The sequence below is a fragment of the Bos taurus genome, chromosome 12, assembly GCF_002263795.3.
Source record: "Bos taurus isolate L1 Dominette 01449 registration number 42190680 breed Hereford chromosome 12, ARS-UCD2.0, whole genome shotgun sequence".
NCBI classification, from domain to species: Eukaryota; Metazoa; Chordata; class Mammalia; order Artiodactyla; family Bovidae; genus Bos; species Bos taurus.
Window position 1 is genome coordinate 21,714,809 of NC_037339.1, and position 123,394 is coordinate 21,838,202.

At 43.3% G+C, this 123,394-nt stretch overlaps 4 protein-coding genes across 5 annotated transcripts; 2 read left to right on the forward strand and 2 right to left on the reverse strand.

The window, feature by feature from the left end:
- The first annotated feature begins 3,814 nt into the window (after nucleotides 1–3,814).
- Nucleotides 3,815–64,770, forward strand: LOC516736 (phosphatidylinositol 3,4,5-trisphosphate 3-phosphatase TPTE2). Its single transcript, XM_025000052.2, has 26 exons — nucleotides 3,815–3,924; nucleotides 5,011–5,102; nucleotides 8,320–8,364; nucleotides 9,147–9,200; nucleotides 13,253–13,306; nucleotides 14,650–14,703; nucleotides 16,206–16,265; nucleotides 17,509–17,562; nucleotides 18,424–18,459; nucleotides 19,165–19,230; nucleotides 23,790–23,840; nucleotides 25,894–26,055; nucleotides 27,503–27,622; nucleotides 30,402–30,501; nucleotides 30,646–30,709; nucleotides 31,470–31,534; nucleotides 41,157–41,217; nucleotides 42,152–42,233; nucleotides 42,339–42,427; nucleotides 46,887–46,948; nucleotides 48,718–48,798; nucleotides 49,835–49,940; nucleotides 57,087–57,178; nucleotides 60,863–60,958; nucleotides 62,236–62,306; nucleotides 64,317–64,770. The coding sequence occupies exons 2-26, from the start codon at nucleotides 5,047–5,049 to the stop codon at nucleotides 64,417–64,419; spliced, it is 1,884 nt and encodes a 627-aa protein (XP_024855820.1). The 5' UTR covers nucleotides 3,815–3,924; nucleotides 5,011–5,046; the 3' UTR covers nucleotides 64,420–64,770.
- Nucleotides 64,771–66,619: 1,849 nt separating this feature from the next.
- Nucleotides 66,620–99,536, reverse strand: SLC25A15 (solute carrier family 25 member 15). Of its 2 annotated transcripts, none has more exons than XM_059892061.1 (7): nucleotides 99,089–99,536; nucleotides 96,568–96,692; nucleotides 87,654–87,912; nucleotides 75,095–75,232; nucleotides 72,121–72,290; nucleotides 70,517–70,675; nucleotides 66,620–69,157 (listed from the first exon to the last, which is right to left on the reverse strand). In XM_059892061.1, the coding sequence occupies exons 2-7, from the start codon at nucleotides 96,620–96,622 to the stop codon at nucleotides 69,033–69,035; spliced, it is 906 nt and encodes a 301-aa protein (XP_059748044.1). In that variant the 5' UTR covers nucleotides 96,623–96,692; nucleotides 99,089–99,536; the 3' UTR covers nucleotides 66,620–69,032.
- LOC132346804 (collagen alpha-1(IX) chain-like) lies at nucleotides 98,925–114,463 on the reverse strand. The gene is made up of 3 exons (XM_059892324.1): nucleotides 114,387–114,463; nucleotides 99,169–99,904; nucleotides 98,925–99,083 (listed from the first exon to the last, which is right to left on the reverse strand). Exons 1-3 carry the CDS (start codon nucleotides 114,461–114,463, stop codon nucleotides 98,925–98,927), a joined length of 972 nt encoding a protein of 323 aa, XP_059748307.1.
- LOC101905818 (testis-specific Y-encoded-like protein 5) lies at nucleotides 114,326–117,533 on the forward strand. The gene is given in 2 exon segments (XM_059892222.1): nucleotides 114,326–114,618; nucleotides 114,621–117,533. Coding segments are annotated over 2 exon segments (1,239 nt in total). The 5' UTR covers nucleotides 114,326–114,461; the 3' UTR covers nucleotides 115,703–117,533.
- The last annotated feature ends 5,861 nt before the right edge of the window (nucleotides 117,534–123,394 follow it).

A 123,394-nucleotide genomic window follows, 5' to 3' on the forward strand; every position in this document is an offset into this window, starting at 1 on the left:
AAAAGATGTCACAGCATCATTTAACTCATCTGATTGGCTGCTTTGATAAGTACTGTCAAATTATAGAATTATCTCCCCACCCCCTCCTTTTGAGAGAAGGAAATTCTGGCATGATACTTCTTTAAGAAGTCTCAGGCTTATACATGGATAGCAGTGGAAGAACTAAGGAGAAAAGGGTCTGTGTCTCTCAAAGGTCCTAAACAGAAGCAAGTAGGCTCAGAGACAAAGGCATCTTGAGGTTCACTGGAGGTCTCCACTGTTTGAACTGTTCTACTACTCCAGGGCAGGGGCTGCTTTATAGTAGTGGGCTTGTACACCACGAGCTTAACTCGGATGTCAGTTAGGACTGGAGGAGATTCAGCCCCAATTTAGAGAAATGTGTCTGTAAACCACTTGGAGGGAAGATTGGGAAGAGCCTGTGTTACTCCTCAGGGCTCCATCATTGAGAACTGAGAGCTAGCTGGAAAGGCCCCTGAGAGGGTTACAAGTGCCCGAAGAGTTTAAGTGTCTCTTTCCCAAAGTCCCGGCTCTCTGCAATCCTAGCAGAAATTAGGAGGGTCTTGCTTTTCATTTGCTGGAGTTGAAGATTAAGACTTTTGGTGGCCTTCCACTTAGGTGACTCCTGTAGTGCTCAAGAGAGCTGGTTTGCCAGATTAATTAAATTTGGAGTGGACATAGTTTCCGATTTCTCTTGGTCCTTTTTACTAGCAGGGAAATGTCCTGGTTTAGCCTGTAAATAAATAGAGTGAAAATCTACCTGATTAGAATTAGCATCTGAAGGAAGGTCAGAATTATCATTTAAAACTATCTGAAATCGATCGTAATAGTCATGAACAGGCTCATCAGATTTTTGTCTGCAAGCCTGAAATTTGTTCAACAGACTTTGGGAAAATGCTAGGAATTGCTCCAGGAAGCCATCTAGTGATTTTTGAGCCTGAGCGTATGACTTAGCAGGCTAGTTTTGAAACAGAAGGTAGTCATCAGATCTGTTACACCTGAAACCTGCTTCCACTGATTAAGTTCCTTTTAATTGTTTTTATAAAAATGTGCAGATCCTCCAAGAGTCAAGTAGCCTAAACAATAAGAGGTTTGCCTGAGTTGTTTTCCAAAACTTGAAATCAGCTGAGCCCAATTTGAGCTCTAACTAGTTAAGACCCCCTGACCCTTCAACTGGGCATGCTCCGTGACCTTTTGACTTCAGAGGGCTGAACACTCCATCCGCAGAGCATGTTCTGAGTATACCTATTGTGAAGAAGCCTGTAGCTTAGTTCTGTCTAGGCCAGAATGAAGGTCACCTCATATTTTATTGTCTCCAATTAGCTTCAGTTTTATCCCAAAGAATACCTCCAGCCCCTCGCCTTTGAGGAAGTGGATTTGAGACTTCATCTTCTCGCTCGGCCACCTTGTAAGTAAACCCTTTCTTTGCTGCAAACTTCGGTGTCTCAGCATTTGGCTTGCTGCATGCTGGGCAAACAACCTTGGTTCAGTAACGCTTTACCAGTTGTATTTCTAGGTACCTTTCAGCATTTTCCCAGTTAGCAGTTTTAATTCAATGCTGGGCCTATCCTTAGCCAAGAAGCCTATGAACTGGCTGGTAAAAGTCAGAGATACCAGGTTGCTAAATTTGAGTAACATAAAATTCCTCTGCAAGTCTGTGAGGTTCTTTGGATTACTGTGGGGGGAAAAAAATCTACGACTATAGCTCAAAGTTCAGCTTTCGTTCAGAGAGTAGAAGAAATTAAGGGTTTGGTCTCTGGATCCTCAGTAGGCCTAATTTTAAAGGGATGGGTTCTGAAAAGTTCAGAGGAAAAGGGAGAGGGGGGGAAGAGTTTAAGAGAAAAAGCAAAGTTAAGCAAGAATTAGTGTGGGGAAGTGAGGGTAGAGAGGAGGAGCAGGCAGCACAGAAGGGAGAAGACTGCCCCAGAGATCTAAGCACAAGGAGCTGAGACAGAGACAAGATGGTGCCTGGAGCCATTTTCTCTTTCTGGAATGGTAACCACTGAGAGACTTACCGGTTCTGGGCACCTGAGGTAATCTCTAATTACTAGCTGACCAAGCTGACTTTAGTGGTCATACTGTACGAAGAACAGAGTTCAGAAAAATCACTTAACAACAAACAACAGCAATAAACCCTAGAGAAAAGGGAAAATCTGATTTTTAGTTATTACATTTACTTTAAAAGTCTAGTTTTCAGCAACAAAAAATTAAAACATAAACAAGGGCTGTGATCTTCGGAAGAGTTTCTTAGTCTTTTTTAATTCTCGTGTGAGACAGAAAAGCTGGAGGGGCTGAGGTTGTGTTACTGTCCTTCTTCAAGGTCAGATGAGGCTCTGGTCAAGGGCAGGTCTTTCTCACAGAAAGTAGGATGCTTGGCATATTTCAAAATGGTCTGGCCTTAAGGTCGTCAATCTGACACTGAAGTCAGTGACCATGTTTTATTAATTTTTGTAACTTGCAAAGTGCTTTATAGATATACTACTAAATTAATATGACTTTAATCTCTTTTCTATCTCTTCAACTGACCACTTACAGCTTCATAACATGTACCAATACAGACTGTCAAACTGATCTTTATTCTTCTTTTGGGGGTAAATTTTATATTGTAGTTTCATACAAAATTGCTAATGTTTCACTAAGGTTTTAAAAACTTTTTTTTTTTTTTTTCCAGAAATTCGCTGGGAATCCACCAGTTAGGACTTGGTGCTTTCTCTTCCATGGCCTGGGTTCAATCCCTGGTCAGGGAACTAAGATCCCACCAAAAAAAAAAAAAAAAAAAACCCTGAAGTGTAAAAGCTTTTTTTCCATATTTGTTTTCATTCGTTTGGTATTTGTTTACACCTTTCAGATTTACTCTACCAGGAAAATGGGTATAGTTTTAATTTACAACTAATATTTGACTGCTTCTTTTCAATCTTACGAATTGATAGCTTGAGTAAAATGAATTTTTGTGCTCCTCATTCCTATATCAATCTATTTTACTTAAAGTTAATATTAGCCAGAAAATATTCAGCTTGCTGGTCATTCTTGCCAACCTATGGGGAAGCCAAAACCTCAATCTAATCTTCAGAATCAGAATATGGAAGAAGAGCCCCTTCGTTAGATGCAAAAGGGAAAGTAACAGCAGAGAAGATCTGCTCTGAGATGCTTATCCTGGGATCTTTGATCTTGGTACCCCTACACCCGTCTTTAAGGGAAAGTCTCTTTTTAAGTCCCTGCTGCCTGGAACCAAGTTCATTGTATTCCTCACTCTACTACATCTCAGGACCACCTGGAATCTGTTGTCTAGGGTTGCCATGGACACAGGGTTCTTATTCTAGTACTGCCTTGTTAGCAGCAGCAGGTAAAGACCTAGGGTGGGGGCCTCTGTCTGAGGACGTCCCATCACACCCTCTGCCCTTTATGTAGCTAATGTTGCCCTTCCACCCTCACAGAGTAAGAGGAGCAGAACATTTACAGGGACAGATGGAGGGTGCGGGGAGGAGGAAGGATCAGGAGAAGGGTCAGGTTAGGGGTCTTTGGGCCCGCTGACAGGAAGGCTTGCCTTGTGCTTAGCTGTGAGGAACCCTAATTAACATTCCTCTCCCCTCCCAGGGCATTTGCGGAGCCCCCTATCTCACCCTCAGGGGTCATGAGGGTGGAGGGAGTGGGGGCACTAGGCTTCTGTAGGCTGGCAGGAATTGGGCTGAGATTGGATTTACCGCACTTGATCTGGGGACATTAAAAAATAAGAAAGCATGGGAAGAAGGATGTGGCAGGGGGAGGCATTATCCTGAAAGGCAGTAGGAGAGAAATTGCTACCAGGATCTTGAGTAAAGTTCGCTCCTGCTTAGGAAAAGTACCCAAGTCACAAAATGCGCCCCACCGCCCCACAGCCCCAGCTCCGTCCAGGACGCAGCACCTCCACTACAGCAGCCTTGCCTGCAGGTAAGCGGATGCCGCACCAGCAAGGAGGGGGCGGCCCCCCAGAACCAGGCTGGCTCTCCCATGGCCATCCGGGCTCTTGGGGCCACAGCGTCCAAACTTTGGGCTTCATACTCCCACTGCGCATGAGCTAGTGTCCCTTAAAGGTTTGGAGTTCACAGATGGCTGGACCCCAAGCCTCAAAATCAACATTGATGCACAAACTGGTCTGTTGTAGGGGAAAGATTTTGTTCTATTTGTTTATTTTTCTCTCCTTGCCCAGAATTGAGGGGCTTGTGGCACATTTCTGCTTGCCTCAGGTGGACATAATATTACTACTTGTTAACTTGGCGATGTATTAATACTTGGCAGTGGCTTTTATTCTGTGACTTACAGTTTTTGTGCATGAAATCTGCCCTGTGAAATGCTGAGGTTCACATTTTTTTGCTTTCTCATTCCTGTGATTTATTCTACAGAGAATATTCTAGGATGGAAATATAAGTCACTCTGATGTAAAATTGGTTTGAAATGGTTTTGTTTCACTTTCTGGTAGCAAGTGGGTAATTTTTTTAAAGAGTCCTGTGCTTGAGCTCCAGTCCTTTGGCCACCTGATGCAAAGAACTGACTCATTGGAAAAAATCCTGATGCTGGGAATGATTGAAGGCAGGAGAAGAAGGGGACGACAGAGGATGAGATGGTTGGATGGCATAACTGACTGGATGGACATGAATTCGAGAAAGCTCTGGCAGTTTGTGATAGACAGGGAAGCCTGACATGCTGCAGTCCATGGTGTCGCAAAAATTCGAACATGACTGAGCAACTGAACTGAACTGTGCTTGAGCTAAACTTAAATTTTATTGAACACACACACAAAATGTTTTCCCCTATTTTTTGAGCTAAAATTCTAAGGGCAAATGCACAATGCGTGTTTCACAGGATATATAAAATTGCACAGTATTGCAGATTTTGTATTTGTGGATTCAAGACTTCAGAAATGCTGATCCTTACCTAGTAAGTCCATATGTGTGACTTTCTTCCCAGTTGGGGGGATATCATATGTGTTTTAAACATATCAAATATATAATGGATGTGTGCTTTTGCTTTTCTTAGATTAACTGTAGATTAAATTCAACCACGAAACAAACCATGCAGGGATTAAAGAAGAATTCTTTAAGTGCCTGGCTCATGCATCCAAAAAATAAGTAAGTGATAAGGTTCAAATTTGCTGAATTTTAAGCATAATTCTCAGCCCTTAATAGAATAGGGAATATACCTGTACCTTCTTTTATAATAAATGTAAACTGTATGCAAATGAATTGGCAAATTCAAAATTTAAAGACCTTGTTGTATGCCTGTGTTTTCCTTAAAAAATACCACAGCTGAAGCAGTGTACCAGTAATAATATACACGTGACAGTCATAGTCCCTGTAAACTTCTCCTCTAGGGGTGACTGGTTGCTTTACTGGAGGAAGTTCTGTCTAAGGTGGTGAACATTTCCAGGGACGGCCACAAGGGCTTCAGTTGTTCCATCTCCATTAAAACCTGAAACATTGCTAATTCCTGCAAATGCATTTTTATTAGTGAGATTTTCAAATCAGCTTAATGGATGTTGGAAATATACACATTTTTGAGATCCATGAATTGTAACTATCCATGAAAAATAGTAACTATCTCAAGAGATGTGTTGAGGACCAATTGCAATAGTATTTGGAAAGTATCAGCATAATGCCTGGCACTTTTTAGTAAATACCATTTAAATATTTGTAAAGTGAACATTGGAATTACAATTCAGCAATTACAAGGAGTAGACTGCATCCATGTTATGTCATGGGTGAGCCTCAAACATTTTGTGATGTGAAATGAAGTCAGATACAAGAGACAGTAAATTGTGTGATTCCACTTATATGAAATGTCTAGGAAAGACAAATCTATGGAGACAAAGTAGATTCACAGTTGGCTAGGGGTGGGAACAGGATTAATTATAAATGAACAGAAGGGATCTCATTGTGGGGATGAAAATGTTCTATAATTGATTAAATCCCGGGATTGTACATTTGAAAAAAAAATGTAAGGTGAAAGACAATTTCTTGGCATAATTTGGGGAAATTTATCTTTATTTTTTCTCAGCCTTTTCTGTTCCATGTTTTCTCATTCTCAGATGTCTGTATTCCAGATGTTAGAAATGGAGGATAAGAACATATCCATTGACTTTATTCTTTTCTACTATTTTCTGGGAGTTTCTCAATCTCACTTTCCAACTCTATTTTGCTTTTCACACGTACCCAAACTAGTTAATATCCCGTGAATGGATTCTTTATATCCAACAATTCTACTTTGACACGTAACGTTTCCTCTGGGGTTTTTTCTTTCTTTTATTTAATAATTTTATTTATGTGTGACTGCACTGGGTCTTTGTTGCTTCTCGGGCTTTCTCTAGTTATTGTGAGCAGGGGCTACCCTCTACTTGCAGTGCGTGGGCTTCTCATTGCGGTGGCTTCTCTTGTTGCAGAGCGCAGGCTCTAAGGCGCAGGCTCAGTAGTTGTGGCACGTGGGCTTACTTGCTCCGTGGCATGTGGAATCTTCCTGGAGTTTGCTCAGATTCATGTCCATCGAGTCAAGGATGCTATCTAACCATCTCATCCTCTGCTTCCCCTTCTCCTTTTGCCTTCAATCTTTCCCAGCCTCAGGGTCTTCTCCAATGAGTCAGCTCTTCGCACCATGTAGCCCAAGTATTGGGGCTTCAGCTTCAGCCTCAGTCCTTCCAATGAATATTCAGGGTTGATTTCCTTTAGGATTGACTGGTTGGATCTCCTTGCTGTCCAAGAAATTCTCAAGAGTCTTCTCCAGCACCACAATTCGAAAGCATCAATTCATACCGTCACCTTTAAGCTCTGGGCAAGGAAACTTTGGAGAAGGCAGTCACCCTAGGTTGTCATTTGGAGCTTTGGAGATGTGGGGGAGGGGGAGGATGAAGTATTGCTCTTCGGTCCCTCTCTGTTTTCATCAGCTAACCTAATGTTACCCTCTTTTGATTTTTCTTTCCAACACTTTTGCCTATTTATCTATGGCTGCGCTGGGTCTCGTTGCTGCACTCCAGCTTTCTGTAGTTGGAGTGAGTGGGGGGGGGGTAGTTTTTCCATAGTTGAGTGCAGGTATCTCACTGCAGTGGCTTCTTACGCTGCAGAGTGCAGGATCAGTGGTTGTGGTGCACAGGCTTAGTTGCCCCGAGGCATGTAGGATCTTCCTGTGTCCCCTGCATTGGCAGATGGATTCTTAACCACTAGACCACCAGGAAACCCCTGCTACCCTCGTTTTATATTAACAACATCTGGGTAATTGCTACTGGTTTCTAAGAACTCATTTATTGTCTCCAAGCAACTCAAGGGAAACGTATGAACTGAACTTAAAATTTCCCCTCCCACTGGGCTACTCCAGTCTGCCCCTGTCTGTCCACCAGCTAAGGTACTCCTTAGCCTTCCAGGGTTTGTTATTTCTTGGAATCCATACTTTCATTTGACTTTGGTATCAGTAGTTTTCGGCTGTTTCTCATCTTGGATAGAAACCCACCATTTCCCAGGGGATTATGGAAGTGTTATTACTTTAGAATCTTGAGGTGTTTTTGAAATTTAAAATATATACTGAGTTTTGGGGACATGACATTTGAAGAAGGTAAGCTGCCTAAAAACCAATGTTTGTGAAATAGTGGCTATTCAGTATGATTTTCTGAAGTTGACGGATGCAAAGTGCATTTTCATGTGTCTTATTTTACACATGAGGAAACTGAGTTGTAGAGAGGTTAAATTAATAAAGCCAGTGATTCGGTGGTGGGAAGTCTTGATTTTGGATAATATAACCAGGTATCTTTTTGGAATAATTCAGAGAAGAATAAAAAGGAATCATTATAAATATGCTCTACTTCCAGGTCAGAAAAAAAAAAAAATTAAAGTTTTATATAGGCCATCCTTGACCTACTTACCTGTTTCTTCTCTACCAAATGGTGACCAGGGACAAGTCCTTGGAATTGGAATATTTGTCATTCTGGCATTTTCTTTTCTTTTTTCCTGTATCCCTTTACTAGTTATCAACTGGATCCATCTCCCCATTCGTACACTCTCAGCTCTTTCTGGTTTCCCAGATTGATTCCAAGTGTGTGCATGGTTTGTGAAATGTGAAAGAAAGGTTTAATAATTAATGCTACACATCCCTTCTTTCCTTCTCTCTCTAGCATATTCACAAACACACATAGCCCAGATGTGGTCTCAAGAAGTCCAGTGTTATACCCTGAAACTCTTTCTTCAATTTTTTCCATATTCATGAGTTTACATTTCATGTCCTGAAATTCTATTGGAAAGAAGCAACTAATTGCCTTCCGTACTGTCTGACTTTATATTTTTGTTTGTTTTTTTCACTCTTTGGCAGAGTTATGGATGCCTCTTTAGGCTCCTCTGACAACGCTGACAAGAGGTGCGTGATGTGGGTGGTGAAAAGGTATTGGGAGTGTTGATGGCCAAGGAAGGTTTCTTTTCATAAAAGACTGGATGTTCTTATAAGTAACTTTATTTAGGGGTCTAGATGGGAAAAAAGAGATCATACGTGGGAGAATCCTTACTAATAGCCTGTTTGTGACCCTGATTAACTAGTAGCCAAAACTCTTGGGAAACTATAAGAATGTGTGTGAGAGACTCTGCTACAGAGTGCCAGGAGAGGAGGAAGAAAGAGGCAGAAAGGAGCAAACCCTAATAGATCTCGGCTCTAGCCCTTACCCTCCAGGGCTCTGCTCCCATCTAAAGCTGGTGTCCCAACTGTAAACCCACCGTCATGTTGGAGAGTCCCTACCCCAGGCTTGTAGCTCTTTAAACCAAACTGAGGAAAGGACTACAGGATACGAGAAAAGTAAGGATGCAGGGGAGGGACTTGATAATCAGGAACTTAGAAGGGGCTGGAAGATAGTAGACCTGCACACTGAAGTTGAATTTTAAGTAAACGCAACCTTGATGCAGTTAGACATAGAGTTAGGTTTAGAGGTAAAGAATTGTACTTTGCCAGGCTGCTTAGACAGCCCTAAGGTCTCATTACAACTATAATAAAGCCCTGTTTGTAGTGAAAATTGAAATACTGATTGCCAGATAACTAAATTTCAAACAGATCTTTAGAGTTAAAAATCAGTTTACAAATTGAAGACTATTTGTAACTAGTTAACTCTATGAAGTCATTTTGAGTTTGATGGTATGCTTTTAATTCCTTAGAGATAACTCAGTTGAACTGACATCAGGAGCCTATGATGATACCATCTATGAAAGGTGAGGTATTTATTGAGGGGTGAGGGGTCCAGGAGGATGGGGTGGAGACATTTAGTCTTAGGATTATCCATGGCAATGAAGAATTTTCTGGACAATGATCTAGAATTCTTTCTATAAAGATAGGAATTTCAGTAAGTTATGTTTACTATGTATTTTAGATTCGAGGAATCTTTATTCAGGTAAATTCATTATATCACTATTCCATATAGACTATCATTAATGAGATGTTTCTCTATCTATTGGTATTTAAAGTAAAATAGAACAGTTCTTCTTGATGGTGGGAATGAAGATGTTAACTTCCGTGAAAGTGTTAGTCACTTGTGTCCAACCCTTTGTGACCCTGTGGACTTGCCAGTCTCCCCTGTCCATGGAACTCTCCAGGCAAGAATACTGGTGTGGCTCGCCATTCCCTTCTCCAAGGGATCTTCTCAACTCAACCATCAAACCTTGGTCTCCCACATTGTGGGCAGAGTCCTTCCCATCTGAGCCATCAGGGAAGCCCATAACTTTGGTAATCCATAGGAATAAGTCAGTGTGACGTTTTGAAGGGTGGGAACTGTTGGTGGATATCATCACTGGGGAGATAGGGTTTATGCTGAGGCAAGAAGAAAAGGGATAACTACGGACAATAAAGATAGTGGCACTGAACAGCACCTTCAGTCAACTGCATCTAATTGACATTTATAGAATAGGTCATTTAACAAGAGCAGAGAATGTTGGGTTGGCCCAGAAGTTCATTCAGATTTTTCCATAACAGCCTATGGAAAAGCCTGAACAATTTTTTTTGCCAACTCAATATATTCTTCTTAAGCTCACATGAAACATTCACCAATATAGATCACATTCTGGGACATGAAACCCACCTTAGCAAATTTAAAAGAAGAGGAATCACACAAAATTTGCTGTCAGACCACAGTGAAGTTAGAAGTCCGTAACAAAGATAGTTTGCAAGTCCCCAAATTCTTGGAGGTTAAACAGCATACTTCTCAGTAACACATGGGTCAAAGCAGAAGTCTCATGAGAAATTTTAAAATATTTTGAACTAAATGAAAACATGAGCTATCAAAATTTGTGAAATGCAGCAAAGCCAGTAATTAGGGGGAAATTTATAGTCTGAATTCATATATTAAAAAAGAAGAAAGATCTAAAATCAATAAGCTTCCAGCATAGGAAACAAGACCAGTATAAACCTAAAAAAAGCTGGAGATAATAAAAGAGCAGAAATCAATGAAACTGGAATCAAAAAATCAATAGAGAATATCGACAAAGCCAAAAGCCGGTTCTTTGAAAAGCAATAAAGTTTGTATCTCTTTGGCCAGACTAACAGAAACAAGAGACAGAAGACACAAATTGCTGTTGTCAGAAATGAAGATCATCATGTCTGATCACAGGACATTGAAAGGATAATAAAGGAATATTATGAACAACTCCAAGCCCACGAAGTTGATAACTTACATGAAATGGAGTAATGCTTTAAAAGATACTACCAAAGCTCATACAAAGATCATCCTGAACAGGCCTGAATCTGTTAAAGAAACTGAATCAGTGACTAAACCTTCCATAACAGACCCTAGGCCTAGATGGCTTCACTGGTCAATTCCACCAAACATTCAAGGAAAAAATGATGTCAGTTTTCTAAACTGTTCCAGGAAGAGAAAGCACAGAGAAAAAATTTAACTCATTGTCTAAAGTCAGCATTACCAAAACCAGATAAGAACATTACAAAAAAATAAAAGCATAGGACATAAAAGGCAAAAATCCTAAACAAAATGTTGCCAAGTTGAATCCTACAATGTAAATAAAAAATTTTATACCTAGACCAAGTGGGACTTGGATGGACAAGGCTGGTTCAACATTTGAAAGTCAATCAATGTAATCCATCACATCAACAGGCTAAAAAGAAAAAAATGATTGATGCAGAAAAATCATTTGACAAAATCTAACACTCATGATTAAAAAAAAAAAAAACTCAGCAAACTAGGAATAGAGAGGAATGTTCTCAACTTGATTTAAAAAAAAAAAACAAAAAACACAGCCATAAAACCCCTGCTGCTGCTGCTAAGTCACTTAGTCGTGTCCGACTCTGTGCGACCCCATAGATGGCAGCCCACCAGGCTCCCCCGTCCCTGGGATTCTCCAGGCAAGAACACTGGAGTGGGTTGCCATTTCCTTCTCCAATGCATGAAAGTGAAAAGTGAAAATGAAGTCGCTCAGTCATGTCCGACCCACAGCGACCTCATGGACTGCAGCCTACCAGGCTCCTCCATCCATGGGATGTTCCAGGCAAGAGTACTGGAGTGGGGTGCCATTGCCTCCTCCGAAACCCCTACAGGTAGCATCATATGTGATGGTGAGAAACTTGAAACTTTTCTGCAGAGAGTTACAAGGCAAGGATGCTCTCTGCCCCATTACTCCTTTTTAACATCATACTCAAAATTCCAAGGAGGATTATAGTAATGAGCAATAAGAAGGAAATCAAAGTATGCACGACGGAATGGAAACAAATGTCTTTGTTCACAGATGACATGATTGTCTATGAAGAAAAATCCAAAAGAATAGATTAAAAAAAAAACTGGGTCTAATAAGCTTGTGTCCTGTAATCTTGTCTAATTGCTTTAATATATTGATACAAAAACTGATTACTTTCCCATATACAAGTAACAAGTGGAATTTGCAATTAAAAGCAGAGAACCATTTAAATTAGGACCCCCCCCATAGATTTATACCTAAATATATATTTACCCAGTAAAATGTACAAGATGTATATGAGGAAACTAAGTTCTTATGAATGAAATTAAAGAACTAAATAAATGGCAGAGACTTTATCTTCAATAAAGGAAGTCTCAATATTGTAAAGATGTTGATTCTTCCAAATTGTAGATTCAATGCAATCTGAATCAAAATCCCAGAAAGTTATTTTTGGGGTATTGGTAAACTGATTCTAAAGTTTATATGGGAAGGCAAAAGACCCAGAATAGCACCCACACATTGAAGAGTAAAGTCAGAGGACTGACAATACCAACTTAACTTAGTATAAAGCTATGATAATCAAGACAGTATGATGATGGTTAAAGGAAGTCCAGAATTACATGTGGTATGTGAATCATGTATTTTTTTTTTTTTTTTAGTTTTTTTAAATTTATTTTTTAACTGAAGATTGCTTTACAATATTGTGTTGGTTTCTGTCATACATCAACATGAATCAGTCATACGTATATATATTTCCCCTCCCTCTTGAACCACCCCATTCCAACCCTCTAGGCTGTCACACAGCACCGGGTTTGAGCTCCTGAGTCATACAGCAAGTTCCCGCTGGCTATCTATTTTACATATGGTTGTGCATATGTTTCCATGCCATTCTCTCCACTCGTCCCATCCTCTCCTTCCCTCTTGTGTCACAAGTCTGTTCTGTATGTCTGCATCTCCATTGCTGCCCTGCAAATACTATGAAACATGCATCTCTTTAATCCTTTAGCATGCCCTGAATGAATGGACATCAGAAACCTAGGAGGATGCCACCAATGAAACATGAAATATAAATGAATTTGAAAGATCAATACATTTTGTATGTACATGTATACACATATTTATATACTCATACCAATACAAACACAAATATATAAACACAAATATGGAAGAAAAAGAGGTGAAATTTTCAAATTCATTCTTAGGAGTATCTATGACAAGGTATTTTTGACATTGTTATTAAATCTTCTCACTGTAACACCTATTGGTAACTTTCTTTCTTGAATCTAGTTGAATAAGAGAGGAGCAGGTCATAAAAGGAATCCTTCTTCCTAGTAACTACCAGCCAATTCTTGAGTCATTAACTTTTTTGACAGGTCAAATATATTTATTACAAATGTATATGAAATCATGTCTAGGAAAAATGAGATGTCAGATTCCAAATAACTTATTTACATGTGAATTTTCTAAATTTCTAAGAGTTATCCAGTGTATAAGTTCAAGGGCAATTATAGCCAAACTGAACTAAAGAAGTTGCAGTCTACAAGTCTTGTGGCATCTTATTTTGTCTGTTTTTAATCCTTTAGCATTTCCCCGAGTACATGGACAACAGCATCCTCTGAAGTCCTCTCCAATGCAAAGTGAGCCATGATGAATAAATGTGTATGTAATATGCACACATACATACATTCATAATACACATATACAGAGAGGTTGAGATTTGATGTTCACCTTTAGGAACATGCACGGGAACGCAGAGTTCCCTTGATACTGTTTCTGAAGTTCTCTCATGTAAGATTCTATATCTAACATTCTTTGTCTTTAAAAAAAATTTGTTTTTTAATTTTAATTGGAGAATAATTACTTTACAATATTGTGTTGGTTTCTGCCATACATCAACATGAATCAGCCATAGATATACAAATGTCCCCTCGCTCTTAAACCTCCCTCCCACCTGTCTTTTGAATTGAAGTAGAAAAAAGATGGACAGGTCATAAAGGGGGTCTTTTAAAAATTTTTATTTTTATTTTTGGCTGCACTGGGTCTTCGTTGCTGTGCAAGGGTTTCTCTCTAGTTGTGGTGAGCAGGGGCTGCTCTTCACTTCAGCGAGCAGGCTTCTCACTGCAGTGGCTTCTCTCATTGTGAGCACAGGCTCTAGCGTGCATGGGTTCAGTACTTGTGGTGCACGGCTTTAGTTGCCCGGCAGTGTGTGGAATTGTCCCAGATCAGGGATTGAACCCGTGTCCCCTGCATTGGCAGGCGTATTCTTAACCATTGGACCACCAGGCAAGTCCCAGAGGGGGTCTTTTTAATTCTAATATTTGTCACCTTTGATTACCATGAGTGACACTCTTATGAGACTGGGTTAAGGGAGGAGAGAAACATTTTCAAGTAAGGAGGAATTAGTTGTGGACAGGGAGCAGAGGAATCTCCAGCAAAAGAATGGAGCTAATAGAACCCAGATTGTCCATGACCCTCCAGAGCTTTTCACCATGTGAAGCTGGTACCCCAAAGCCAAACCCACATCACATGGAAGGGGCCCTGATTTAGGCCTGCAGTTAATCTACAGTGTCTGAGGGCCAGGAAAGACAACCGTGATAGGGGGGTTAGAGGGTGACGAAGGGACTTGAGAAACAGGAAATGATGTGGAGGACGAGGGATGTGTACTTGCAAATTGAAGTTGAACTTGAAATAAGTGCCACCCCAAAAGGTTGCTGTATGCTGGATTAGATTCAGTAGTAAAGAAATGCACTTATTCTTGAGTCATTAACTGTTTTGATAGGTCAAAAATATTTATTACCAACTATACAGAATCATTTCTAGGGAAAATGAGATATCAGATTCCAAAGAACTGATTTATATGCATATTTCCTATGAGCCAGCCAGTTTATAAGTTCAGGAGTAACTGTGGCAGATTTGAGCTAAAAAAGTAAAAGTGTGGAAGTCATATGATATCTTGCTATCCCTGTTTTTCATCCTCTAGCACTGCCCTGACTGAATTGACAGCAGCATCATCTGCAAGATTCCAAATGGCAAAGTGAGATACAATAAATACATATATAATATGTACACATGTGTGTACATACATGCATAATATATCTTAATTATAATATATCTCTCTTAACACAGAGAGATTAAGATTTGCGATGCTCACCCTTAGAAGCGCCCATGGGGGTACAGAGTTCCCTTGATACTGTTTCTAACGTGCTCTCATGATGAGATTCTATGTGGAATATTCTTTGTCTTTTATAAAAAAAAGTATTTATTTTTTGACTGTGCTGGGTCTTCTTTGCTGCTTGCGGGCTTTCTCTCATTGCTGCCAGCAGGAGCTGCTACTCCTTGTGGTTGCAGGCTTCTCACTGCAGTGGCTTCTTTTATTGCAGAGCACAGATTCCAGGGCATGCGGGCTTCAGGGGTTGCAGCACTTGGGCTCAGTAGTTGTGACGCACGGGCTTAGCTGCTCCAAGACATGTGCGATCTTCCTGGACCAGGGGTAGAACCCATGTCCCCTGCGCTGGCAGGCAGACTCTTATCCACTGCACCACTGGGGAAATCCCTATTCTTTCTCTTTTGAAATTAAGTAGAAAAAGAGATACAAGACATGGAGTCTTCGTACTTCCAATCTTAACATCTCAGTTACTAGCAGCCAAAGTTTTGGGAAACTATCAGATTGCCAATGTCTGAAACTCTGCTGGAGTGGGTCAGGGGAAGAGAAAACCTTGTCTGGAGCAAGGAAAATAATAGTAAATTATAAATAGTAAGTAAGAGCGTAATAGCATGGACAGGAAGCAGAGGTGGCCTCAACAGAAAAGAATGGAGCTAATAGACCCAGATCTGTCCCTTAGCCTCCAGATTCAGCCACAGGTGAGGCTGATAATGCAAATCCAAGCCCATGAGATGATCACTTTGGATGGAGGCTCTGACTCAGACCTGTGGTTGCTTGACCGTATCTCGGGGCAGGAAAAACCAGTATGTTTCCTACAGAACACAGACATAGTCAGGAAGTTAGGTTGGTCAAGAAAGATGGGTACTTACAAAAGGAATTTGAAATAAATTCCACCCCCAAAGGCTGTTATACATTGGGTTAGGTTCAGTAGTAAAGAACTGAAGTTAAATCTTGAGTCGTTACCTTTTTAAGAGGTTTAAGATATTCGTTGTTGTATAGTTGCTGAGTCCAGCTCTTTTGCAACCCCGTGGACTTAATCTGCCCGACTCCTCTGCCCATGGAATTTCCCAGGCAAGAGTACTGGAGTTGGTTGCCAATTCCTTCCCTAGGGGATCTTCCCGACTCAGGGATTGAGTTGCACACAGATTCTTTACGGCTGAGCCATCAGGGAAGCCCTGTTAAATATATATGACTTTTCATAAAGCCTCATTTCTGGGGAAAATGACATACCAGGTCTCAAATAATAGATTTACACACTGGTTTTTAAAGGGTTATCTAGCTTATAAATTAAAGCATAATTTAAACATTTGAGCCAAAAAGTTTAATCTGGAAAATTATTTGGTATCTGACTATGTGCCTTTTTAATCCTTCAGCACTACCTTGACTGAACTGGCAGCAGGAAAACCTACCGCTGATGAACCTACCACTGAAATGTGAGATAGAAACAAAGATAGACTTAAACAAAAGTGTTTTAAAAAACGCATAAATGCAGAGAGCGAGCACCCAGGAGAGAGGGAAGCAGAGGAAAGGGGAGAGAGGTTGCTATTTGAGAGGTTCATTTGTAGGAGTATTCATGATATAACAGCGTCTTTGACATTATTTCTAAATCTTTTTGCTGTAGCCTGTGTAAGTATCTTATCTTTTTTTTTTAAATCTTGTTGGATAAAAGAGAAACAGGTCATAACAGAGATGCTTCTTAATCGTCTGTTTCTCTCTCATTGTTTTGTCGCTAAGTTGTGCCTCTTTTGCGACCCCATGGACTATCGCCTGCCAGGCTCCTCTGTCCATGGGATTTTCCAGCCAAGAATACTGGAGTGGGTAGCCTCTCCCTTCTCCAAGGATTGGAGATTGAAGCTTTATCTCCTGCTTTGGAGGGTGGATTCTTTACCACTGAGCCACCAGGGAAGCCCCTTCTCTCTCTTAGGAGCAGTCAAACCCCCTAGGCAGCTATCCAAATGCCTGTGTTTGAAGCTTTACTAAAGTGGGCTAAGAAAGGAGAGAAACTTATTTTGAAGCAAGGAGAAGGTTGTACTCCTGAAGGGGCTCAGGTGTCAAGAAATGTCCATAAACTTGATCTATTCGCCCCATAGGACCAAGATTTTCATTATAATCATATAAAGCCTGGTTTACAGGTTTCAAATGACTGATTAGAATGTTATTTGGGGGACAACTAGGTTTTAAATTGTAGAGTACATGTGTGTGTGTGTGTGTGTGAGCTCAGATGTGTATGACTCTTTGCAACCACATGGAGTATAGCCCGTCAGGCTACACTGTCCCTGGGGTTCTCCAGACAAGAATACTAGAGTGGGTTGCCATTTCCTTCTCCAGGGGATTTTTCTGACCCAGGGATTGAACCCATGTCTTCTGCGTTGGCAGGCAGATTCTTTACCACTGGGCCACCTGGGAAGCCCAAATTTTAGAGTAATTGTAGGTAATCTGCAGATCCCTGGGTTGGGAAGATCCCCTGGAGAAAGAAATGGCAATCCACTCCAGTATTCTTATCTGGAGAATGCCATGGGCGGAGGAGCCTGGTGGTCTATAGTCCATGGGATTGGTGCAAAGAGTCAGACAAAACTGAGTGACTAAGTCTACTATTATTTCTGTAGTTAATTTGCATTTAAAAATAAGTCTAGGGAGACATGTAAAGTCTTACTGTGTGCATTTATGATCTTTTAGCTGTGACCAGAGCAAGGTGAAAAAAGTAACTTATGCTGAATCCTGCAATGAAAGGTGAGATATATATAGATAAGAGTAAGTGGGGGTGGGGGGGTATTGAGATTTGTGAAATTTATTCTGAGAAGTGGCTACTGGCAATACAGAGTTAACAGGACACTTTAGCTAAGATTTTTGTTTTTCCAGCCTCAACATGCTACTTTCTTTTTTGGATCTATTTGGGGGAAAATAAACAGGTCATAAAAGGAGTCTGCTTACTGCTAGTCTGTTTTATTACCCTTAGTTAGGAGCAGCCACAGCCCTGAGGAAAGTATCAGATTGCCCATGCATGGGCCAGAAGAGGACAGGAGAAGGTCTTGGTGGACAGAGAGCAGAGGGGAGCCCTTAGCAGGAAAAATATGTATCTCATAGGTCCTGAATATGTCGCTCACCTTCCACAGCTCTGCCTCTATGTGAGGCTGGTAACCCAAACCCACCATTACATTGGAGGGACCCCTGCCTTGTCTTGACCGTATCTCTCAAGGGCAGGAAAGACATCTGTGATTCATGAGAGGTTACTGGACGGTGTAGGGACTTGAGAAGGCAGAAAATTACAGAACCAGTGAGATGAGTACCTACAAACTGAAGGTGAATTTTGAAGCAAATTTCATCACAAAATGGTGTTACACTTGGGGACTGGGTTCAGGAGTAAAGTACATAACATTTGATGTATTAAGTTTTTCCACATGACTAGGATTTTTCATTACTGATATATAATGTTCATTTCTACAGAAAAACGAAATACCAGGTTTTAAATAACTGATTAAAATGCTATTTTTCAGATAATTAGACTATCAATTGCAGAGTAATTATAGCTAAGTTGTATTTAAAAATCTATAAAACGTATGGAGTCTTACTTTGTACATTTTAATCCTTCAGCTCTGACTTGTGTAACATGAGAAGCATCGATGAAAGGTGAGATACAAATGGGGGAAAGGGGAAGGAGGACGTTGGAATGCATGAAATCCAATTAGTCAGAGTCCCCATCTCAGGCAGCCTCCTGATTCCAGGAGAAAACAAGATATCCATAATATGTGAAAAGTAGGTGGTGCAGGGACCCAGATTCCAAATAACTAATTAACATATATATATATATATATATATTAGAGCTTAACCAGTTTTTAAGTTCTAGAGCAAGTGTATCCAATTTCAGACAAAAAAGTTAAATCATTTGATGCTAGGTTCATTTTTAACCTTTTATATTGACCTGAATAAATTGACATCAAAGGTCTTTGACTAGTTTGATATAGCTTCTCTTTCAATGACACTGCCATCCAAGACTGTTCAGATCATTTACCTGGGTCAGTGCTATCTAGAGAGTATTAATCTCTCAGTCTATATAGAAAAAGTGAGAAAGGCAGAGATTTATACAGACTTATAGTGACAGAGGGAGAAATACAGATTTGCAAAATTCAGTCTTGGAAGGATTCGTAGTAATACAGAATTTTCTAGACAATACTTCGACATTTCTTTCTGTAAGACTGGGTCTTCCAGAGAGCTAAGTCATGTTGACTACCCTTTAGATTTAAGGAATTCTTTTTGTTCAAGTAAATTTTTCACATCACTGTTCCATGCAGCAAGTCTCTAATGATGTATTTTTGCATTTGTTGGTGGTTGAAGTATAATAGAACAGCTGTCCAAGATTAGTGATGTCGATGAAGACATTGACTTTCTCAACCCACAATAGTAAGTCCGTTTGAAGTTCGGAGGGAGGGAGCTGTTGATGCATTTCTTACCTTTTGGAAGATGGGGCTCATGCTGAGGTGAAAAGGAAAACTGTGGAAAGATAGCAAGATGTTTGGGAGGAAGGGTATAGAGTATTTGAAGTTGCATATAAGTACCATGCTTGAAAAAATATTTCTACATATTCATAAGTGGAATATTCTTCTAGTTTTAAAATGTGAACGTATTCTTAGTAGATTTGAATTGTCCTACAAAATTTCTTAATCAAGGATTGCAGAATGCTACTTACTCTTCAGTTGTGTTCCTTTCTCTTTTTTGTTGGCTATGTTCTAATTCCTAGTTTTATTGACTTTTGTCTAAGAGTAAATAGGACTAACAGCAAAAGCAAATGTGTTTTGCTGATTAAGGCCCTCTTAATGTCCACTGGGATTTTATTAATTTTGTCTTGTGTCTGAGTAATCTCATGAGAGTACTTCTTGTTGCACTCATCTGAAGGCACTTTTTCATCTGTACTCAACTGCAAGGACATGTTTTTAAAATCTCATGTGTCTGACTCGACCTTTCCCCCAAGCTACTATGTATAAAATAAGCAACAAGGGTATATTGTATAGCACAAGGAAATATAGCCAGTATTTTGCAGGGACTTTAAATAGAATACAGTCTATAAAATTATTAATCACTGTGCTATACACCTGAAAGTAATATAATGTTGTAAATCAATTATACTTCAATTAAAAAATCCTATATGTCTGGACTTCAGAATTATTCATTGAGATTTTTCTTCTCTCTTGGCCAGTTATTTAACCACTCACCAACTTGAATTTATGGTGGGAAGTGTGTAGCGCTAAGGAAGAAATTAACTGGTTACTGGTGCAATCAGTTGGTGTCTAGACAAAGATAAAATGAAAAATATAGGGGTGACTCATGAATACAAATAGTTCTTCAACTTACCCATGAATTTCCTTTTTCTGTGTCTTTTCATCATGGGCCATCAATGAAGAGTTCACTCTGCTACTTAATTAAATGATGTGTCTGCATATTAACTATATTTTCTGCAATGAGGCTGCCTAGGACTGGGGCAAAATTTGAGAAGATTGAGTAAGACAAGCATTTCCTTCTTCTTACAAACAGAAAGTGTTAGTTTGGTTTTTAAGTGACAAATGTTTCTTTATAGATTTGTGTGGCATTTGCAATAGTCCCTGTGTGAGAGACACTGGTGTTTCAGACTAGGGGGATGGTACTAGATTTTGGAGTAAGACTTGGAATTGGTGCTTGGCTATGGTATCTAAGTGGGCTTCCCTGGTGGCTCAGTTGGTAAAGAATCTGTCTGTATATCGAACCCAGGTTCGATATCTGAGTTGGAAAGATCTCCTGGAGAAGAGACAGACAACCCACTCCAGTGTTCTTGCTTGGAGAATCCCATGGACAGAGGAACCTGGTGGGCTACAGTCAATGGGGTTGCAAAGAGTCAGACACGACTGAGCAACTAACACACACACACTTTGGCATTTCATATACACTGGACACTTGGTGAAATATTAAGCCACTTTAAATTTTAGATCATTTATCTGTAAACTAGTAATGTTATCTACAATACCTACTGAGTGTTATACAATAAAACTAAAAATAAAAGTAGAATAAAATGTAAATGCTCTTAAAACTCTGAAGCACCATAAATAAATTTTATACTAAAAACTAAAAAAGCAACAAAGGTCAATTTTTAGGAAAATCAGAAAATACAGACAAGCAATAAATCCTCCATAAATAGGCATTCTTATTTTTTAATAGACGCTCTTCAAGATTCTTTAGGCTTACGAATCATTTATTTATGGATATACATTGTTTAAAAATAACCTTGTTACTTAGTGATATATCATGAGTATATTTCCATGCATTTGCGTTTACACCATTATATATTTATTGATTTCTGAACTTGCAACCTTCCTTTTGACAGCTGTGTAATAATTCATGGTAAACGTTTAAATTGTTATTTAAATTGTCAGATATTTCTGGACATTTAAGCTGTTTAGGACATTTACTATTACAAAAAATGACTAATTTTGAGACCAAATCTCTGTATATTTTATTTCTTTAAAATAAAAATCCTCCTCAATGGAAATTCTATGTCAAGGGAAATGTTTGTGAGGCTATTGATTTCAACGTGCCTTTCCACACGAAGATGCAGTGTACCCTTTTTCTCCCTTCCCACACTAGCCCAGTGATCTCTTCAGTGTCAGGGAATGTTTGTTCTAATGCTCATTTGACATTGTTTTTGTTTATATTTATTTTCATAGAACTTTTATTTCATTGTCTTCAATCTGCCTTTGCCCAATTAAAATTGGGGTGTTTATCACTGCCATTGGATAGAAAAGTTAAATATATCATTTTTATATCACAAAAAGGGCAAGTAGCTTTTCCCATTTTGTCTAGATTTTCACTCTATAGAAGTTTATAATCACACAGTCAAATATATCTATACCTTTCTTTATTATTTATGCTTTAAGCATCAGAAAGTCTTTCTCTACCTATGATTCTAATATAGTCTCCAAAATTTCATTTGTTTTGAATTTATTTTCTACATTAAAGTAAAACATCTGCCCAGAATTTCTTTTCTATTAAAGTATAAAATGTAAGAATCTGTTTTTCTCCCAAGTGAGTACTTCATTATCTCAGCATCAAAACTGTACCTCCCTCCATTGTCCTTGCCCTAATTTAATGATCCTTATTGCAATTATCACCTTATAAAAATAAAAATAGAATAATATGTAAGTGCTTTTAAAACGCTAAAGCACCATAAATACATTTTACACTAAAAACCAAAAATCAAACAGCAAAATTTAATTATTAGGAAAATCAGAAAATATAGACAAGCAATAAATAGGCATTCTTAATTTTTAATAGATGCCCTTCAAGTTTCTTCAGACTTATAAATTTTTTGTTTATGGGTATAGTATCACACTTACATTGTTTTAGAAATAATCTTATTACTTAGTGACATATCATGAATATATTTATTATATTATGGTCTGCACAAGACAGAATGCAAACATCCTGATGGAAGAAAATCTTGTCCATTTTAACTGCTGTATCTCCAGTGCTTTCAACGCTGCCATGGCGCGTAGTAGGCACTCACTGAGTTTGGTTGAATGAATGGACCCATTATTGAAAAAAATTTATATCTTGTTCAGTGACTTTCAAATCCATCTCTATTATATTCTTTACTTTGAGTCTTTCCAGAATCTGTTTTATTTGCTTTTTCCAGCCTTTTGAGTTCAGCACACTTCACACATTATGATGTAATTTACAGAGAACCAAAACATTTTTTAAAAACCTAAGTTCCATCTTTTCCTCCTCCGCTTTTCTGATTTTGTTGTCTCAGATGACATCAACCTTTGCTCCCCAAGCCTGGGTAGGGGAGATGAGTGCTGATGGAGAAGGGAGAAATTAGAGGGAATGGGGAGATCTTACCACTCAGCTTAGCCTCAGAGCATCCATCTGTGGCCCATTTTGCCAGTGCCCCAGTTCTGTGCAGCCTCCATCCTCTCCCTTCTCTGGTCTTGGGCACAGACTGTGAGCACTGCTTTGGGATCAAATCCCACTGGGGGTGGAATTGGGCTCTCATGTGGGAGGCTTTAGCAGGGCAAGAAATTGTTCCCTGATGGCTACCTTGTCTGCTGCCATATGGTAAAATGAAGCCTAATTGCTGGTGCTGTAGAACTGTCTCCTTCTCCTACTAACAGAAGGAGCCTGGCCTCTAGGGTGTTTCTCCTTTGAAGTGCATCTTATTAAAATTCCTTACCCCCATAGTGCACTTGCCACCCCCAATGTGAGTCTCATTAGTGTTTAACTGTCATATTCATGGGGTGGCTTGTTTCAAGAAATAAATATTACAAGAGGAGAGCTTCCCTGAAGTCCCTTATTCTATTGCTACAGAACAGGTCTGGCCATGGTTTGATGACTTGCGCAGGATCCCACAGCTCGCTCATGGGAGGCTGAGCTTATACCATTCCCTTCTGTTTCCATGCGATGTTGCTTTAGTTGATGACCCCAGGCTTAATCTTACCGTAAAGTTGGGGTTAGAGCTTTATAGTCAAGAGAAGTGTTGCTAAACATTCAAAGTTTAGTGTTTTATTCACATATATTCTATATAGGAAAGTAAAAGAAAAAATCAGGAAACATTTTTAGTTGTGTCTGATTCTTTGCAACCCCATGGATGGTAGCCCCACCAGACTCCTCTATCCATGGGATTTCCCAGGCAAGAATACTGGAGTGAGTTGCCATTTCCTTCTCCAGAGGATCTTCCCGACCCAGGGATTGAACCCGAGTCTCCTGCACTGGCAGGCAGGTTCTCTGCCACTGAGCCCCCAGGGAAGGCCATAGTTATTAACAAGCATTTTGTTGGGCAATTTCTAGGTACTTTAAAGATTATATTTGTTAATATAAAGGCCTTTGTTGGTTAAATTCATACTACATGTTAGGAGAAACTGATACACTTGAAAAATAATTTCCTGAAAAATAATTTCAGATAAGCTCTGAAATCTTATTTTTACTTCCATTTGCAGTAGCAAGATAAAGAGAATTGTGTACTTAATTATATCATCCTTCACTTTCAGGTATGTGAGACTCTAGAGATGGAAGTAATTAAAGATGTATTACATTTAATATCAATATTTTTTATGGCAAAAGATCTGGGAGGGGGAAAGGCACCTCCACTGTCAATATGTTGCTAAATACCTTTGTGCCCCATTTAATGCAATCTAATTTATCTTGGAATTTTAATTGAAGTGGAATATTAAGAATTGCAAAAGAAATGGTATTTACCCAAGTCTAATAGTAATGCGTTAACATGTCTTTTTCTACCTGTAAAAGTCAAAATAATGAAACATGCATTTCAAAATTCTATAATTATAAGGAAAGTGTTTTAGTAAATATTCATCTAGAATTACTCCTTAATTCTGGATTCATTTTACTTAGATGGTTCATTTCTACATGATAGTAAGATTTCATACTGTGTTACAGATTCACACAACATACTTACTTCCTTTTAAAGCAATAATATTTTAATTTGCATTACAATTGTGAAAAAGTGCCTTGGAGATTATCTTCACAGGTTATACAAATAGTATAATCAACTTATGGACAATGGATTTAGCATATATAAGAGAAAGGCTTAGGAGGTACTTTATAATTCAATCATGTATGTATTTATGGAATTGAATTCCTTCTTACATGCCCAGAACCATCCATTAACATGTAATCAACAGGCTCCTCTATGTATTTCTCCAAGCAAGAATACTAGAGTGGGTAGCCATTCCCTTCTCCATGGGGTCTTCCCAACTCAGGGGCTGAACTTGAGTCTCCTGTATTGCAGGCAGATTTCTTGACCACTGAGCCAGTGTAGTTTCCCTGTTTTGTCTTGGAGTGTCAGTCTGATGTGTCTATTATAAAAGGGCACAATACCATGAAGTGGTTTAGTGGAAATTTATTTTCCTAATGACTGCTTCTATTGAGTGAAAACAGAGTCATTTATTTATTTTTTGAAAATGGAAATAACGTTTTTATTTTTTTTTAACTTTTTATTTTGTGCTGGAGTATGGCTGATTAGGGCTTCCAAAGTGGCACAGGTGGTAAAGAACACGCCTACCAAGCCAGGAGATGTAAGAGACTAAGGTTCCATCCCTGGGTCGGGAAGATCTCTAGAGGAGGGCATGGTAGCCCACTCCAGTATTCTTGCCTGGAGAATCCTATGGACCGAGGAGCCTGGCAGGCTACAGTCTGCAGCATAGCACAGAGTTGGACATGACTGAGGTGACTTAGCATACACACATAGCCAATTAACAATGATGCATTTTGTATTGGGGTATAACCAATTAACAATTTCGTGATAGTTTCAGGTGAACAGTGAAGGGACTCAGTCATACACATACATGTATCCATTCTCCCCCAAACTCCCCTCGCATCCAAGCTGCCACATAACATTGAGCAGAGTTCCCTGTGCTGTACAGTAGGTCCTTGTTGGTTATGCATTTTAAACATAGCAGTGTGTATGTATCCATCCCAAACTCCCTAACTCTCCCTTTCCCCCATCCTCCCCCCTTAGTTCAGTTCAGTTCAGTTGCTCAGTCATGTCCAACTCTTTGCGACCCCATGGACTGTAGCACAGCAGACTTCCCTGTCCATCACCAACTCCCGGAACTTGCTCACAGTCATGTTCATCCAGTCAGTGATGCCACCCAGCCGTCTCATCCTCTGTCATCCCCTTCTCCTCCTGGCTTCAATCTTTCCCAGCATCAGGGCCTTTTCCAATGAATTGGTTCTTTGCATCGGGTGGCCGAAGTATTGGAATTTCCGCTTCAGCATCAGTCCTTCCAATGAATATTCAGGACTGATTTCATTTAGGATGGACTAGTTGGATCTCCTTGCAGTCCAAGGGACTGTCAAGAGTCTTCTCCAACACCACAGTTCAAAAGCATCAAAAGCATCCTTCCCCCTAGGCAACCATAACTTCATTCAGAGTAATTTGAGACTCTAAAGCAGAGCATTTCTCCCTACTACCGAACAGTTTAATTTGGAATAATAACATTTTGATATCAGATCATTGGGCTGAAATTAGTCTGTGGGTGTAAAAACCACTTTATCCTTATTCAGTCTATTTGTTTGTTATAGAATATTTGCAATCTTGCTGATCTTTCTGGACATGGCCCTCATCATCAAAGATGTAATTTTCCTTAGTGGCACGACACAGATTTCTTTGGAATCTCGTTCAGTTTCTTTTGTTATTGCTTTTTTTTTTTTCATGGATGTTTCTCTTCGAGTGTTTATAGAAGGGTAAGTTTTATTCATTTTTTAAAAAACACATAAAACTATTTTGTGCTATAAGAGGCATCCCCAAGTAATTAGCAAGTCAATGCAACCAAATATGCCCCTCTTTGTCAAACTAAATCTCTCTGAAGCATTGAGAAACAAGAGAAACAATAGTCCAAATCCCAATTTCTACTATATTTTGCTTTAATATTATGGTTGCAACTGGCACTCTAGTCTCTAAACCATGTATTCTAGATGGTTCCTTTAACAGATAAAGCTAAAGGGTTTGAAGAACGGGGCCAAGCAGCTAGTATGTCTACATGGATATTATTAAGAGGAATATATATATGTGAAGCATAAATATTGGTAGTTTCATGAAGAGTTGAGTGTAAATAAAACCTGTCGTTGTTTAGTCGTGTCTGACTCTTTGGGACTCCATGGACTTCAGTACGCCACGCTTCCCTGTCTTTCACTATATCCCGGAATTTGCTCAGATTCATGGCCATCGAGGCAGTGATGCTATCTAATTCTCATCCCATGCCACCCCCTTCTCCTTTTAGCCTTCAATCTTTCCCAGCATCAGCTGACAGTGTATTAAATACCAGGTAATAGATCACGAATAGTTCCCTACCTCAGCTGAAATAGAAACTTGTGGGAAGGTCCCCAAAGAGCTGAGGGACACACATCCCAGTGCGGGGCGGCGCTCAGGAGAGAGGCAGCAACTAGCTTTCTTGGCCTCTGGCTTCCTGAGAAGGTGGGAATGCAGCCTCGGAGCCCCAGCCTCACTTCACCAGAACATTTGGAACACACTTGTCTCCTCTCTAGCTGAACCCTCTGCCCTCAAATCTCTGGTCTTAGGACAGTTGCCCACTCCCAGGTTACCCCAGCCTAAAAGAGGCTACCCCAGCATTGCAAGAGGCTTTCTCTGGAGCCTCATTGCCTGTGGCTGAAGGAGCCAGTGTTGGGGAGGAGGTGCAGACACCAGAAGATCCCCTCTGCACAGAGGAAGCCACACCAGCCCACTGGGACCCCACTGTGGGTACAAAGCCAGGGATGAGTCTGCTGGCCAAAGCAGTGGATGTGTCTTCCTCTCACAGGCTCCTCTTGTGCCCTCTTCACAGTCTGTTTTTCTAGGGCTGTGACATGGTCAGCTTTCATTGCCTGATATCTCAACCCACCATCTCATCTTTCTCTCCCACCTGTTGTGAAGATAGGGCTTGCCTCTTGTTCAGTGGTTTGGTTATACCTCTTACTGTACTTATGTTGCAATATGGATGCTTTTGTCATATGTAAATCTAAAATAATGAGTATGAATGTTTTTTCTCTTAGTCTGGTAAATGTACTTTCAGTCATTCATTAAAGCAGAATTAAGGCAGGGGGAATGAGTCAAATAAATTTATCCTCTTAAAATATCCTGATTTCTTTGGGGAAGCATCAGCTTGTATTTTTTGTTTGTTTGTTTTTATTATAGGATACGACCATATTTTTCTGATATATTTAACTCCTTAGATGCTGCCATTATTATTGTGACTCTACTGGTTGATATCACTTATCTTTTGTATGACTCTATACTTGCTAAAATTTTCCCCAGGTAAGAAACATATGCTTTGTCTCTCAAAGTTTTTCTTTTTAAAAAACTAGTATCTGTGACTTTCATTTTATGTAATCTTTTTTAAACTCTAAATGTGCTGATTCTGTTCTAAATATGCTGGCAAATGAAATGTTTAGATAAATTTCCACACACTTGTAAACAAAAGGATGGTGGTGTTTAGGGCCCAGCAAAAGGTGGTACCTTCCACTGAATGAAGAAGATGGTGCCTCCAAAAAAAGAAACTGGGGACTTGCCTCTTGTCTTAACTTGAACTTTCCACTAAGTTTCCACTTGTGCCTCAACCACAGATTTCTCACATGTGAAATTCCTGGGTTTTTCCTATAACCTAGAGAGGACTGGTTTGAGTTGATGCAAAATTTGAGTGACTTCTATGATGATTCTCTAAAAAGGAACAAGTGGAACAGAAAACCAGGTGACTTGGGTAGCAGCACAGACGTGGGATTTTTGCAGTATAGTCGACATGATGTGAACTTCCAGAAGTTCAAGCTGGTTTTAGAAAAGGCAGAGGAACCAGGGATCAAATTGCCAACATCCGCTGGATCATCGAAAAAGCAAGAGAGCTCCAGAAAAACATCTATTTCTGCTTTATTGACTATGCCAAAGCCTTTGACTGTGTGGATCACAATAAACTATGGAAAATTCTGAAAGAGATGGGCATACCAGACCACCTGACCTGCCTCTTGAGAAACCCATATGCAGGTCAGGAAGCAACAGTTAGAACTGGACATGAAACAACAGACTGGCTCCAGATAGGAAAAGGAGTACGTCAAGGCTGTATATTGTCACCCTGCTTATTTAACTTCTATGCAGAGTACATCATGAGAATCGCTGGGCTGGATGAAGCACAAGCTGGAATCAAGATTGCCGGGAGAAATATCAATAACCTCAGATATACAGAAGACACCACCCTTATGGCAGAAAGTGAAGAGGAACTAAAAAGCCTCTTGATGAAAGTCAAAGAGGAGAGTGAAAAAGTTGGCTTAAAGCTCAATATTCGGAAAACTAAGATCATGGCATCTGGTCCCATCACTTCATGGGAAATAGATGGGGAAACAATGGAAACAGTGTCAGACTTTATTTTTGGGGGCTCCAAAATCACTGCAGATGGTGATTACAGCCATGAAATTAAAAGACGCTTACTCCTTGGAAGGAAAGTTATGTCCAACCTAGATAGCATATTGAAAAGCAGAGACATTACTTTGCCAACAAAGGTCCGTCTAGTCAAGGCTATGGTTTTTCCAGTGGTCATGTAAGGATGTGAGAGTTGGACAGTGAAGAAAGCTGAGTGCCAAAGAATTGATGCTTTTGAACTGTGGTGTTGGAGAAGACTCTTGCAAGTCCCTTGGACTGCAAGGAGATCCAACCAGTCCATCCTAAAGGAGATCGGTCCTGGGTGTTCATTGGAAGAACTGATGCTGAAGCTGAAACTCCAATCCTTTGTCCACCTCATGCAAAGAGTTGACTCATTGGAAAAGACCCTGATGCTGGGAGGGGCAGGAGGAGAAGGGGACGACAGAGGATGAGATGGCTGGATGGCATCACCGACTCGATGCACATGAGTTTGAGTGAACTCTGGGAGTTGGTGATGGACAGGGAGGCCTGGCGTGCTGTGATTCATGGGGTCACAAAGAGTCAGACACGACTGAACTGAACTGAACTGACATGATGTAAGCTGAGGCGAAGTTAGAACTGTTAGAGATCAAACAAAAATGTGTGAGAGACCAATGGCTTTTTTCTTTTTCCTCCTCTTTCTACTGTGGCAGCGAGAAAAAGAATAAAAGTGTTCTGGGATGTGGCTGTTGGGTGATTCACTGGGCTTATTCCTGAGTCAAATAGTATACTGCTTTTTTTTGTACTCTGGCATCTAAGGACTTTCATTCAGGTCCCAACAAAATTTAATAAGCTTTTGGAGATTTTCTTAAAATAGCCAAAGCCAGTGTAGTCCTTAGACAGGCAATGTCAGGATCAGTGAAGAGTTTATCAGAAATACAAGAACAATACCACCTCAGGGCCCACTCTCGACCTACTGAATCAGTGTGCATGCTCAAGTTAGAGAAGCACTAGCCCAAACCATTACTTCTCTGCCATCATGTTTTCTCCTGACGGTAGGAGACACACTTGGAAAGTAATCTGCTGCCTGTGTGATGTATGTTCACAGCTCTAGTGAGCCCCTGTTACTCATGGGAGTGACAGAGATGAACAGGAATTCTCTTTCGATGGGAAAAAGATGGAAAAATACTTGTCTTAAATCTACTGAAGTTAAACCTACACATTCTGAGAGTCTATCATGTGACTTTTTCTTTAAACCAGAGTTTCCTCAACCCAGCACTATTGATATTTTGAATTTTGAATTAAAAATTAAAAAAAAATTTTTTTTGACTGTGTAGGTTAGTTCTCTAACCAGAAGTTGAACCTAAGCTGCCCTGCAGTGAAAGCACAGTCTTAACCACTGAACTGCCAGGGAAGTCCCAGTATTGGGAGCTGTCCTGTGCATTGGTGCTGACCAGCATCCTTAGCCTCTACCCACTAGATGCAAGTAGCAACACCCCCCACCTCCCCACCCACAGGCTGTTGTGACAACTAGAAATGTCTCTGAACATTGCCGAATATGCCTTGGGTGGGCAGGAGGGAAGCTGGGATGGGGTGGAGGGCGTATGCAAAATTGCCCTTGGTTAAGAGCTGCTGCTCTAGACTTAGTCTATATTGACAAAATCCTCTGTTTCTAAAGCAAAACTGAATCTTTTAAATTTATTGTTAGGTTGAGAATTGTTTTACGACCTGTAAGACTTGTCATTCTGATAAGAGTTTTTCATCTGGCTTATCAAAAAAGACATCTTGAAATGCTAACCAGAAGGATGGTAAGTGGGCGAAATATGCTTACTTTTCAGAAAAAATGTTTGTATTTTGGGGACTACTGTCTAGGGTTTTAGATATCTATATATTGTTCTTTTTTTTAATGTTGGTTTATGTATTACAAGTGAATGACTGTTATAAACTCTTAGGTTTCAGGAAACAAACGGCGGTACAAGAAGGATGGATTTGACTTAGACCTCACTTATGTTACTGGTTTGTGAAGTTTATCTGTTGATTGCCTATATTAACACCACATTTTTCGTGTGTGTGAGTAATTATATGTTTAGTTTTTGCCCTAAGCCGTGTTCTTGCAAAGCATTCTTTGTCCATAAAGACTTCTGCCACTATGGTAGTGACATACTTGGAGTGTAACCCTGACAATGGAAAAATCTCAATTTTCATCTCAAATCAGGGCTACTTGGTTATAGTATGAAAGTTGCATGGGTTTTCAGCTGAAGTCATTTGGTTTAGAACTTATTAAGTTTTAGGAGTTATCCTTGGTCTTGAGGTTTTCAGAGAAACCTCTTCTCTTGCTGGAACCCTAGGATGAGGTCATTGCTTTTGGGTCTCAGGTTTCTGAGTCAGGGGAACACTGGAAAACATCCCAGGAGTTCCTAACGTTGTTGGAGCCCAGATCTCTCATTTTCCTTTGGTGTTTAAGAAACCAATTCCGACCACAGAGGGTGCTCCAGACTAAAGTTATTGCTTAATTCTTCAACCATTTGAACAGACAAATCTGTTGCTTAAGTCTTGAACCATTTGAGTCTTGGGAACATTAAGTGTAATGATCAAAATAGTGAATACTTTCATATGTTATGCTGATTATGCTGAGGGTTAGTTAGCTTTTTCTTTGGTCATTCTCAATCCTGAAAATTCTTTTCTATGGAGAAGGAGTCTGATTACATGTAAATTGAGTTCTCATGTGTTGCTTCACATCTATAAGATTTGTAATAGTGACTGTTTTGACTTCCAGAGCGTATTATTGCCATGTCATTCCCATCTTCTGGAAAGCAGTCTTTCTACAGGAATCCCATTAAGGTAAAGGTTTTTATCTAACAGAAGCTCACATTTCTCAGCAAACACAGACTCTGGAGTCATAAGATAACCTTGGCCCAGAGACAGCAGTACTCTCCTGAAAATGTACTCTTTCAGATAAAAAAAAAATTATCATGGGTTGTTATCTGTTAGCTTTTGCTGTGTTATGAATTGCCCCAAAACTTCAGTGACTTCCAATAGCAAACAGCTCGTGATAATGTGGTTGGTAAATGTGAGTTGGGCTTAACTGGCTGGCTCTGCCAATCAGGAATTGGCTTCACTAATCTTGGCGGAGCTAACTTACGCATCTGTGGGCAGCACCTGGGCATCTGAGGACTGGCTAGTCTAAGATGGCATGCCCGGAAGCTCCATGTGATTCTCATTCTCCAACAGGTTAGCTCAGGCTTGTTCGCATAAAGCAGTGGCAAGGACCTCGTTATTATCCAGCCAAAGAATGCTGAACCTCCAAAGGCCCAGGCACCAAACTAGTGTAATGTGGCTTCTACCTTATTCTATCAGACGAGCCAACTACAAACCCAGTTCAGATTCAGACAGACAACAGATACCATCTCTGTTGTATCTGTGGGGAATTGTGGCCATTTTTCATGGTCTGTCATAGAGGGAAAGATGGAGAATTCTTTAAAAATATCTGTTCTTAGGTTGAGATCCTAAATTACAGTGGATACATACTGCTTCAGGTTCTATAGGTTAAATAAGTTCAAACATCAAATGATGTTTACTATGAAATTCTAGTTAAAAGTAATTGTTTAAGAAGTTTTCATATGTGTGTGGATGTGTATGCGCGCATGCTCAGTTGCTTCAGTCGTGTCCAACTCTTTGCAACCCCATGGAGTATAGCCCATTGGGCTCCTCTGTCCTTGGGATTCTCCAGACAAGAATACTAGAGTGGGTTGCCATGCCTTCCTCCAGGGGATCTTCTTGACCCAGGGACTGAACCTGTGTCTCCTGTGCTGCAGGCAGATTCTTTACCCTCTGAGCCACCTGGGAAGCCCTGTGCATGTGTATACATTACTGTATATCCATTTGTTATATCTCAGTAAAATGTAATTATGTATGTAAATGTGTGTATGTCTATATATCAGTGTACCTATATACATGTGGGTATGTTATTATACTTTGAGGCAAACAAATACTGTAAATTGCACTTGCCTTAAATGTGTATCTTGATTAAAATTATATATAGGTATATATGCATGTAACCAACACCCCTATCAAAATGTGGAACACTTGTTGCTCTTTTTCAGTCAATACCCTGACATACTGGAGGTAATTACTGTTCTCACTTCTGTCACAACAGATTAGTTCTACTTTTTTTTTAAATTTCACATAAATGAAATCATATACTGTAGCTTTTTATGCTTACAATAAATTCTGTGAGATTTGTCCAGTATTATTGTGGGTACAGTAATATAATAGTTGTACATATAATTATATAAAGTACAGTTCTTTCTAAATAGCATAACATTAATATTTATTGCTTCTGGAATATTGATTGGAAGCCCAAGCATTCAGTTTACTTACAGAAATTATACAATTATACATTGCTTCACAAAAGCAGCCAACACATCACATTCTAAAAATTCAGAAAATTAAAAATTCTAAATACCAAGAGGTGCATCTGAAGAAGCAGCTATAAATTTGGCAGCCATTTGTACACATCTCATGACTTTAAATCTCTGAATATGATATTCAGTCATTTAGGTTGAGTCCATCATTAAAGTAATTTATTAATTTTTCCTGTATACCTGTGTTTCATACATCAATATTTGCATACTCTGGAATATGTTAGAAAGAAATGTATAATATTTACAAATGTGCAGAAAAGCAAGCAAAAACTAAACTGCCCAGTTCGTCTGAGACAATCTTGTGTCAGCTTCATAAGCATATTCCTTCTGCAAAACAGTAAGCTAATGTTTGAACACTATTTCTAAGGTAAAGCACATTTTCTTACAAATAATGAAGTCTTTTTCTCACCACAAAAGTGTGCAAAAAGAATTTTAGTTTGAATAGATCTCTCAGAATGTGTTTAACTTCATAATTTCAACAGGCTTAAGGTTTCCAAGCATTAACAAGGATCAGATTTTAAATTACTTAGAGGAGAATCTGTCTTGAAAAATGTGACTCCTTTGTTACCAACTAGAAAAAGTATCCAATTCATATCTTATCAGTTCAACTCAGTTGCTCAGTCATGTCTGACTCTTTGTGACCCCGTGGACGGCGGCACACTAGACCTCCCTGTCCATCACCAACTCCCGGAGCTTGCTCAAACTCATGTCCATTGAGTCGGTGATGCCATCCAACCATCTAGTTCTCTGTCATCCCCTTCTCCTCCTGCCTTCAATCTTTGCTAGCATCAGCGTCTTTTCCAACGAGTCAACTCTTTGCATCAGGTGGCGAAAGTATTGGAGTTTAAGCTTCAGCGTGGTATCTTATAGAAACAGAAAATACAGCATTTCCCCCTCAGAATAATGTGTGTAAATTATATATAATATATATTATATATACTGTATATAATAAATTAGATAATATACAGTTGTATATTTAATTATATACTGATATATTAAAATATTTATCTTAAAATAGTATCTATTTAAATAAAATATACATTATAGTATATATTCAGTTCAGTTTGGGTGCTCAGTCGTGTCCAACTCTTTGCAACCTCATGGACTGCAGCACGCCAGGCCTCCCTGTCCATCACCAACTCCCAGAGTTTACTCAAACTCATGTCCATTGAGTCAGTGAAGACATCCAAGCATCTCATCCTCTCTCATCCCCTTCTCCTCCCGCCTTCAGTCTTTCTCAAAATCAGGGTGTTTTCCAATGAGTGAGTTTTTTGCATCAGGTGGCCAAAGTATTGGAGTTTCAGCTTCAGCATCAGTCCTTCCAATGAACACTCAGGACTGATCTCCTTTAGGATGGACTGGTTGGATCTCCTAAATATATGTTAACATGATATATAAAATTAATATATTAAATATATATCATGTTATATAGTATATAATTATATATCATATATAAATGCATATCAGTTTTATGTAACATTAATATTCCATCTATAAATATTTACTACATATATAGTATACATTTCAACTCTTATAGAAACAGAAAAATATAACAGTTCCCCCTTTATTATAATATATGTATATTTACATATGATTTATTATGTATACTATATAATATAAAATTATAAAACATAATAGTTTTTATATTACATGACATAATTATGTTATTTATATACTATACAAATATACATATATTCTGAATATATTATATGTAATACTATCAGTATATACAAATTTATAATTTATATATTATATAATCACAAAATTATTAATAAAATAATTATACATATTATTTCTTTGCAATGTTCTGTTATATATTATATATATCATATTTATTTTATATAATATGCATGATCGTACATATATATATAACATATAATATGTTACACGTAAATATGGGCTTCCCTGGTGGTTCAAATGGTAAAGAATCTGCCTGCAATGCAGGAGACCTGGGTTTGATCCCCAGTTCAGGAAGATTCCCTGGAGAGAAGGGCATGACAATCCATTCCAGTATTCTTGCCTGGAGAATTCCATGGACAGAGGAGTCTGGCAGGCTGTAGTCCATGAGGTCCCAAAGAGTTGGACATGACTGAACAGCTAACACTTACACTTTTCCACACATAATATACATATATTATTCTAAGGGAGAAAATGTTTTATTTTTGTGTTTCTATAAGAGATGAACATATATGTAATTTATATTTATAGATAAAAACTGTATATAACTACCATGAAGCACTTTAACTCAAATGGTAACTGTGACTATATGGTAACTATGACCAAAATATAAAAACTGCCAGAGCTGTCAGAAGAAGACTGGAAGCTTTTTTGGATACGTATTATCTGAACACAATACTCTCCAAAAGAATTAAGGACTGTAATTATTACTTTCCAGTTAAACACTTTAATTCTAAACTTAAAAAAATCTAAAAATGAGTCGCTGATTTAACCAGATCCTTTCCCACCTTCCAAAAAGTATTTAGTAAACAGGACCCAGTAAAGCTGATATTCATAGTTTTCTACATGAATAACTCTTTCAGAATTTATCCCATGAAGTACTTTATGACCTCCTTTTCTTGTAAAACTAAAACTCCATTTGTTTACATAAAAATTTCAAAGACTGTAAAACTAGAACTCAGTGTGAACTACTGCAAGACTCTAAAGAGTCTTGTTCCTTCGGTTCATCAGTGACTTCTGTGACTTTACAATCATTTCCTGTGGATGATTCTGAGAGAACCTCTCCAGTTCTGCTGGTTTTGGATCCTCCTAGTTCTTCTATTTCATGACAGTTGGAATCCTACTTGCAGGGCCTCTATTTTCACTATCTGCAGAATCTAAGTCTTTCTCATCCTGAGACAGAGGAGATTCTTCTATTGATTATTTTCCACAGAAGTCTCTTCATTTATAGTTAGTTCAGTTCAGTTGCTCAGTCGTGTCCAACTCTTCGAGACCCCATGAATCGCAGCACGCCAGGCCTCCCTGTTCATCACCAACTCCTGGAGTTTACTCAAACTCATGTGCATCAAGTCGGTGATGCCATCCAGCCATCTCATCCTCTGTTGTCCCCTTCTCCTGCCCCCAATCCCTCCCAGCATCAGGGTCTTTTCTAATGAGTCAACTCTTTGCATGAGGTGGCCAAAGGATTGGAGTTTCAGCTTCAACATCAGTCCTTCCAATGAACACTCAGGACTGATCTCCTTCAGAATGGACTGGTTGGATCTCCTTGCAGTCCAAGGAACTCTCAAGAGTCTCCTGCAACACCACAGTTCAAAAGCATCAAGTCTTTGGCACTCAACTTTCTTCACAGTCCAACTCTCACATCCATACATGACCACTGGAAAAACCATAGCCTTCACTAGACGGACCTTTGTTGGCAAAGTAATGTCTCTGCTTTTGAATATGCTATCTAGGTTGGTCATAACTTTCCTTCCAAGGAGTAAGTGTCTTTCAATTTCATGGCTGCCATCACCATCTGCAGTGATTTTGGAGCCCCAAAAAATAAAGTCTGACACTGTTTCCACTGTTTCTCCATCTGTTTCCCATGGAGTGATGGGACCGGATGCCATAATCTTAGTTTTCTGACTGTTGAGCTTTAAGCCAACTTTTTCACTCCCCTCTTTCACTTTCATCAAGAGGCTTTTTAGTTCCTCTTCACTTTCTGCCATAAGGGTTGTGTCATCTTCATATCTGAGGTTATTGATATTTTTCCTGGCAATCTTGATTCCAGCTTGTGCTTCTTCCAGCCCAGTGTTTCTCATGATGTACTCTGCATAGAAGTTAAATAAGTAGGGTGACAATATACAGCCTTGACATACTCCTTTTCCTATTTGTAACCAGTGTCTTATTCCATATCCAGTTCTAACTGTTGCTTCCTGACCTGCATATAGGTTTCTCAAGAGGCAGGTCAGGTGGTCTGGTATGCCCATCTCTTTCAGAATTTTCCACAGTTTATTGTGATCCACACAGCCAAAGGCTTTGGCATAGTCAATAAAGCAGAAATAGATGTTTTTCTGGAACTCTCTTGCTTTTTTGATGATCCAGCGGATGTTGGCAATTTGATTTCTGGTTCCTCTGCCTTTTCTAAAACTAGCTTGAACATTTGAAAGTTCACTGTTCACGTATTGCTGAAGTCTGGCTTGGAGAATTTTGAGTATTACTAGCGTGTGAGATGAGTGCAATTATGTGGTAGTTTGAGCATTCTTTGGCATTGCCTTTCTTTGGCATTGGAATGAAAACTGACCTTTTCCAGTCCTCTTGGGTTTCTCTTACCTTGGACGTGGGTCATCTCTTCATGGCTGCTCCAGCAAAGCGCAGCTGCTGCTCCTTACCTTGGATGAGGGGTATCTCCTCACGGCCGCCCCTCCTGACCTTGAACGTGGAGTAGCTCCTCTCGGCCCTCCTGCGCCCGTGCAGCCGCCGCTCCTTGGACGTGGGGTTGCTCCTCTCGGGTGCCGCCCCTGACCTCAGGTGTGGGGTAGCTCCTCTTGGCCGCTGCCCCTGATGTCGGACATGAGGTAGCTCCTCTCGGCTGCGGCTGCGCGGTTACACCCCTGACCTTGGGCGAGGGGTAGCTCCTCTTGGCCACGCTTCTGCACGGTCCATCACAGCCGGTGAGCTTCTGCGGGGTCTGACGCTCATTTATAGTTAAGGGATCATCAGATTCTTTTTCTTGATATTTTTTTTTTTCTGTTGTTAAAGACTCTCTTCCTCTTCATCCTCTTTGTCTTTATTCTTAGATGAAGCTGGTTCTTCTGTTTCTTCTGCCATAACATGTCCCTAGAAGTTGCTTGGCCATCTCTGACATCGTTTTCTTTGTCATACTTGAGTATTTTTTTAACCTCATGCCCCTCAGCTTCCAGACCATCTTCATTTGGAAGTTTATTTTCTATACGGCTTACTGAGGAATCCTTTGATCCAGATGTCAATCACTGTGGTTTTTGTCTTCATCATGCTATAAGTTGGTCAAAACGTTTGCTGACTGTGCTCTCAGGCAAACCCTTACTACTTCCTCCCTCCCTCTGTTCCACTCCTATTCTTTCTCTTCTCTCTCTCTCTCTCTAATAAGTTTCAGGAGTACAACATTATAATTCAACATCTGTATACACTACAAAGTGATCACTGCCACAAGTCTAGTTGCTATCTATCGCCGTAACAGTTGACCCTCGTTACTTATTTCAGGCACACCCCAAACCCCTTCCCCTCTGGTAACCAGGTAATCTGTTCTCTGTATCTGTGCTTGGTTTCGTTCTCTTTTGTTTGTTCACTTTATTTTTTTAGATTTCACATATGAATGTAATCATACGCCGTTTGTCTTTCTCTGCCTGACAATTTCACTTAGCATAATGCTTGCAGGGCCCATCCATGTTGCAGCAAATGATGGACTTCATTTATGATTGAATAGGAGTGTGTGTGTGTGTGTGTGTGTACACATGTGCTTGTGTGTATCACATCTTTATTCATCCATCGATGGACATTTTTGTTGTTTCCATATCTTGGTTATTGTTAATAATGCTGCAGTGAATGGGGCATGTATCTTTTGGAATTAGTGTTTTTTGTGTTCTTTGGGTATATACCCATAAATAGAATAGCTGGGATCATACGGTAGTTCTAGTCTTAATTTTGGGGGGAATCTCTATGCTTTTTTCCATAGAAGTTACTTCAGTTTACAGTCCTACCAATAGTGTTGAAGGATTCCCTTTTCTCTACATCCTCTCTTAACATTTTTTTATTTCTTATTTTTGATAATAGCTATTCTAACAGGTGTTAGGTTATATCTTGATGTGCATTTTCCTATGGATTAGTGATGTTGAACATTTTTTCATGTGCTTGATGGTCATCTGTATATCTTCTTTGGAAAACTGTTCAGATCCTCTACCCATTTTTTATTGCTTTATTTTTTTTTTCCTTTTATTTTTTTTTTCGCTTAACTGACTTTATTTTTTTTTTTTTTTACAGTGTTGTATTGGTTTTGCCATACCTTGACATGAATCTGCCACGGATGTACATGTGTTCCTCATCCTGAACCCCCTCCCACCTCCCTCCCCATCCCATCCCTCTGGGTCATCCCAGTGCACCAGCCCCGAGCATCCTGTATCATGCATCGAACCTGGACTGGTGATTCATTTCACATATGATAATATACATGTTTCAATTCCATTCTCCCAAATCATCCCACCCTCGCCCTCTCCCACAGAGTCCAAAAGACTGTTCTACACACCTGTGCCTCTTTTGCTGTCGCGCATACAGGGTTATTGTTACCATCTTTCTAAATTCCATATATATGCGTTAGTATACTGCATTGGTGTTTTTCTTTCTGGCTTACTTCACCCTGTATAATCAGCTCCAGTTTCATCCACCTCATTAGAACTGATTCAAATGTATTCTTTTTAATGGCTGAGTAATACTCCATTCTGTATATGCACCACAGTTTTCTTATCCATTCATCTGCTGATGGACATCTAGGTTGCTTCCATGTCCTGGCTATTACAAACAGTGCTGCGATGAACATTGGGGTACACGTGTCTCTTTCCCTTCTGGTTTCCTCGGTGTGTATGCCCAGCAGTGGGATTGCTGGGTCATAAGGCAGTTCTATTTCCAGTTTTTTAAGGAATCTCCATGCTGTTCTCCATAGTGGCTGTACTACTTTGCATTCCCACCAACAGTGTAAGAGGGTTCCTTTTTCTCCACACCCTCTCCAGCATGTATTGCTTATAGATTTTGTTTATTTTTAAATTGTATAGTTCTTAAATTTTGTATATTAACCCTTTACTGGGTATGTGAATTGCAGATGTCTTCACCCATTCAGTTAGGTCGCCTTTTTGTTTTGATAATAGTCTCCATCACTGCACAGGGGTTTTTTCGTTTGACGTAGCCCCATTTGTTTATATTGGCTCGTTTCCCTTGCCTTTGGGGTCAGATCCACAAAAACATTGCTAAGACCAATGTCAGTGAAGTTACCAGCCATGTGTTCTTCTAGGAATTTTATGTTTTCGCATCTTACATTCAAGTCTTTAATCCTTTTTGAGTTACTTTTTGTGTGTAATGTGAGATAATGGCTGCATGTGGCTGTCTAGTTTTCTCAGCACTGTATGTTAAAGAGACCATCCTCTCTGTATATTCTTTGCTCCTTTATCAAAAGTTAATCATCCATATGGGGCTTCCCAGGTGGTGCTAGTGGTAAAGAACCACCTGCCAATGCACGAGACTTAAGAGATGATGCCGGTTTGATCCCTGGTTCAGGAAGACCCCCTAGAGAAGATCCTCTACCCATTTTTAATTGGTTTTCTTTGTTTTTAAGTTGCATAGTTATCCATATATGTGTGGATTTATTTCTGGGCCCTCATCTGTTCCACTGATCTATTGTCTGTTTTTGTGCCAGTACCACACTGTTCTGATGACTACAACTTTGTATTAATAGTCTAAAATCGGGAAGCATGATAAAATCAGCGAGCAATAAAGCTCTCTAGCTTTGTTCTTCTTCCTGACAATTGGCTTTTTAGGATCTTTTGTGGTTCCGTACAAAGTTTAGGCGTACCTGGTGGCTCGGAGGTTAAAGCATCTGCCTGCAATGCAGGTTTGATCCCTGGGTCGGGAAGATCCTCTGGAGAAGGAAATGGCACCCCACTCTAGTACTCTTGCCTGGAGAATCCCATGGACGGAGGAGCCTGGTGGGCTACAGTCCACGGGGTTGCGAAGAGTCAGACACTACTGAGTGACTTCACTTACTTACAAAGTTTAGAACAAATTACAATTCCTTAAAGCTCATTAACCATCTAATGTCCTTATCTGGTAGCTTTAAACAATGTGTATTTATAGTAAAGGCTAATGTGAGTATAAAAGTACAACTTTGTGGGCTATTTGAAAACTCACAAAGGGTTTAGGTATAACTTGGAATGCATTTTATTCATTGAATCTTCCCTGAAAGGTGCTAAGTGAGGGACAAGTGAATAAAAGGTAATAATCACTCTAGGTTAGTGGTAGGGAAGGGTTTATGTTGGTGCACCATGGGCATATATAAGATGTGTGTCCATCTTTTTTAGGAAGTTGTGCGGTTCCTGGATACCAAGCACCCAAACCACTATCAAGTTTACAATCTCTGCAGTATGTACATGACTCCATGTTTTGCTCCTATGATAGAAAATAGGTCACTGCGTGCAAGATGATTTAGTTTTTACATTTCATTTAATCATAAGTATTTGGTGGTAGGAAGTGAATTTAAAAAATCTCCATCTTATGCTGGCCCTATTTGGTAGGAAAAGAAAGCTCAACAGCACAACGTACCCTGTGAGGGAGGCAGGAGACTGGAGGCAGGGACATTTTAGAAAGAGTCAGCTCTTGTGGTTTAGGAAAGTTTTTCTGTTTTTCCTGCCAGCTTGTGTTTGGAAGACAATTCAACAAATGCATGCTCTAACCCACTAGGGATGAGATATGAGGAGACCAGGGCCCTGCATGGAAAAAATAAATCCAAATTCTTGTAGAAAACATTATATCCCAGTTTCGCCTCTTCCTATATAGTAAATGGATATTTTTCAGGAGGCAAATGTTTATTCTGGTGGCCACATTTGCTTCTGCTCTGTGTAACCCTATGATAAAGTAATGAGTAGCCTGCTAGAAAATTACAAGTAAGAAGGACCTATATAGAACATGGGACTCTGCTCAACATTATACAGCAGCCTGGATAGAGGGGAGTTTGGGGGAGAATGGATACATGTGTATGTATGGCTGAGTCCCTTCCCTATTCACCTGAAACTATCAGAGGATTGTTAATTGGCTATACCACAATACAAAATAAAAAGGTGCTTTTAAAAAGAAAATTAAAAGTAAAGCAAACCAAATAATTTGGGCTTATGTTACTCAAGATGGAGAAAGCACTACTATACTTATGTTTCTGAGACCCTTTTGGAGCAGCAGGAGCCAGTCAGAAAGTTCTTTTTAAAAGTAGATAAGGAGTCTCTAAAAAGTATAACTTATTCACACCTTGCTCATTGCTATGGTAATTACAGTTAGTGATATGACTATGCATCATTTATTTCAGGTGAAAGAGCTTATGATCCTAAGTACTTCCATCATAGGGTCCATCGATACTTGATTGATGATCACAACGTCCCCTCTCTGAGGTATGTTTGACGCCAAATTGACTAACAGAAGAGGGTCAAATACATGGGGCTTGGTTTTCTTTGGAAGTATTTTAATTGAACCCAAAATATTTCGTTTGAAATCAGTGAGATGCTGGCGTTCTCCATGGAAGTGAAAGAGTGGATGGCTCAAGACAAGGACAATATCATAGTGGTTCACTGTAAGGGAGGCAAAGGTAAAAACGTTCTTCTTTTTATTTCTCTTTTTCTAAAGAAATTTGAAAACTTTAATAAGGGACATCAACAAGATATGTCCTGCTATGAACCAGTAATAATCACTGTTGACATTTTAAAAAACTAGCTTCAAGACTGAAGGAAGAATGTATAATTATGGCTGATTTGGGTTGTTGCACTACAGAAACCAGTACAACCCTGTAAAGCAATTTTCCTCCAATTAAAAAATACAGTAGATTAAAAAATAAAAAGGCTGCAGGAAGAGAAGGAAAGAGGAAGGAGAGGAAAGAAGGGAAGAGAGAGGAACGAAGTCAACTTACACAAATTCATCCAAAGACTTAAAAAAAGAGTAAGTGCAACTTAATTTTAGTTTATGAAGCCAAAGTTTGAAAACTAAAAGCTGTTCTTTCCCATGACATGGATAGAAAAATTCTTAAGAAAATATTAAGAAACCAGCAATTTATTAAAAAATACTACAGCACAACAAAATTGTGTCTATTCCAGGAATTCAAGGTTAGTTTACTATCAATCCATGTAATCAACCAGATTAATAAAGCTAAAAAATCATATTATTTTAAAGATACAGAAAAAGTTTCTGATAAAATTCAACATTCATTCATTATAAAAACTCTTAGCAGATTAAAGGAATGTCTTAATGTGATAAAAACCACATACCCGCTAAAGTAATTGGTGAGCTATTGAAAGCTTTTCCTTTGAGAGTAGGAGAACAAGGGTGCCTATGATCATCACTACTAATTCAACGCCACATCAAAGGTTCTGGCCAGTGCTAAGGAAAGAAAGGATTGAAAAGGAAAAAATATAGTTCCTTATTTTCATACAATATAATCTTGTGCAATAAAATGTGAACGAATTTACAGATAAGTTAACAGAATTAATGAAAGATTTTAGTGAAGCTTCATCACACAAGTTTTTGTATGTGTTCATTATTATTTAGTTCAGAATATTTTCTAATTTCCATTGTGTTTATTTCTTAGCCTCATGGGTTATATAGAAATATACTATATTTTCAAACATGAGGATTTTGTAATTGTCTTCTAGTTACTGATTTCTGGTTGTATGTCATTGTGGTCAGAGAACATATGTATTCTTTTTCTTTGAAATTTGTTTCAGTTCAGTTCAGTTGCTCAGTCGTGTCTTACCCCATGAACCATAGCACGCCAGGCCTCCCTGTCCATCACCAACTCCCAGAGTCCACCCAAACCCATGTCCATTGAGTCGGTGATGCCTGTGTCAGTCATCCGGTGTTGTCCCCTTCTCCTCTGCCCTCAATCTTTCCCAGCATCAGGGTCTTTTCCAATGAGTCAACTCTTCGCATCAGGTGGCCAAAGTATTGGAGTTTCAGCTTCAACATCAGTCCTTCCAATGAACACTCAGGACTGATCTCCTTTAGGATGGACTAGTTGGATCTCCTTGCAGTCCAAGGAGTTCAAAAGTCCAACCTCAGTTCAAAAGCATCAATTCTTTGGTGTTCAGCTTTCTTTATAGTCCAACTCTCACATCCATACATGACCACTGGAAAAACCATAGCCTTGACTAGACAGACCTTTGTTGACAAAGTGATGTCTCTGCTTTTTAATATGCTGTCTAGGTTGGTCATAACTTTCCTTCCAAGGAGTAAGCATCTTTAATTTCATGGCTGCAATCACCATCTGCAGTGATTTGGAGCCCAGAAAAATAAAGTCTGACACTGTTTCCACTGTTTCCCCATCTATTTCCCATGAAGTGATGGGACCGGATGCCATGATCTTAGTTTTCTGAATGTTGAGCTTTAAGCCAACTTTTTCACTCTCTTCTTTCACTTTCAGCAAGAGGCTCTTTAGTTCCTCTTCACTTTCTGCCGTAAGGGTGGTGTCATCTTCATATCTGAGGTTTTTGATATTTCTCCTGGCAATCTTGATTCCAGCTTGTGCTTCTTCCAGCCCAGCATTTCTCATGATGTACTCTGCATATAACTTAAATAAGCAGGGTGACAATATACAGCCTTGATGTACTCCTTTTCCTATTTGGAACCAGTGTCTTATTCCATATCCAGTTCTAACTGTTGCTTCCTGACCTGCATACAGGTTTCTCAATAGGCAGGTCAGGTGGTCTGGTATTCCCATCTCTTTCAGAATTTTCTACAGTTTATTGTGATCCACACGGTCAAAGGCTTTGGCATAGTCAATAAAACAAATAGATGTTTTTCTGGAACTCTCTTGCTTTTTCGATGATCCAGCGGATGTTGGCAATTTGATCTCTGGTTCCTCTGCCTTTTCTAAAACCTGCTTTATGGCCCAGAATTTGGTCAATTTTATCAAATGTTTTCTCTGCACTTGAAAAATAAGTGTATTATGCACTGTTCAGGGTTCTATATGTACCCATTAGGTTGTCTGTTCATTGTTTTATTCACATATTCTATATCTTTACTGATATTTTGATTGAATTTTTTGCTTCTTTCCACCCCCACCATTTGCTTGGAAGTCATTTTATATTCCTTAGTAATTACTCTAAAGATTTCAACCTACATCCTTTATTTAGCCATGAGTTTGTTGGGGGTTTTTGTTTGTTTGTTCTTTTAGCATTGACCTTGTATCTTCCTGAACTCTTGTCATCAGTTTTAGGAGTTAGCCTGTAGAGTTACCTGGATTTTTCTAGTCTTCAAATAGTTTGTTCCCTTTTTTTTTTTTTATCCATATACAGTTTGTTTCTTTTTCTTACAACACTGGCTAAGCCGTGTAGTTCAGTGTTAAAGAGAAACAGCCAATAGTGGACATTTTGTTTAGTTCCTGGCTTTAGAAGGAATGTTATCATCATTTCATCATTAATATGATAAACCTGGTACATATTTTGGTAGATTCTTTTCATCATACTTAAAACTTTTATCCAATAGCAAAAGCTTAGTGAGTGAATATACACCTGTGTTTTAAGTTAAAATACTGAAAACAAATGTAAACCATTTTAATGATTCCTTGCATACCTGAGTTGACTGGATAAGAGGGCGGCTACTCTGTCTATGGCAGCGTGTGTGTGCTTATCCACAGCCACCGGGACATGGATCTACAAAAGTTGTTTTGTTTTTTTTTTCAAATGGGAATATATAAGGGCTGTGGAGACTCATAGATGTCCAACAAATGTGCAGTGTTAACCTAGAGACAGCCAGGTTGTTAATGGTCAGTAGCCTTCTTTGGAAGTTATTGGCTTAGAGTAGTGTTTTTCAAACTATGGATTGAAAAATAAATTTAAACATTCATTTTTTTGAAGGACAGAATAGAAAATAAAGTCTATCTCAAGGTAAAAGGTTAAGTTTGGAATTACATAAAACAAGTTCAGCGTACGCTAGCTAAGACAAAGTCATAGGTCATTGTAGAAATAATAGAAGCAATGTACTTTTTAACTCATACTTTGTGTGCCTGGACAAAAATATAAATTAGGAAAAAAGCATGAGACTTTGAGCTTGAAATGACATGAAATCAAGTTTTCTTTAAAATGCTACGGGGGTGAAAGCATATATGTGGAATCTAGAAATGGTATAGATGAAGTTATTTGCAAAGCAAAAATAGAGGCACGGACCTAGAGAATAAATGTGTGGATACAAGGTGGGTAAGGGTGGGTAGAATTGGGAGGAATTGGGAGATTGGGATTGACATATACACAGTATTGATACTATGTGTAAAATAGACAACTGATGGGAACCTACTACATAGCACAAGCAACTCTCTCTAATGCTCTGTGATGACCTAAATGGGAGGGAAATCCAAAGGGGGGGATATATGTGTACATTTCGCTGATTCACTTTGCTGGGCAGTAGAAGCTAACACTACATTGTAAAGCAACTATATGCCAATAAAAATTAATTAATAATAAAGTAAGATGCTACAGGAAGGGCATAGAAAGAAGGAGGGGGAGAAGGATGAGGGAAGAAAAGAAACAAGTAAAACAATCAATAGTTATGGAATCTGGCGCATGGGTGTATGAAGGCTTATTACGCTGTTCTTCCTATTTTAATGTATACTTTACAACACAATAACTAGATAAATAAATAGAAGGAATGGGTATTGCAAATGCTAGGTGGTGGTTTGTGTTCTGTCCATCTTTTTTTTTTTTATAGCTTCTTTTATTTACATTAGTAGAGAAACAGGGTGTATAATTAGCTCTTAATCGGTGAGCATCACTTTAGCTTTAGAGTCCTAGAGCAGAGCCTGTTACTGCAGTCCCCAGGGGTCGTGATTCAAGAACAGCATACACGTACACATGTGTGCACACAGTTAACACAGAACTCTAGGCAGACCTTCAGAACAAGCAGTGTACCGGCTTTGGCTATCTCTGAATTGAAATATTTTGAACCTGTACTTTTGGCATGAAAGAAAATCAATCCACAATGAGCTCTTTAAATACTTTGCAGAGTAGTTTTATATCAAGTGCCCTCAGGAACAACGGTTCATGGACTAACTTCTTTTCTAGGAAGAACTGGAACTATGGTCTGTGCCTACCTTCTTGCCAGTGAGATATTTGCCACTGCGGAGGTATGAAAGATGCTCCTATAAACTCTGTTGTAGGCTTATTGAGTTTGCTAGCTTTAATAGCTCATGGGTAGGATGTTAGGATGATTCCTTAAGTCATGGGTGTGTGTGTTGTTCAGTCGCTATGTTGTATATGACTCTTTGCAACCCCATGAACTGCATCACGCCAGTCTTCACTGTCCCTCACTATCTCCTGGAGTTTGCTCAAACTCATGTCCACTGAGTCATTGTTCATTGTATTTCATGGAATTATTGGAGAGGTGGTTTTAGAACACCTGGCTTGGATACTTTCTTGTTTAATTGGCACTGGTTGGTAACTGACCTCAGTGCCTCTTCCTCTGGCCTGGGATGAGGGTAAAGTTGCTGAGACGCTCACCCTGGGCACAAAATTTAAGGGAATGCCAAAAATCTCAGTAATTAGGATCAATAATCTTCTAATGCAATATTTTTCAAAAAATCAAAATTAATGCACCCACATTCATCATGAGTACAATGTTAATATTTTGATTAAAGACAGGACACAGTAGAAGAAGGGTTAATGTGAAGTGAGTAAGGTTGAGTTATGTAAGTACAAAAAACCTCAGCAATCCAGAAACTTGACTTGCCACCCTCAGACCCAGCCCTGCTCTGATAGAATCCCACCAACTCCTGGCTTTCTGCTTTCCTCACGAGAATAAGAAGATGGGTTAGGGAAATTTTCTAAAGGACCTTGAATATCCTTGGAAGTGCTCAATAGGTAAAAGTCATCATTTTCCAACCCAGAACAAAAGCTCCCCTGGACATTACTATCTTTGCACAATCAATAGCTGTGGGGTCTGTGCCCTCTGGGAATTTCTGAGAAGACAGGATGGGCTGCTGCTGTGTCTTAAAGCAGGATTCTCATTCTCCTTTTTGCCGTGATCTTACGGAGAAGGGCATGCTCCCAGCATCTCTGGGCCTCTTTTAGTCTGCTGCGCAGATAAGAGAATCTGAGGGTTATGCGCTGGGTTCAGGGCTCTGACTCCACCCTCCTCTTTGCTTCTAATTTGAGATGCACAGGTTAGGATGATGGATGCTCTAGGACAGTGTTTTCCACACTGTGGGTCAGAGTTTATCAGTGAGTTGTGAAATCAACTCATTGGGTTGTGACTTGCAACCAAATCTACCTATAAGATGGGATAGATTAGAAAAGGTGAGTATTGTTTTGTGAAGCTTTTGTTTCAGTCGTGTGTTCATGAGAGAGAGTGTGTGTGCATCTCCCAGGCTTATGGATGTGGATTGTAGCTTTGAAAGTGAAAAGTCTGAGGACTTTCCTTAAGATGCCGCACTTCCAACACAGACAGCACAGGTTCAATCCCTGGTCAGGGAACTAAGATCCCACATGGTGCACAGCCGAAAAAAGAAAAAAAAGTTTGAAAGCCATTGGTCTGAAGCCCTGGATAGAGCCAGAGGCCAGTGTTCAGGCCTGTGCTGTCTTTGACTCACCAGTTACATACATCTCCACGCAGGTCACTTGATTTTCTTTTGGTCCTAATCTTTTTGTTGTAAAATAGTAAGAAAGGAAGAAGGACCAGATTATCTCTGAAGTTTTCCAGCTCTAAAATTCCCTGTCTTTATGAATCTTTGAATGAGAGTAGGCCTTGATGTGTCTTTCTTAGTTCTGTTATTTTGGGTGGCCTCTGCCGGGAGACTGCTGACCTTAGGAAATCACATGTCCTTAGAAACTTTCTAATGCCTTCTACAGAAAAGGAAAGCGCAGATGACCCATGACTGGACTGTCCCCTCTTTTATAGGACAGCCTGTATTATTTTGGAGAACGGCGAACAGATAAATCCACTAGCAGTAAATTTCAGGGAATAGAGACTCCTTCTCAGGTAAGTGTTCTTTCTTTAAAAGGGGTCACTCTGGGTAGTTAGATTAAGACTGGCACCTATTTCCTGGTTTTGTTTTCTTTTTTTTTTTTTTTAAATAATTTTTGGCTGTGCCAGGTCGTTGCTACGTGCAGACTTTCTCTAGCTGCGTTGCATGGGCTTCTTACTGTGATGGTTTCTTTTATTGCAAAGCATAGGCTCTAGGCCCTTGGGGTTCAGTAGTTGTGGCTCTCAGGCGTGTGTGTGGCGGTAGTTCTCAGACACCATCCCCTCCTGGCCCTGCTTTGTGCATCATTCCATGCACTACACACATTTCATCCGTCCCTGACTAAAGAGCTTGACTGGCCCTTTCCAAAGAAGAGCATGGTGGTTAATTTTACTAATATTTCCCAATGAGTGGGGAAGAGCCTGTGAACTTTTCAGTCCAGCTGATTCCATACAGAACTCTTCAACTTCTAGAAGAAAAGTTCAAGCAGAGCCCTTGTGAGCAACTTGCCATAGGAGGAGGACTAGGCTAAGAGAATCCACAGGGCTTTGCTGCAAAAATGGGATTGGGGAAATGGACAGTGGGGAACTGCTTGCTGACTGGGACTAGAGAAGAATGCGTATGTGCTGCTGGTCTGGGGGGGTCTCCCCCTGAGTTTTTACATCTTCCCTTCTCTTATCCGAAGAGCTACTCCTTCTCCCTGCAAAGCACAAACCTTCCTTTAACTCAGCCACCACAAAGCTCCTACCCTCTACCGGTCTCTTACATTTGCGGTTAATTGCATCTTGCTGTGATGCTGTCATAGCTATTTTGTTGGTTCTGGTTAGTTGCTCTTGGTCCCAGCTGCCTCTCAGAACACTGGGCCCCTTTCTTGTTCCTTCCCCATTGCTTTTAGTTCAGTATTTTTCCCCCTAAGGTCGATGAGACAACAGTGCCTTATCTAATGGCCCACAGTCAATGTTTCCTTCATCCATTACTTTCCTTAAAAAAATCGGGGATACTGACTTTAGAATTTTCACCTGCATTGAAATTGAGACCTCTGTTGTTTTGCAGAATAGATTCGTTGGATATTTTGCAATGGTGAAAAATATCTACAATTTGACTCTTCCTCCAATAAAAAAACTCACGATCAAAAAATTCGTGATTTATTCAATTCATGGTAAGTGCTCTATGTATAATTGGAGAAATGGGCAGGAGGGCCAGTGTTCTTATTATTTGGGAGGGTTTTCTCACCGTTATATACACAGGCAGTCCCAACTGATAGCTGTTAGTGGAGCCTCAGGTACAGGTTCCTCCCCCTGGAATTGCCCGTTAGCCCTGTACTGTTATGGCCACCTTGTCGCTATAGTTCAGTTGCTGAGTCATGTCTGACTCTTTTGTGGCCCCATGGACTGTAGCCTGCCAGGCTCCTCTGTCCGTGGGATTTCCCAGCCAAGAATACTGGAGTGGGTTGCCATTTCCTTCTCCAGGGGATCTTCCTAACCCAGGGATCAAACTCATGTCTTCTGCATTGGCAGGAAGGTTCTTTACCCTTGAGCCACCTGGGAAGCCCTGTGGCCACATTACCACCACTCAGATGTCCTCTCCTTTCCTTTCCCAGCTTGAGGGACTCCATCCACCCCCTTCCCTTTCTCCTATTCTCATTGCGGCTCTGGGCTCAGCCTAGGGTGTCCTTTTCAGAGTAGGACCTCTGAGATTAAAGGGATTATGGGCCCGTGAAGCTGGAGACCACTTCTTTCTCATACCTCATCTCTGGCTCAGGGTTTGTCTTGGCAGAGACATCCCCAGATCGTTCTCTCCTTTTCCGTTCAGAGATCCTTTTTTTTTTCCCTCATCACCTGGTTTTCTTTGATTTTCTGCTTACCATCAAAAGTTTCTCCCTTTACCCACCCTCCTCTCCTATAGCCCTCTCTCCCCAGAAACTCCATCAAGGATGTCTTAAATACCTGAACAGCAGATGCATTTTGTTGCCACAATTCTTTTTTCACAAATAACTCCCAAGAACTACTTTGGGTCAGGCCCCTAGCTTGTGTTTCTCTGGAGCCCATGAGTGGTAAACAAAGGAGAGGAATGTACATGAATGGAGAGCTGACGGCAGTGTTGGAAAGTTTCCTGCGGGGACAGCACTTGGGTCTTCCTTCCCTGAACCTACAGGAACACAGAAAAGGGTTGGGACACACCTGGTCTCTGGGGGCCTGTCTCTCAGTACCCTAGCTCTTACCAGTTCTCACTGGGAGTAAAAATCCTTTTAAATTTCAAAAGAGCTGACTGTACCTGCTTCACGAATGTAAGGAGAAAGACAGGGACCTGCCATTGCCCTGGGAGACTGGTCGGATCATTCATCTCTGGGATTTGAAGGAGGGCGAGAGAAATAGAGGTCAAGCCCCGTGTTTTATTTCTCTCTCACCTGCCTGGGTTCCCTGCACTGCTCAGTCTCAGGGAGGCAGGAGACGGGGACCCCTCAGTGGAAGGGATGGGGCTCTCCCACTGCCAGAGGTGTGACAGGAGGGGACGTTTTTGGCTCTGATCCCCGAAAGCATCACCAGCTTGAGCACCCAGTGGTGTTAGACTCTTCCGGGTGGTGTGGGGCCACAGTGCTAGTCTCCACTCAGACAGCCCAGTGTTTTTAGTCCTCTGAGGAGTCACACAAAATCCTCTCTGTTGTTGCTGTTCATTCTCTATGTCATGTCCAATTCTTTGCGACCCCATAGACTGCAGCACATTGGGCTCCCCTGTCCTTCACTATCTCCCAGAGTTCACTCAAATTCATGCCCATTGAGTTGATGATGCTATCCAACCATCTCATCCTCTGCCACACTCTTCTCCTTTTGCCTGCAATTTCCCCCAGTATCAGGGCTTCCTTGGATACTCAGATGGTAAAGTATCTGCCTGCAGTGCAGGAGACCCAGGTTTGATCCCTGGGTTGGGAAGATCCTCTGGAAGAGGAAATGGCAACCCACTCCAGTATTCTTGCCTGGGAAATCCCATGGAAAGAGGAGCCTGGTGGGCTATAGTCCATGGGGTCACAAAGAGTTGGACACGACCGAGCGACTAACACTTCACTAAAATACTCTCTAGACATTTTGTTAATGCTTCATCCAATTCTTCAGAAATAAGAGACTCCTTCAAAATATATGTAAAAATTGTATAGTTAAAAAAATTACAATTATTTAAATAGAAAAAGCTTTTTCTCAGATTATTTATATATTCCTCCCTCCCTACCCACACACCCCTGCGTCACCACCACCACCTCCTAATGGTGGTGAGGAGCTGTGAGGGCCAACCACAAGCAGGTCACGTGGGTTTCTGGCTTCTGGAAACAAACTTCAACCCAGCAGCAGGGGTTCTGTGGGCAATTTTGGTCTAGATTTCCAAACAAGCACTGCACAGGCAGACCTTGGAAACCCAGCCTGTTCCAGCACAAGCCTGCCTCTGTGTATAAAGGAGTAACTGTTTGTGAGGAGGCTCTGAGGGCTACAGAGTTCTTTACAGGTCCATTCTGACCATCTCATGTGTGTGTGATGAATGAGGGACAGGGTTGGAGTGGAGTCTCACTCGGAATGCCAGCTATCCTCAGACCTCCCTGGGGTAAAGCCAGGCTTGCGGGCAGGAGGGGACAGGGGTGGCTCACTCCCCATCGTTCCCTGCAGAAAGAGCCACACTGCTGTCCTCTGCAGTGTGAGAGGCAACCCAGGGGCTGGTGGAGCAATTGCTTTCTCTCGGAATTTTAAACTCAGCCGTAAAACCAAGTTGGCGGCGTGAGAGCCTGGTTTGTACCTGCATGTCTTGTCTCCCTCAGGGCCCTCTTGGTTCATAATGAGAATCCGGGAAGACCTCATTTTATTGTGCTTTCCTTTATCACACTTCACAGATGTTGCCTTTTTTTTTTTTTTTTTTTACAAATGAAAGGTTTGTGACAATTCTGCATTGTCAGATGCTGGTTACCATTTTTTAGCAATTTGGCAATCAAGTCTTTTTTTAATGAATGTAGTTTTTTTTTAGACATAAATAGACTACAGTACAGTGTAAATATACATTTTTATATACACTGGGAAACAGAAAAAAAATTCACGTGACTTGCTTTATTGCAATATTCACTTTGTTGTAGTGGTCTGGAAACAAACCCACAGTATCCCTGAGGTATGCCTATAACAGTATCTATACACACCTTTGTGAGTATGAAGCTATTCCGAAGAGGCAAATAGGCGTTAGTCTGATGGAGTTTTGATGCATTGCTCGAACATGAACCAGAGAAGAGGAATCATTTCTCAAAATGCTAAGCTTGAAAATGGTTTTAATAAGTTCTAGCATTTCATAGATTGTCTCAGTCTGATATCATATCCTAAGACTGTGGACGGCTCTTAATATTTTGAGTTTTACTTAACCTCTGTGGAGATACTGTTAAAACTGTCAAGTGTAGATCTGGAACTAATGCAAATATATAAGCACTGCAGGGCAAAAACCGGTAGAGAGATTTATGGGTTTAGTTTCCTCATCTAGGGCTTCCCAGGTGGCTCAGTGGTAAAGAATCTGCATGCCATACAGAGACCTGGGTTCGATCCCTGGGTTGGGAAGATTCCCTGAAGAAGGGAAAAGCTACCCACTCCAGTGTTCTGGCCCGGAGAATTCCATGGCCTGTATGGTCCATGGGGTCACAAAGAGTTGGGCAAGACTAAGCGACTTTCACTTTACTTCTCAGGCTAACATAAAGTAGTGGATTTTAGAAGTCTACTTTGAGACCCCTCACAGAGGCTTCCAGACAGAAGCTTGTGCCCTTTACAGCTGTTCTGATAGTGTGGGACTTGGTTGGCAGTGCTGACTTAAGGCATGCCTGGCATGCTAAAATTCTTGCTGTGCCCATGTAAATAAGCAGGCCAAACCCGGGGACACCAGCCCTCATTTGGAATAAGAATTCTTTCCTTTGAGGGAGATCAAGATGGCAGAGTAGGAGGGTGCTGAGTTTACCTGCCCCCACTCCCCGCCAAGAACACGTCAAAAATACAACTCCTTGTGGAGCAACCGGGGTAGATAAGCTCTTCTACAGCCAAGTCTGTAAAGAAAACAATTCTGGAGTCTAGCAGGAAGGGAGGAGAAGCAATCTGATTGAGACCTGCACCCTTGGTGGGAGACCCAGAAGAGGAGGGGGCTGGTGTCATGGGCTTGGGGATTCTCCTGGAGGAGTGAGGGATTTGAGCTGCACCCCAGGTCATGGTCTGACACCAGGAAAATGGGTCCCCTTGGCTGGTTGGGATTTTTTTTAATATTTTATTTTTATTAGTGGTTTTATTGATTTGCAATTTACCATTCTATGCAAAATTCAATACTAACTTAATTATCTTTAGTCATTACCTGGGAATCAGATTTTTAAAAAACTACTAAATCCTATTAAAGCAACGCTAATGACATTCTGTCAGCTTCAAATTGACTGACTCACCACATCATTCCACACAGTCATCCTGCATCTGTTTGTGGAATGGTATAGCTTGAAAATAACAGATCACTGTGGTCTCTGGAATTGAAAATGTTAGTACAGAGGTAACTCACATACCAGAACACAAATGATGCTGGAACGCTTAGATGCGTCTGATTCTATATTAGCTAAGTGTCAGTCACACTTTTGTATCCCCTTAGTAGGCCTGAAAGCCAGAGGGGCTGAGGGGAGGCTGTGAATGAAACACTGAGACCCCTGCTCTTAAAGAGCAAAGTGGTGGCTAATACACCATCCCAACCGAGGCAGCAGCCTGAAAACTCTGACCAGGGAGAAGGCAACCTTGGCCAGTACTCTGTTGCTACCCACATTTAGGAGGAGCAAAGCTACTCCAGGGCAGTGACTGACATTGCTGGTGAGAGGGAAACCAGCCCAGAAGTGAGGCACCAACCTCTCTAGCCCAACCCAGCCTCTCACCAGGGAAAAAAGGTGAAACCAGCGTAGAATTGTGGCCCTCAGCCCGTGGGGCACTAGTGGTAAAGAACTCCTCCACTGCAGGAGACATGAGAGACATGGGTTTGATCCCTGGGTTGGGAAGATCCCCTGGAGAAGGGAAACAACCCACTCCCATGTTCTGGCCTGGAGAATCCCATGGACAGAGGAGCCTGATGGACTACAGTCTATGGAGTCGCAAGGAGTTGGACACGACTGAAGAGACTTAGCATGCATGCACCCTTGAGCCCCTGATGTGTCCCAAACCAAGGCGAAGACTACTGCCATCTCACTCATTCACACACACACAGGGTCGCGTCTGGCTCTGGCTGTAGCCTCTCCATCTCCAGCCCCACCTCCCACCAAGGTGGTGACTCCCAGAGCATCTCAGGGGGAGATGGGACCCACACTTGCTTCGGGTCCAGCTGTCCCACCAAAGCCACTGGGCACACCTAGACTGGGTAGGGATGCTTCCACACAAGGACATGCCTTCAAGACCAGGATAGGTAACTGATTCACCTGATTTCATAGAGACAGAGCAAGTTAAACACAATGAGGAGGTAGAGGAGTATCAAATGAAAGAACAAGGAAAAAAATCCTGTAAAAACTCTAAAGAATAATCTTCCTTTGAGATTATGATCATAACAGAGAGAGAGGGGGGAGATTGTCAGGAAAAAGTGACAGAGGGTATCTTCTCCAGGGTTGTATCTTCTCCAGGGTTATCTTCACTGCTCATGGTCTTTAAGCTATTTTACAACTCTAAGTCATAGAAAACTGATAATAATGCAAATTATTTTGGGGATAGAAATGCAAATTAGTTGTGTCTAGTAGAATGAAATTGCTTATTGACCTGTTTTGTATCTATTTGTAAATTAATTTCATCATTCCTTATCTGCCCACGAATGCAGTACTTTGAACCAACTACAACATTTGACTGTTTTCTTTTTTTAATAAGTTAAATAAGATTTTTGATGTGTTAAAAAAGTACAAGTACAGGACAGTGCTATGGTATGCAACAATTTCTGTAAAACAATATATATATATATATATTTATGTTTGTATGCATGATGCTTAGTTGCTCGGTCATGTCCAACTCATTGTGATACTTTGGACTGTAGCCCACCAGACTCCTCTAAGGGATTTTTCAGGCAAGAATCCTTGAGCGGGTTGCCCTTTTCCTCCTCTCAGGGATCTTCCCAACACAGGGATCAAATCCACATCTCCTGCGTCTCCTGCATTGGATTCTTTAACGCACTGAGCCATTGGGGAAGCCCTGTTTGTACGTATATACACGTAGAAAACATACAAAACTCAGAGAAAATATATTTGATTATACATAAAAATAGAAACTAATAGTTATCTATTGGAGCCGGCAAACTAAACAGGTGGGGGATAGGTGAAATGGAGACTCTTCATCTTCTTTATATTTTATTTTTAAATCATGTGATATACTTACAGTATTTTTAAACTTTTTAATGTATGGAAATTCAAGCTCATAAAACAATGCCCTTGTTGCTTGATAAATGTCTTAACGTTTAGCTCTGCATTTCCTGAATTCTAGTTAATGTTAGTTGAAACAAATTCTGCAACTGGATATGACAGAGAGAACTGAGGCAAAGCCATGACTCCTAATGACAAATGAATATTTCAGTGTTAGTGAGAACAACATTAAATGAACATGAAACAATATGAGAAAATAATCAAGAATGATCGATAAATGACTTTGTTAGAATATTTGTTTTAGTTCTGTACCTTTGGTTCTGTGCATCTTTGAAATATGAAGGATTGAAATAAAAGCAAGAAAAGTTAATTGGAGGCTTGAGAAACCAACTCTTTGAGGAAATACTAAAATAAGTGGGTCAATTAAATTGGAAAAAAAAAAAAACAAGAGTGGAGCAAAAAACCATTTGTCTCTAAATATATAGTGAACACAGCAGGAATGTTTGGATACAGCTATCCTGTGTTTTGTATAAACTGGACTTAAATTAAGGCAAGAGGAATTTTAGTTTATTATTAAGAAACATCATGATTGGAAGTCTGAAGAAAGCTACACATTGGTAAGAAAGGTTTCAAGTCCCATTCCGTAATTTTTTTTTTTTTTTTTTTTGCTAGATAGGTGAGCAGTAAGATTCTAAGTCTTAGAAGCTGAACTGTGTCCTTTTTGTTTTTCGGGTTTTTTTTCCCTCCAGCCTTATAAACTCTGCCTTAGGGGACAGAATTGGATTGAAGCTTTGTCTTTCAAAGACAAAATCCAGGCAAGATCCAAATGATTCAATATTAATGCATTGTTAGCTGGGTTCATTTTTTCTCTTTCTAATCCATATTGTTGATTTTTAGACATTCTGATCTTTGCTCTAACCGGTCTAAATTTTTAATTTCATTCAGGTGTTGGAAAAGGCAATGGACATGATCTAAAAGTACAAATAATAATGCAACGAAAGACTGTCTTTTTCTGTTCTGCTTCCAAAAACTGTAGGGTAAGAGAAAGCACGTGAACTGAAAAGTCTGGTGTTTGTTTTAAATCTCAAGTCAGCACATCGACCTCCCCGAACCATTTATCACCACAGGAAAAGGCCATGTTGCTTTCTGGTTGCCATCCAACTTGGTGTCCCTTGGTTTGGATGTGAGTCAGGAGTTAAACTGATTGTTCAAAATTGTTTTCAGGGTGTTTTCCAGAATACACTTTTGGTTCAGAGTGGTGCTTTGCCCTTCACTTTTCCATAGATGCTAAGCATGTTCCCAGAAACCTATCAGAGTTTTAAATTCATGCCTCTGGTCACTTTTAGCCATGTCCTGTTCTTCTTGGTCATTGTATGACATGGCACTGATTCTGAAATTTCAATGCCCATGAAAATCACCTGTTTCCATATCTTGGCAATTGTAAATAATGCTGCTGTGAACATTGGGGTGCATGTATCTTTTTTAATTAATGGGTTTTTTTCCCCAAGAAGTAGATTGCTGGGTCATAGTTTTATATTTTTGGTTTTTTGAGAAACCTCCATACTGTTTGCACAGTGGCTGCATCAATTTACTTTTCCACCAACAGTGTTTGAAGTTTCACTTTTCTCCACGTCCTCACCAACATTTGTTATTTGTCATTTTGATGACAGCCATTCTGATGGGCTTGAGATGACAGCTCGTTGTGGTTTTAGTTTGTATTTATCTGGTAGTTAACAATGTTGAGCATCTTTTCATGTGCCTGTTGGTCATCTGGATGTCCACTGGAAAAATGTCTATTCAGGTCTTCTGCCCACTTTTTAATTAGGTTGCTTGTTTTGGTTTTTTGTTTTTGTTTAATGTTGCAGGAGCTGCTTATATATTTTGGATATTAACCCTTTATCAGTCAAATCATTTGCAAATATTTCCTCCGTTTTGGTTGTCTCCATATTCTCGGTAGTGTGCTTTGCTGTGCAAGAGCATGTATGTTCGGAGAGGGCAATGGCACCCCACTCCAGTGCTCTTGCCTGAAAAATCCCACGGATGGAGGAGCCTGGTAGGCTGCAGTCCATGGGGTCTGGAAGAGTCGGACACGACTGAGCGACTTCACTTTCACTTTTCACTTTCATGCATTGGAGAAGGAAATGGCAACCGACTACAGTGTTCTTGCCTGGAGAATCCCAGGGACGGAGGAGCCTGGTGGGCTGCCATCTATGGGGTTGCACAGAGTTGGACACAACTGAAGTGACTTAGCAGCAGCATGTATGTTTAATTAGGTCCCATTCATTTCTTTTTGCTTGTTTCCTTTAAGAGATAGATCCAAGGAATCCAAAGAATTATTGCCGCGATTTACATCAAAGAGTGTTCAACCTGTGTTTTCCTCTAGGAGTTTTATAGTATCAGGTCTTACATTTAGATTTTAATCCATTTTGAGTTTATTTTTGTACAGGGTGTTAGAAAATGTTCTTTTGCACATAGCTGTTCTACTGCCTTTGTTTTAAAGTCTATTTTGTCTGATATAAGTATTGCTACTTCCAGTGATTGTATTTAGCTCTGATTGGCTCTTTTTAATATCCCTTTGCTGAAGTTCTTACTGCGTTCATTCTTATTCCAAGTCTGAGTTTCCTTACGGGCATGACTTTGAATACTTTATCAGGTTGACTCTTTATGTCCATTTTTTTGGGTTCTTTTTCTGAGGTCTTGTCTTCTTCTCTCATTTGGGACATATTCCCATCTCCTCATTTTCCCTGACTCTGAGTTTGTTTCTATGTGTTAGGTGGATCACCGACATCTGGTTTTGAAGAAGTGGCCTTAGGTAGAAGTTTTCCTATGGGACCCAGGAGAGCAATCCCGGCTCGTCACCAGAGCCAGGGATGTTTTTAGTGCCCATCTGTTGTGTGGCGCCACTGTTGCTGCAGACACACGAGTGGATGGCGCTGGCCCCGAGGCCGGCTGCCTATGAGGCCTGGCCACGGCTGCTGCAGGTTCACTGGTGGGCAGGGCGGGCTCAGTGCAGCTGGCTTGGCGCCCAGCCACATCAGTTGCAGATATGGTCATGATGGGATGAGCGTGGTCCCTTAGGGTGGGAGGTGCTTTGGAGGACTGGCCACTGGGGTGAGCATGTGGGGCAGGGCGGGTCTGCAAGAGAACACTGGGGCGGGGCGCGTGGTGCTAGCCAGGTAGATGGCAGACGTTTGAAGTGGCACCCGCCACGCTGGGCCAGCTAGGCGGAGGGGGAATTTTTCACACGATGCCTGCCAGCACTTTGTTCTCCAGGGGAAGCTTCTGCCCCTGTGGCACTCACCCTGCAGCTTATACACGTACTTCACATTTGGCCAGGGCACCTTTCGAAGTACAGCCTCTGCACTGGGGCTCCTTGTGAGGGAGTTTGTGCTCATGGCCTTTAACATGTTATCGACTGGGGGATTTCTGCAGATAACTAATGCCTGTGGCCGGTGATTTATCGTGTAAGTGAATATTGAAACGTCTCTGATCAATAACATCTGGGTAGCAGAAGACTTATTAATATGTCTCTGGTCAGAAGAGCAGGAGTTTCACTTCCCACTGCCCTCCTGCTCTCCTGGATATAAGCCCTGCTGGTCTTTGGAACCAGATGCTCTGGGGGCTCATCTTCCCCAGAGCTGGGGTGCCTGATGAGAGGGGCTCGAACCCCTCCTTTCCACAGGGAGAACTTCCACGTTGGTGAGCCCCCTCCCGCTTGTGGGTAGTAGTCAAGCCGGGCGTACAGGTCTTCTAAGACCACCCATCTCTGCCGTCCTGTCTCAGAGTGGTTTTCTCTTCATATCCTCAGTTGTAGCAGAGTTGTCCTGCTAGTCTTCAGGCCATTCATAGAGTTGTCCCATAGGTAGTTGTAGTTTTGGTGTGTCTGTGGGGGCTGGTGAGCTGGGCACCCTCCTCCTCCATCATCTTGATCCTGCCTCGGTGCTCCTCTTCACCAACACACATCCTTCTGTGCCCAGCTCAGCGTCTGCCTCCTCAGGGAAGCGCTCTCATTCTTCACCTCGTCTTAACCTCCCTGAGCCCATAACGGCACCCTCAGTCTTTATCATCCAGCTTGACACGTGATTGCCTGCCATTCTGCTATTGTTCCTTGCATGCTTAACTCCCGGAAGCATCATCGGAGTCTGCGCCTCCTTTTGTATTTTTTTTCACAGGACCAAGCACAGACCCTTCCCACTGTGGGTGCCACCCTCACCCAAGGGTGTATCAGGAACAAAGAAATAGTATAGCGTCCAAGTTGTTCATTCCAGAAACTTGGCCTATCCTTGGTCCTTCCATCCAGCTGTCTGCTACAGACAAGGCCAATAATCCCATCAGCAAATACATCTGTTGTAAAATGTGACCCATTAGGCATTGCTTTTTGAATGTGCATACTAGCTTTAAAATTGAACTTCTAATGTATTCTCAGTATTTGAAAATCAGATGATAGACATTCAGCAGTATTGTTAACATAGTTGAAGTCTAATGGGAAACTGGATACTTTACTTTTCAACAGTGCTACCCCGTAACCTTCAACCACATTGGCCTATTAAAAATGTAAACAATAGTATTGCAACTTTAAAGATTAATATTTATACATGTAGTCACTGAGCTGTGAGACCAAGAGTACTTGATTAAATATTAGAAGCTGCAATAAGCGAACATGAACTTCACTGTTGTCTCATTATCAGGTTGATAATTCTGAATTCTGTGTGTTCATCCAGATATTTCATGATGCTGAAACAGACAGAGTAATAATCTTGCTCTCTAAGTGCCCACCTCTGTATGATGAGGTAAAAGTGAGATTTTTCTCTTCTTCGGTGAGTAATCAAGAACAACCTATGCTGTTCATCTCATCTAGTCTTGTGAATGCTTCTGATTTGGGATCTCCTTGACTATAATTCCCAATAAGCGAGATGACAGGCAATGTCAACCCCAAGACGGGGAGGGGAAGAAAACAAGTCAGATTACTATAAAGAATTTTTTAAAATAAGAAAATATGTAAGGAAACCCTTTTTCGTTGTTTTCTAAATTCTATACAATTTGCATGTGTTCATTTTCGAGTAAGAAAAAAATACAAAAACCAGGATGTTAAAAACAATGTATGTCTTACTACATAGCAGTGATCATATTTTTGCTTTGTATCTTTGAAACACATTTCTCCCCATAACTTATAAAATACTTTAAAGGGAGGGAGGTTTAACTTTCCTCGTAATTGATGTATAATTCATTTAAAACAGTATATTTAATCCAATATTTATGAAATATGTCTGCCGCTGTCAGTACATTATCATGAGGGTATAATTATGTTGACCAGTTAGCAAATGTCTGATTATTCTGTATATGGCAGTATTCTGTACATAGTAAACTTCTAAGCCTCAATTGCTAGTTCATTTTCCTATAACATCATCAACCAGAACTGCCAACACATAACTGTGTTGCTCAATTGAAAGCTTATTTCCTTCATCCCCCGCTTGCTCCCTGTTGGGGAGAACTTACTAAGTTTGAAGTGGTAAATGTGTTGAAGCAGGTGACCTGGAAAGTTCCCCTCGAGTAATGGAGCCAGTCTGAGTTCTCTTAATCAGTGGTCTCTAAGCAGAAGCGCTAATGTGGGGATGCTGGTTTTATCTGGCCTTTGTGATTTTCAGGCCCATGAGATGAAAGCCCTTTTGGAAATTTTAGCTATTTCTATCATCATTATCGATAGTGGTTAATTATCTAATGTAGCTGTTCTTTGTAAAAATGGATGATACACTGGGGCAGAAATCGGCATAGTCCTTAGTAGATTCTGTTTAGCGCTATCCAAACCTGATTAAAATACCAGTGTCTAAATTTATAAATATCTATCATAGAGAAAATACATTTCCTTGAAAATTTTGCTGGAAAAGGCAAGAGAAAGGAACGGTAATCTCTTAAAGTCTCCTCCTAGGTGACTTGAATATAATGTTGACTAGAAGTGCTGCATTTTAATAACTACAACTATTTGATGAACACACAAGTGAATAAAGGAAGGAATTTTAATCCCTCTGAAATGACTATTTTTCACAGTTACATGGATACCAAGAACTAATTGTTGTTTAAAACCATGTCTTTTTAGGCTCTTCCTAAATACTACGAAAACTGTGCATTCTTCTTCTGGTTCCATATGTCTTTTATACGAAATAACAGGTATGGCTGTGGCATAATCCAGTAGAAACAGCTTAGTCTCCAATGACTACGTAAGGGGTAATGACAAGCCTTTATTTTAAAGTTATTTTACTTGGCTGTGTTGGGTCTTAATTGTGGCACACAGGCTTAGTTGCCAACCTGTGGGACTGCTCCATGGCATGTGGGATCTTAGTTCCCTGACCAGAGATCGAACCTGCATTTTAAGGCAGGTTCTTAACCACTGGGCCACCAGGGAAGTCCCTGACAAGTCTTTTGCTAATTACCCAAACCCAATTTATAGATACCAACCAAAAATTCTTTTGAGTCCCTGTTTTCACTGCCTTATTTATTGTGATCTAGTTGTTTTAAAAATATGGCTATTCTTGAGATCCATTGTTGCATTATTCTCAAGACCCATGCCGTAGGACTGTCATAAAACATCCTGTAACCAGATCTTGACTGGTAACAAGTCCTTCCCGTGAAAGTTCAATATGAGTCTGTTTAGCACCTCAAATATGGCAGGTCCCCAGTACGTGCTGATTTACTGATGACCAACCGATACCATATTCTACACCACAGTAAGGCATCACCCAGGGAGCCTTCGGCTAGTTTAAAAGCTGGCTGACACACTTCTATTTTACACTTCTATATTTAGGGCAGAAGTTATAATCCACAGTAAGTACTGATGAAGACAGCTTAAAAAAATTATGAATAGTCTCCCATAAAAAATGTTCTAATAACTATAAATTGGATAATCTATTGATTTGAAGATTATGCCAAAGAACCTCTATCATATCTGAACCTCATTCCTACATCTAGAAGTCCCCCACTTCTCTTGTCCTGTGGTGCTGAAAGTTTGAGATTGATATCACCATCCCATCCCATCCAGGGAAAAACAATATACAAAAAATCGTACAGGAGTTTTGAAGAAGTGGTTGTGATTATATATGGCCTGAGTTGATAGTTCTCCTGACATACAATTCTAGCTTTTTCTTCAAATGTGGATGCCCTCTCGTCCCACCTCAAGTTCCAGGAAGGCAACAATATACCTACAACGCACACACACACTTGGTGGATTTCGATAGAATGAACTTTAGATGTGATGGAACTTTACCAGATTTTTTCCCCTTGGATGTGCTTGTGATCAGTTGTGTCTAACTTTTTGCAACCCCATGGACTGTGTAACCCACCAGGCTCCTCTGTCCATGGAATTCTCTAGGCACGAATACTGGAGTGGGTTGCCATTCCCTTCTCCAGGGAATCTTCCCAACCCAGGGATCGAAGTGCCTTTTAAATTATGAAGTGGGTATTTTGGATGAATTAAGTCTCAAATACAAACAGCTTCACCCAGTAGTAAGGAAATCTAAATGTTAAATTTCCTGGCTGGCCAAGTCTCCTGCACTGGCCAGCAGATTCTTTACTACTGAGCCACCAGGGAAGCCCCCCTGGATGTTTACAGATGGAAAACTTTGACTCATAACATGAGCAAAATCCCTCAGAATTGACATCTAGGTGGAACTTCATTTGGTGCTACTTCTGCAAAGCGGTTCTTGCTGAGGGAGTTTTTTCCTTTAAAACACCATAGCTGTATTAGAGAGGCAACAAGTTCCATCACTTTTTCTCCTCACTTTTATATAGTTCCTCAAGATTTAACATTTAGATTTCCATACTACTGGGTGAAGCTCTTTGTACTACAAGACTTAATTCATCCAAAACGCCCACTTCATAATTTAAAAAGACACTTGTTTATCCTGGGTTTTAATACACATCCAGTCTGATTTGTCACACAGCAATTTATTAAATATGGATGTTAATTCCAAAGGCAATATTAAAAGAATCAGTGGCATGTTGTTACTCAAGGTTATGATATTTTTCTCTCTTAATAGAGAGTTGAGCTTAGAAAGCTAACTAGATGCAGAGGAACTGAGACTGATGGTAGCCAGCGAGGCTTTAAAACAAGGGTGCCCCTCAGCATGGCTTTTCTGTTAGCCCTAAAATAAAATGTAAAAAAAAATTTTTTTTCTATTCTAGGCTTTATCTTTCAAGAAGTGAATTGGATAATCCCCATAAAATAAAAGCATGGAAAGCTTACAGTCCACAGTTTGCAGTCGAGGTATATTTTGATGACATTTAAGTTGTTCCTGGTATCTGATTAAGTATAGTTCCCCTTCTAGGCTAGAATCATGTTCTTCCCAATCCTTGCTACATATTTATATCTTTTAAACCTATGTCCTTGCTGATATGCTTATATTTACATACATGTACATATGTTATTGAGAAATCTATTAAATATATACAAGGGAGAATGTCAATGGCAGTATTTTTTTTTGGAAGGACTATACATCACACAGAGTTTTCGTATATATTAAGTTTGAAACAGTACACAGAACATTAGTTATCACTTTTAAGAACTTACAAATAAAACTTTCCTACCAAAATAAGATTTAAAGACTGCAGTTTTCCCTAATACTGTGGGTTTGTTTCATTTACTTATATATTTCTGGACAAGTATTTATTCCCTGCTTTATTTTACATCTGTAACTTCAGATGTTAGAAAGTAAGAATTATAAGTCAAATAGAGGAAAGAACTGAAGGTAATTTCTTTCCTCTATTTGACTTACAAACTATTAACAACGATCAGAATGGCAGTAAAAACAATTTTAAAACCCAGAGAAATGTTCACACCAGCAGCCTCCCACCCCCAACATGGGCTTTTTTTTTTTTTTTTTTTACTCCAAGCACCACACGGAGCTCATTAATTATACACAGGGCATCGGGGGAGGGTAAAAGAATCTTCAGTAACCTCTGCTTTTGTCCATCATTACAGAAGTCAAAGGGAACGTTTGCCTAGAGCAATCCAGATTTTAAAATCCACCACCCCTGCCCCCAACCAGCTTCACCCAAGCTTGGAGAACTTTGAAGTAAGGTCAAGTTTTCATTATAGACACAGGTTAACCCTGTGTCCACAGGGAATCACTGTTTTCTCTTTGGTTCAGTTCAGTTGCTCAGTCGTGTCCGACTCTTTGCAACGCCATGAACCACAGCACGCCAGGCCTCCCTGTTCATCACCAACTCCCGGAGTTCACTCAGACTCATGTCCATTGAGCCGGTGATGGCATCCAACCATCTCATCCTCTGTCGTCCCCTTCTCCTCCTGCCCCCAATCCCTCCCAGCATCAGAGTCTTTTCCAATGAGTCAACTCTTCGCATGAGGTGGCCAAAGTACTGGAGTTTCAGCTTCAGCATCATTCCTTCCAATGAACACCCAGGACTGATCTTTTTGCAACCCCTGCCAGATTCCTCTGTCCATGGGGATTCTTAGGCAGGAATACTGGAGTGGGTTGCCATGCCTTCCTCCAGGGGATCTTCCCGACCCAGGGTTGGAACCCAGGTCTCCCATGTTGCAGGCAGATTCTTTACCATCTGAGCCACAAATAAGGTTTGGGAGGCTGAGGCAGACCACTCCGATGAAGCAGTGCTAGAACAGCACACTGACCACTCAGGCTGGCAGCCCCAGTCAGTATTTGAGGGAGACTAGACCATCAGTTTACAGACGAGGGCTGGTGGGTGCCAACCAAGCAGAGAAGGGAGGAGACTCTCCGAGCTGCCACGTGGTGGCAGGGAAGGCCCTGCAGGTGCTTCTTTTCCCCCCAAAAACAGCCCACAAAGGGTCCCAGCTGCCACTGCAGCTGCCCAGCCAGAAAAATGATCATCCTTCCCTCTCCCTCCCCCCAATGCCCTGCCCCCTTGGAGGAACCGATCTTGGAGGAAAAGGCTTTCAAATTCCTCCTACATTATGTCTCCACTATTCCCTGTAGTTTGGGTTACAGAAATGTGTCAGGACAGGTTATTTCCTTTGAAATTCCTGCAGCCGTCATCTGCGGAGGACCATCAGCTGGCAGGCTTAGGTGGATGAGGTAAAAAGTGAGGAGAGTAAGATCTAGCTTTAATACTGGCAAAAGTTGGGAAACCCCAATTTTTCAGAATCTTGAGTTTTGAAATAGAGGAGATTACAGTTGGGGGTTTTTCTTCCCTAATCCTCCAAAGTGCATCAAAATTTCTGGCAACTATGAGTGGTCACCTAATACTGCTTTTGCTCATAAAGAGAACTTGCTCACAGCCACCTGCAGGCCTGCTTTTCTAGAATCCAGTGCGAATAGTTAAACAACTTGAGAAATTTATAGAATATCAGAACGATATTGGTTTTCTTGAATAGGATTTACTGACCTGGAGGGACTTCCCTGGCAGTCCAGTGGTTTAGACTCCACGCTTCCAATGCAAGGGACGCATGTTCAATCCCTGGTCAGGGAACTAAAAGCCAACGAGCTGCGCAGTGTGGCCAAAAAGAATTTACTGACCTGGAATAGAACTACCCAAACTTGTATCGAGAAGTTTATTTTAAAAAATAGCATGGCATCCTGGCAAATCAATCACATCACATCCACAGCCTGGTGGAGGGAAAGTAACTTTTGTGGGCCAAGTTTCATCACTGCAGTGTACAGATAACATGGATTTTTATCAGTAGTTGTTTTACATCAGGAATTTTGTTGACAAAGAACAATGCTAATTGCAATAAAACCACCACCTTGAAATATCACCATACATGACTCCAGCATTCCTGACAGTTGGTTCTTTGAATGTATGCACTTAAATCATATAGTCACCTATTAGGCAAATAATTTAATGACAGAACTCAAGAATTTCTTTAAACACAGTATTTCAAGCTACTATATTTTTGTCTGGAGTACACACCTGAAATGGTACAAATTGTACCTAAATACTGAACCATGAGTTAAGCGAATAGAATGAAACAAACAATAACACAATTCTGACTTAAGTTCCCAATCCTTACTCCCATTCACTCTTAACTTGCCTCAGACGGTTTCTGTTGAAGAAATTCAGTTACATCTTTGCAGGACAACACAGGTAGTAGTACTGCCAGTGGGCTCTGGAGGAAGCCTCTTCCTGGGGGAACCAGTCCCGTTTGTTATTTTGGCTTCAGTCCAGCCTGTCTAGATGAAGCACTACTCGGTAGCTACTGACCATTTAAACATGGAGAAAAGGTAGGTAGAAAAATGCTTTTCAAGAAAAGGCAAATGCTTTTCAAGACCAGGCATAACACGAACCCATTGGGCACAACGCTGAGCATCCTGCCTTCCTGACCTCCTGGCTTCTGGCAGGTGGCTAGAGTCACCACGAGGCTTCAGGGAGAACAAAAAGCTTGCAGAAACTAGAGGTTTCGCCAGGGACAGACATACGGCTGAGGACTGTTACTAACAACACATCAGCCGCTGAGGCCGATTAAGACCTTTTTATCAGAGCCCTGGGTGGTCCTGGGACCGGGACGGTGCAACTCCCTTACACCAGAGGACAGAGAATAGCTGACCCTCCCACGTCTGTAGAAACCCAAAAAACTAGGGTTTGTGAGTAGTGCAGACAAACGGCATAGTTTAATAAAATGACTTGTTTCATTGATCAAGTCACACCCGAGACCACGTCGCTGAAATTCACGACGGCCAGAGGCCCAAGTCAAAAGGCTCTCATGCTGGAAAAGCCCGACCAGGAGTGAGGGAGCCTGAGACAAAAATTCAGCCCAGCTCACCTAACACCCCTACGGAGAGGGCAAGTCCTAAGAATGGTTGAGAGGAGAGCGCTTCGCCCAGGAGCATCCTATTCCCAGATGCAGAGCCAGGGCCTCTCTGGGCTTCCGCAGTCGGCTCCCTGGAAGGGCTTCTGATTGGCGGAGGCAAAGGAGGGCGTGGCCCAAAACGGATAGAGAGTCCAATAAAATCCCTGGAACCCCACCCAGGCCAGGACCCAGAGACAGAAAGCAGCTCAGGGAAGCTGTCAGCCACCAGCTTTACCGAGCACCACGGCCGCCGCCGTCGTCCCCTCAGCCCCTTCCTCTAGCTCAAGCCCAGCAGAGGGGAGTCCCTTGCGAGAGAAGGGAAGAGAAGCCGGCCCTGGGCTGCTTCTCAAAGGCTCCAGGCCACACCTAGCCCTATGTCAGGGCGCAGAATGTGGTCCTACCTGGAAGATGATTGGCACTGTTTCCACAGAGGAGCATCCTAGGAGAATCCAGCATGCCTCCTCTGAAACGTCAGTCGACAACGTGAAAGCCACACCAGTATGCGGGTACTTTCTCCTTTTTAAAAATCTAGAAGGACACCTTAAGTTTTCAAGCACCACAGGAAAACGTTTTAAAAACTGTACCCACTTAGTATTGTGTACGTGCTACGCAGATTTTTTTTAAAAAAAGAGACCCTACATCTAGAATGGATTACGCATTTATAACCATCCTCATGAAACATGGTTACCTCAGGTTTTTTTTTTTTTTCTGATGTGATCTGAGATAAAACATGGAACTACACTGTGCTTCACTCACAACTCATAACCATCTAAACTGCATGGACACATACAGGTTTATGCAAAAGCCCTTGATATAGTTCTACTCAGCCCTCCAGAATAGGTATATCTCAGACCAGCAGCCCACCTACCCTGCATGTCCCACCATGGACAAGAGCAGCAACTTTTCTATTTCAATACAATTATGGGCAGAAATTATACGCTATAAAATAGAGGCTCTTCTATAAAGTTTAAGGTAGAAGAATGGAAGACAAAAAAAAAAAAAAAAAGTAATTTGCATGAAATCAAAATAACTCCACATTGGTCTTGTACTCTTTGAAACCCTGAGATGAACTGCAGTCCTCAAATGCCTGCACTTGGATCGAGGTTCACTGCAACACTTCAGTATGCTTCAAACTGGTTCATCATCAACTTCCTGCTGTATTCATAGGCCAAGAAGAGAGCCCCATTGGCAGGGAACGCGCGAATCAAGGTAGGTTTCAGTCCAGAATATAAGGCCGGTACTCCTAGAAGACAAAAGGGTGATCAAAGACTGAGATCCTTCCCCCGCTTCTTGCAGATATCCCACCAACCCGCACAGCATGGATATTTTTACACTTACAAATCCAGACAATAGAGCTAAAACCCAACAGTTATGGAGCAGGTTTCTCTGGGCTAATGGAACCAAACAGTCTAGTGGAAACAAGGGCAAGGGCAGGTCTCCCAGTAAAGCTGGCGAACATTCACCAATCCGGTGCCTGTTAACTCCTAGTAGATGGATGTGGCAAAGCGGGGCCACATGGGCCGACAGAAGGCAACCAGAGTCACAGATGGCAGCGGCTCTGCAGCTTCACGTGGGGGCGAGGACCATGAGGCAGTGGGCCAGGAGCAAGAACGTGGATGTGGTCAGAAATCTGACCAGTATCAGGTTTCTAGTATCAGTACTGCCCAAGGCGGTTCTGAAGATCCAATCAGATAAGAGGTGTGAGTACTTTGTAAAACTATGAAGTGTAATGCAAATTGAAAAGGGGTTACTGGGGACTTTCCTGGTGGTCTAGTGGCTAAGACTCCTCGCTCCCATTAGCACGGGGCCCAGGTTTGATCCCTGGTCAGAGAACTAGATCCCACATGCCGCAACTAAAGATTCTGCATGTCGCAATGAAGATTGAGGATCTCACATGCTGCAACTGAGACCCGGTGCAGCCAAATAAAAAAACCAACGGGGTTACTATTAGTAATAGACGTCTTGTGCTCTATCTGGGGTTAAATCAGTTTCTGCATCTTTACCGTGCTCGCTCTCAAGAGACGTGCATGTGCCAAGTTTTAAGATGCACAGTGAATGCTAGAAGGACAGGTCTTTACTCACTAGTAGCATAAAATCGACTTTACACAACCGCTACTTTAAAAAGTCTTTATCCTCCTGTATAACCAAAACCTGATAGCAAATAACCTTCCGAAATGGCTTAGTGCCTTTCTCATTCCAGAAGTCTTAGCATTAAGGATGCACACTGTTTGAAATGTCTTAGCAATTCCATTAGAGCTCAGCTTCTGATAATATTGCTTAAAACAAGTGGTGCTAACTTCGAAACATCCGTCCTCTTAGACAAAAGTATATACTTTAAAAATTCCCTCCACGCTATTTAGAAAAAATATCCTGGCCTAGAGGTTAGAAGTCAGGAACTTTAAACATTCTTGAGAATAATGAAAGAACCTAAAGAAAGGGGTTTGAAAACAAATCCACAAGTGTGGGTTATATACACAGTTAGAAAAGGTTATGAGGTGGGGGAAATAGAGCCATTATCCGTGTGATCAACCTCAACAAGACTAGCGGCGAAATGACCGCTCTCTGTACACAGCACCTCTGGTTCGGCCAATGGCAGACTCACCTTCATTTTTCACGATGCTTATAAAGGTTCCGATAAATCCCGCCTGTTTCCCAGACATGGAAAGAACTTGAATCCTAGATTTGATACAATCCACTGGGTAAACAGCAAGCCACAGGCAGATTCCACCAAATCCACCACTTAACATCAAAGGGACAGGGCCTAGAGGAGAAAATGCGCAAATGGTATTTTGTCTAAAGCACAGGTGATGTGACATTTCCAGAGGTCAGTGCAGCAGTGACGGCAGGTGGGTGCAGTTACCAACACGGAAGCTGCGGAGCACAGTTCTCTGGGGCAACGATCTAAGGACACAGGGTCCTTGTGACAGCCTGGGGGCATCCCTCATGATGCCAGGACCAGGGGCAGCTCCAGTGAGGGTCAGATTTACGCTGGTCACTGTGGCCCTCCTGCCCTGTTCTCCAGAGGCCTGCCCCCACCCCCCGCCAGAACCAGCAGGCATCAGCAGCATGGCAACACCCTGCCACGAGGAGTAAGAACAGAGGCCACGGAAACACAGGCTGCATCTTTTTTCAACTTTCTCTTAAGTATTTTAATATATTAATACCCTACAGCCCTGATTCTCCCTTTACTGTGAAAATCGAAAGTTATCTTATTAAACATGACAGTTGAGCCTGGGAGCACGACGATCCTCAGAACAGGTCCAAAACACTGAATGGAGGTGTTTAAGAAAAAAAATGTAATCACCCACGAGCCAAGCATTCGGTCAAGCCACTAATGAGGATAAACGAGAAGGAAGGACCCTTCTCATTGCTCTCAAAATATTATCTAGCAAGGGGACTTCCCTGGTGGTCTGGTGGTTAAGATTTCACCTCCAGTTGCAGAGGGGCGTGGCTTTGATCCCTGGTCAGAAAGATAAGATCCCACACGCTGCACAGCCAAAAAAACCCAAAACACAAAACAAGCAATGTTGTAACAAATTCAATACAGACTAAAAAAAAAAATGGTCCACATCCAAAAAAATCTTTGGGGGGGGGGAACACTATCAAGATTTATTACTAAGTTTAAGCTTATTCAGAGATTCTTTACAGGTGATTTCCCCCAGGAAAAATGATGTCTGCAATCTTCCTTAAAATGGACCTGGAGATAATGCACAAATGGTATTCCAGTAAAATAAGTTTGGGAAGTCTTGCTCTAGTCCCTGCCTTGAGGAAATTACTTAGGTGGGAGGAAGGTGCTAGCTACCACCTGCCACCACGGTTACTCCCTGGCATCCAGAGGGGCCGAGGGCCAGGTGGACCCGCCACAAGGGGGCGCCGTGCACAGATTCCATAGCAACCACCACCACCCGGATACTTTGGCCACCTGATGTGAAGAGCTGACTCATTTGAAAAGACCCTGATGCTGGGAAAGATTGAGGGCAGGAGGAGACGGGGATGACAGAGGATGAGATGGTTGGATGGCATCACCGACTTGATGGACATGGGTTTGGGTGGACTCCGGGAGTTGGTGATGGACAGGGAGGCCTGGCGTGCTGTGGTTCATGGGGTCGCAAAGAGTCAGACACGACTAAGCGACTGAACTGAACTGAACCACCACCAGGAAGCCAACGCTTCAAACCCACCTGTGGTCCTCGCCAACAGGCTTACCTAATTCGTCTTTCGATCTCCCCGAGGCAAAAAATGACCGGCTTAGTTCATAGCCACCAAAAAAGAAGAAGTAGCCTGGTACTTCTCGAAGTAAAGTACTTGAGAGTCCATGGTAGAAGCCCAAGGGGCCGTCCTTCCTAAAGACAGTCTTCACGACAGACCAGACTGTGCTGGGTGGAGACACAGGGTGACAGACAGTTAGGACAACGTTCACACCCATCCCGTAGACCAGACGGGGCTCTGACCACACCCATCCCGTAGACCTGACGGAGCTCTGACCACCAAGCAGCTCGTTTTATCAACAGAGCTACCAGAATTCCAGCCCTAAAAGGCTTCTGTGGGAAGGAAATCTCTCAGATACAATTATTTTATAACAAGTTTATTTCATCGCTTGAGCTAGTCCATGTAAAGACAGTTTATTAAAATGAATGCATACATTTCTAGAAATCATTATCAAAAATCTAAGAGAGTCAATTACACCCATTTTTTCAATAGTGAGTAAGTGAAACTACAATGAGATTGTCCAAACTCAGTGAGAATAAAATGGCATTGTTCTTGCCCAGTCCCCTTACCGCCCTAGATTTCTATCTCCTCAGCCTTTCTTTTGAGATGATCTATTTTGAGTGAACTGATTGTTCAGGTGTTTGGGGTTTTGTTTTGCTTCCATCCAGGGAAGTGAGTAAGGAGCCTTACATGTTACTTAAAGGCAAGAACAAAAGAAATTCCAAGAGCTGAACTATGTCAGGCTAGACGCACCCAGGATTCAGTTCTTACAGAGGCAGGTGTGTAAGAATTTTTTACCTGAAGCAGATCAGAGCCTGAGGCAGCCAGAATATGGCACACTCTGTGCAGGCTCTTCTTCCTGATGGTGTCAGGGGTGGGGGTGGGCAGGCCTGTTCCCGATAGCACCAGAAACCAAGCCTGTCAGCTTGGCAGCCCCTCACTCCTCACTGTGTTCTCAATAGGTGACCTGGCTTGGACCAGAGAGGGATCAGGCCCCAGGTAACAAAGGCCACCTGCTTTTAATCGATGATCTGCCTTCCCAGGCATTATCCACTAGCCAGTCCCTGCTGCAGTGCCCTCTCCTTCTACATTGAAGAAGTAATGTAATCCAGGGTTTCCCTGATGGCTCAGCAGGTAAAGAACCCAGCTGCCAATGCAGGAAACACAGGAGATGCAGGTTCGATCCCTGGGTGGGGAAGATCCCCTGGAGAAGGGCGTGGCAGCCCATTCCAGTGTTCTTATCCGGAGAATCCCATGGACAGAGGAGCCTGGCAGGTTACAGTCCATAGGGTCGCAAGTGGTTAGACATGATTGAGTGACTGATGCATGCACGCACAAAGTAATGCAACTTAACAGTTAGCCTAGTTCCAATCCAGGTCTCAACCCTCAGCTACCATATTCCTGGCTTGGGCACTGCTGTACCTAAAACATGTTTTCTTTTGTACAGGGTGTCCATCTACCAGAGTCCTTTGGATCTAAAATTACTTTTTAAAAAATACTTTAAACTACTTTCAAGAGACAACTTTCTGGGTGCTGTCAATGCACTATTCATCTGGGCACCAGCTGACAAAAAGGTTCATTTGTGACTATTCGTGGAACTGCACACTTAAGATTTTCTATGATTTCTGGGTGTGTTTCTGTTACTGTGTGTATACTGTATTCCAATGAAAAAAAAGCATTAAAGACTTTTGAACTTCTAGGCTGTGAATAATAGATTCAAATAGGTTGTAATGAATCTCTTGGCTGCAAGAAATAGGGCGCTATTACAAACCCCATTTTCACTGGAAGGAAACTGACGACTCAGAAAATGGTCAGTTTATCTACTAGTTTTTCCCAGCAGTTTATTTATTGGCTTTTGAGTTAAGCTGAGCAATATCCATGACCAAACCTTTAGTTAGTTCAATAAGAAAATTTTGGGATGAATAAGGATAATGAATTGCTTTTTAATTCAAATAATAAATAATAATGTATATGATTCATACATTCACGGGATAACTCAATCACTGAAGACTTGCTAAGCTTACAAGGCTTTGATGAACGTTTTGAGAATTTGGGCCCTTTGTAGGTATACTTAAAGGACTTCTTGTTGTTTAGTTACTAGGTCATGTCTGACTCTCTGTGACCCCATGGACTGTAGCCTGCCAGGCTCCTCTGTCTGTGGGATTCTCAAGGGAAGAATACTGGAGTGGGAAGCCATTCCCTTCTCCAAGGGCACCTGAAGGATTAGGGAAGGGGTAAAGGAAGTTACCACCAGGATCTGGCGTGATCAGCATGAGCACCGATGTGAAACTGGGGAGTGAGCAAATATTCATCCCAGAATCCAAATCGGCACCTAGGAAAGCTCAGCCTCAGTTCTAAAGCTGCTGCTGTGTGTTTCCAGGTATATATGGAGGTCATGCCTTAGGCTCTCCACGGGCCAAATGAGGTAGGAGCCCTGCTTCTCCACTTTTAGGATATGAAATATTAGCCTACAGGGACTTCCCTGGTGGTTCAGTGGTTAAGACTCCACACTTCCAATGCAGGGAGTGCCGCCGGTTCGATCCCTGATCGCAGCACTAAGATCCCACACACCTCATGGCACAGCCTTACCCCCACAAAAAAAAAATTTTTAATTAGGAATAATAATAAATCATTGTTAAAAAAAATCTTTTGCCTACATTCTGGGGTGGGTGGTGGGTCCAACCATCCCAGACTGTCCATTCAGAACATTATTCATGGATTGGTGGGCATGGGGTGGGTGGGGGGAGTGTTTCGAGTAGATAAACTGTTTTGCCTCTTAATTATAGCATAATGTAAAATTTAAAAATATTCATTACACCAAGGCAATGGAGACCCTACATTTGTACATGGGCAGCACCAGTGTTCTTGCCTGGAGAATCCCAGGGACGGCGGAGCCTGGTGGGCTGCCGTCTATGGGGGTGCACAGAATCGGACATGACTGAAGCGACTTAGCAGCAGCAGCAGCACTTACTTCTGGCTTTTGGCTATCTTTCCCGACGTCTCCATCTCGTACATGGTCTGCAGTCGGCACTTCACCAGCTCTGTGGGGCAGAGGACCAGAGCAGCAAAGGCAGAGGCGAAGGAGCCAGCAGCTGCGTTCTGCAGATCACTGGAAGGATATAAGCACAGGCGGCCAGTGACTCATTCACTCGGCACGGGGCACGCTCCAACATGGATGGTAAAGCAGAGCGAGCACAGCTGGAGAGGAATGCTCCTTCAGCGCCCACCAGGCACCCATCAGGCTTCCTCTGAGGAGCCCACCGCCCCGTGGGGCTGATAGTGGCACCCTGACTCCCGGGGACAATGATGATTAGGAGATGATGCCAATGTGCTCAGTCACACAGCTGCTAAATGGCGATGCTAGGTTTCAAACACACGTTTCCATGATGGCAAACCCATGCTTCTTTTATTAGTCACAGAGCTATGGCCTGGACCCCACCCCCAGATTCCAATGTTGAAGCATTCACACTCCATGTGATAGTATCTGGAGGAGTCTTTGGGGGAGGGTAATTAGTTTGAGATGGGGTCTTGATGTGATTCGTGGAAGAGACTGGAGAGCTGGCTGGTGTTCTCTCTACCATGTGACAGGACAGGCAGGCATCCCTCTGCAAACCAGGAGACGGCCCTCGCTGGACACCAAATCAGCCAGCACTTACCTCATTCCTAGACTTCCTAGCCTCCAGAACCGTGAGAAATAAATGCTTGTTTTTAAACCACCCAGTCCAGGGTATTTTATTTAGCAGTCAGAACTAAGACAAAAAGTGACACAGAGAAACCAAATATGGAAGAAAAAATTCCCCAAGGTCCCACCACCCCAAACACATACTCCACTAATACTTCAGTGTGTTTGCTGCTGAGCTTTAAATAAAACTAGTTTTCAAGGCCATCCCTATATGCCCTGCATCCAGCCCAGAGCAACCACAAGTGTAATGTAACTGCTACAGATGATACTAAGATCACGGCATCCAGTCCCATCACTTCATGGCAAATAGATGGGGAAACAGTGGAAACAGTGACAGACTTTATTTTTCTGGGCTCCAAAATCACTGCAGATGGTGATTACAGCCATGAAATTAAAAGACGCTTGCTCCTTGGAAGAAAAGTTATGACCAACCTAGACAGCTTATTAAAAAGCAGAGACATTATTTTGCCAACAAAGGTCCATCTAGTCAAGGCTATGGGTTTTCCAGTAGTCATGCATGGATGTGAGAGTTGGACTGTAATGAAAGCTGAGCACCAAAGAATTAATGCTTTTGAACTGTGGTGCTGGAGAAGACTCTTGAGAGTCCCTTGAAGGGACTAGATCTGATAGATAGAGTGCCTGATGAACTATGGACGGAGGTTCTTGACATTGTACAGGACACAGGGATCAAGACCATCCCCATAGCAAAGAAATGCAAAAAAGAAAAATGGCTATCTGGGGAGGCCTTACAAATAGCTGTGAAAAGAAGAGACATGAAAAGCAAAGGAGAAAAGGAAAGATATACCCATTTGAATGCAGAGTTCCAAAGAATAGCAAGGTGCGATAAGAAAGCCTTCCTCAGCAATCAGTGCAAAGAAATAGAGGGAAACAATAGAATGGGAAAGACTAGAGATCTATTCAAGAAAACTAGAGATAGCAAGGGAACATTTCATGCAAAGATGGGCTCGATAAAGGACAGAAATGGTATGGAAGCAGAAGATATTAAGAAGAGGTGGCAAGAATACACAGAAGAACTGTACAAAAAAGATCTTCATGACCCAGATAATCACAATGGTGTGATCACTCACCTAGAGCCAGGCATCCTGGAATGTGAAGTCAAGAGGACCTTAGAAAGCATCATTACAAACAAAGCTAGTGGAGGTGATGGAATTCCAGTTGAGCTATTTCAAATCCTGAAAGATGATGCTGTGAAAGTGCTGCACTCAATATGTCAGCGAATTTGGAGAACTCAGCAGCGGCCACAGGACTGGAAAAGGTCAGTTTTCATTCCAATCCCAAAGAAAGGCAATGCCAAAGAATGCTCAAACTACCGCACAATTGCACTCATCTCACACACTAGTAAAGTAATGCTCAAAATTCTTCAAGCCAGGCTTCAGCAATACGTGAACCATGAACTTCCAGATATTCAAGCTGGTTTTAGAAAAGGCAGAGGAACCAGAGATCAAATTACCAACATCCTCTGGATCATCGAAAAAGCAAGAGAGTTCCAGAAAAACATCTATTTCTGCTTTATTGACTATGCCAAAGCCTTTGACTGTGTAGATCGCAGAAAATTCTGAAAGACATGGGAATACCAGACCACCTGACCGGCCTCTTGAGAAACCTGTATGCAGGTCAGGAAGCAACAGTTAGAACTGGACATGGAACAACAGACTGGTTCCAAATAGGGAATGGAGCACGTCAAGGCTGTATATTGTCACCCTGATTATTTAACTTTTATGCAGAGTACATCATGAAAAACACTAGGCTGGAGGAAGCACAGGCTGGAATCAAGATTTCCGGGAGAAATATCAATAACCTCAGATATGCAGATGACACCACCCTTATGGCAGAAAGTGAAGAAGAACTAAAGAGCCTCTTGATGAAAGTGAAAAAGTTGGCTTTAAGCTCAACACTCAGAAAACAAAGATCATGGCATCTGGTCCCATCACTTCATGGCAAGTAGATGGGGAAACAGTGGCTGACTTTATTTTTGGGGGCTTCAAAATCACTGCAGATGGTGATTTCAGCCATGAAATTAAAGACGCTTACTCCTTGGAAGGAAAGTTATGACCAACCTAGATAGCATATTCAAAAGCAGAGACATTACTTTGTCAACAAAGTTCCATCTAGTTAAGGCTATCGTTTTTCCAGTGGTCATGTATGGATGTGAGAGTTGGACTATAAAGAAAACTGAGCACAGAAGAATTGATACTTTTAAACTGTGGTGTTGGAGAAGATTCTTGAGAGTCCCTTGGACTGCAAGGAGATCCAACCAGTCCATCCTAAAGGAGATCAGTCCTAGGTATTCATTGGAAGGACTGATGCTGAGGCTGAAACTCCAATACTTTGGCCACTTCATGCGAAGAGCTGACTCATTGGAAAAGACCCTGATGCTGGGAGGGATTGGGGGCAGGAGGAGAAGGGGACGACAGAGGATGAGATGGTTGGATGGCATCACCGACTTAATGGACATGAGTTTGGGTGAACTCCGGGAGTTGGTGATGGAGAGGGAGGCCTGGTGTGCTGCAGTTCACGGGGTCGCAAAGAGTTGGACGTGACTAAGCAACTGAACTGAACTTGGACTGCAAGGAGATCCAACCAGTCCATCATAAAGGAAATCAGTCCTGAATTTTCATTGGAAGGACTGATGCTGAAGCTAAAACTCCAATACTTTGGCCACCTGATACAAAGAAAGAAAAAAAAAGTGAAGTCACTCAGTTGTGTCCGACTTTCTGCAACCCCATGGACTGTAGCCTACCAGATTCCACCATCCATGGGATTTTCCAGGCAAGAATACTGGAGTGGTTTGCCATTTCCTTCTCCAGGAGATCTTCCCGACCCGGGGATTGAACCTGGGTCTCCCACATTGTAGTCAGACATCTTACTGTCTGAGCCACCAGGGTATGTGAAGAGCTGACTCACTGGAAAAGACCCTGATGCTGGGAAAGATTGAAGGCGGGAGAAGGGGACGACAGAGGATGAGATGGTTGGATGGCATCACCGACTCAATGGACATGAGTTTGAGTAAACTCTAGGAGTTGGTGATGGACAGGGAGGCCTGGTGTGCTGCAGTCCATGGGGTCACAGAGTCAGACACGACTGAGTGACTAAACTGAACTGAACAGATGAAAACCCAGGATAAATTTTGAACCAAAAAGTTGCTCATCACAGAAAGATTTTCCAGCTCAGCTGATGACCTCCTGGAGCTCAGCCACAGAGGGGTATGGGTGTGGTATAGTGTTGCCATAGGAGGAGGGCAGCCAGTGTGAGTCAGCAAGCTCGATGCTTGTAGGGCAGATGGCAAAGCTGGAAATCTAATTGGAGGAATGAATGCACACAAATACAGAAAGAGAAGAATTCACTTCATCCTTCATCTCACATGGGTTTAGTACCACCAGCCTGAGGCACCAGCAAGGCTGTGAAGTTAGAACCCACTAAGAGTTCAAGAATATGGGGAAAAGTACCCAAAACAAATTGCCAGGAAGACTCCTGGGAGTTCATGGGCGTCAGCAAAGCAGACGGTCTCCAAGCCGCGGGGCCATGTTCTACTGGTGTGTGTGGGGACAGTGTTTAGTTGGGCTGAAGAACTGAGCTGCTCACAGCACCTGGCCCTGACCCTGACCTGTTAAATCCCAGCAACAGGCTGTCACTGACAACTGGAACAACTCACAGACCTCCAGAAGACCCCAAAGGTAACTCCCAGGGCAGCCTGCCAGGTAGAAAGGTCTCCTCATGATTTATGTCCCATCTGGAAGTAAATGCCTAACAGACCTACCACATTCAGTTGTCCTAAAGTTACAATAAACCAACCCACTTCCATCAGTGGACAGTCATCAGGACAGGAAATTAGTGAGGAAACACAGGTCTTAAATGACACGTAAGACCAAACAGACTTAACTCGCATTTATAGACAATTCCCTCAGAGAGCAGTGTACATTCTTCTCAAGAGCACATGGAACATTCTCCAGAATAGGTCACATGCTGGGCCACAAATCAAGCCTTGGTCAATTTAATAAAATTGAAGTCATATCAAACATCTTTTCCAGCCACAATGCTATGAGAATAGAAATCAATCGCAAGAAAACTGTAAAAAACAATAACAACAACAAAAAAAACACCAAATATGTGGAGACTAAACAATGTTACTAAGCAACCAATGGACCATTGAAGAAATCAAGGAGGCAATAAAAAATTACCTACATGAAAAGCAACTATACTTCAATCTTAAAAGTTAAAAAAAAAATTTCCGAGAGACAAATGACAATGAAAACAAAACAATCCAAAACCTATGGGACTCAGCAAAAGCAGTTCTATGAGGGAATTTTATAGCAATACAATCTTACATCAGGAAATAAGAAAAAATCTAAAAAAACCCCTTAATTTTACATCTAAAGCAACTAGAAAAAGAAGAGATAAAACTCAACATTAGTAAAAGGGAAAAAACCAAAGACCAGAGCAGAAATCAGTAAGAGATGAAGAAAATAATAGAAAAGATCGATGAAACTAAAAGCTTAGCCAGACTCATCAAGAAAAAAATGGGAGAGGGCTCAAATCAATAAACTTAGAAATAAAAAAAGGAGAGGTTACAATCAACACCACAGAAATACAAAGGATCATAAGAGACTACTGTGCTTAGTCACTCAGTCATGTCCGACTCTTTGTGACCCCAGGGACTGTACCTGCCAGGCTCCTCTTTCCATGGCGATTCTCCAGGCAAGAATACTGGAGTGGGTTGCCATGTCCTCCTCCAGGGGATCTTCCCCACCCAGGGATCGAACCAGGTCTCCTACACTGCAGGTGGATTCTTTTTACCGTCTGAGCCACCAGGGAAGCCCATGAGAGAGAGAGAGAGACTACTACAAGCAACCGTATGCCAACAAAATGGACAACCTGGAAGAAATGGACAAATTCTTAGAAAGGTACAACCTTCCAAGACTGAACCAGGAAGAAGTAGAAAATATGAACAGACCAGTCACAAGTACTGAAATTGCAAATGATTAAACAGCTTTTAACATGGGACTTCCCTGGTGGTCCAGTGGTTAAGAGCCCTCCTTGCAATGCAGGGGACATGAGTTTGATCCCTGGTCAGGGAACTAAGATCCCACATGCTGCAGGGCAACTGAGCCCTGGAGCTGCAACTACAGAGTCCTGTGCTCTGGAGCCTGCGTGTCACAACTAGAGTCTGTGAGTGGCAATGAAGATCCCGCATGCTGCAACTAAGTGAAAGTGAAAAGTGAAAGTGAAGTCGCTCAGCCGTGTCCGACTCTTAGGGACCCCATGGACTGCAGCCTACCAGGCTCCTCTGTTCATGGGATTCTCCAGTTAAGAATACTGGAGTGGGTTGCCATTTCCTTCTCCAGAGAATACTGGAGGGGTTGCCATTGCCTTCTCCGGCTACAAAGATACACTAATCAAACAAAAAAACTGGCAAAAAAAAAAAAAAAAGAAACCAATATGAATTAACATAACAGGACAGAAAGTCCAGAGATAAACCTATACACCTGTGGTCATTAGTCTATGACAAAGGAGACAAAAACATACAATAGAGAAAAGAGAGTCTCTTCAATAAGTGGTGCTGGGGAAAATGGACAGCTACAGGTAAAAGAATGAAATGAGAACATTCTCTAACACCATACACAAAAATAAACTCAAAATGGATTAAAAATCTAAATGCAAGACCAGATACTATAAAACTCAGAGGAAAACAGGTAGAACACTGACAAACGGCAGCAATATCTTTTTGAATCTGCCTTCCAGAGTGATGAAAATAAAAACAAAAATAAACACATGGGACCTAATGAAACTTAAAAGCATTTGCACAGCACAGGAGACCATAAGAAAACAAAAAGACAACTCACAGAAATGGGAGAAAATATTTGCAAACAAAGGAACCAACAAGGGATTTATCTCCAAAAATATACAAACAGCTTATGCAACTCTAATAAAAAAAACCACCCAATCAAAAAATGGGCCGAAGATCCAGACATTTCTCCAAGGAAGATACACAGATGGCCAAAAAAGCACATGAAAGATGTTTCACATCACTAATTATTAGAGAAATGCAAATCAAAACTACAACGAGGTATCACCTCACACTGGTCAGAACAGCCATCATCAAAAAGCCTACAGACAAATGCTGGAGAGGGTATGGAGAAAAGGAAAGCCGCTTACACTGTTGGTGGGAATGTAAATTTGTACAACCACTGTGGAGAACAGTGTGAAGGTTCCTAAAAACCTAAAATTAGAAATAAACATAGAAAATGATCCAGCAATCCCACTTCTAGGCATATATCCAGAGAAAACCATACTTTGAAAAGATACGTGTACCCCAGTGTTCACTGAGGCACTGTTTACAACAGTCAAGACATGGAAGCAACCTAATTGTCCGCTGACAGAGGAATGGATAATGAAGATGTGGTACATATACATGGAATATTATTCAGCCATAAAAAAACAATGAAATAATGCCTTTTGCAGCATCAATGGGCCAAGAGACTATCATACTAAGTGAAGTAAATCAAAGACAAATATCATACAATATCATTTATATGTGGAATCTTAAAAAAAATTAAACAAATGAACTTATTTACAAAAACAAACTCACAGAATTCAAAAACAAACTTAAGGTTACCAAAGGGGAAACATGGGAATAAATTAGGAGTTTGGGATTAACATATACACACTACTATATATAATCAAGTCAGTTTAGTCGCTCAGTTGTGTCCGACTCTTTGCGACCTCATGGACTGCAGCACGCCAGGCTTCCCTGTCCATCACCAACTTCTGGAGCTTGCTCAAACTCATGTCCATCGAGTCACTGATACCATCCAGCCATCTCATCCTCTGTCATCCCCGTCTCTTCCTGCCTTCAATCTTTCCCAGCATCAGGGTCTTTTCCAGTGAGTCAGTTCTTTGCATCAAGTGGCCAAAGTACTGGAGTTTCAACTTCAGCATCAGTCCTTCCAATGAATACTCAGGACTGATTTCCTTTAGGATTGACTGGTTTGATCTCCTTGCAGTCAATCAACAAGGGCCTACTATGTAGCACAGGGAACGCTACTCAATATTCTACATTAATCTACATGGGAAAACAATCTTAAAAAGAATGGAGATAGTTATATAAATATATATATATATCTAATTATCACTTAGCTGTACACCTGAAACTAATAACATTGTAAATCAAATATACACCAATATAAAATAAAAATTAAATTTAAAAAATAGTGTTTTGGAAACCATATAAAAAAGTTACAATAAACTAATGGTTACAGAAACTGGAGTCAAACATTACTACAGGCAAAGCTTACTTTACTGTGCTTCACTTTACTGCACTTTGAAGATATTGCATTTTTTAAAATCGAAGGTTTGTGGCAACCCCAAGTTGTCACATGATGGCTAGTATTTTTTAGCAATGAAGTATTTTAAAATTGGGCTTCCTAGGTTTTACCTACATTCAGGAGACCTAGGTTCAAGCCCTGAGTTGGGAAGAATCCCTGAAGAAGGAAATGGCAATCTGCTCCAGTATTCTTTTTTGGGAAATCCCATGGACAGAGGAGCCTGGCGGGCTACAGTCTACAGGGTCACAAGACTCAGACATGACTTAGTGACTAAATCACCATTTTAAAATTAAAGTAGGTACATTGGATTTTGAGGTATAATACTATTGCACACTTAACAGACTGCCTTTCCCTCCTCCAGGGGATCTTTCCAATCCAGGAATCAAACCCAGGTCTCCCGCATTGCAGGTGGATTCTTTACCAGCTGAGCCACAAGGGAAGCCAACAGTATGGTGTAAACTTAACTTTATATGCACTGGGAAACCAATCCGGAACCAAACCCAGAATATTTGACGTGTGCCTGCATAAAGCCAAGGGCCGTCTGCCGTCTCCAATTTGATTTCCTACCTCTGGTGGCCTGGCATTGGTGCCTTAGGTGAATGTGAAGTGGGTGCCCAGGGCCAAGCCAGCCTGTTGCACACCCAGGCCTCAGAAGAGCTGGCTTGGAGCAGGCTTTCTTTCAGAAGGAAGACACTGGCCTTCCTTTTAGAGAATGACATGTCAGAGCATTACCAGAAGAGCCAGCTCCACAATTGCACTGGCACACAGCTTTCTAGGGGTGGGGACGGCCAGACACTGTCCCTTCCAGCCTTCCCCCTTCACTCCTGCTTGGCTTGTTTGTCAAAACCAAAGCTTAAATGGTTTGTCTCTTGGCTAGCCTGCAGATCTGTACTTGGCCTCCCTCTGGGGCTCTCTGTCAACCTGCTGACAGGCCGTAGTCAATTAGGGTCACTGACCAGGGTGGGCCAAGCTTGCTGGAACAAAGGTGGCATGATAAATGTAGCCGGCTACTCAATCTCAGAGGCGGTAACGCCTGAACGAGCCCGAGCATGCTGATACAGGGCAGCACAAGGCCAAGTCTGATCTGCGGTGGACTTCGGCTTTCTAATAAATACTTTTTGCACAGGTAAGGGACACGGGCCTCAGGCTGTGCCCGTAGTAGAAACGTTTAGACCTGGAGCTCAAGCGGCAGTCGGTGTGGATGGGACTGGTAAGAATCAACTGTTTTTGTCACCCACTTGACAAACATGTACCTGTATATTCCTGCTGTGTCAGACTCCTTCCAGCCACGGATGGAAAGAGAACACTACTCAGGGGCATGTTCAAGCTGAGAACAGACAAATATTTACAGCAGTCCTGCAGAAATTCACCAGGTGCCCACAAGCAGCTCTTGGCTTTTGCTGCATCTGCGTAATTATTAATCTTATCTCTGGACCTGACCTCCTACAAAGTACTCCAGAGCCTGCCAGTGGTCTGATGGGAAGAGTGCTGGTTGCAGGGTGCGGATGACATGGCTGGGGTCCTGGCTGCATCACGTATTAGCCCGTGTCAATGTCTGTGCCGGTTTCCCTGCCTATGAAACAGAGACCACTGCCTGCCTGGATGCTCTCACAGGACCACGGGGGTGAGGGCTAGGGAAGCATGGCATGCATGTCAGAGCTTCACAAGCTCTCAGGCAGTATATGCTCAATGGTAATCAGCAACACTGCTCTGCAGGATGAAAAAGGCAGCAGGTCCCTGTCCCCCAAGTTCCAAAAAAAAAGGCAAGCAGGGCTTCCCTAGGTGGTTCATTGGTGGAGAATTTGCCTGCCAAGGTAGGAGATGTGATCCCTGGTCTGGGAGGATCCCACTTGCCAAAGAGTAACCAAGCACAACTACTGAGCCTGTGCTCTAGAGCCCTGGAGCTGCAGCTACTGAGCCCAAATGTTGCAACTTTTGAAGTCCACGTGCCCTGGAGCCTGTGCTCCGCAACGAGAGAAGCCACCGCAATGAGAAGCCGCACACAGAGCGGCCCCTGCCCACCACAACTAGAGAAAAGCCCGCACAGCAGAGACAACCCGGCGTAGACACAAATAAATAAATGCATAATTTCTTTTTCTTGTTTTACAAAAAGGCAAAGGTGCTGGTTAAGCCAAGTGAAACAGGAAGACTTCTTCACTGCAGGATCTGCTCCGAATCTCCTGTGGTTACTCAGTCCTTCTCCAAGAATGCTATGCTATGTCACTTCAGTCATGTCTGACTCTTTGCAACCCCATGAACTGTAGCCCATCAGACTCCTATATCTATGGGATTCTCCAGGCAAGAATACTGGAGTAGGTTGCTATGCCCTCCTCCAGGGGATCTTCCTGACCCAGGGATTGAACCCACGTCTCATTATGTCTCCTGAATTGGCAGGCAGGTTCTTTACCACTAGCGGTACCAAGGATGCTAAAGGATTGGCTATAGTTACAGGTTTTTTTCAGCTAAAAAGTCTCTCCCTCGAGTGGAAAGAGCTCCAGTCACAGCTGTGTCCTTCCTGTCTGTCTCTACATGGGATACCACATTCTCCTGTTTGGGCTTCTGCTTATTTTTCTACTTCCTCTTTTTTCCTGACCCCCCCTTGCTGGATGATCCTACGATCCATGCTCAGTCCTACAAACATGTCTCCCTGGGTGATTTCATCCAATTCTGAGCCTTTAAAAAAAAAAACAAAACAAGTTCCTTCCATCAAGATAAAATGGCTGTCTATAAACAGGCACCTCTCCAGGGAACTGCAGAGAAAACTTCTGTACAAGGGAATCCACTGTAGCCACATGGGACCGATGGTTGCAAAAGGACCTCAAATTCCCACCGAAAAACCCAGCCAAGACTGCCCTCTGCAACTGTGAAGCTAAGAAAACTTTTAAATGATACCGAGTAAATCAGGGCTTCCCTGGTGGTCCAGTGGTTAAGAGTCTGCCTTGCAATGCAAGGGACACTGGTTAGATCCCCGGTCTGGGAAGATCCCACATGCCACAGGGCAAGTTCGTGCTCCACAATGACTAAGCCTGCGCTCTTTAGCCTGGGAGCTGCAATTACTGAAGTCCCCGTGCCAGAGAGCCCGTGTTCTGCAAGAAGAGCAGCCTCCTCAATGAGAAGCCCGTGCATTTCAACAAAGAGTAGTCCCTACACGAGAGAAAGCCTGTGTGCAGCAACAAGGACCCAACACAGCCAAAAAGAAATATTTAAAAAACAATAATAAAATAAAATAAATCAATGTTCAAAAGAGCAAAGGGTTAACATCCCAGTGCTTTCCAAATTCCTTTAATCTCTGTATAATAAATACCCAAAAGATGACCAAGCACACGCCAAAGTCTGATGTTTGGGGCACACGTGGCCAAGGAAACAGACCCTCACCTGCATCTTCTCAGATGCTCTGACCCTTCTTAAGATTCCAACTTCCTCCTCAAACCTCTTTGACTGCATTTTGCTGATGACGTGGAACCCAAAACTCAGATCACAAGTCAGATCTCTGGTTTAAGTTCTTCTGTCTCGAGAAGTGGCACCCATAGGCAGCATTTGAAAAGCATGTTCCCCAAATATCACATGATATCACTTACAGGTGGAATCTAATTTTTTAAAATGGCACCAATGAACTTATTTACAAAACAGAAACAGACTCACAGATCGTAGAATCAAACTTCTAATTACTAACGGGAAACGGTGGCAGGAGGGATAAATTAGGAGATTGGGATGAACATACACACACTGCTATATATGAAATAGATAACCAACAAGGTCCTACTACAGAGCACAGGGAACTCTACTCAATATTTTGTAATAACCTATGTGAGAAAATAGTCCGAAAAAGAATGGATATATGTATAACTGATTCACTTTGCTGTACACCTGAAACTAACAACATTGTAAATGAACTATATTCCAATCCAAAGGAAAAAACTGGACTTCCCTGGTGAATACAGTGGATAGGAATATGCCTGCCAAGGCAGGGGACATGGGTTCAATCCCTGGTCCGGGAAGATTTCACATGCCATGGAGCAACTGAGCCCATGTGCTGCAACCACTGAGTCCGCGCAATCACCGACGCCCATGTGCCTAGAGCCTGTGTTCCATAATGAGAGAAGCCACTGCAATGAGAAGCCTGCGCACCGCAGTGAAGAGTAGCCCCTCACTCTCTGCAACAAGAGAAAGCCCATGCATAGCAAGGAAGACCCGGCTGAACCAAAAAAATAATAATAAAAGAAAAGAAAAATAATCCTTAAAAAAGAAAGAAGAGCATCTTCCTGAAGAGTGGGAGGAAGGTGAGGGTGGCTGGTTCTCCGTGGTGGATTGTGGGCAACTTTTTCATAACACATATGTATGTGCTTCCCAGTTTCCTATGACAGTGATGGATCACTTCAGAATCAAGAAAGTGGTTACTGTTAAAACAACAAAAAAGGAAATGTTCTTCCCAATAAGGTCTCTTAAAGCTCTTGACCAAATAAGTGCTGGTTTTCAAACAAAGAGGGTCAGCGCCCTCAACTCACCTCAGCTTCGCCTGCCGGTCCAATCCAACCACTTTCCGCACCACCTGCTGGCAGAAGCCGTAGCACATGAAGAGGACGGAGTTCTCGGCGATGTTGGCGATGAGCGCGGGGCTGGTGCCTTTGTAGAAGCCCCGGAAGCCCACCTGGGAGTAGGTCTTGAGGCAGCAATCAGTGAGGCCCCGGTACAGGTCGGGGAATGTCTGCATCTTCACTTTCATGGTGTCGAAGGGCTGCCCGGTCAGGACACATGCTGTGCCCCCTGGAACCAGGACAGAGTCCTTGTCCGGCCCGAGTCCATGGCTGCGTGGCAGGCTGCAGCCCCAGGACCCTTGGAGATGAGGGACAGGCAGCCCACCCCCGGGCTAACCTCTGCATCATCTCGTTTTGACTTCTTCTCCCCCTAAGACCTTCTAGCCCAGTTCAGTAAAACTTCTAGGGGGTTCCCTGTGTGCTGGGTCCCCTGCCCAGCCCTGAAGGAGCTCACACTCAGTAGGGGAGAAGGATGTGTTCAACAATCAGAGCCACTGATGTGAAGGTGGGACGTGTGTTCAGGAGCATTGGTCAGAGGCACCTGGGGTTGAAGCCTGACTCTGCTATGAGATCCAGGACAAGCGATGTGACTTCTGAGTCTCAGTTCCCTACTGGGATAGCATGAGGATTAGGATAAGGGTCTAACATTACGGTTGCTACACAAGGGGTTAATTTATAGGGGTTAACTGTGTGTGCGTCCACATAAAAGGAAGGGGAGAGTAATGGTCTGGAAAGAGTTTATCACTCCTCTGTCTGTTGCCCAGTGGTCCTGATGACTATCAGAAAAATAACAGGAGACTAGGCCACAGAGAAAGAAAACAAAGAGCCTAATTAGTCCCCAAAGAGCTAAATGTTTGACCCTATGCGAAAACCTCTTATCTGGACTCTAATGACTTGTATTCAGACAGGAACTAGACTGAAACTTGCCTTGCTTCAGTTCAGTTTAGTCGCTCAGTCGTGTCTGACTCTTTGCGACCCCATGAACCGCAGCATGCCAGGCCTCCCTGTCCATCACCAACTCCTGGAGTTTACCCAAACTCACGTCCATTGACTTGGTGATGCCATCCAACCATCTTATCCTCTGTCATCCCCTTCTTCTCCTGCCCTCAATCTTTCCCAGCATCAGGGTCTTTTCAATGAGTCAGCTCTTTGCATTGGGTGGCCAGAGTACTGGAGTTTCAGCTTCAACATCAGTTCTTCCAATGAACACCCAGGACTGATCTCCTTTAGGATGGACTGGTTGGATCTCCTTGCAGTCCAAGGGACTCTCAAGAGTCTTCTCCAACACCACAGTTCAAAAGCCATCAATTCTTCAGCGCTTACCTTTCTTTATAGCTTAGCACACATATTTATATGCTTTTATACTGTTAAGAGTATTAAATACAGCAAAATCTAAATTGCATTCGATTACAACTCTGATGTGAGGAAGTGAATGATTTATAAACCCTGCAACTCATTGGAAAAGACCCTTAACTTATGCTGGGAAAAGTGTGAGGGCAAGAGAAGGGTGCAACAAAGATGAAATGGTTGAAATGCTTGGATGGCAGCAGTGACTTAATAGACATGAGTCTGGGAAAACTCCAGGAGATAGTGAAGGATAGGGAAGCTTGGTGTGCTGCAGTTCATGGGGTCACAAACAGGTGGACACAACTTAGCGACCGAACAACATACACCCTGTGATATCCCCAGACCCTGGGCTGGGTCAGCATTTGGGGAACTGTCCCTGGTGAACTCTTCCACCTCCCCTTGGGCCAGGATGTCCTGTACTTGTGCCAGGACACACAACCACTGGATGAGGTTATTAAAGCCTCAGCAAAGCTGAAGAGAAGGCAAGCAACCTAGATGTCCATAGACAGATGAATGGATAAAGAAGATGTGGTACATATATACAATGGAATATTACTCAGCCATAAAAAGGAATGAAACTGAGTTGTTTGCAGCGACATGGATGAACCTAGAGAACGAAGCCAGAAAAACAAATAATGTGCATTAATGTATACATACGGACTCTAGAAAAATGGTACCGATGAACCTATTTGCAGGGCAGGAATAGAGACACAGATGTAGACCTGTGGACACAGGAGGGTGAGACAAATTGAGAGTGCGGCACCGATGTATACACACTGCCATATGTAAAAGAGATAGCTAGTGGGAAGCTGCTGATAGCTGGGAGCTCAGCTCGGCGCTCTGTGATGACCTAGAGGGGTGGGACAGAGACTCAAGAGGGAAGGGATATACAGCTGCTTCAGGATGTTGTACAGCAGAAACTAACAACACTGTAAAGCAATTAGCCTCCAATTTAAAAACAAAACAAAAAAGAACCAGAGAAAACTGACAAAGTATTTCAGAAATATAATTTCACAACTTTGACATAATAAGTTACTCCAACTACACTCTGGAAAGTAGAGATGGAGCGAGGGCTGTTAGGAATAACTCCCAATTATTGGTAGATGAACATTTACCCAAGAGTCTGAAAACTGAACTGTTAAGCACGCACAGGTATGGTCTCCATGATCCTATCGCCGTTGTTCCTCCCTTCTAGGAGAGCTATGACACGTTTCTGCTTTTGTCTTGCCACACTATCGCCAGTCCTGAATTAGTGGAATATAATTTAATAAGATGTTACCATAATTAGAGTCATTCTCTCTCAGGTACTGATGAGCTAGAATGAAATAAGATCCTACTCATGTCAAAAATAATCATTTCAAAAGAAGAGGTGACTGTCAGAATTTTTAAAGTGGGTTCATAATCTTGACAGCCTAGATGGGGCTACATGGAAAAAAGCATTTAATTCAGAGCATTAAAATCCTATCTTAACCAGGAGTTTTCCATATTTTCACCCAACCATCCTGAACAGCGCAGACATCTGGGTAGCTACAGTACCCATCTGCTGCTTATCTATAACAGTTTCCATCTCCAACAGGGAGACAGTAGGAGGCTAACGTACTTCCAATGCTACCTACAATTCTCTCCCTTCATCCATGGATGCAAGCTAACTTCCTATGTAACTTGTGGCTCAGTCACTCAGTCACTCAGTCATGTCCACCTCTTTTGCAGCCCCGTGGACAGTAGTCTTCCAGGCTCCTCTATCCATGGGATTTTCCCAGCAAGAATACTGGAGTGGGTTGCCATTTCCTTCTCCAGGGGATCTTCCTGACCTCAGGGATCAAACTCTCATCTCTGCCTCTTCTGCACTGAAGGCGGATTCTGTACCACTGAGCCACCAGGGAAGCTCAGACAAATGACACCGTCATGGCACTCATCACGCCCTGCTCAAGGACGTGATAACTATTCTGAACACCAGCACTAACCCAAGACCAAGACGGTCCTCATACCTGTCGAGTCTACAAAGCTATGAATAATTTACAGGAATTATCTCTTTCCCTATTTGCCTAGAGTTCAGACTTCTGATCATCTTGCTCTCCGTAAGAAACAAGAGGGGGTTCCTCCAATCAAAAAAAATAATAATTTTTAAAAGTTCATTTAAAAAAAGAAACAAAAGGGGGACTTCACTGGCGGTCCAGTGGTTGAGATTTCAAGGCACAATTTGATCCCTAGTTGGGCAAGTAAGCCCATAGGTTACAACTAGAGAAGCCTGTGTGCTTCAACGAAGACCCAGCACAGCCCCCAAAAAAGAAAACAAAGAGACCCATTCTCTGCACTTTTGTGTAGGTGTCTCTGTGGCACTTTCCTCTGCAGGAGACGTGTTGCAACCTACATCTTCTCAAGGTTGCAGTTGTGGATTTTGGTCCCACACAGAGTAGAGCCAGCAGGTGAAAAACTGGTGAGGAAATCCACCAGGGCCGAGACAGTGACGGTGGTGATGGACAGCGCTCGGGGAGGCCCTGTGGGAATGGAGAGGCAGACCTTCACCCGGGAGGACCTGGCCACCCACGCAGAAAGGACAGCCTCCGACCCGCCAGAGGCAGGCAGTCAATGCTCCCCTTAGTGGTGCAGAAAGGCGTGCCATTTTCAAAATATGCCAACCAAAAAGTGCTTATGGTTTGTTGTTAATTTTGGCATTTGAAAGGATAAACCTCAATGATCTAAAAATGCCACATTTTGGGGACTTCCCTGGCGGTCCAGTTGTTAGGACTTCCTAACTCAGACAGTAAAGAATCTGCCGGCAATGCAGGAGACTGGGGTTTGATCCCTACGTAAGGAAGATCCCCTGGAAGAGGGCATGGCAACCCACTCCAGTATTCTTGCCTGGAGAATCCCATGGACAGAGGAGCCTGGGGCTACAGCCCATGGGGTCACAAAGAATCAGGCACTCAAGACTGAATGACTAATACCATTTACAACAGGTGGTGTGGCTTCCATCCCTGGCTGGGGAACTAGGATCCCACATGCCAAAAAATAAAATAAAATGCCACTTTCCCGACTACTTAAGCAAGGCACATTGCAACAGAGCAGTCGGGGGAAAGAATGCATCCTTTTACATTGATAGTTGTTAAACTACTAGACCTTCGAATGCCACTAAGGTTTCCCTTTAAGGGGATTTAACTTTTGTGATCCAAGCTGCCTCGTTTCAATAATTATCCAATTACCTAACCAACTGCCTTCAAATCTTCCCCAACCAGCTGCCTGGGCCTCTCGATCTTTTCCTGGCATCGCTCCTACAGCAGCTTCAGACACGGAAGCTGCGCCTTAGAGTAGACGAGCTGGACTGAAACACTGCTTGATGGAGGAGGTTTGTCTAGAAGACACACACACCAAAGAACACACGGATGCTACACTCACATCACCTGCAACCACGGCTGCCTCTGCTCTCACACACATCGCTTCCATGGGTGGTCCGTGTCTACAAAGCACTAAGGGTCCTCTGCTCCTGGCAACGGCCACAGAAAAATCCCAAAGCCCCCCAGTTTCCCCATCCAGAGAGCTGGGGCAGTGAAGCCCCCAAAGGAATCCCCACCTCTGGGAGACACTGTTGGCCATCATGTAGCATCAGAAAAAAGATCACAGAACGGGGCAAGGAACCAGGCAGCCAAGGTCCTTGCCCTGTCTTTATTTACACCATCTATTGACAGCTGTGCAGCCTTGAACAAATCCACTGTCCCTCTCTGGGCCCCTTTTCTACACATACAAGAGCAGTCGAGTCAAGGGTCTCTAAAGGCCCTTCTAGCTCCATCACTCACAGGCTGAAACCTCTCAAAAATGGGACGGCTGCTTCCCATTCTCAGGTCACCATGAGGGACCTCCTCTGCCTGGTGTCTCACAGGCTTAGCACCCAGGAAGCCTGCTGACCTCAGATGTCAAGACAACCAGGGTGGTATGACATCAGTGAGGGGCGACCCTGGGTTTGCAGTGCAAGAAGGAACACCTACCCACAGTTAGCAGAAAAAATAAATGCTAATGTGTATAAGGGCCTGATACATGTTAATACCACTGTAAAAGAGCAGGTGTACTGGCAAATGCCTTACACAGCCAGGTTCCTGACAATATTGTTGCAATTTATATCTTTAAATATTCCTATACGGGCCTTAAACACGTTTTTAAAAAAAAAAGGCACGTGTACTGGCGAATGCCTTACACAGCCAGACTCCGGACAATACTGTTGCAATTTACATCTTTACAGATTACTATTATGAATGCAGATACAGTTATGAATGCAGTACTCAAATGCCTGTCCTTTCCAGGAAAAGCAAAAATGCTTTAATTCTATCACAACAGATCCTACACCTTTGACAGACTGAAAAGACACAGAATTCCAAAAGCTGAGCTTCCCCCATGGGGTGAAACCCACTCCTACTGCAGAGACACGAACTGAGCACAAGCGTTCACGGGAGGGTACGAGGCAGGCAGCTGGGCCCATGGTCGCCAAAGTCAGCGTCCTCTTCCAGCGAATGACAAGGGGCAGGGGTTAAAGGGATGGAGAGGGGACAGTGCGAGGGCCTGGGGCTCAATCCCACGGCACTCAGCATGCGAAAGGCCTCAGGAGGGAACCCAGGCAGCCCTTAGTGCGCCCCTCCCCCTCCACCACCCCACCCCGCTCCCGCTCCCGAGGCCTCTGACCTGGGAGTGCCCCTGCCTGCACTTCTTATCAGTGTCTTGCAGCATACCGTCTCCAGACTTCCTCAAGAGCCTACTGTGGTCAAGGTCTGGTTCATGGAAAAATACTTTGAGCTTCCCTGAATCCCTGATTTCTTTTTGACAATTAAGATGACAGGATGAGAGCAGGCAGCCCTCTGATTGCCCTTCATCTGCTGACCCAGGAGGGCCCCCCCAGATAAGAGGACGGGGGGCGACCCACTCCCCTGGCCTCTCCGCTCCAGGGAGCCGTGACAAGAATCGGTGAAGGAGGCGAGGAGCAGTCAGGGTTTCCACTGGGAAAGTGGTGGGCATTCCAGCGCTTCTCCGGCCGTAAAATCATCCAGGAATCCGAAGAACCAAGTCATCACTCAGGCACTTGGAATTCTGTCATCTGCCTCTCACTGAGTAAAGGCGGCCTTTCTGAAGAGTGGCCTGCGTGGCAGGCGTGGCCGAGAACTTGCCAGTGCCTGGGACGGGAGTTATTGGGGCGCCAGGGGCGGAGGACAGAGTCTGCCTTGGCACTCACCCCATCCACCACTCCCCGGCCAGGCCTGGGGCCTCTCCTTTCCTTTCAGGGCTTTAAGACACAGTCAAAAGTCAGTCTTATTTACCGAAGATATTTCTAAGGGTTTCCGTTCTCTCCTCAGTGGTAGTAAGGACAGTCTCTGGGATTTCCCTGGAGAAATGGTACAGCATTACTTCTGCACACAAGGGCTCTCAAGAATGCCAGGCTAGGAGTAGAATCCTGTGTATCCCAGCCACGTGGCAATGGACATGTGGCTTCAGCTCTGAGCTGTGATCTCACAGTCTTCTAGCTGTGAACCAGGGACATTCCCACCCTTTACCCTGACTCCCAGTTGGCTTATTTTTTGTCTTTTTATTTTTGTCAATTAAAAAACTTTTTAAATTGGAGGATAAATGCTTTACAATATTGTGTTGGTTTCTGATATACATCAACATGAATCAGCCATAGGCATACATATGTCCTCTTGAAACTCTCTTCCACCCCTCTAGGTTGTCACAGAGCACGGGCCTGAGCTCCCTGCATCATACAGCCAATTCCCGCTGGCTATTTTACATACGATGATGCATGTTTCCAGGCTGTTCTCTCAATGTGTCCCCCCTTCTCCTTCCCCCACTGTGTCCAGAAGTCTATTCTCTGTCTGCTTCTCCACTGCTGCCCTGCAAATAGGTTGTTCACCAGTGCCATCCTTCTAGATTCCATATATATATATATATATGCATGCATTAATATATGATATTTTTCTCTTTCTGACTTACTTCACTCTGTATAATAGGCTCTAGTTTATCTACCTACTTAGGACTCACTCAAGTGTGTTCTTTTTTACGGCTGAGTAAGCGACTTCCCTTTCACTTTCATGCATTGGAGAAGGAAATGGCAACCTGCTCCAGTGTTCTTGCCTGGAGAATCCCAGGGACGGGGGAGCCTGGTGGGCTGCCGTCTATGGGGTCGCACAGAGTCGGACACGACTGAAGTGACTTAGCAGCCTCAGCAACAGCAAGCTGGTTTTAGGAAAGGCAGAGGAACCAGAGATCAAATTGCCAACATCCGATGGATCATTGATAAAGCAAGAGAGTTCCAGAAAAACATCTATTTCTGCTCTATTGACTATGCCAAAGCCTTTGACTGTGTGGATCACAATAAACTGTGGAAAATTCTTTAAGAGATGGGAATACCAGACCACCTGACCTGCCTCTTGAGAAATCTGTATGCAGGTCAGGAAGCAACAGTTAGAACTGGACATGGAACAAGACACTGGTTCCAAATAGGAAAAGGAGTACGTTAAGGCTGTATATTGTCACCCTGCTTATTTAACTTCTATGCAGAGTACATCATGAGAGACGCTGGGCTGGAAGAAGCACAAGCTGGAATCAAGATTGCCAGGAGAAATATCAATAACCTCAGATATGCAGATGACACCACCCTTATGGCAGAAAGTGAAGAGGAACTAAAGAGCCTCTTCATGAGAGTGAAAGAGGAGAGTGAAAAAATTGGCTTAAAGCTCAACATTCAGAAAACGAAGATCATGGCGTCCGATCCCATCACTTCATGGGAAATAGATGGGGAAACAGTGTCAGACTTTATCTTTTTGGGCTCCAAAATCACTGCAGATGGTGACTGTAGCCATGAAATTAAAAGATGCGTACTCCTTGGAAGGAAAGTTATGACCAACCTAGATAGCATATTCAAAAGCAGAGACATTACTTTGCCAACAAAGGTCCGTCTAGTCAAGGCTATGGTTTTTCCTGTGGTCGTGTATGGATGTGAGAGTTGGACTGTGAAGAAAACTGAGCGCCGAAGAATTGATTCTTTTGAACTGTGGTGTTGGAGAAGACTCTTGCGAGTCCCTTGGACTGCAAGGAGATCCAACCAGTCTATTCTGAAGGAGATCAGTCCTGGGTGTTCATTGGAAGGACTGATGCTGAGGCTGAAACCTCCAATACTTTGGCCACCTCATGCGAAGAGCTGACTCATTGGAAAAGACCCTGATGCTGGGAGGGATTGGGGGCAGGAGGAGAAGGGGACGACAGAGGATGAGATGGCTGGGTGGCATCACCGACTCGATGGACATGAGTTTGGGTGAACTCCAGGAGTTGGTGATGGACAGGGAGGCCTGGCGTGCTGCGATTCATGGGGTTGCAAAGAGTCGGACACGACTGGGCGACTGAACTGAACATTCCACTGTATATACGTAACGCCTACCTTCTGCTGTACTTGCAACACAGTATTACATTCCCATTAAGCGGATTCATTACAAGGTCCTGGAGTGACAGAGGCAATGTGCTCACTGGATCTCACTCCCAGAAGGTACTTGAGGATCCTTACCTGCGGCCCCAGCCGTGAGGTCAATGGCAGCTTGGATGGCAGGGTTGGATTTCATATTCTCCCGCTCCTCTGCTGGGCTCTGTGGAGGGTGACTCACTGGAGCTTATGACGGGCACCTCATATCCCTGGGAGGAAGCCAGAGCTCACCATCAGTCGGGCCTCTGCAGCCCCCCTTTCTCTAGGCTGCCCAGCTACTGGACTTGAACCTCACGCAACTGGGAAACTGGCTCTGAGTGGCTCCAGAGGAGGGGGCTAAGGGGGTCAGAGCAGCTCAGTCATCAGCCTCCCCTTCTCCCTACCCATCACCTCCCCATAAAAAACACAAGAGATTGAAAACCTTTTCTGAGTATCACTGCTCCATCAACAGGTGGGGGGACTTCAACCAACTTTTCTGAAACTCTCAGAAACAAAGGCCAACCAAGCCAAGCAGACACCACAAGTCCCATCAAACCAGTTTTTCAGAGGCCTAGGTTGAACTCTCAATCCACTAGGCTCTGTTCCAAATTCAGACAGCAGCCTGAGACCCTAAAAGAATGCCACAAAGCAGGAGGTCTGAAAAGGAATGAGTTAGGAGCTCTGCCAAGTGACACCTGCTTGGGTCTGAATGCCTACTCTGCCACCAGTAGGGGGGGGGCCCCTGGGCCCGTAAAGCTGGAGGTCCCTGTCTATACAAGGTCTCTGTCTATACTATCATAATCTAAGAGCAATCAGAAATAGCCATATTGGATAAATACAATGATAAACTGTGAATATGCACCAGGAGTTCTTAGAACTACAAAACATTAGCAGCAAACATTCCCGTCATCAGACTTCCCTCCAGAGCCTCTCAACATAAACGTGCGCACAGATCACCTGGGGACCTTATTAAAAGGCGGATTCTGATGTGATTGGCTTCAAGTGGGACCAGAAACGCTGCCTGCCTGACGTGCTCCTAGGTGAGGTTGATGATGCCTGGTGTTAACTGTATTTTGAGTAGCAACACCTGCTCCACTGCCCCCAAATTTGCTTGATAAGAATCAGCTGGGACACTTGTTAAATATTCAAATAACCAGGCCGCTCTCCTGGAGATCTTGCTTCAGTAGGTTTGAGCTGGAGTCTAGAAGTTTGGGAAAATCAGAGTCTACTTTTCTACCTTTAGACAAATAAAACAAAACAAAAAAATCAACCGTTGCCATGGAATTGACTTAAATAAATATTGACTAGAAAAGAAGAGGTAGTTCTTTAACAGAATATTCTTACGTGTGAGTAACAAGGAACGCTTTTTAACCGTCACACCGAAGATACCACACCCAGTCAGGCCACCTCTCAGAGGGGGTGGGTGGGCTGAATGATCCATGAATACCAAGCTCACCCTAATCACCAGCAGAAAATAATTTTAGCCACTAAGAAGTTTTTCAACCGCTTAAAATATGTTGTCAATGACCAGACACCAAGAATCTCCCTTTAAAAAAAGTGTTAAAACTAGCAACAAAAGTACAGCATTTTATAAAGCAACTAACTCAGACATAAAAACCACAGACTTTATGTTACCGATAGGCCTGGAGAGGCAGTGCCAATGACTAATGTTGATAAGACGGGGACCATCCAGTAGTGAGAGAAGGATATCAGGGTCCTAATCCAATCTCCTCCTTTTCCAAATGGAAAAACTGAGGCCAGAGGAAGCCAATGGCTCATCCAAGGTCATACAACAAGTCTGCGACAGACAGCATTCAATGCAAGTCTTACCTGTTGGGTCTGTGCTTATCAACCAATACTTAATTCCAAAGTATCCCCACCTGATCAAAAGGAGAAAAAGCACTCAACCCTGCATTTTAGAGGGAAAAGGAGCCACAGATGGTGGCAATCCAAAGGGGTTCATTTGCGTGGCAGGCGGGGGGGTGGGGGGGGCGGGGGTACATTTCTCCCTTAGAAAGAAAGAGGCATAGCAGATGTTACTATGTCATCAACGCGAATTTAACCCTTTTAGGCAAGTCAGACTTAAACACATCAACTCCTGCACATAACTACTTGTAGAATCATTAGGACTGTTAACAGTGATGGAAACTGACAGATTAACTCAGAAGATGTGAGCAACTGTTTCAAACTATGCGTGGCTTTGGCTTGAGGAAGACATATGGTTTGAGGGCGTTAAGACTGACCAACCTGAGTTAGACTGATTTATGAGCCTTCAGTACCAACTGAAACAGAAAAACTGAACCTTGCGGAGTCCCTTTATCCTTCTTTCAAACTACAGCGGAGTCCCACTCCAGAAGACCATGTACATTTCCCATTCCTCGGGGAAATTCATTTCTTGTGCGGGAGAATCCGAGGACCCCCGCCTTCCGCCACCAGATCACAGTTTAGGGAAGATTCCAGCTTCAGGCCGAAGCTGGGGTGAGGGGAGGCCGCCCGCCATCAGAGCGCCCAGAGAGGGGCGCCCCACGGGCGCAAGGATGCAAACCAGTCTCGCCGCTTAGCAGCCGAGACCGGAGCTCCCGCTTCGGGGGCTCGGGATCCCGGTCCGCCCAAAGGGTTAGCTTACGGAGACGACTTCCAACTTCTTCCCGGCTCTAAACGTCCGCTGACTCTACCCAGCAACCTGCCCGAGTCTCCCATTCATACGCGCCTCCGCCCTGCGCGGCGCCGCGCGGACCCAGGAGGCTGGGTGACATGACTAGCGGGGCAAAGGAGGACAACCTTTCCCGGGCGGTGACCGCGGCGCGCAGGAGGCCGCGGGGCCCGAGGGTCTACGGGGAAGTCCAGGGCCGAGCGCGGGAAAGGGGCGCCCGCGGGATCCCCGGGCACGTGGGCGGCGCGTGTGGGCCCGGGGACTCCGGATCCCCGCCGCCCGGGAAGGTCACGCAGCCCGGGCGCCGAGGCCCGCCCGCTCCCCGCTCCCTCCCGGCAGGTTCCCCGCAGTCCGCGAGCGCCTGACCGGGCTGCGCTTACCACCGCGTCCTCCTCGCGCTCCGCCGCCTGCTCTCGGCTCTGGCTCGGCGGCGGGGGTGGCGGCTTAACACCCACGTCTGCCGCGGCCCTGCCCTCCAGCCCCGCCTCCCGTGCCCGACTGCCGCCGGCGGCGGCCCCCGGGCCTCCGGAGCGCCCCTGCGGCCGGGGCGGGCGGCGCGGGCCCGGGGCTGCAGCGCCTCCCGCCCGCCGGCCGGGGAAGCGGAAGTCGGCGCGGTGCGGCGGCGCGCTCGGGCTCGGGGACCGCCGGGGGCCGCGAGCGGGCGGGGCTGGCCGGGCTGGCGGGGCCGGAGGGCCGGCCGGGAGTCGGGGCCTCCACGTTGCTTTACTGCCCGCTCGGTTCCCGGAGGCCCGTGGTGAGCTCGACTCTAGCTCGACTTCAGAGCGGGCGCTGGGAGTGCCTGGAGTTAGACGAGTGACAAGTCTGCAGGGTGTTGACTTGGCTGGGACTCGGGGCTCAAGGCCTTCATTTTATGTTATAATTGAGCACCAAAGTACTGAAATGAAAAATACATTCGCTTATTGCCGGTAAAAACAAAACCCCAAAACATTTCCCATTCCACCTTCCGCGAGGAAATCTACACAGATGACATTTGGGAAAAGCACACCCATCAATGGAAACCGTAACTCTGTCTTTTATAAGAATAGTTTCCAACGGGTGTCTCAGACAATAAAGAATCCGCCTGCAATGCAGGGACCTGGGTTCCATCCCTAGGTTGGGAAGATGCCCTGAAGGAGGGCATGGCAACCCACTCCAATGTTCTTGCCAGGAGAATTCCATGGACAGAGGAGCCTGGTCAGGTACAGTCCATGGGGTCGCAAAGAGTCGGACACGACTGAGCGACTAAGCGCATGACCAAGCGCAATGAATTATAGACTAGTTCTGCACCTCTCTGGCATTTCATTAAAAAGCACAGTTCAAGGTTTCTGTTGTGCACTGGGAGTAGAGGAATTTTCTCTAGTGTCCCAGGCAAAGACTCACTCATTTGGGAGGGTGTTGATCTGTGACTCACAGCTGTTCCATTAACAGTCATGGTCTTGGTGCTTTGGTTCAGACATCATGAATTCATTTTCCTTTCCTACACCGTGTTTTCTTCTTTAAACTGTGTTATCATTTTTCTTTTACAACTTTCTGCCCTGTTTGAATGTGGTGTTGGCCTACTGCCAGTGTAACTAAAGTGATTTTTGGTGACTGCGTCCTAAGTGTTAAGTTGCTTCAGTCGTGTCTGACTCTTTGTGACCCTATGGACTGTAGCCAGCCAGGCTTCTCTGTCCATGAGATTCTCCAGGCAAGAATACTGGAGTGGGTTGCCATTTCCTTCTCCAGGGGATCTTCCCAACCCAGGGATTGAACCCATGTCTCTTATGGGTTCTCTTATGTCTCTTATGCCTGCATTGGCAGGCAGGTTCTTTACCACTAGCGCCACATGGGAAGCCTGTTTTGTTTTGTTTTGTTTTGTTTTTTGTGAAGGCCAGTGACAAATATTTGAGGTGGCTTGTGTTAGGGCTTCCCAGGTGACTCAGTGGGTAAAGAATCTGCTTGCAGCTCAGGAGACAGGTTTGATCCCTGCATCCGGAAGATCCCCTGCAGGAGGAAATGGCAACCCACTCCAGTGTTCTTGCCTGGAGAATCCCATGGACAGAGGAGACTGGTGAGCTACAGTCCATGGGTTCACAACGAATTGGATACAACTGAGAGACTGAGTACGTGTTAATGCTTAAACATGAATGCCCAGCTGAATAGACCTGAGCGGGGGATGGTGAGGAAGTGCTGTGAGGGTGTCAGACCTCCTGATACATGCATGGGAGCCCTTCTCAATGTGGCAGAAAACCATTGTCTTCTCACAGAATCAGCACTTTAGAACTCAAGCTTCTGGAGCATAATTTAATTACAGAAACAAGCCAGGGCATTTGAGCGACTTGCCCAGTGACATGTAGCATAACCAGTGAGAAGAAGAACCCTCAGTATAATGTCCTAGAAGATTGGCACTTTCCGTGGCACCTGGCCTGGTGGCTTTTGCAAACCAGAAACATGAGGCCCAAAGGAGCTAACTAGAGGTAGGCTTAGACCTCCTGTTACAGATTAGAAAAAGCCCTGGAATTGGAGCAAGGCCACCTGTGTTAAAATCTCCATGACCTTTAGTGAGTCATTTAGCCTTTCCAAACCTCAGCTATCACGTGACAGCGTCGTGGCCTCCTTTGAATCCCGCTGCTTGTGGGAGCCTGCAGTAGCAATACGGCTTGGGGAGGGTGGGGGGTGGCGTGCTGCTACTCCAGATCAGGGTCTCCTGACATTTTGTCCTGTCTTGCTTTAGCGCCTTAACTCTCATCACTCTCCCCAAGGCTTTTACATTTCTTCTCTCCCTCACCTCTCCTTCACAACCCTCAGCCTCAATTCTGTAAACTAAGAAGCAATCAAGAAACTTCCCTGCAAGTTTTTAACCCCTCATTTACGAAGTTGCCTTTTTGCACAAACTCTCACCTGTTTTCTTCTCCATTTGCTGTCTGGCTTACTACCCCCATGGCCGGGAAAATGACGCAGGTGAAGAAACTGAGGCCTAGAGGGGTCAAGGGACTTAACTGATGTTGTACAGTTACTAAAAGGAGAGGTGGGACTCAGAGTTCATATTGTTAACTGCTATGCGCTACAGTAATACCTCCCAGAAGGCCTCCTCTGAAAAGCAAGAGGGTTGCAGGAACCCTTTCTCCTGGAAAGAGCTCCATAATATCTCCCTTCATAATATTTTGTTAAAAATCACCTCTTACAATGGTGGCCCTGTATGCTATCTTTGCTTTAGGAATAGAGACATATGTAGATGTGAAAAGGTTTAACATCTCACAGGAGCTCAGAGGAGGATTGAAAAATCACCTGACTGCCATTAAATCATGAAAGTTTTCGTCCTAAGGGTTATTCCCCCGGGACCTGTTGGCCTCTTGAGAAGAAAATTTTAGAGTCATGCATCACTGCTCTCCGTAGAGGTTAGTCAACCCAATGATATTTCAAATCCAGGTTCAAAACAGCAAAGAAGTCAATGCACTGACCTCTTTGCTCCAGGCATCTGTGTGCAGCACTTGGGATTGCATAATCCAGGAACATCAGTGCAGCTGGCTCTGGGGTGAGAGGGAAGGTATGACGCAGGTCAGAGGTGAGGGAACAGACAGAGTGGCTGCATGAAAAGAGAGCTTCTGCTGTTTCAACAGAATTTCACAATGTGCTGGTTAATGATACTAAAAGAAGAAAGAATTTCACCACTTGAAGCCTTTGGGCCCTGATATCATGTGAGTGTGTTTTAACAAAGTGTTAACTGGAGCTGCAAATAATTCAGAAACATAAATTATCTCTCATTCAAGGATACCTTTTGTTAATGAGAAAGAAGAAACTGCTTTGATCACACAATTTTAACTCCCATTGAATATTTTTGGCTGCTGATGTAACTTTTATTGAAAACCCTCAAATTTGTTTTGAATCAGATAGAATCTGTATTTGAAATAAATATGTTTGGATTTCTATCAGTGTGATAAAGGAGGGTAATTTGTGTCCTGTGAAAGCATTGTTAGGGCAATGTTTTGAAGGGGGACAGTTTTTTTATTTATCTTTTCCTTGGCAGTTTTTTAATGGTACAAGCAAAAATAAGAAAATCAGCTAAGGTACATGTTTTAAGATCCTTAGGTTTGAATTGGTAAAATATGTTAAAAATGAAAGATAACTTATTATAGCAAAGAATTAGGAGAAATGCCTCTAAATGGTTAAACTTTAATGGGTTATCAATAAGAGGAAATAGTATGCCATAATATAAAAAAATCATATTCTCATATATGTTTTAGTACATATTTGGCTACAAGTAATAGACTGTCCAGCTGTCAGCATATTTACTTTGAATATAAAAATATTTCTAGAGATAGGAAGTTCTAGGATTGGTTAATTTAACAGCTCAAAGGCATCTGGATCCACTTCTATATTTGTCTTTTCTTTTCCTCATGATCACAAAATGGCTGCCACAGCTCTGCCTATCACATTTTCACACACAACATCCAAAGTCAGAAAGCATTCTCCCATACCAACTTTTTATCAGAGAAAAAAAAATTTTTTTTCCTAGAAGCCCTCTGTCAAACTTCTCCTTATATTTCATTGGCCTGAAACTGGGTGCCATGCTACGCCAAACATAAACATTGGGAAGAGAATGAAGTTACCATGACTGGTCTAAAACAGTTTTCAGTAAACTTCTGAAAAGGACCAGCTGATAAATATTGGGTCAGTCAAAGGAGTTCGGGTTTTCCAAATATTTAAAAAAGAAAGAGACAATGGCAAGCCTCAAAGAGCCCTCAGTCCAAGCAGAAGAGGAAAAAACAAATAATTATAATTCAGGGAAGGTGTGCGGCAAAGGGGTGTGAGTGGTGTGGCATCTCAGAGAAAGGCATGAATAAAAGATGGAAAAGAGAATCTCAGGGCAGGCCTCTAGGAGATTCCCCTATCGGGGTATGTTTTGAAAGGCAAAGTCGTCTTTTTTAAGAAGATGAACAAACGTGTGCTGATGTAGCACTCAGGGCTCTTCCAGTCGGCAGAAGCTAATTCTAGCTGACAGAGCAAAATAGCAGCCAGTTAAAAAGATTCTGGGTGATTCTCCTGATGGCTGAATGGGGAGATGATACTCCCTGAGGACTTGAAACAAGTCCTCAAACCCACTGCAGAGCGCGTCAGCCGTGGAAACCATGCTGCAGTCCCTTAAGAGCTCTAGACGTTATAGTTGGTCCCATTTTCCCATCTGATGGTATAGTTGTCCCTGTGATCCATCTATGTCAGAGCCTCAGCCTTCTTGCTACTGCTTTTCCAAAGTGAGCATCTTCTTTCCCAGCTTTGCCTGATAAGCCACTGCCACTCCCTGTCCTGCCAGGCCCTGTCCCTGTGGCCTCCTGTTTCTCATTTCCAAATGAGTTTCTCCTTTGGGTGCAGCTGATGGTTGGAGCCTGGGTCACGTGACTGAACCCTGATCTGTAAAAGGGGGCTGGGAACGTGGGGGTTTTCTGGCTTCTGTCTTAGAGAGGAAAGACCCACTTATTAGAAAATGCTTTGAATGTAGGCAGGGTTTTCAAACGGTTTCAAGCAGCCAGAAAACATGACACATGCCGGCTCTAGACTGGCTGAGCATTCCAGGGGTGAGGGGGAGCGGTATGGAGGAAGGCCACTTCTGAAGGTGCAGAGCTGCAAAGCAGAACAACAGGTCTGGGGAACTGGAGCAGTTTGGCTCTGCCAGAGTATAAAGCAGGGAATGCTGGGAGGCGGGGCCGGGAGGTAGGAGGAGCCACCTGCTAAATTCTCAGGTCTCTAATCTACTCTGCTGCTGCTACTGCTGCCAAGTCGCTTCAGTCCTGTCCGACTCTGTGCGACCCCATAGATGGCAGCCCACGAGGCTCCCCCGTCCCTGGGATTCTAATCTACTCAGTGATCTGCAACTGAAGCCCGGAAGTTGTGACTTGCGCCTTGCCTGGCCCAGGGCCAGGCCCATGGTGGGTTTTAGTCACTACCTGTTGAATCTTTGTAATCAATCTATTGGATTGCATCATTGTTGTAGAATTTGCCAGTAAGGGATTTGCTGGTGTACACAGTTTCTCTCTCTTTCTCTCGTGTGTGTGTGTGTGTGTGTGTGTGTGTGTGTGCATGCGCACACTTGTGTACACATGTGTCTTTTCCCACAACTGGGCCTATCTCCAATGGATACTTTTATAAAGACTATCTTGCCTTTTCTTTTTTTTGAGATATTTTGATGTGGGCCATTTTTTAAAGTCTTCATTGAATTTGTTACAATATTGCTTCTATTTTATGTTTTGGATTTTTGGCCATGAGGCATTCCCCTGACTAGGGATCAAACCTGAACCCCCTACTTTGGAAGGTGAAGTCTTAACCACCGGACCACCAGGGTAGTCCTGGCTAATTTGTTTTAAATGTGAGAAGTATTCAATTATTAACTCATAGGGTCACATGCATACTCTTTGATGATGCTTTCAGTTAGATCTAAGATCAAAACCATTTTTTAAAATGATCATAAAATATGCCTTGAGAAATCAAATGAACAATAATATGTCTCATAGTAAGTGGAAAACATTACCAAACTTGCAAATCTTTTACACTTACCAAATTAATGATCCAAAGTAAGCATTGCAGATGTTTTATATATGTTTTTTAAATAAAATAACTGTAAAAGTGATTTCTTTTTACATTTAGATTTTCTATTTCAATCATTAAAAGCTGTAAAATATACTTATCATTGGTTCTATTACCTTTGAAATACAGACTGTCAGCAGTATCAGATGAACATATTTTCTCCTGCAGGTTGCTCCTGTCATTTCTCATCTTCACATCTACAACCATCCAGTACATACCTTCAGTTTTTCAGTCAACAAACATTAAATACAACTTGAACTGCCAAAGAAGTGCTGCCATCAGCTCAGAGACTTAATATATATTTTCATTATCAGATCTGGAAGAGCAGTTCCTAGTTTGGTCACCATGAACCAGAACAGGCTAAGTGACAGCAATGATGACAGATGGTTGCCTTAGCAACTGTCATGGTAGATTATCTCCAGCCCACAGCTCTTAAATCTTTCTTCTTCTCTCATGTATTTTGGTCATTGTGGTCAATGGGAGATTTGAAGTTTGTCTCTATTCTCCTGTTGAGAATCCCCTTCTAGGAACCAAACAAGACAACCAAAGAAAGAAGGCTTTATGTTGTATACCTGGGAGCTTGTGTATATAAATCATTTAATATGGGGTTAAAATTACATGTGTGATTTAATACCAAAAAGTATAACAGGGCGCTGAGTAGGATTTATCTTGTCCAATCGGATGCCAAGAGTCAGTACTTAGGGGAAGGGCATTTTTTTTAATTTAATTTTATTTTTAAACTTTACAATATTGTATTGGTTCTGCCATATATTGAAATGAATCTGCCACAGGCATACACGTGTTCCCCATCCTGAACCCTCCTCCCTCCTCCCTCCCGTTACCATCCCTCTGGGTCATCCCAGTGCACCAGCCCCAAGCATCCAGTATCGTGCATCAAACCTGGAGTGGCGACTCGTTTCATATATGATATTATACATATTTCAATGCCATTCTCCCAAATCATCTCACCCTCTCCCTCTCCCACAGAATCCAAAAGACTGTTCTATACATCAGTGTCTCTTTTGCTGTCTCGTATACAGAGTTATTGGTACCATCTTTCTGAATTCCATATATATGCATTAGTATACTATATTGGTGTTTTTCTTTCTGGCTTACTTCACACTGTATAATAGGCTCCAGTTTCATCCACCTCATTAGAACTGATTCAAATGTATTCTTTTTAATGGCTGAGTAATACTCCATTGTCTATATGTACCACAGCTTTCTTATCCATTTATCTGCTGATGGACATCTAGGTTGCTTCCATGTCCTGGCTATTATAAACAGTGCTGCGATGAACATTGGGGTACACGTGTCTCTTTCACTTCTGGTTTCCTCAGTGTGTATGCCCAGCAGTGGGATTGCTGGATCATAAGGTAGTTCTATTTCCAGTTTTTTAAGGAATCTCCATACTGTTCTCCATAGTGGCTATACTAGTTTGCATTCCCACCAACAGTGGGTGGGGGTGGGAAGGGCATTTTAGAGTTACCAAAGTGGTTAATAACACCTCCCTGTAGGGTTAACCAAGAGGTTGCAGAACCTGCTGCTTCCTCATCCATCACTAGGCTTCACCATCCCAGCCTCCTTTTCCACCGAGAGAGGAATTGATTGAGGGCTGCGTGCTTCGTCGCTAGGTCAGGTCCGATTCTTTGCAACCCCACGGACTGTAGCCTGCCAGGTTTCTCTGTCCGTGGGATTTTCCAAGCAAGAATACTGGAGTGGGTTGCCATTTCCTAATCCTGGGGATCTTCCCAACCCCAGGGATTGAACCCACGTTGCCTGTGTCTCCTGCATTGCAGGTGGATTCTTTACCCGCTGAGCCATCAGGGAAGCCCCTAAGCAGGTGAAGGGAGAAGTATTTCATGGCCATGAAGTATTTCAGAGGCCAACTGGGGGAGAGGAGGCAGGGAGAGGGCAGGGCTTGTGTCAAGAAGCCTATTCCTCCTCTTCACAAAATCATTTTGGTCACCAAGACATTGAAGGGAATCCACTTGGCTCTCCCCTCAGTTGGCTACTGGCTGAGCTGCCAAGCTTGCACCCTCTGCGGTGCACTTACTGTCCCAGCCGAGCTAAGCACAACCTGCTCAGTGATGATCTTTAGAAGAGCTTGGGGTGTGTCTTGGGACAGTTGGAGTTCAAGGGTCTCATAAACATGAGGACTGGTGCCTATTTCTCAGAGATTCTGAACGTGGGGAGGCTTGGCCTGCTGGTTTGAAGGGACAGTGGCCTGGTGAAGGGGAACAGGTTTCCCAATGGTTCTCATGACTCCACATGAAGGAGAATGTGTTACAGAAAGGAGAGGAGCCCTGAGATTGCCTGGGAAGCCAAAGGAGGTGACGCCCCACCAGAATAGGGTGCTTGGGGGCAGAGGAAAGAAAGATGCAGAGGAAAGAAGCACAGCTGCCCTTCTCTGAGGAGGTACTCCACCAAGGAGGGGGCTGGGGTGACCTGCACACCATCCCCCGAGGAGCTCTCACTCCAGCAAAGACCACCAGCATCAGACGAACTTAGAGCAGGACCAGTTCAAAAGGCAAACCTAACACTTTGAAACTAAATGTTGGGGGTTGGTGCATAGAGAGAGAGAAGCAAGCTGAGTAGTCAGGAAGGTTGGAAACCAGAAGTTTACACTGTGACTTTCATAAAGTCATTTTGATGTTCTTGAGTATATAATGTATTATATGTGTGCATGTGTATGCTCAGTCGTGTCTGACTCTCTGCGACCCCATGGACTGTAGCCCTCGGGGCTCCTCTGTCCACAGGCTTTCCCAAGCAAAAACACTGGAGTGGGTTGCCATTTCCTACTCCAATAATGTATTACATTTGTACGTAAAACATAGTAAGTCCCCTACACGCGAACCTTCAAATTGTGAGCTTTCAAAGATGCGAATGTGTCCCTGTATGCCAGCTGACGTACAGTACTACTGTACTTTTCAAGGTGTACTATAAGATGGAAAATACTTCCTTTATTTTCTGCTTGTTTTTTAGAATATTGTTTGTGTGAAACGTATTATAACCCTATTACAATTTATATATAGCTCATCTTGTTAGTTGGGTAAATAGGCTAACATTGTTGGACTTATGAACAAATTGGACTTATGAGTGCATTCTCAAGATGGAACTCATTTGTAGGTAGGGATTTACTGTGTGGCAAACACAGAGGTTATAACATTAACTGTGTTAAGGTGTTATAACACTAAAGGAATAAAGTATTAGGTAATTTGCTTCATATATTCGGAGAAGGCAATGGCACCCCACTCCAGTACTCTTGCCTGGAAAATCCCATGGATGGAGGAGCCTAGTAGGCTTCAGTCCATGGGGGTCACTAAGAGTCGGACACGACTGAGCAACTTCACTTTCACTCTTCACTTTCATGCATTGGAGAAGGAAATGGCAACCCACTCCAGTGTTCTTGCCTGGAGAATCCCAGGGACCGGGGAGCCTGGTGGGCTTCTGTCTCTGGGGTCACACAGAGTCGGACACGACTGAAGCGACTTAGCAGCAGCAGCAGCAGTGGCTACCATGTTAGGTTTCTTGTTTGCCTCATTTTTATAGTAAATGAATTAACTTGATCTCAATGATGCTTTTGAACTGTGGTGTTGGAGAAGACTCTTGAGAGTCCCTTGGACTGCAAGGAGATCCAACCAGTCCATTCTGAAGGAGATCAGTCCTGGGTGTTCTTTGGAAGGAATGATGCTAAAGCTGAAACTCCAATACTTTGGCCACCTCATGCGAAGAGTGGACTCATTGGAAAAGACTCTGATGCTGGGAGGGATTGGGGGCAGGAGGAGAAGGGGACGGCAGAGGATGAGATGGCTGGATGGCATCACAGACTCGATGGATGTGAGTCTGAGTGAACTCCAGGAGTTGGTGATGGACAGGGAGGCCTGGCGTGCTGCGATTCATGGGGTCGCAAAGAGTCGGACACGACTGAGCGACTGAACTGAACTGATCTCAATGATAGGAATTTAAAATGTTAATTCTGCATACCCTAATAAAAAATAGGAACATTTGCTTATTCATTCAACAAATGCTGATTGGCCATCAATGGTGTACTAGGTAAAGCAGTGAAGAAGGCTGACCAAGGTCTCTGCTGTCATAGCCTAGCCAGGGAGGCTGACATAAATATGTAGACAGGTTTGGCGAGAGATCTGTAAGCTCCAAGGGGCCAGGAGCAGGTCTGTTCCTACCCTGAGGTAGCTCACATGCATAGCGCCCCCTGAAGGTGCTCAGTGAATGTGTTGCTGCTGCTGCTGCTGCTGCTGCGAAGTCGCTTCAATTGTGTCTCTGTGCAATCCCATAGACGGCAGCCCACCAGGCTCCTCTGTCCACAGGATTCTCTAGGCAAGAACACTGGAGTGGGTTGCCATTTCTCCAAGTGAGTGTTGAGTAAATGATAAATCATTTCAGGCAGTGATGGGGGTGGGCAGGTGGGCTTCACGAGATGTGAAAGTGACTGAAGAAGTGACTGTTGAGCTAAGTTAGGAAGATATGAAAGAGCCAATCATACAACAATCTTTGTGAAGGATATTCCAGGGACAAGAATGTGCTGTGCTTAGTTGCTCAGTCGTGTCTGGCTCTTTGCAACCCCATGGACTTTGTAACCTGCCAGACTCCTCTGTCCATGGGGATTCTCCAGGCAAGAATACTGGAGTGGGTGGCCATGCCCTCCTCCAGGGGATTGTCAAAGATAACAATCCAGCAAGGCTGTACAGAGAACAGGAAGAAAGTCTAGGATACTGGAGTGCCGTGAGCAAGGGGTGTGGAGAGGTAGGGAAGGCCGTCAGAGCAGTAGGCAAGGGCTGGTCATTTCCCACACTGATGCCTGTTTCCCAGACCTGCACAGACCCCACCTGGTAAGATTCTCTCTTCCTTATATTGGTGTCTGTGGAATAGACTCCTTCTTATATTGGCTTTTGTGTGACAGAAATATCTTTCTGTTGGTACTTTATCTGGGTAGTGTTTCTGGGCTGTGTTGGGTTAATTTTGTGAGGTTTGATACAGTGATAAAGTGAAATATTGCCCTCTGGGGGCAAAATTTCTAAGTGCAAAGGGGAAACTTCAAGATTTTAAATTGGTGAAAAAAATGTCCTAAATTAAGTTACTAAGGATCACGTTGGTGGTTGAGTAGAAAAAACATTGTGGGAGAGTGAGAATGAGGGGACAGAGATGGGGTAGGTAACTGCTGAAGCAGTCAAGGCCCAAGACAGTGAGAGCCTGGACGCGGCATCTGGACAGCGGGACAAGAGATGGCAGAACGCCCAGCAGTCTTTTGGTAGAAGTACGTGCATGTGCGTGAGCACTCTCTCTCATACACACTCCATACACAGCACACACACAGCATACTACACACAGCACACACACACACACCACACCACACACACACACCACACCACACACACCACACACACACACCACACACACACACCACACCATACCATACACATCACACACACACACCACACACACACCACACCACACACACCAACCACACCACACACACCAACCACACCACACACACACTACCACACACACACACCACACACACACCACATACACACACACACCACACCACACACACCACACCACAGACACACACCACACACACCAACCACACCACACACACACACACACACCAGACCACACAAACCATACCACACCACACACACCACACCACACATACCACACACACACACACCAACCACACCACACACACATCACACACACACACCACACACACAGCACACACACAGCACACACACACCACACACACCACACACACACACACCACACCACACACACACCAACCACACCACACACACCACACACACACACCACACACACACACCACACACACCACACCATACCATACACACCACACACACACCATACACACACCACACACACACACCATACACACACCACACCACACACACCACACCACACACACACCAACCACACCATACACACACACCACACCACACACACCAACCACATACACCACACACACCAACCATACCACATACACCAACCACACCACACACACACACAGCACACACACACAACACACACCAACCACACCACACACACACTACCACAACACATACCACACACACCACACACACCACACCACACACACCAACCACAGCACACACACAGCACACACACAGCACACACACCACACCACACACACCACACACACACACACACACCACACACACACACCAACCACACCACACACACAGCACACACACAGCACACACACCACACCACACACACCACACACACACACACACACCACACCACACACACCACACACACACCACACACACACACACCAACCACACCACACACACAGCACACACACACACACCACACCACACACACACCCACCAACCACACCACACACACACACCACACACACACCAGTCCACACAAACCACACCATACCACACACAGCACACACACACAGCACACACACACACACAGCACACACACAGCACACACACCAACCACACCACACACACCACACACACACACACCAGTCCACACAAACCACACCACACCACACACACCACACCACACCACACCACACACACACCACACATACCAACCATACCACACACCAACCACACCACACACACACACCACACCACACACACACACCACACATACACACACACCCTATACACACCACACATACACACACACACCACACTACACACACACACACACACCCTCACACCCCACACATAATATCACACATACCACATCCACAAACACCACACACCCTCTTCATATACACACACACCACACCACACCACACACCACACATACCACCCACCCCCCACACCAGAGACTGCACATACCCCCACTACACGTCATACCCTCCTTATGTACACACACACCCCCCACACCAGAGACCACACACACCCACTACACCCACCACACCTCACATCCTCCTCACACACACACACACACCCCACACTCATCCCCACATCAGAGACCACACACACCCACTACATCTCACACCCTCCTCATACACACACACACACATGACACACAGACACACACACGACACACAGACACACACACACCCCACACCCTCTTCACACACACACAGACACACACCACACACATATCCTCCACATCAGAGACCGCACACACCCACTACACCCCCACACATCACACCCTCCTCATACATATACACACACACACCCCACATACCAGAGACTGCACACACACACACACATCACACTACACACTGACACACACACACACACACGCGCGCGCACACAGGTACTGTATCCATATTTTATATAACGTGAGATTATTCTTGCCTCCAGAGGGCACTTGAAGGTTACAAATGCCTCCAAGGGTCAGAGCAAATTAACTCAGAGAGAGAAGCCACTTCCCCTAGGTTGTAATTTGAGGGGCCAGGAAAGCAGAGAACACAATCTTAACTGAAGCTGCCGCCTTTGCTTTCCAGAACTTAAATCCTCTTCTTTTAAAAATTAAACTTTCTTGCAAAAGCTCATATAATAAGCTAGCAATTTGGGCTTTGAGACATGACTGTAGGTTAGTGAAATGATACAGCTGTCCTCCTGCTGGACAAACAGGAGAGAAGGAGTCTGACCAGTGGAGGAGGGCGGGACGGTTTCCCTGCAGAGGAGCCTGACCAGCGTGCCAGGCCAGGCCCGGGGAGGCCGGGGCGGCTCAGGGAGGCCCCAGGCGGGGCTCCAGGAAGCCTGAGGGCAGCAGAGAGACTGGCGCCTGGAGAGAATGAGTGTGAGAAGGCGTGGGGTAGGGAGTCAGTGAACTTTCAGACCCTGCAGAACATGGCCCGGGAACAGTTCTGCCTGGAAACATCTCTGTCACCTCCAGAAATCTCTTGCTAAGCGCTGTCAGCATAATTCTCTGTCTTCTGCTGGGCAAACACACGTTAGAATGACACGATGCTGTTCTTTGATAAACTGAAAGTCCGAAGAAATTTACAGATAAATATACTGAGAATGGGAGAAGGGAATGGCAATCCACTCCAGTTTTCTTGCCTGGAAAATCCCATGGACAGAAGAGCCTGCTGGGCTATATAGTCCAAGGGGTCGCAAAGAGTCAGACACCACTGAGCAACTAACACACGCACACGTACTGAGAATGAGTCATTTTACACAGAGAGGGAAAAGGCAAGCATCTAGACGGTCTAATTTGAAGGGCACAAAACCACTTCCTCTTCCATCTCATGTTGTGTACATGGTGTCTGCAGGTCTCACAGTCCCCTCCCCCCGCCCCCGTCCTTGGTTTTGGGCACTGAAAACCTTGTGAACAGACTCACGTCCTCTGAGAGGGTCCTCCACCTGGGTGCCCACAGGAGCTTGTGTGTGCGTCACTTTGCTCCATTGCTCTGTGCATCTTGTCCTATTACCTTCTAACCTACTTGGGGGCCCCCCCAGATCGTTAGCCTCTTGAAGCAGGAATTAATTTTTAATCATTTTTGTATTCCAAGGGGACTAAAACCTTGTTTTTACATAATAAATGTTCCATGTTTATATTTATCCCATACATCTGTATTTATTTTTATATAAATTCACATATATATTTATCTGTTTTAGGCTGTGTTTGATACTCTAGTTTGCCCTGGTCTATAAATTTGATTGGGCTTCCCTGGTGGCTCAGTCGGTAAAGAATCTGCCTGCAGGGTTGCCATGGAGCGCCCCACTCCGTAGGGCCGCGAGCCGGCGCCAGGGGGGCCACGGGGTCGTATCGCGGCTTTGAGGTCCAGTCGGCCGCCGCCATGAGCGGCCGGAGTAAGGGGAGAAGGTCCTCCCGCGCCAAAGGCCGTGGCAAGAGCCGCGCCAAAGGCCGAGTCCGCGCCGCGCCTGACGACGCCCCACGCGACCCGGACCCTCCAGAGTGCCAGAGGCTCGGGGAGGAGACCAAGGCGGCACAGGTGAAGCTGGCGCGGTTTGGGGTGGCCCGGAAGGCGCTGCGCCGGCGCCGCCCCGCCGGCCCGGGGAAGAGGCTGCCTGCCGGCTGCCCCTAGATTGTGGCCTCGCGCTCCGGGCCCGGGCGGCGGGGACTCGCGGGCAGGCGGTGACCAGGCCCTGCCCGGTCAAGGCCACATCCCTCCCGGAGCGTCTGGTGAGCGACACCGTCTTCATGGGAACCATGGGCACCGTGGCGAGGCCGAGAAACGGGCCCCGCGTCGGAAGCCGGCGCGGCCCCGCCGCGAAGAAGGCCCCAGATACCTGTAGTGCGGTGGGAAGGGGGTCTGCGGCCTTGGCCGGTGGGAAGCCAAAGAAAGGGGCCGCGGCGGAGGCCGCCTCCGTCCCCGTGGGCGAGGAGAAGGTGGAGAACGTGCGGTCAGGGCCCCCGGCGACAGAGGGCAGCATGGATACGCTGGAGAACGTCCAGCGGAAGCTGGAGACCATGAACGCCCAGGCGGACCGGGCCTACCTGCGGCTCTCCCGCAAGTTTGGGCAGTTGCTGCTGCACCAGCTAGAGCGCAGGAACTTCCTTATCCAGAATATTCCAGGCTTCTGGGGGCAGGCCTTTCGGAACCACCCCCAGCTCTCGTCCTTCCTGAATAACCAGGATAAAGAGGTCCTCAGCTTCTTGAATAGCTTGGAGGTGGAAGAGCTTGGCCTGGTGAGACTGGGCTACAAAATCAAGTTCTACTTCGGGCGCAACCCCTATTTCCAAAATAAGGTGCTCATCAAGGAATACGGGTGCCGCCCTTCGGGTCAGGTGGTGTCTCGTTCCACTCCAATCCAGCAGCTCCCCGGGCACGACCTCCAGACCCTTAGCCAGGGGAACCCTGACAACAGCCGGAGCTTCTTTGGGTGGTTTTCAAACCACAGCTCCATCGAGTCTGACAAGACTGTGGAGATAATCAACGAGGAATTGTGGCCCAATCCCTTCCAGTACTACCTGATGAGTGAAGGGGCCCGTGCAGAGAAAGGAAAGGAGGGCAGGCCGGGTCCTGCGAGGCCGCCAGGGGAGACCCCGGCACCTGGGGTAAACAAGTCCAGCTGATCGTGCTCAAGTCTGCGTCCTGCGTCCTACCTCCTACTGGCCCCCGTGCCCTACTGGCCCCCGTGCCCGGCTGGCCTTGGGTGTTTGGCTGTCTGCCTTCTCTTCGTTTTGGCCTCTGCACACTATTCCTGTTGGACTTCGGTTACAAGAATATGGTATTTATGATCATGTTCTTTTGCCTTCTGTGACGTTCTTGCTTTCTCTACATTAGTATCATAGGTTATGTGATCTCGCCCCTCCTGTTCATATGTTAAACTCACTTGATTCCAGCGTGTGTTGCCTCTCTCTACATTGCTTGGACCCTGTTCTTGGCTCTGGCACTTCCCACCTGGCTTTCACATGGACACTCATGAGTCAATCAGCAGGAGGACCAGCGCATCCTCAAGTTCTGCTACTTCAGGACTGGTGACTTACTGGGCTTTGAGTTCATGCCAGCCATGTATGCCATCTGTGGCAAGCTTTTTGGTGGCCACTGCAGAATGAAGCTAGTGCATGTGGCATTGGCCACCAGCCAAAACTGATTGTCTCTTGGCTCTGGGGTCACCAGCCAAGGTGCCACCTGCAGGATCTCTGGCTTTGGCCAGGTACCCATGCTGCCCTCCTAGACAACGGGTTGAGGTTCAGGGTGAGAAGCAGTTTGCTGTGGCTTTTGTACTGTTCTGCATCTCTTCCTGCCTCTGGGCCTTTCTTCCTGGTAAACCTTTGTCAAGGTCTGCACCACACCTCATCACTGTCAGGCCATTGAGTTTTGTCTAGGTTGCCAGTCAGCCCCAATTGGCTTCCTGGGCAACAAGGACCTCGAGAACTACCTGTGGACACAGGCCCTCTCCTGGTGCATGAGACACACACCTACCCTCTCAAGCTTTCCAGGAACCCTGCTGGCTGCTGGACTGATGGGCAGGCTGGTACGTGTGGACATGTGCTCACTGTCGTCAAGCTGTGGCTCCAGGTGTGGCCCTGTGTTTTGTAGAAGATTATGTGCTACTTATTTTGTCTCTGAGTAAATCTTATCATTTTCCCCATTTTTTGCCTAATGGGAAAATAGAGCTGTACAGGTTGGCTTTTTTTCTTAAAAAAAAAAAAAAGCTTTTTCCTGTATTATGGACATTTTCAGACATGCACAGAAATGGAGAGACCCCATGTGCCGTCACCTAGCTACATCATTTATCAGTTATGGTCAACCCAGTTTCATCTGCGTCTCCATCTCCCCGCCTGTATTGTTGATTGAAAGTCCAAGACACTGTGCCGATTCAACTGGGACCACTTTGGGAGACTGACACACTCTGCTGGTGGTGATCGTGGTGGGCTACACTCTCACTACCGTATCAGATCTGCTTTTTGCTTTTCATGTTAACTAATGACGTTCCAGAGATGGACCTTAGAAAGTCTTCAGAGTTGACAAGAAGTCTTAGAAAGTGATGAAGCTGCCTTTTCCCTGTGTCCACAAGAGGAAAGAGAGACTGCTCTGTTGTAAACTCTTTCAAAGACTTATCCATCAGTCTTTGATAAGGTGCTTACTTGAGACCTTTCACTAGAATAACAGTCTTTTTTTCCCCTCTAAGATGGAGACTTTGTGTGACTATTACAATTATCAGCGTGTCCTGGTCTCATGATATAACTCTGAACTTGAAAGTAAAGTATAATTTGGAAATTGTTTCTGTGTTCTGTGAAAATAACCTCCCCAAAGTAATCAGTAACCGGTTGTCTTACTTGGTAATTTGGCACTCTGGTAATAATGCAATTATTTCTCTGTTCTGAAACAGTATAAACAGTTGTAAGCTTGCATGTATGATGGAAACAATAAAAGCTTGTATCTCTAAAAAAAAAAAAAAAAGAATCTGTCTGCAATGCAGGAGACATGGGTTCGATCCCTGGGTTGGGAAGATCCCCTGGAGGAGGGCATGGCAACCCACTCCAGTATTCTTGCCTGGAGAATCCCCATGGACAGAGGGGACCAGTGGGCTCCAGTCCGTGGGGTGGCAAGGAGTTGGATACGACTGAGCGACTAACCACACAGCACAGCAGATTAGCAGGAAATATATGTACATACAGGGAGAAAGATAAAAATTTCCCACTGTGGAAGGTGTGGAGACCAAACTGCTCTTCCTCTACCTCTGAAAGAAGAAGACAAATATTACACCTCTGCCATGCACACAGCCATGCCCCACCCATTCCGAGAAAGAAACCTCAGGACAAGCTTTGCCTCGGGTGAGCAGTGAGCGGTCCTGCCTCACTCTCCTCTTCCTTCTGTGCCTTTAGCTTGTACATTGCCTTTGAAAGATGCCCATACTGATTTAACACTTTTGCTAGGGGGCTCGCAAGTAAACTGAAGCGGTTAGCTAAAACCACTAGATAAGCGAGTTTATTCTTCAGGCTTATTTCACAAAGAGCAAACTCCAGTGCAGCTGTGCCTCTGGAGACTTGGCTTAGTTGGATTTCCAAATATTGACTGTCCTTGTTCCATGTTCCATGGTGTCATGATCTGCTGTGACACATAATTATCCTGCATTGAATCATCCTGACGTCATTCAGAAAATTGAGAGACATCGAGAGCAGACATGTGATCTGCAAGGGGGAGGAGGGGTGGTGGAGGGATGCATTGGGAGTTTGGGATTAGTGGGTGCAAACTATAATATATAGGATGGATAAACTACAAGGTCCTAATGTACAGCACTATATTCAATATCCTGTGATAAACCATAATGGGAAAGAATACGAAAAAGAATATATATATATATATATATAGATGTATAACCAAATCAACTTACAGCAGAAATTAACACAACATTGTAAATCAACTGCAGTTCAATAAAATACATTAAAAAAATAAAACAGATAACAGATATAAATTGTTCAGTGCTTAATATGGCAGTTAATGTTGTTATTATCAGTAATTACTACACTGGAGATATATATGGCACCTCCCGATTTTGTGGGAAAAATTTTACTTTTCTGTACTCTTATGCAAAGAAACATTGAAAGTTGATTTAGAGGTGATTTTAGGAAAAAGGATTATTTTGCACATCAAATTAAGTACACTGATTCTATGAAATGGAAATACGAAATCATCAATCCTGGGTATTCAACAAAGTCGACCGATACATAAAATAAACTACAAAATCCTACTTTATTTAATTATTTATTTTTGACCATAACACATGGCTTACAGGATCTTAGTTCTCTGACCAGGGATCAAATCCAGGGCCCCAGCATTGAGAGAGCCGAGTCCTAACCACTGGACTGTCAGGGAATTCCCAACAAAGTCCTAATTTGTCCAAGAAACTAGATTCAATATCTTATGATAAACCATAATGGAAAAAAATTATGTCCACTGACCATGAAAATAAAATAGAAAATTGTATAGCTAAAATAAATATATTGGTATCAATGAAAACTAGTATATAATAGACAACAAAGCAACATATTTTTTGGCAAATGAAGTCACATATATAGGCGATGCTAGTGCCTGAAAAGCAATTCATAATCTAGATTATATTTGGTTTCCTATGAAGTATATGCAGGCAGAGCAAGTCTGATGTAAAGTGGAGTAAAACAAGCAGCAAACTTTTCAATGAATGTGTCAGCAAGTAGCCACAGTACCTGTAAAACAGCTGTGCTGTGACATTTGTGTCCCACCCTCCTGCGACTGGGGAGAAGTGGCTTTTCTATCTGTCCTATTGTGCACTAGCAGGAACAGGTCGGCAGCAAATGTTAGGTTAACATAATATCTCTAACTTCTCCTGAACTGGAAGGTTCAGGAACTATACCTTCAAAGAGGTGTATTACTCATTTAGATCTTTCCCAGATCCATCATTTACTCAGATCTAAGGTGTGTCATCGGAGAAGGCAATGGCACCCCACTCCAGTACTCTTGCCTGGAAAATCCCATGGACAGAGGAGCCTGGTGGGCTGCAGTCCATGGGGTCGCTAAGAGTTGGACACGACTGAGCGACTTCACTTTCACTTTTCACTTTCATGCATTGGAGAAGGAAATGGCAACCCACTCCAGTGTTCTGGCCTGGAGAATCCCAGGGACGGGGGAGCCTGGTGGGCTGCTGTCTATGGGGTCGCACAGAGTCGGACACGACTGAATTGACTTAGCAGCAGTAGCAGCAGCAGGGTGTGTCATAAAATTAGCATAATAATTTTTGTTTAAAACTTATTTTTTGACCGTGCTGCACAGCTTGAGGGATCTAGTTCCCTAACCAGGTGTTGAACTCCAGCTCCAAGCAGTGGAAGCATGGAGTCCTAATGACCACTAGAGAAGTTCCTATGCTCAGTGGTTGCAGTCATATCCAGCTTTTTGTGACCATATGGACTGTGGCCCGCCAGGCTCCTCTATCCATGAGATTTTCCAGACAAGAATATTGGAGTGGGTAGCCATGACCTTCTCCAGGGGGATCTTCCTGACCCAGGGATCAATCCCATGTCTCCTGTGTCTCCTGCATTGCAGGCAGATTCTTTACCATTGAGCCACCAGGGAAGTCCCTAGCATAGCAATTAAATAACGCAGGAAATGAATCTGGGATAGATAGATATTATGGGAAGGAAGTTCACGAACATGAACTGAAATGGCAAGTACCATTAAGCTAAGCTGCTGCTGCTGCTGCTAAGTCGCTTCAGTCGTGTCCGACTCTGTGCGACCCCATAGATGGCATTAAGCTAAGCTACTATTTAAATATTTTGTGTTGCTCTTTGGTAATACTGTATAATTTATCCTGTTTCACTATTTTTATGTAATTTTTAATACTATGCGTAACAGTTTTTCAGCTTAGTGAATCACCAGTTATCGAATCCCACTTCGAGCTCATTAGCTAACACTTTTCAAATGATTGTTTATTCAGGGAGTGCCTTGGAATTAGGGTAGTATACATAATTTGGGTGGAGTGTGTGTGCGTGGGTGTGTTTTACATGGAAATATATATAACTCATATTGGACTCTAAGCAGCTATCAACACAAACTTCAAATGCTGGGTTCTGGCAGTCAGCCCTGCCCTTTCCTTCTGTAACCGGTGACACTCGAGGGCAGTTCTAATTCTCAAAGCTGGTCCTTCCTGCCTGCCCATCCTGCTACAGAGAGCCAAGAATGCCTATCTGTGTGTCAGGATATGACCCCTGCTAAACTCTTAGGCTGGCCTCTCCCAAGGATGTGCCATAATCAGAACATTTGAAAAACTCTTCTCAACATCAAATGCTAAGTATTCGTACGGCTTCACATGACACTGGAATGCAATATCAATCTTCCTTTTACTTAGATTTCCACCTTTGAATTATAGATTCCAGAGGTCTGCAGCACCGCGAATTGACCGGGATCAATATTCTCCTGATTAAAAAAAAATACTTTCATTTCATCTTCTTTAGCACCTGCATGTAAAAATATATTATAGTTCTTTTTAAAAAACAACAATATATTCTCTCTAAAATATCTGATAAGGGTTGACTGATGAAAGTTCAGTCTTAGGTCCTGAAGTAGTAATTACTGAAAAAAGTTGACTTTGGTATTCTCCAGGAGTGCCACATTTGACATTATAAGATATCCTTCTAAAGGACATTGTTTAATAGCCTTCTAGATAATTTAACATTCTCACCCAAAATTGTTTTCTGCAGTTCTGGAGCTAGCAATGCAAAATTTTTGTACCCAAAAGGCTGCAAAATTCTATATAGATTGAAATATGAAGTCTTTAAAAGACCATCAGGATGGTTGGAAATGGGGGGAAAAAACCCAGCAGAATATACTGGTAAGGTGAATGAACTTAATTAAAAGTGTGCTTGGATGTGGTAGCAAGTCTTCAAAGATGGTCCTGCCTCCTGGAATAAGCCATGAATCCTGGAATTTGAAGGGAAATGTAATTTCCTCTAGTAGTCCAGTGGTAAAGCACTCACCTGTCAGTGCAGGAGACAAAGGTTTGATCCCTAGGTCAAGAAGATCCCCTGGAGGAGGACATGGCAACGTACTCCAGTATTCTTGCCTGGATAATCCCATGGAGAAAGGAGCCTGGCAGGCTACAGTCTAAAGGGTCGCAGAGAGTCGGACATGAGTGAAGCAATTTAGCACACACGTGCATAGTTCTGTCCCTTAGAACATGGGTTGGCCCTGCAACTGATTTTTTTTTTTTTACCAATAGAATATCATAGAAGTGATGCTGCTGCTGCTGCTAAGTCACTTCAGTCATGTCCGACTCTGTGTGACCCCCACAGACAGCAGCCCACCAGGCTCCCCCGTCCCTGGGATTCTCCAGGCAAGAACACTGGAGTGGGGTGCCATTTCCTTCTCCAATGCGTGAAAAGTGAAAGTGAAGTCGCTCAGTCGTGTCTGACTCTTAGCGACCCCATGGACTGCAGCCTACCAGGCTCCTCCATCCATGGGATTTTCCAGGCAAGAGTACTGGAGTGGGGTGCCATTGCCTTCTCCGAGAAGTGATGCTAGGTGACTTCTAATGCTAGGTCATAAAAAGCTGTGCAACTTTAGCCCACATCTGTGGAATCCTCATTGCAAGGCAAGCCAGCTTCCATGTAAGAAATTCAAATGCCCTAAGGTGCCATGCTGTGAGGAAGCCCAAGCTAGCCAAGTAGAGAGGTATAGGGAAGGAAAAGGATCTGTTTTCCATCTACCCATCATCGCTTCATTGGCTGGGCCTCTATAAATTAAACTAACAAAACACGGGTTAACAAGAGAAAAACAAATTTATTAACACATGCATCATGCATATATATGGGAGCACTCAGAGATGAGTAACTCAAAAGAGTGGTTATAATTCTGGGTTATAGAGCATTGTAACAAAAAGCAATACATTTTTAGAGATGGGACAAAACCATAGCAAATGATTTGAGTTTCTAGGGCAGCATATTGTAAGAAGGTAAACATATATGGGAACTAATGAAAGATAGAGGTTAGTGAGTAAAGTTGGTCATGTGGATTCCTTTTGAGCCATCTCTGGGCCAACAATAGTCTAGAGTTGTCTTCAGTGAATAATTTTTGTCCTTCCTGGTAGAGGAGGGAGGGGACACCTTTGCAAATTTATATCCTGCTTTGAGCAGACATAGGGAGGGCAGAGAGATTGGGGGGTGTGTGTTTGTTTCTTCTTAAATGCTTACAGCTCAAAATAATCTTTACACCAAAGGGGCATATTTTGGGCTGGCATATTCTGCTATATCTCAGAGGCCATGTGGACAGAGAGTGGGGTGGGGGAGAATTGCCCAGTCAGCCTGTATCTTCCAGTCATTCCATCTAAGCCATCAAATATATGAATGAAAAAACTGTTTTGGACATCCAGTTCAGACTAACTGCTATCTGACTGCGACCACATGAGAGACCTCAAGCAGGAACCACCCAACTCAGCCCAGTCAACCACAGAACCATGAAAGATAATAAATTGTTGTTTTAAGCCAGTAAGTTAAATTTTGGGGTAGTGTGTTATGTAGCAATCAATAACTGGAATATAGAATGATTTTGTTTTTCATTTTCATGGCAGACTTGTCAAGTCAATTAGTGTAGAATTTCATGACATATTTAGGACAAAGTCACTGATGTGTATCTGGACCTCTTTCAGTTGATTTACTGCCTCTTGCCAAAGGCATTCAGAGAAGGCAATGGCACACCATTCCAGTACTCTTGCCTGGAAAATCCCATGGACGGAGGAGCCTGGTAGGCTGCAGTCCATGGGGTCGCTAAGAGTTGGACACGACTGAGCA

Bases quoted from the DNA above. Each gene is read 5' to 3' on its own strand.
- LOC516736 (XM_025000052.2), top strand. From the start codon at position 5,047: ATGCAGGGATTAAAGAAGAATTCTTTAAGTGCCTGGCTCATGCATCCA. The intron at 19,231-23,789 runs GTAAGTCCGTTT...TTCCATTTGCAG, and splicing joins GACTTTCTCAACCCACAATA to TAGCAAGATAAAGAGAATTG. The intron at 46,949-48,717 runs GTATGAAAGATG...CCTCTTTTATAG, and splicing joins AGATATTTGCCACTGCGGAG to GACAGCCTGTATTATTTTGG.
- SLC25A15 (XM_059892061.1), bottom strand. From the start codon at position 96,622: ATGAAATCCAACCCTGCCATCCAAGCTGCCATTGACCTCACGGCTGGG. The intron at 87,913-96,567 runs GTAAGGATCCTC...TCCTGGTTCCAG, and splicing joins CCTCACGGCTGGGGCCGCAG to GGGGCACAGCATGTGTCCTG. The intron at 72,291-75,094 runs GTAAGTGCTGCT...GTCTCCACCCAG, and splicing joins AAGATAGCCAAAAGCCAGAA to CACAGTCTGGTCTGTCGTGA.
- LOC132346804 (XM_059892324.1), bottom strand. From the start codon at position 114,463: ATGGCGGCGGCCGACTGGACCTCAAAGCCGCGATACGACCCCGTGGCC. The intron at 99,905-114,386 runs GTGGGGCGCTCC...AGGCACTCCCAG, and splicing joins CCGGCTCGCGGCCCTACGGA to CGCCCGCTCTGAAGTCGAGC. The intron at 99,084-99,168 runs GTATGAATGGGA...CGTCTCCGTAAG, and splicing joins GCCGCGCAGGGCGGAGGCGC to CTAACCCTTTGGGCGGACCG.